Genomic DNA, 131,451 nt, shown 5'->3' on the forward strand with positions numbered 1-131,451 from the left:
AGAAAATAAACCTCCTCTTGTGTGATTGCATCCTCGATGTCTCTGCTTTTCTGTCCGGTGGGGCTGTGGAAGGTCGGTCCCTAACATTGTGTGGCTGCAACCCAGGTGATCACGATGATGGGCTTAGTGCAAGGGTAGGGAAGGATAGAGGGGAGCTCTTATTAGCAAAAAGAGATTTACATCAGCTGCTTGGAAACAGATTTCCTCTGTTCCACAGGTTCAAAGCCAAAACTGTTGTCAGTTCATTGGTTAGGATGCCACTACTGGGCAAATATTCTTCTAAGAATATCTTGCCTGAATTACTGCAGTCCTAAAGGCTGCCTAGTGATAAGCCTTATCAAAGCAGGAGATGCATGAAGGGTTTTTAGAAAGTCCTTGGAAACAGTTCTTATCTCAGACCTGTAAGCATGAGCTTCTTCTCCTTTGGGCCTGCCCCAGGCCCTAATTGGCCTGAGTCTGACAAAAGTGATATTATCCTGCTATCTGCTACTTTCAAAAGGATATGATCTCACGGTGATAAACTGGGGACGACTTACAGTGTCTGTTTGATCAGATTCTTCTCTGTGTCCCTTCTCTGCGTGACATTCTTTTCATCTGGGTATAGAGCACTTGATCTACGTCAGAGGAAGGGCAGAGGATCTTCATGGCCTGCTTCAGGAGAGAAGGGCACGAGAAGATCAGAGTGACTGTCTCACTTCTGCCGTTTCCTCAAGTGCCAAGGTGCCATATTCTGAACTCCATCAACATCTCGAGCAACTTGTGGGATATGGTAATCCTTAGTAGGAAAACCCCCAAGTCTAACTTACTTAGTCTTTAGCAACCCCAGCGAGGGGTGGAGCTGGGATATTGGGATCTGAACAGCTCAAACCAAGGTGCACTTGCAACTCTCAGCTCCACACTGACCTGCCATTGTTTGTGTGGTCTCCATGGCAACGTCAGACACACATATGGCCCTTCATCCTTCCAGACTTTCCAATGGGTAGCCAGTAAATGCCTTTCTTACACACATACACACACACGTGTGTGCATGCCATACATGCACAGTGTTTCCCAGGGACAAACATGGATTCTCACAGATATGCCAGTATAAATCCATGTATCTTTTCTCGTCTGCAAAATACTCAGCATGCTCGCGCCAGCCTACAACACAGTCATATAAAGGGTAAACAATGGAGGCAGTTTCTCTTTGTTCCACTTAACTCATTTCAGACTCTGCCTCAGAATATATAATATGAAAGACCAAAGCACCTAGTAATGCTCATTCCTAAGCTGTTTTAGACCCAGCTGATGCTCTAAAATTATAGGTTTTTTTTTTTCTTTCTGTTTTTGAGGTTGTGTTGAGTTCTTAGGCAATTTTTCACATAGGTTCTGTGAGAGGAAGAGAGCCGGGGTGGGCATGTAGCAGCCTCAGTCCCCAAATGTCTTGGGGAGGACTTTTAAAAAATCTCCCTGTTACAAAGTAATTTTAAAGAAATACAGTTGTTTCTGGAACCAACTTCCAGTTCTATGTCATATGGCTAAGAAAATGGTCAATTTTCTTTTCTGGTCTATCGTCCTCTTTTAGAGTGTATTATTAATAATATTTTCTCGTTTCCAACAACATTGCTGCCTATCCTCAGCTAGACTAATTTATCATTTTCGTGTGTTAGATCTCTTTACCACAGTGGTAAACAAGCCATTGCCCATAATTCCAAAGTTTAAAAACTCTGAAAAAAAAAGCCATTTGGCAGAAAAATGGGGTTTTCTGTCCTATTCTGTTCTATTCTGATTTAATTTGCACAACCATGCTTGAGCCGGTGGGAGGCTATTCATGCTCCTTACCACTTCATCTGGCCGTCAGTAATAATTTGCAGCAGAAGTCTTAATGTGTTCAACTAGGAGACGTTGCTATACATGCTGCTATGCGTATTCTATATTCATTGAGTTTTCACAGTATCCTTTCTAAAATCTGGAAAATTCTGAATTCTGAAGCACAATTGCTCCAAGGATTTCAGATAAGAAATTATGGATTTGTACTCACAGGCAGTTCTTAGCCTTGACATCTGCAAATACCAATATTCACTTTAGGGAATGACTTTATTTAATTAACTTATTTATTTATGAGACAGAGTCTCACTCTGTTGCCTGGGCTAGAGTGAGTGCCATGGCGTCAGCTTAGCTCACAGCAACCTCAAACTCCAGGGCTCAAGCAATCCTCCTGCCTCAGCCTCCCAAGTAGCTGGGACTACAGGCATGCACCACCATGCCCGGCTAATTTTTTTCTATATATATTTTTAGTTGGCCAATTAATTTCTTTGTATTTTTAGTAGAGACAGGGATCTCACTCTTGCTCAGGCTGGTTTCGAACTCCTGAACTCAAACGATCCACCTACCTCGGCCTCCCAAAGTGCTAAGATTACAGGCGTGAGCCACCACGCACGGTCAGGGATTGACTATCTCAGTTTTACCAAGAAGTCTTTGCTTCCCTCCAATATGCCTTTTAAAATTCTGGTTATCTGCTTCTATAACTACATGAGGAATGGCTGCCCAGGGTCACACACATCTCTTCCTGCCTGTCATGAGAATTCTTTGTTCTATTTCTTACTATGTCTTCGTGGGGAAGAATCACTTCTATTGGGGGCTGAGGCATAAATACATTCTCCCATTACAAGAGGCCTGGAGACCGGTCCCTGTAACACCATGAACCCATTCTCCAGGAGGTTACCACTTCACATTCATAATGGTGTCAATTTCCCAAAGGAGGATTTTATTCAAAATGCAAATATTGATGATCCTAGGGAAGGAGGACCTGGAGATCTGGTTTGAGAGAAAGTATTAATGCTTCAAATAACATATGACATGATTGGTGACTTTGTCTAACACTGGAATTAATCAATTTAAAAGTTTTATTTATTTATTTATTTATATTAGAGACAGGGTCTCACTCTGTCTCCCAGGCTGGAGTGCAGTGGTGTCATCATAGCTCACTGTAACCTCAAATTCCTGGGCTCAAATGATCCTCCTGCCTCAGCTTCCTGAGTAGCTGGGATTATAGGACTATAATTTTATTTTTAATTTCTTTTTGTAGAGACGGGGTCTTGCTGTGTTGCTCAGGCTGGTCTCGAACTCCTGGCCTCAAGCAATCCTCCTGCCTTGACCTCCCAAAGTGCTGGGATTACAGGCCTGAGGCACCACACCTGGTCAAAAAGTTGTTTTTAATGAAGTAAATGTTAGGCTGAAGCCATATTGGGGAATGCTATTTACTCTGTTTCACACATTAGTTTGGTTGCTTAGATTACATAAATTGACCATTTTTGGCAGGATATTACATTGTTTTTTGTAATTAAAATGTCATGTGATATTGATTAACAATATCATGCAATGTTAGCTCTGTAAGTTTTCCTCTGTTTTAAAATAATTTTGGAAAGAGAACTTTAGGCTGACGCAGAGGCTCACTCCTGTAATCCTAGTACTTTGGGAGGCTGAGACAGGAGGATCACCTGAGGTCAGGAGTTTGAGATCAGCCTGGGCAAGAATAAGATCTCTGTCTCCACAAAAAATAGAAAAATTAGCCGGGTGCAGTGTCATGCACCTGTAGTCTCAGCTACTTTAGAGGCTGAGGCAGGAGGATCCCTTAGCCCACTAGTGTAAGATTGCAGTGAGCTATGATGAGGCACCTGTACTCTATCCCAGGCAACAGAGTGAGACTAAAAAAAAAAAAAAATGGAGAACTTTAATCCAAATTCCAAATGTCTGCCCAGTAAATATTATTGAGCATCTATTATATGACAGGTCCTTCTATTGGGTGGAGGTCAAAAAAGTGAATAAGGCACAATTCCTATTTTTTTTTTGAGACAGAATTTCATTCTGTTGCATGGGCTAGAGTGCCATGGTGTCAGCCTAGCTCACAGCAACCTCAAACTCCTGGGCTCAAGTAATCCCTCTGCCTCAGCCTCCCGAGTAGCTGGTACTACAGACATGTGCCACCATGCCCGGCTAATTTTTTCCATATATTTTTAGTTGACCAATTAATTTCTTTCTATTTTTAGTAGAGATGGGGTCTCACTCTTGCTCGGGCTGGTCTCAAACTCCTGACCTTGAGCGATCCTCCTGCCTTGGCCTCCCAGAGTGCTAGGATTACAGGCATGAGCCACCGCGCCTGGCCTACAATTCCTATTTTTAAGATAGATGTTCATAACCTAGTAAGAGGAAGAGACCTTAAAAACTCTTATGATTACTACTAACATTGGGGTACACATAAAGTGTTGTGTAGGATACAATAACCTAGTCCTATCATGTAGGGAAGGTAGTATCTGCCATTTGACCACTCATTTAGCCCCAAGAGGAGCTGAGTCTTGAAGTCTCATAAAAAAATAACTGTTTTGCTTATATTTACACTTAATATTTTCAATTAAAAGACAGTGAAGATCTAGAAAGGTTTCTAAGGATTCTAGTGCCAAGCCTGCCACTAACTTTCTGACCTATAGCATCTCCCATCAAGTCACCAGGGGATGCTTGTGAAATAGCCGTATTCCTGGGCTCCACCCCAGACCTACTGAATCAGGATTCTGAAAGCAGGACCTGGAATCTGCATTTTAAACAAGCATCCCGAGAGACTGCTATGCAGGCCTCAAGTTTGAGCACCACTAGACTAGATGGCCTTGTGAGCTCTTTCCCAGGTCTACAAATTCAAACCAGTGTCTGCTTCACAGTGAAAAAGCCATTACCCAGATTTTTTCTTTGTGTGGGTATGATTTTGACATTCTTGCTGTTAAGGCACTGTGGATTTTTTACAATTCATGAATCAATATTCATACATTATTATTAACTAAATTCCATAGTATACATTACATTAGGGTTCATCCTTGGCATTATAGATTTTATGAGTTTTGACAAATGTATACTGATGTATATTTATCATTACAATAGCGTCGAGTAGTTTTGCTGGTTTGAAAACTTTTTCCCTTTCTGATTTCCAACGATTCCTTCAGCCTCCTTGTAGCACCCTACAAAATTCCTAAACTCAGTTTTTCTCCTTCCTCTTCCTTCTCTTTGTCTGTATCCATTACTAAGCTGAAGAACTTAATTTGTTAGGACTTTTCACCCTGGAAGAATAGGTTCTGATGCTGTCAATGTACAGTGTTACTGTAATGTAAATATCTTGAAACCTGAATCTATTTTTACCAAATTCAGATCCTTGGTGAATTTGCTTGGCTGAGAAGTGGGATTATGACATGACGAATGCAAACTTCTAAGTCAGAACACCTCTTAAGCGTGTCTCATATATATTTTTATCCTCCACAGTACTCAGTACAGAGCCTGTATGCAGATAATTGAGGAAGGAAGGAAGGAAGGAAGGAAGGAAGGAAGGAAGGAAGGAAGGAAGGAAGGAAGGAAGGAAGGAAGGAAGGAAGGAAGGAAGGAAGGAAGGAAGGAAGAAGGGAAGGAAGGAAGGAAGGAAAATCCCTGCCCACAGAAATTGTGAGACATAATAAATGTTTATTTTTGTTTTAAACCACTAGACTTTGGAATATTTTTGTTATGTAGCAATAGATAGCTCTTGCACTAGTCCAGGGCTTATCTGTGACATTGTGCTGTGCTGTCCTTGGTGTGAATCAAAAATGCCCCTGATCCTGCTGAGGAATTGATGACAGATGGTGAGGAAAAAGTGTCTGAGGGAGAGGACTCTGTACCTCCTCCACAGAGTGGCCCCTGCAGCATGTGTGGTCTCATTCCTCTGCCTCTTTGGTATAATCTGTTTTTCTTTTCCATTTTGATGTCTCCATGCCTTTCTCTTCTTATTCTGTTTCATTAGCAGACACCATTGGTGGCCTCCCCATCTGCTACTCCTGTTTCCTCGTAACAGGACACCAATTTTGTTTGGAGTGCCATATGCCCAGGCTGGTCTCAGCTAATGCAGTAACTCCATTCTCCATGCCAATGGAGTGGGCATGCAACCAAGCAGAGGGAAGGGAAGGTCTGCTGGGCGCTCCAAAAAATGTCTTCCTCCCATCTGAAAAAGAGTATGTTACAAAGAGGAACCCATTTTCCTTTGCACTTTAAACAATGTCATCAGAGGACATTATGCTTGACTTTTCTGCAGCTGCCATATTTCATGGGGAGAAGGCCAAAAGAGTGGCGGAGATGTTGAGTCAGAGCTCTGACATTGGTAAGACTGTCTGACCTCTGGAGCAGTCCTGCTCTTGACTCCTAGGTAAGTGAGACACTAATATTTTTATTGTGACACCACTTTAGCAAGTATTCTGTTACTTGCTGTCAAAAACATTCCGATGGATGTATTTTATTTTTTTTTTCTCTTCTTTCTCCTCTCCTGGCAGGAACATCAAGAAGGCTCCAAAGTTATTGCTTTTGTTTTCAGTAAGGACATTCTGGGTTAAAACAATTTCTGACTTGTGGTCTAGAAGAAGAGAAAAAGTATGTTGTTATCTTGCATAATAAGAAATACAGAGGTGGGTTATCATATACAGAGGTGGGTTATCATAGATGTGGATATTTCTTATTTGTCTCACTTTACAAAGTTGAGGTTAAGCATCTTGCCCAAGGTCACAGAGCTAGTCAGTATGGATTTGAACCCAGGAGTCAAGCTCCAGAACGTGTGATGTTATTTTCTACGTGTTACAGCCTCTTATCTGAGCACGTGTTGTTTGGATGAAGCTGATGTCTTCTCTTCAGGCACGGGCTTGATGTTCAGGCATGGGCAATTGATATATTTCACTCCCTTGGTGGCAAGGGCTGGTTGAGTGTTGGACACGTGACACAAGTTAGGCCAATGGGTCTCAACTCCAAGACTTTCCTGGAACTAGTAGTAAAGAGAATCTATGTCGGCCGGGTGTGGTGGCTCATGCCTGCAATTCTAGCACTCTGGGAAGCCGAGGTGGGCAGATTGCTCAAGGTCAGGAGTTCAAAACCAGCCTGAGTGAGACCCCGTCTCTACTAAAAATAGAAAGAAATTAATTGACCAACTAAAAATATATATAGAAAAAATTAGCCGGGCATGGTGGCGCATGCCTGTAGTCCCAGCTACTCGGGAGGTTGAGGCAGGAGGATCGCTTGAGCCCAGGAGTTTGAGGTTGCTGTGAGCTAGGCTGATGCCACGGCACTCACTCTAGCCTGGGCAACAGAGTGAGACTCTGTCTCAAAAATAAATTAATTAATTAAAAATAAAAATTAAAAAATTAAAAAAAGAGAATCTATGTCAAATGCTATCACCAAACCAAGAGGTCATACACCTGGAGCTCTTCTGACCATCATTACGCCTTGGGGAGAGAAAGCCAACATGGGAAATGTAATCAGGGGACGGAGACCGAGGGCTCCTGCTGACGGTGTGTGAGCCTGCATCCGGCCAAGCCCAACCCTCCACCGGCTTTTCTGTTATGGGAGACAACACATTCTTTTGCTCAAGCCAGTTTGAGTGGCATTTTTGTCACTAAAGAACTTATGAGCTGATGACTGGGCGTGGTGGCTCACACCTGTAATCCTAGCACTCTGGGAGGCCGAGGCGGGTGGATGGCTCGAGGTCAGGAGTTCGAAACCAGCCTGAGCAAGAGCGAGACCCCGTCTCTACTAAAAATAGAAAGAAATTAATTGACCAACTAAAAATATATATGCAAAAAATTAGCTGGGCATGGTGGCGCATGCCTGTGGTCCCAGATGCTCAGGAGGCTGAGGCAGTAGGATCGCTTGAGCCCAGGAGTCTGAGGTTGCTGTGAGTTAGGCTGACACCATGGTACTCTAACTGGGGCAACAGGAGTGAGACTCTGTCTCAAAAAAAAAAAAAAAAAAAAAAAAACTGCTTATGAGCTGAGTTGTGCCCCACCCCCAATTCATATACAGTAGCTCAGAATGTGACTATATTTGGAGATAGGGCCTTTAAAAAGGCAAAGTTAAAAGTCCAGGCAGGCCAGGCGCGGCGGCTCACGCTTGTAATCCTAGCACTCTGGGAGGCCGAGGCGGGCGGATTGCTCAAGGTCAGGAGTTCAAAACCAGCCTGAGCAAGACCCTGTATCTACTATAAAAAATAGAAAGAAATTACTTGGCCAACTAATATATATAAATTAGCCGGGCATGGTGGCGCGTGCCTGTAGTCCCAGCTACTCGGGAGGTTGAGGCAGGAGGATTCCTTGAGCCCAGGAGTTTGAGGTTGCTGTGAGCCAGGCTGACGCCACGGTACTCACTCTAGCCTGGGCAACAGAGTGAGACTCTGTCTCAAAAAAAAAAAAAAAAAAAAAAAAAGTCCAGGCAGAAAGAAGTAAGCACCTGCACAACCCACCAGGACCTAGAAGGGCGTTAGGGAGTGTCCCCCTCTGGGGGTCACACAGCCGCCCCCATTGGTGCAGATGGCGGGAACTGGACAATTACTGTGGACGTTGATCAATGTCCACCTTTCTTTCCTCTTTTCTTTTTTCTTTCTTTCCTCCTCCTCTTGCTCTTTCTCCTTCTTCTCCTCTCCTCACTCTTAGGTTTGCTTGCGTCAATTGAAATCCTATTTTTGGCTCTTGCAGCCAAGACCCGTGAGTAACACAGGAGCCACCAACATTCTTCGGCAGATGAAGACCTAAAACCGTGTGCCGAGACACGGGGCACACAAAGCCGAATGAGGAGTAGACCGTGTCTTCGAGAAGCCTTAAACATAGCGAACTGTGGGCGTAACACAGGCGACACGTGCCACACTGGCAGTGTGCAGTGCGGTGAGGAGACCTTCATTGAGACTGAGGAATTGGGAAGGCTTCCAGGAGTCAGGAGGAGCCAGAAGGAGGGACATTCCAAGCGGAGAGAATAACAGCACGAAGGCAAAGAAACGTTATTCTTCATTCTGCAGACCACAAGATACGTGCTATGGGTGGCACAGAGGGTGCCTTTGGAAATATGAAGGCAGGTGGGGCCAAGGGTAGGAAAATATCAGACCACAAGGAATCTTTATCCTTCAGGTGGAAAATCATTTAAAGATTTAAGCAGGGGAAACTGTGGGCGCATTTGTTACTAAGATGATCGCTTCCCCTGCGGTGTGGAAGATGGATGGAGAAGGGGTGATGTTCTCTCTTTCTCGTGGGGCCGTGAGAATTTCTAAGAAACACTAGAACGGGCATTCTGCTTTTTGTGACATTCTGATTGACAGTGTCTTGACAGAAGGGCTATGGCAAAACTGAGAAACCACTGTCAATATTAGGCAAAAAGTAAAGCAAAGCAAAGCAAAACAAAACAAAAGAGATCCTTCTAGCCTGCAACAGTGCACAGAGATTCTCTTCACATACACAGCGATTAACCTTTCTGATGAAAGTCATTGCCGTCCAAATCAGTCTATGTGAAGGTTGGAGACTGCTTTCTCTTTCTGAGATGTTCTTTTCATTTCTCTTCACTAAAGCTTAAAGAAACACGAGGGGTTTAGGATTCCTTCTGGAGCAATCAGCATAGGCGTGCTTTAGGATGACGGACAGGGAAGCTGTCATTTGATCTCAAGGAAGCTGTCATCTGACCGCACTCAGAGCTAGGCAGTGCACATCGGTGAGCGATGTAGCCTGGTGCCCTGGCCTACTTTATTGGCCGAAGCCTTCCACTGTTCCTGGGAGGAGGCTATTTTTGTCTCCTTTCATCTCTTATACACGTACATGGAATATACACATCTTTCGCTCCAGAAAACACTGGATAGCCCTAGAGCAAAATGGGCTTCAAGGTTATTTAATTTATCCCTCTTAAAACCTCAGATATCTTCCCCCCAGAAAAATTCCATGTAGTGTATAGAACTTTTTTTTTTTTTTTTTTGAGACAGAGTCTCACTCTGTTGCCCAGGCTAGAGTGAGTGCCCTGGCGTCAGCCTAGCTCACAGCAACCTTAATCTCCTGGGCTCAAGCAATCCTTCTGCCTCAGCCTCCCGAGTAGCTGGAACTACAGGCACGTGCCACCATGCGCGGCTAATTTTTTCTATATATACTAGTTGGCCAATTAATTTCTTTCTATTTATAGTAGAGACGGGGTCTCACTCTTGCTCAGGCTGGTTTCGAACTCCTGACCTCGAGCAATCCGCCCGCCTCGGCCTCCCAGAGAGCTAGGATTACAGGAGAACTTTTTTTTTTAACCTTTTATTCATCTCCTCCTTACCTCTACCTACTTTTTTTCTTTTAAAGAAAATCCAGTAATCTAAGGCCTGAGTGGCTGACCATGAACTTCCAACTTCTATGCTTCTGTCCTCATGGGGTTTTTTTTTTGTTTGTTTGTTTGTTTGTTCTCCTGAAAGATGGCACTAAAATCCACTTTTCTTGGTACTTGTATGCTAACTTGTAAAACTAATAATTTAAAAAAGTTTCAGTGACACTTTCTTAGGAAAATGACTGGGAACATGCCTTCATGGTATCTTTGGAGAAGGTGACTTAAGAAACACTTATAGTGTCTATACCATTAAATATCTAGAGATATATGTTGATTTTTAGAGTCTTTGGATGAATGCGTTTTTAATTTTATCCAGCTCATTTAGAAGAAATTGCCATGCTTGTTCTTTTTTTATTTATTTAATTTTTTGAGACATAATCTTCCTCTGTTGCCCAGGCTAGAGTGAGTGTCGTGGCGTCAGCCTAGCTTCCAGCAACCTCAAAGTCCTGGACTCAAGTGAACCTCCAGCCTCAGCCTCCTGAGTAACTGGGATTGCAGGCTCCTGCCAGCACACTTGGGTAATTTTTCTATCTTTTTGTAGAGACAGAGTCTTGCTCTTGTTCAGGCTGGTCTAGAACTGCTGACCTTAAGCAGTCCTTCCACCTTGTTCTCCCTGAGTGCTAGGATTACAGGCGTTAAGCACTACCCCCATTTCCTTTACTATTTTTATTTATTTATTTATTTATTTTTGTTTTTTTGAGACAGAGTCTCGCTTTGTTGCCCAGGCTAGAGTGAGTGCCGTGGCATCAGCCTAGCTCACAGCAACCTCAAACTCCTGGGCTCAAGCAATCCTGCTGCCTCAGCCTCCCGAGTAGCTGGGACCACAGGCATGTGCCACCATGCCCGGCTAAGTTTTTCTATATATATATTAGTTGGCCAATTAATTTATTTATATTTATAGTAGAAACGGGGGTCTCACTCTTGCTCAGGCTGGTTTCGAACTCCTGACCTCGAGCAGTCCGCCCGCCTCGGCCTCCCAGAGTGCTAGGATTACAGGCATGAGCCACCACGCCCGGCCACGTTTTGTGATTAATAATTATTAAGTGACTACTGTGTACCAGGGAACAATGGAAGGTGTTTCATTTCATGCTTTTTTCTCAAAGTTTATTAAGAAGTGAACATTGTTAGGGATCATTGTATTTTTCAAGTAACTTGCAGTCTGTTTTCAACTGAACGTCAATTGAAGTTGCCATGGTGTGAAATTATAGTAGTGTTCATGAGGATTTACATCTAACATAACTGGCTCTGTATTATTATCCATGTGGCACTTAATTATAGAATGTCATAGAGCAATTATTGTGGGATCTAATAATGAACTTCATGAAATTTAATGACTAATATGCCACAGTCAATCTTGCTGGTAATTTTGGAGGTTTATAACCCTTGAAAATTACTCGGGAAATAGCATTGACGTATTTTAGATAAAAATATGCTTCTCTTAGTGCCTGTGCTCACAGAATGTATGCTGTATTTGCAACACTGAACTATGGTATAAAATGCTTTATAGTATGTTTTAATAATAAGACAACAGACTATTCGCTCTTCTCAATCACTTACTGGGAGAATTTGTGTTGTGTCAGCAGGTGCTGACTCTTTTTCCTATTATGTTAGATTGATAAAAAGTGCTCCAACCATATAACCCTAATTAGAATAAGAAAGACTATTAAATTACATCTATTTTACTCTGCCAAGAGGAGGTAAAGTAGTGAAGAAATTCAGGTAAGAATGCAGATCAGAAAAGCATGAATGGAAAGACATGTGAAGGCTCCCTAGAGGGAAATAGGTGGCATTAGGGAGAAAATACAGGAATCACACAAACATGGAAAATTCCACATTGTAAAGGAAATAAGTGAAAAAGAGGTGGCCACTACCCAAGGGAAGCAGGACACTATGTCCTAAAGGAAGTTTGTATGGAATAGGGGTTGAGTCTGAGAAATAAAGGGAGTCAGCAAATCATTAGACTGCTGCAGGAGCTCAGACAGACCGACTCACAGCCAGGGGGTTTGAGCTGGTGGAACCCTTCCCCTGGAGCACCCAGATACTGCTCTTGCTGGGCTGCGGGGAGAGGCCCATGGGAACACGAGGTCCCCCCGCAGTGAGGAGCACAAGTGAGTTCCGTGCAATGAGTTGAACTAAGCCAGGGGTGAAGAACCTGTGGGCATAAGGCCACATGTGGTCTTGAAGGTCCATAAGTGTGGCCTTTTGACTGAATCCTAATTTTACAGAACAAATCCTTTTATTTTTATTAAAACATTTTTGTTCACCTTTTCTATTTTTATTTTAGTTTTAAAATGAATGTATTTAAAATACCAAAAAATAAAATAAATTTCAACAAAATAATCCTCCCAGATTGACTGGCATAATTAGAACATTAGTAAGCCATAAGGGCTAAATTGATACCGTGTTTCCCCGAAAATAAGACAGGGTCTTATATTTATTTTTTTCCTCAAGAAGACACCCTAGGGCTTATTTTCAGGGGATGTGTTATTTTTTTAAGTACAGTACAACAATCTACATTTATTCAAATATAGTTAAGTCGTCTTCTTCTGGAACATCATCATAACTCTCCAAACTCCGAATTCCAGCCTGAATTTCTTGCGACTCTATTGCCTTTAGAACCATTGGCCCCAATCTCTCATGTGGAACAATGGAGCTCTCATGGGGCAGATGAGAAGGGCTGCTCGTTTTCTTTACTGCTCTGCAACGAAACGCATGGGTTGTGCAGATATGCTGTGTAGCCACGCCCATCACTAGGTCTTATTTTCCAGGTGGGGCTTATATTGCACAAATGCTTAGAAATCCTGCTAGGGCTTAGTTTATGGGTAGGTCTTATTTTCAGGGAAATATGCTAGCTGCCACAGTCATGATTTAGTTCTAATGCATGAGGCTAGTTGGAGAGAGTTTATGGGGGTCGAGTTCTCCTCTGATCCCAACCTGTTGAAGATTAGAAATAGTCTAAGGCCAGGAGTGTCTGGTAAAGTTCTGTACTTAATATCAAGCTGTTTTTTAAAAAGTGACTTTATGCTTTGATATGATCCTTTGATGTGATAAAGTGACAAAATGTAGCTGTTAGGTCTGGAGCCTAGAGAGAGACACACAAAGCCTCATGTGTAGCAAAATGCTGTTTATTTTGGACATCTGGGTGCAGATGGATGGAGGTGAAAAAGCGTCCACCCTGAGGGAGGGGAGAGCCTTGGGTTTTATAGAGAATTTCTCAGGAGGGAGTGAGCACCTGGGCCAGAAGAGCCATGTAATAAATTTTTTTTTTTTTTTTTGAGACAGAGTCTCGCTTTGTTGCACAGGCTAGAGTGAGTGCCATGGCGTCAGCCTAGCTCACAGCAACCTCAAACTCCTGGGCTCAAGCAATCCTTCTGCCTCAGCCTCCCGAGTAGCTGGGACTACAGGCATGCGCCACCATGCCCGGCTAATTTTTTCTATATATATTAGTCGGCCAATTAATTTCTTTCTATTTATAGTAGAGACGGGATCTCACTCTTGCTCAGGCTGGTTTCAAACTCCTGACCTCGAGCAATCTGCCAGCCTCGGCCTCCCAGAGTGCTAGGATTATAGGCATGAGCCACCGTGCCCGGCCAATTTATTTATTTTTTTAAACATCCAATTTCTGGGACCCCTGGGTCAGTCTCATCCTGTAGAGATAAGGGAGGGGAGTAGTTCCCGCCTTATCAGGGGGATAGGAATGCCAGCGTCTGCAGCTGTCTGTTAGATTTTACAACCTCTGGGGACTCTCCAGACCCCTGTGGCTATTGATTCCCAACCTCGGTTTTCCATTAACCACATTCTGTCCCATACATACTCTTTGAGTTCCCACCTGGAACAAACCTAACGGTAACCTTTGTTAAAATATCTGCAGCCAAGTCACTTTTTTTTTTTACTTTGTTTAGTGTTAATATAGTCACTTCATCTTTCCTTTGATTAGTGTTTGCATGCTATCTTTTCCAATTATTTTACTTTTAACTTCTATCTTTTCAATTGTGTCTTTTTGTAAACAGAATATAATTGGGTCTTGCTTTTTCAACCAGTGTTACGGTTTTTCCCTTTTAATTGGAGAGTTGATGTATTTGCATTTAGTACAATTGAACTGAATTTAATACTACCTTTTTATTGTTATCTGTCTATCCTATATGTTTTTCCTTTTTGTTCTTTCCTGCCTTCCTTTGGCTAAGTATTTTTTAGTATCCTATTTTATCTGCATTATTTCATTTTAACTACATATCTTGGTATTTTTAAATATTTTGTGGTTTTCTAGGGATTATAGTAGGTATCTTTCCCTTATCACAGTCTACCATGATTAATATTTTACCACTTTATGCATAATGTTTGCAACAATATACTTTCATTTGCTTCCTTCTTATCTTTTGTACTATTATAACCATACATTTTACTTCTACTTATGTTATAAACTCCCAATTCATTGATATTAATCTTGCATTAAATAATCAGTTATCTCTTAAAGGAAATAAGAAACAATGTTTTAATGTTTGCCATCATACTTTCTATTTTGGGGGCTATGCATTCCTTCATATGGATCTGAATTCCCATCTTCCTGAAAAACCCCCTTTAACAATTTTTTCCTGTATAAAGTCACATTTTTTGAGCAAATATGTGGCAGCATTCAAGATGATTTGAAAGAGGGAAGAAAGACTCATTAGAATAATCTTTATTCATTTATTTAATTTTTCTTAACTGCTCTTCTGAGGTAAGAATAATCTAGATATTAAGTGATTGGGGCTGAAATTGGAAATCCAGCAGGTGGCGTGAACAGCATGTCTGAAGAGATCATGGAGGCTCTCTTAAAGGAGAATGTCTGGTGACTCCTAAATGCTGGCCCATAGCTCAGTTGGGTCATTAAAAAATACAGATTTCTGGGTTTCATACAGAAATTTTGATTGAGTAGGTATGACACGAAAAATGTATATATTTGTTCTCTGCCCTTGGTTTCTAGCGCAGAGCTCCTAAAAGCCTTGTAATTTCCTGAACAGTAGTAGTGCTAGGTGCATCTTTTGTGCCAATATTTGGTCTTTGATTCCAGTGCCTAACAGAGAGCTCCTAATCCCTTGGAATTTCCTGGGTAATAGGAGTGTGTTTTGTTCTAACAAAGTGACTCTTGGTGGGCTCCTGGATGGGGTTGGTAGGTCACCAGAAAGACCAAGCCATGATTAGAAGCTTGGAACTTTCAGCCCCATCCCCTCCAGGAAAGGAAGATTGAGTTAATAACTGATCATGCTTATATGATGAAGCCTCCATAAAAATCCCTGACTTACGGGGTTTGAAGAGCTTCTGGCTGGTGAAACTTCAACATGCTGGGAAGGTGGCGCACCCCAACTTCAGAATGGGGACAGAAGCTCCTGTGCTTGGGACCCTTCCAGACTGAGCCCTTTGTATCTCTTCTTCTGGCTGTTCATTTATATCCTTTAAAATATCCTGTGTAATAAATTGGCAGCAGTAGGTCCACTGTTTTCCTGGGTTCTGTGAGCTGCTCTAGCAAATTATTGAACCCAAGAAGGGAGTTGTGGGAACCTCTGATTTGTAGCCAAATCAGATAGAAGTTGTGGGTCACCTGGGGACCTACTACTTGCGATTGGCATCTGAAGTGGGGGACGGTGGGACTGAACTCTTAACCTGTAGTGTCTGCACAAACTCCAGTTAGTGTCAGAATTGAATTGTAGAATATCCCGCTGGTGTTAGAGAATTGGTCAGTGTGGGGAAAAAGCACACATGTGGTCACAGAAATGTATTGAGTGTGAATGTGGTAGATGGAAAAACAGTGTTTGTTTTTGTTGGTCCAGGGAGGGACCTCACTGGTGATTCTGATGCATACTTAAGTGTAAGAGCCATTTATCATAAGTTCCAAGGTTCTCAACCTTTGCTTCATGTTGGAATCATCTGAAAAACCTTAAACAAACGCTGCTGTTCAGACTCCACCTTCTACTACATAAATCAGAATTTTTGGGAGAGACTCAGGCACTGGGGTATTTGTTTTGTTTTGTTTTTTAAGAGACAGGGCCTTGTAGTGGCATCATCATAGCTCATTGCAACCTTAAACTCCTGGATTCAAGGGATTCTCTTGCCTCAGCCTCTTGAGTAGCTGGAACTATAGACATGTGCCACAACGCTGGGCTAATTTTTTATATTTTTTGTAGAGACACGTTCTCACTATGTTGCTCAGGCTGGTCTTGAACTCCTGGCCTCAAGTGACCCTTCTGCCTTGGCCTCCCAAAGTGCTGAGATTACAGGCACGAGCCACTGTGCTCAGCCTATTTTATAAAAGCCTCTAGGTGATTTTAATGTATAACCAAGATTGAGAGCCATTTTTCTAGATCACACATGGTTGCAGTAATTCAGACTTGATGTTCTTAGAACTTAGACAAGTGGCAAAGAGAAGCATTTGAAAACAGTCATCTGACGAATGATTATTTAGAGTAAAACATTTGGTATTTATAACTATTATTTTTTAGGAAGAACATCAAACAGATTAGGAAAAAAAATGGTTGTATATATAATTCAAACTATCAGGATGGTGACATCTAGTGTTGAATATAGATGCTTACTCAGAATTTTAGTCACCTTTTTTCCTTCCCCCTTGGCCAATGTTATTTAAGGTAAAATGCAGAGAAATAATTTCTAGTAGTCTTTTAATCCAGTCTTCAAAGCTATGAAGTGGATGGTTTGGTGATGGGGGGGTGCCAACTCAAGAAATATAATGATACCTCTTCTTGCCTTCTAATAAATTTGAAAAAATCGACGTAGGGGTTATAGGAAGCTTAAAGAACAATATCAAAAAATTATTCCAAAATATAAGGCCTCGAGTGTGCTAATTTGGAGTAGATCTTCCTATATTTCTGTCTTACCCCAAATCTAGAGCTTTCTCACCCACTCCCACTGCTTAGAGGTGTAGACACTCGTTTCTCCAGGCAGATGGAGAATCCCAGCTTGCCCCACAGCCCAGCCACTGCAGAGCAGTTTTGGGCCCCGTGGCCACTCTCTGATAGCAGCTCACTGTGTAGCTCGCTGTTCATGGCTCAAAAGTGAGCGAAGACTAAATAGAAAACCTGGGCAAAGACCGAGAAAGAACTAAACGTGAGCCCATTCTTTGCCCCCTCTATCTTCAAACAGGTAAGGCTGTCTTTGTCTCAAGGAAAGCACGGAGTTGGGAGCATTGAAGAGAGGTTTGCAATATTCTTCAATACTATACCTTCTCTTTATGGGCATGAACATAAGTGTTCTTCTTTCCTCGCCTGCATATAAGGTATTCTTCTGAGGAAAAGGTATCACCCCTGCAAATTAATCTCTTTTCAATTTAAATGATGAGAAAATAATAAATCTAAACTTATTTTGCGTTTTTCTGGAATCTTGAAAAGCTGTTGCAAATAGTGGCAATGTACACATAGAAGGTATACAATGTAAGGTCTTCATGAGAATTTGTCCTATTATAAATAAGATTCCTACACTGTGGGGAAGGCAATCTGAAAACAGAGGTCTCAGCAGGATGAGCACTATTTAAAGTAGGATGTGGTATGGAAGTAACATTCACAGGGTGTCCGGCAGGTGGGAGGGGAGAGGAGGGGATGGGTAAATTCACACCTAATGGGTGCGGTCCGCACCGTCTGGGGGATGGGCACGCTTGCACCTCTGACTCAAGTGGTGCAAAGACAATATATGGAGCCAGAGTGTTTGCACCCCTGTAAGATTCTGAAAGAAAAAAAAAGAAAAACAAAAAATAAAGTAAGATGTGGACTCTGTGTTAGAGAGAAATAGTGGGAAGCATGTGGAGATCACGAACTGTAATTAGAAGTCTCAAACTACGTGTAAATGATCTACTTTTCAAAATTTCAAAATATTAAGGGGGTATGAAAGTTTTTGTTACATGGATACACTCTCTAATGCTGAAGTCAGGGCTTTTGGCATGCCTGTCACCAGGACAGTGTTCATTGTATCCAGCAGGTGAGTTTTCATCCCTCACTTACCTTCTACCTTCTCCCCTTCTTAGTTTCCAATGTATTTATGTCTTTTCGTGTCTGTGTGTACTCATTGTTTAGCTCCTAGTTATTAGTGAGAACATGTGGGGTTTGTTTTTCCATTCCTGAGTTACATCCCTTAGGGTAATGATCTCTAGTTCCATCCAAGTTGCTGTGAATGACATTATTTCATTCCTTTTTATGGCTGAGTAGGACTCCACAGTATATATATACACCACATTTTCTTTATCCACTCATGTATTGATGGGCACTTAGGTTGATTCCATGTCTTTGAAATTGTGAATTCAAATGGTCTATTTTGAACAATGATTTTCTTTTAGTTTGTGAATCATAGATTCTCCTTTTCATTTAACTTAGAAATAAGCCATAATGAAATAATTTGGACCTTAATTTTTTCATGCTGAGGAACAGGCCATTTTGCTAATTCCATAATCATATCAACAAACAAACAAATTAGTGTTTCTTTAATTTGTTAGAAAATTTGAGTAGCTGGCTATCAATTTTCCTTGCCAAATTAATTGTAATGAATGATCTAATTTCTTAAGTAAATGAATTTGAAGCGAATCTTGGATTAAATAGGTTTGTGATTAAGAGGCAGAATTATTAGGTTACCCTCTCTCCTGTTATGGGTACCCTGGAAATCCCACTTTGGGGCCTGGAACTCTATTAATAAATGTCACTTTATAATAAAAATGTCTTTGGTCATCAGTCTGCCCCTCAAATTAGCTATTGCAAAGCAATTAGAGTCTACTGTAGCAGTTTGAATTTGAGGGCCAATGCTACGTTTGCTAAGTAAGCATGGGACTGGATTTTCACTTCCTATTTTCAAACGCATGTCTTCCCAATGCGGGCCCTACACACTTGGCCCATTCACTTCTGATCATATGCGGCTGTCTCCATAAATAGAGAAAACCCAATGGCCTGTCTTTTTGGGACTGCTGGTGGTAATAAGACATGACCCTAATACGTACTATCTCCAGATCCCATTTTTTGAAGAACCTGAGCACAAATAAGCAAAATAAAAAAAGACATCAGGCCCGGGGCGGTGGCTCACGCCTGTAATCCCAGCACTCTGGGAGGCCTAGGCGGGCGGATTGCTCGAGGTCAGGAGTTCGAAACCAGCCTGAGCAAGAGCAAGACCCCGTCTCTACTATAAATAGAAAGAAATTAATTGGCCAACTAATATATATAGAAAAAATTAGCCGGGCATGGTGGCACATGCCTGTAGTCTCAGCTACTCGGGAGGCTGAGGCAGGAGGATCGCTTGAGCCCAGGAGTTTGAGGATGCTGTGAGATCTGACACCACGGCACTCTAGCCTGGGCAACAAAGTGAGACTCTGTCTCAAAAAAAAAAAAAAAAAAAAAAGACATCAAAAAATCCCCCCCCCCATATTTAGACTGAATGTTTATTTTTCTTATCTTATGGCATTATATATAATATCCACCTGCATCTCTGTTGACTATTAGTGGTAGTATAATAGATTTGATTTAATAGATTAAATAGATCAGAATTTAAAAAAAAATTCTGATCTATATTCCTAAGTAAAAGTGATATTTAGTTGTTCTCTGTGTATGCAATGAACATTGCTGCAATGAATGTTGGAGTAGAGATAATCTCTTCGATATACTAATTTCATTCCCTTTGGATATATATCCAGAAATGGGATTGTTGGATCATATGATAGTTCTAGTTTTAAGTTAAGATAGTTCTAGTTTCTAGTTTGGATCATATGATAGTTCTAGGAACCCCCATATTGTGTTCCTAATGGCTGTACCAAGTTACATTTTCTCCAACAGCGTGCAAGAGTTCTCTTTTCTCTATACCCTTGCCAACACTTATCTTTTGTCTTTTTGATAATAGCCATGCTAACAGGTGTGAGGTGATAACTCATTGTGGTTTTAATTTGCATTTCTAATATTGAGCATTTTTTAGATACCTGTTGGCCATTTGTACCTCTTCTTTTGAGAAATATGTATTCAGTTCCGTTGCCCATTTTTAAATCAGGTGATTTGTTTTCTTGCTATTAAGTTGTTTGGAGTCCTCATGTATTTTGGATATTAACCTCTTATCAGATGTATGGTTTGCAAGTATTTTCTCCCATTCCATAGGTTGCCTTTTCATTCCGTTGTTCCCTTTGTTGTGCAGAAGCTTTTCAGTTTGATGCGATCTCTTTTGTCCATATTTGGTTTTTTGCCCGTACTTTTGGGGTCATATCCAAAATATCATTGCCCAGACCAATGTCATGGAGTTTTTCTCCTATGTTTTCTTCCAGCAGTTTTATAATTTCAGGTCTTACATTTAAGTCTTTACTCTCTTTGGGCTGATTTTTTTTGAGCCAATATCACTCTGTCACCCCAGCTAGAGTGCAGTGGCTCATCATAGCTCATTGCAACATCAAACTCTGGGCTCACATGATCCTCCTGCCTCGGCCTCCTGAGTAGCTGGGACTACAGGCACACCCCACCATGCCTGGCTAATTTTTTCTATTTTTTGTAGAGATGGGTTCTCTCTCTTGCTAAGGTTGGTCTCAGACTCCTGGCCTCAAATGATCTTCCCCCTTTGGCCTCCCAAAGTGCTAGGATTACAGGCGTGAGCTACCATGCCTAGTCTTAATTCTGCTTTAATGCATGTGATTTGGTTTGTAAGAAAGAGATTTCAATAGCACTGTGGTTCATTCACACTCTGATTTTTCCCACTGTAATAGCCGCTGACTGCCAAAATTATAGGAAACACTGTTGCCAGATGAAATGAAGGCATGTAGTCAGAGGAAAACCCTCCTGTGAGCACCCATTCCTGGCCTGTGCTTCTAGACTAAGTGGAGCCTCCTGATGATGGGGTGGCAGAAACCTTCAACTCAAGCTCTTCTCAAAGCAGCCTCTAGAGAGCAGAGCAATCACAAACCCGTGAGTACCACTGAGGAGGACTCCCTGTAATATGAACAGCCACTCAGGATTCCCATCCTTTAAAAAATAATGTTATGTGGTGTGACTTTTAATCTCATTTCCAATTGATCTGTTTTCATGATATATGGTACCAAATCCCAAAGTTACAGAAAGATACTCTAGTCCCCAGAAACAATCGATATTACACAATATTACCAATTCCTTGTATAGCCTTCCAGAGACAGTGTGTGTGTGTGTGTGTGTGTGTGTGTGTGTGTGTGTGCGTGTGTGTGTACACAATACCATGGCTCTTCCTTTTATACAAATGGTAGTATCCAGACACCCAATTCTGTAATCTTGTTTTTTTTTTCTTTTTTTAGTGTTTTTTTTTTTTTTTTTTGTAATCTTGTTTTTTTCACTTCATATTCTTTTGGATGAAATTTGATATAAGAAGGTAGAGAGCTTTCTTGTTTATGGCTGCAAATTATTCTACCTATGTGTGTACCATAATTTTTAAACTAATACTTCAGGCCGGGCGTGGTGGCTCACTCCTGTAATCCTAGCACTCTGGGAGGCTGAGGCAGGCGGATTGCTCGAGGTCAGGAGTTCGAAACCAGCCTGAGCAAGAGCGAGACCCCGTCTCTACTATAAATAGAAAGAAATTAATTGGCCAACTAATATATATAGAAAAAATTAGCCGGGCATGGTGGTGCATGCCTGTAGTCCCAGCTGCTCGGGAGGCTGAGGCAGCAGGATTGCTTGAGCCCAGGAGTCTGAGGCTGCTGTGAGCTAGGCTGATGCCATGGCACTCACTCTAGCCTGGGCAACAAAGCGAGACTCTGTCTCAAAAAATAAATAAATAAAATAAACTAACACTTCAGTAAAGGGCATTTAGTTGTTTCTGCAGTACTACAGAACCTTGTACATGCATAATTTCATTTATGCATGAGGACATCTGAGTTAAATTCTTAGTGCAGAATTGCTGGGTCAAAGGGTATGAACCTTTGCAATCTTGATAAATATTGCCAAGTGTATCAATCAGTGTCCTCCAGAGAAACAGAACCAATAGGACACACATGCACACACAGAATCGGCTCCCACAATTGTGAGGACTGACAAGTCTGAAATCTGTTAGGCAGGCTGGGAGGTTGGCAACTCAGGCAAGAGTTGATATTGTAGTCTTTAGTCTGAAATTTGTAGGGCAGGTTAGCAGGCTGGAAATTCAGGAAGGATGTTTATGGTATAGCCTGGAGGTAAATGCCTTCTGCTCTGGGAAACCTTAGTCTTTATTCTTAATGCCTTCAATCAATTGGATGAGGCCCATCCACACTGTGGAAGGTAATAGTCACTTGCTTGTAGATGTCAATCATGTCTACAAAATACCCTCACAGCAACTCTAGATTAGTGTTTAACCAGACAACTGCACACCGTAGCCTAAGCAAGTTGATACTATTATAAAGACTTCCTAAGGGCTCTTGTGCATGTATGCCTGTAACAAGAACTTTTGCCACCGACTTTCCAAACTGCCTGTGCTACAGGAGTCACGGGACGGCTAGCCAGATGCACGAGAACACCTGCCTGGCACACTGTCTCCACTAACGAGCTGGCATCGACTCCTGAGATAAGGCCCTGTAACCAATGTTCTCTTTGTTTCAAGACAATTTATGTATAGTTCTCTCTTTTGCCTTTAAATGCTCCCATTACTTCAACCTCTTTGGTTAAGCCTATGGTCCTCGAAGTTTGTATATCCCAGATTTGCAAATCCCCTGTGCACTCGAGAATAAACTCATTATCTTTGGAGAATCTCTCTCTGTCTTCTAGGTTGACAGGTCTAATCCTAGTCCTGGGGACCGTATGCCATGGGTAGTGACATCCACATGCTGATCCACATTATTTCAGTTTTTTCAATTCACATAGTCTCTTTCAGGTACATTCCCCTCTCCCGCTTTCTCTTCTCCAAAATGGCATCTGGATACATTTGGGGTTGAGGAAAGCTTCAAGGCCCTCATGGTGACAAGGAATTGAGGGACTTTCGATCCACATGAGGTGGGGACAGTCCTTCTGGGCTCTTCCGGGCCTGGTGTCCTCTGAAGTATTGCTGACTGGTCATATCTAGGGGGGCTAGATGCTGTGATGGCACCATAGTCAAAGTCAAAGTCCCACCATTCGCCTTCAGGGTTTTTTTTGTTTTGTTTTTTTTTTTTTTTTTGAGACAGAGTCTCACTCTGTTGCCCGGGCTACAGTGCCGTGACATTAGCCTAGCTCACAGCAACCTTAAACTCCTGGCTCAAGCTATCCTCCTGCCTCAGCCTCCCGAGTAGCTGGGACTATAGCCAGCTAATTTTGTCTATATATTTTTAGGTGGCCAATTAATTTCTTTCTATTTTTAGTAGAGACAAAGTCTTGCTCTTGGTCAGGCTGGTTTCGAACTCCTGACCTTGAGCAATCCACCCCAGCCTCCCAGAGTGCTCAGATTGCAGGTGTGAGCCACTGCGCCTGGCCTCACCCTCAGTTTTGAAATCCTTGACGTTTCTCCATCCCAGGCGTCAGGAAGCTCACTCATCTCAGTGTCTCTTCGCCTCTTGCCAGGCGCACAGCAGTATGTGGATCCATGGCACATTCTGCTCAGAAGTCAGGCAGCAGGGGTGGTATTTCAGGTTTGCTCACCTGGTTTTCCTCCTATCAGACCCAACATGATCTTTTCCTGGAGGCACTCAGTTCCCCCAGGTTGTACACGGTGAAGGAAGCAACTAGCTCCAAGGTTCCCTCATATTTGTCTAGATGTGTCCATTGCTTTTTTCCACTCTGGGAATGTGGCCTGGAGCAGGTTTCCAGAAGAGATGTATCTTTTTGCTCCCTCGTTTCTTTTCTCCTTCCCACCTTCCCTGGGAATGCAATATGAGGGCTTTCCCCTTCCCACGTGGCAGAGGTCTCCCTCACTGCACAGCCCTAGTTCTCCCTAGGCCTGGCTTGACAGTGCAGTCAGCAAGACCGCAATCTTCATATATTAACTGGAACCTAAAGAATGTAGAAAACCATCTCTCTCCCCAAAAACCTTATCTTGGTAACGTTTTGCCAGGGATTCATAAAAAAGCTGCTTAGGGGCCAGGCGCAGTGGCTCACGCCTGTAATCCTAGCACTCTGGGAGGCTGAGGCGGGCAAATTGCTCGAGGTCAGGAGTTCAAAACCAGCCTGAGCAATAGCGAGACCCCGTCTCTACTATAAATAGAAAGAAATGAACTGGCCAACTAATATATATAGAAAAAATTAGCCGGGCATGGTGGCGCATGCTTGTAGTCCCAGCTACTCGGGGGGCTGAGGCAGGAGGATCACTTGAGCCCAGGAGTTTGAGGTTGCTGTGAGCCAGGCTGACGCCACGACATTCACTCTAGCCTGGGCAACAAAACGAGACTCTGTCTCAAAAAAAAAAAAAAAAAAAAAAAAAAAAGCTGCTTAGGTTATCAGAAACTCAACATCTGGATCTGTTTTCTGGGAAGCAGTTGGTTATGAGGGTCCGCAAAGAGGTTAATGTGAGGGAACTCCGGTAAACAGTGCCCTTCCTGGCTGTGGCTTCCTCCCTCAGGAACAGAGAGGTGGCAGGGACTGGAATGTCACACTCACCCTCATGGCCGTTCATGTCCATCCCAGAGCTTGTTACCTCTGCAGGGATCCTCTTCTGACACAGAAGTTGGGGCTGGCTCTTGGTGGCGTGGCACAACTGGTTCTACAAGCACCACCCTTCCAGACAGACGGGGAGCATTGTGTTAGTGTCACTGGGATGGCCCCGAAACAACGCCATGAAAAACTTTAACAGGTTTCTTCCCCCCTCTCTTTCCTCTCTTTAACAATTTTTCTTTAGTCTTGTTATCTAGAAGCACAGGCCACCAGATTCCGCAAATGTTACAAATAGCCCACGTGACTCCCCCTGCCAGATGCCAGAGGAAGTCTGGACCTGCGCAAAGCCAGTGGAGACCAGAGCAGGCGACCTCCAGTTACCTTTAATTCATTAGCATGTCATTATAATACTAAAAATCACTCCCCCAGGGTCACCGCCATTTTCTGAACATGCTATGTATGAAAGAGCATGCACATGAACTGCCTCTGTGTCCGAAACTCCACCCAGTACACGCTTACACACCTCCTCCGGCCTGTATTTAACCCTTTCAAACTCCCACATCTGCCTTTGTTCAGGGAGAAGGTGCCTTTAGAGCACAAGCTCTCCTTCTTCATTCTTTGGCCAAAGAACTAAAAACTGGAATGCCTCACCAACTGGACGTTCTTTCTTTGCGGCTGATACAAAGTAGGGAAGGAACACAGTTTTTCGGTAACATCAGGTGCAGTAGGAGGCGGGTTGCCAGTGGGATTTATGGAGGTTCTGAATGTGAGGCAACTCTTGAACTGCTTGAAATAAATAATTCCTTGGCATTTCTGATATGGGCTAATCAGATCAGAAGAAATAAGTCAACACTACATATTCTTACTACTTCTGTCTTAGAAACAGGTCTTATCTTACTTCCATTTAGACGGACCAGAGTTTCTGAACCTCAGCTCTAAGATTAATAACATTTTAGGCCGGATGAGTCCTTGTTGTGGGAGCTACCCCGTGCATTGTGGCCTCTACCCACTAGATGTAAATATCACTTCCTCCTAGTTGAGACAACCAAAAATATCTCCAGACATTGCCAAATGCCCCCTAGGGGGCAAATTGCCTGTGTTGAGAAACACTAATTTAGACTTTGGTCTTCTTCTGATGTTGTTGCAATGCTTTAATTGTATGCTTTTTAAAAATGGGAACATATCTTAATTGTTTCTATTTGAATAATTAAACTCATCATAAAATATTAGTAACCAGTTTTAAAATCTTGGCAGTTTCATTTGTGTATGGCTTTTTTCCCCTGCCCATACCTATATAAATATTTAAATTATTATTATTTTTTTACAAACCTGATATTCTCCATTCTATTTTGGATTCTGCTTTTATATTTAGTAACATATTATAGGCATCTTTCCATGTCAATAAATATAATATCTACATTCATAATTTTAAATATATAGTATTTCATTATACAAATGTCATAATTTCATCAATTATGCTTTTTTAACTAGCCATTTATTTTCTTTATTGAGATATATATTTTACATGCAGAAAATGCACAGATCATATGCAGTTTTCACAAATATATACACTCAAGTTACAATCATTCAAATCAAGACATGGACATTTGCATCACCCAGAAGTTTCCCTGTGCCTCTTTCCAGTAAATTCCACATTGTGTGCTCTTCAAAGAGGCAACTGGTATTCTGATGTTTTGATTTTTGCATGCATAGATTTATGAAGTACATATTCTTTTGTTTCTTTTTCTGACTGAAAAGTATTTGAGATTTCTACATGTTTTTGCTGGCATCAAGTTTGTTGTTTCTTATTGCTAAATAGTATCCTTTTATTTCTTAACAGCTTTATTAAAGTATAATTGATTAAATAGTATTCTTTTGTATGTAAATATTATAATTTGTTTATCCATTCTCCTATGTTGGACATTTAGATTGTTTCCATTTTTTGGTTATTTTGTTTTTGTTTTTTGTTTTTTGGTTTTTTTTTGTTTTGAGACAGAGTCTCACTCTGTTGCCCAGGCTAGAGTGCCGTGGCGTCAGCCTAGCTCACAGCAACCTCAAACTCCTGGGCTCAAGCAATCCTCCTGCCTCAGCCTCCCGAGTAGCTGGGACTACAGGCATGCGCCACCATGTCTGGCTAATTTTTTGTATATATATTTTTAGTTGGTCAATTAATTTATTTCTATTTTTGGTAGAGACGGGGTCTCGCTCAGGCTGGTTTCGAACTCCTGACCTTGAGCAATCTGCCCGCCTCGGCCTCCCAAAGTGCTAGGATTACAGGCGTGAGCCACCACGCCCGGCCTATTTTTTGGTTATTTTGAATAAAACTGCTATGAACATTTCTATGCACAATTGTGTGTACACATATTCTTCCATTTCTCTTGATCTTATATCTAGAAGTAGATTTTTTGGTTCTGGAGTATTCATATGTTTGTTAGAAAACTTAGAAATTTTCCAAAGTAGTGGTATCATTTTATAGTTCATATCATTTAGTGTTTTCAGTACATTTGATTTTAGAGATACTAGTGGATATGAATGCATTGTGGTTTTAATTACTTTTTTTTTTAGAGACAAGGTCTCACTCTATTGCCCAGGCTGAGGTACAGTGGCATGATCACAATTCACTGTAACCTCCAACTCCTGGGCTCAAGCAATCCTGCTTTCTTAGCCCGCCTTAGCCTCCCAGAGTAGCTAGAACTACAGGCATACACCACCACGCCTGGCTAATTTTTTTTTTTTTTAATGTAGAAACAGGATCTTGCTGTGTTGCCTAGGCTGATCTTCAACTCCTGGCCTCAAGCAATCTTCCTGCTTTGGCCTCCCAAAGTGCTGGCATTACAGGTGTGAGCCACAACAGCTGGCCTAATTTACATATCACTGATAATATATATTGTTGAATAACTTTCAATGTGATTATTGATTTTTTGCATATATTTTTCTTTTTATATTGAGGTTCCTTTATTTATTCTTCCTTTAAAAATTTTTGCATAATAATAATGCATAATAATAATGTTAAGCACAGGCACAATTATCAATTCTCTTTTGATATCTTTCTAATTCTTGTCTATTATAAACAACACATTTTAAAACAAAAACAACTCCTGCTTGATGGACCTTCTTGAATTTATTCTATTATTTTCTTAGGAAAATTTAAGATGTATAATTTCTAGGAAAAATAATATCCACATTTTTATAAATTTATAACAATTGAGTATGTGCCCTTTTCCACATACTCTCACCTAACTGGGTACTTTCTCATTAATGTTTGTCACTGTATCATCTGCTATGCTGTTTCATTGTTTTGATTTACATTTTTTTGTTTATTAGTAAAATTGAACATTTTTCCATATCCTCATTAACCATTTGGATTTCTTATCTGTGAGTTGTCTGTTCACATTCTTTGACTGTTTTTAGTATTGAGATACTATATTTTTGTTATTAACTCGTAAGATATATGTGTGCATATCTAAAGAATATGAACTTTTATCACATGTTTCAGATGTTTCCCAGAGTTTAATTTATTTTTCATGAATAGAAATATGTGAATTTTAATATCATCAGATTCATTAGTCTTCCTTAGTGTTTTTGTCTTTTTTCGAGTCATGTTAAGGAAGACCTTTCCCATTCGAAGATTATAAAAACTTTCACCTACATTTTCCTCTATCTCCATTTTAGTGTTTAAAAATTTTTTGTTGTTTTTAATTTTATCCTCCTTTAAATTTATTCTTCATTTCTGTAATGATTTTTTTCTTCTGCTTCTCTTTTAAGTTCTTCCAGTTCATGCCTTCTCTCTCTCTCTCTTTTTCTCTCTCTCTTTCCACTGGGTTTTTGTAGTTTCTACTTTGTTGTATTCTGTCATAGCAGCAACTTCTTGTCTAAGTTTTTAAAATTCATGTTTATACGTTTGATTACAAGTCTCAGCAGCGTCACAGGAATAATTTTCTGATGAGTGTGTATCATCTATTATTAAGTCTTGCTGGTCTTTTCCACATTTTTCCCCTTTTTATTATCTTTGTATCAATGCTGTGCCAGGTTTTAATTTCATGACTCATTCAGTCTGACAGTTGTTCGTTGTACTTCTAGATTTGTGGGGAGGCAGTATGTCATATGAAAATCAAGATAATTTTTGGCATTGCCTTTTCAATATTTTTAGCTCTTAGTGCTTTTTCTGTCATGTTGTTTGGCTAAAACATTTCAGAAAGTCTTCAGTACTATTGGTGATCATTTCCTTCGTTTTCCTGTTCCTCACTATAAAAAGAATGCCTTGAGATTTCGACATTAAATGCACTGTTAGCTTCAGGTCTGACTTCATTCTAAATGCAGCGAGGGCAAATACTGGGCTCATATTCCGTATCTCTCCTCCTACACCCAGGACAGAGCCACTAATCCATCATGGCACTTGTTCCTGTTGAGCCTGACAGAGATTTATATGTGAGACAAAACCTTGGCATCCTTGTTCTAAACAATAATGTTTGCCATCCTTGTTCTAAACAATAATGTTTGCCATCCTTGTTCTAAACAATAAAGCATTTGCATTTCATCTGAAGTTTTAGGTAGGTTGCCTGACTGAGATTCTAGAAGATTCCAAGCTTCTAAAAGCAATGATAGTCAGAAGGAAAACTATTACAGCTACTCCCAACATATATTTTCTTCTTCAGGAGCACAGCAGTGGCATCCATAATAGCAGACAAGATCACCCCGGGGCAGTGATTTTTATAAAAAGGAAACTAAGTGTTACAACCTGGGAGTAATTAAGTAAGCCCGAGTTGTGCCAACATAAAAGCCATTGTTTATCTCCAGCAAATATCAAGGCCTCCATGCCTAGAGGTTTCTAAAGTCCCCGCTCCTCTCCCTTCTGCCTCGGTTCCTGCAGTCCTACCGCACAACACTCGCTTGCCTGTGCGCATGCTCTTTGCTACCCAGCAACTTCCACTGCCAATCCTGAGACCCCCTGACAAGTCATCCCCATCAATATTATTCTTGGCACAGCACCAAAACGGATCCAGTAAGAAATTGACCTCAAAAAAGATAACACACTCACTATATTCTTTCAACACCAATGTAATGCTGACTTAGGGGTAGGAACAAATATTTGTTGTTTAGATATTTTATTTTGGCAAGTGCACATCTGCTATTGTGCTATTGGGTATGGAAATAAACTATGAAGTCGTGTGATCTCTAACCCTGTAAGTTCCATGTAAGATGACTATTTTAGATCAATGCATGAGCTCATGGGCTCTCTTCCTACCAGATCTAATATTTTATTAGAGATAATATCATGATGTTTTGAGCCTCACTCAAAAGAATTCCTTGAGAAAATAATTTTTTAGGTTTTTTTCCATGGTCAAATATGGAAAATAATGCTCTAGACTTCTTATACCTCACACTATTGGTATACTTAAAAATTCTCAATTTTATTACCAGGAAAGAGTGAAAAAGCTGAGTATTTGGTGCATTTTGCCAAGCAATATAATAGTATCAATATATATTATTCAGGAACACTGTTCAAGTGTTTTGCAGATTCATAAAGTCTAAGAATGATTCTATATTTAAGCTTTTCTAATGAGAGTCAAAGATTTGTAATAGTCGGGTGTGGTGGCTCACGCCTGCAATCCTAGCACTCTGGGAGGCTGAGGCGGGAGGATTGCTCAAGGTAAGGAGTTCGAAACCAGCCTGAATGAGACCTTGTCTCTACTAAAAATAGAAAGAAATTAATTGACCAACTAAGAATATATATACAAAAAATTAGCCAGGCATGGTGGTGCATGCCTATAGTCCCAGCCACTCGGGAGGCTGAGGCAGGAGGATCGCTTGAGCCCAGGAGTTTGAGGTTGCTGTGAGCTAGGCTGACACCACGGCACTCACTCTAGCCTGGGCAACACAGTGAGACTTTCTCTCGAAAACAAACAAACAAACAAAATGTTTCTAATAATAATTCATTTACTCTGCTCTTGCCCAATAAGGATTGTTAAGTTACTAAGAACATTGATTGAGTTACACCGTGGTGCCATACATGCTGTCATCTCGTGCATCATATGCTGACTGAGCATGACATCTTGACTTACCTGTCTGCGGTGGGTACCTTTTAACCAAGTGCCAGTGTTCAGGGCTATTGCAAGATTCAGTATATTAATAGCTCATAGAAAATATTAAACATGAGATGTACTAAAATAGATGATGCCACAACTCCTCTAATTCTTTGGGAAATTCAGTTTACTAATTTTATTTCTTAGAAATGAAGGAATCTATTCTGGTAACACGCTAATGTCTCGTGATTGTGGAAGTGTGATGACTTGAGGTACTTCCAAGGAATCGCTCTCAACACCAAAGAGCTTATAGAGATGAGTTCTAGGGGCAGCTCAGCTTCGGCCACCACCCCCAGGCATTCAACTGGGATATGTTAGTTATCTCTCCTCTGGAGCCTAGAACTTAGGGTTTTTGTTTGTTTGTTTGTTTGTTTGTTTGTTTAAATATAAAGTGGGGGGGATAGAGAGGAGAGGAGTTCAATTTGTTTTTTGTTGGTTTTTTTTTTTGAGACAGAGTCTGTCGCTCTGGTTAGAGTGTAGTGATGTGATTATGGCTCACTACGACCTCCAACTCCTGGGTTCAAGTGATCCTCCTGCCTCAGCCTCTTGAGTAGCTGGGACTACTGGCATGCGCCACCATAATTTTTTCTGTTTTTCTAATTTTTCTATTTTTAGTAGAGAGAGAGTCTCGCTTTTGCTCAGGCTGGTCTCAAACACCTGAGCTCAAGCGATCCTCCTGCCTTGGCTTCCCAGAGTGCTAGGATTACAGGCATGTAGAGCGTAGGTTTGAAGGTTTCTTCCTGCTTTGCCCCTTTTATAGTGGTGACCTTTCTCTGACCCTGCTCACTGCAATGCAACACATGAAGCCAGATCAGGCCTAGTCATTATGTTACTGTGAGGAAATGCCAGGGCATGAACTAGGTAGTTGAGGTAAATTACAGGTATAGTAGCTCATAATTCAGTTTAACGACAGCTCTGAGCACAAAACATTCTTTCAGGCATTCTCTGTTGTCACTGCCATGACCAGTCCAAAGCCAATTTCTAGATTATTCTGAGTGTGTTACCTAGTTTGAACTCTCTCAGACACCTGGATTCCTGGGGACTTGGGGCCTTTTGAACTCTGGGTCCCAGGTCTTCTTCCCCTTCAGCTTCAAAACTCACTGGTGGATCTAGGGGAGTAAGTCACAGTCAGCCAGCCGTGCTTTTGATCAGAAAGTCTCATCACTCTCTCTCATCTCTGTCTCTCTCATCTTTGTCTCTCTCTCTCTGTCTCTCTCTCTCATTACTGCTATCCTCTTTCACTCACAGCACTGAATAGTTGAATAAACATTGAAATTGCAACTCAGAAGACCTGAATTTGAGTCCTAGGTTTGCCAATTACGACCAGTTTTACGTGAAAAATGTCTTTATGTCTCTGAACCTCAGTTTTCTCACTGACAAGATGGGGAGACTCTTAGTCTTTCTTACTTTACAGGGTGGTTGTGACTGTCAAATAGCATTAATGAAGCTTGATGTTCCATGACAGGAGACTGTGGTCCTATTTAAAAATACAGTTCTACAGGAGGTGGAAAATTGGCTACGAAATGGAACATTGCCCAGAGGCAAGTGAATTAAGTATGATCAAGGTCCCTAAACCTGAATGAGCATGACAATTAGTGGGTCCAAAAAAAAAAAATAGTGCTTTTTAAAGAGGGCCATAGGTGTAACATTTTCAGATAAAATACATATTGTATAGCACATGGGACATACTTATACTAAAAACATTATTTATTGTTTATCTGAAACTCAAATTTAACTGGGAATCTTGTACTTTTGCTTGTTAAAGCTGGCAACACCTCTAGAGAGGTGATGTTCATGAACAACTTGCTTTTGAAACTAAACTGACCCAGATCCTAGTAGAGCTTGCCAGAAAACAAGGGAAATGGGCTGGCTGCTTATAAGGCACGATTTTGGATGATCCAGGGAGGTGATCATGATCTTCTCTTCTGACAATATAAAATCCTGCCTCACCATCTCCTCTAGACTTGACATTTTAGTCTTAGAATTTTATACATTATAAATGTAAATACCCAAGGTAGGGGTAGAAACTTCAGGTAAGTTTCCATAATTTATACTTTACTATATAGATGAATGATCTAAAAATAAGTTTTCCAGCGTGGGCAAAGAGAGTATGAGGCCTTGGTTTCTGTAGAAAGGGGAGGATGGTGGCCTTACTATAAGTCCCAGAGCAGGGATGTGGAGAATACCAATAAACTTGAGTTTATCAGCAGTTGTTTTGCTTTTGTTTTACTTTATACTCTGCCTGCTTTGCTCATGTGTTTTATCTGCCTGCCTGTCACAAGCATTTGGTTTTGGGAACCCATGTTTGAGTAAAAATTTCAGTTTCACCTTTATAAAAAAGAGTAAACTCCTAATTTTACCTTAGGAGTTTGGGACTTAGGGGGTGCCTTATATAGATATCAATTAGATCAGAGGTCCCTGACCTATGGTGATCTGACAATGTAGTAATAATAAAAATAAAGTGCACAATAAATGTAATGCACTTGAATCATCCCAAAACCATCCCCTACCCCGGTCCATGGAAAAATTGTCTTTCATGAAAAACGGTCCCTGGTGCCAAAAAGGTTGAGAACCGTTGAATTAGAAGGTCTCTCTCTCTCAGACTAACTAAAAAAGAGCGCAAATACAGAAAAGAGTTTGAAAGAGGCTTCAAACTCTGCCAGAGCAGGATTGCATGCTAGATCCGTCCATCCTAAGTGGACAAATTTGGGCAAGTATCTTCACTTCTAAAAAACTCAGTTTGTTCATCTGAAACATGAAGCCAATAATGGTACCCACCCGGAGGCCCTAATGAAATGAGCTGTATAAAGCACTTAAGATCTATACTTAGTAATAAACTTAAGATTTAGAGAGTAACTTATTTTCATTTGATTTATAATTTTTATATTTAGATAAGAACATCAATTTTGGAAAGCAACTGGTGAGAACTAAATAGTGCAAAGAAAAAATGCATCTTTGTTATTAATAAATGAAAAATAAATTGCTGCAGCCTATACAGAGGGAATAAAAGATTGTTTTCACATGTTTTCTGCATTAATCTTGTTGTTCATAATCTAATAAACCACATGAGAAAATAACTGTGTTTTGAGCCTGTCAAGATGACAGGCTCATTAACACTTTGTTCCTTGCCTAGTGGCATTCTTAATTTGGAATTGGAAAGAAACCAGAAATAGAAAAAGAAATCAAATTCAGATGGAGTATCATAACGTCACCAAAGAGTCCTTAAAAAGAGGGCAGTGAATGTAAAATGTGAGCTTAACAAAAGGAATTAAGAAGGAGTAAGTGAAAGTGATCTTCCTGAAAGATACTATGTGAAGAAAGGAAAAGGAAAGAAAATGTATCAACAGCAGGATGCAAAACAGTGGCAACCACAAAGTATTGCAGAAATGTAAATGAGACAAAGACTGTCAGCTGCAGCCTGCGTCTAAGTCATCAGAAGAAGCTGAGGCCAGTAGAATTGGTCAGACTTTTAATGTTATTGATTTTTGGAAAATGATAGGAATTTAAACTTAAATGACTATATTCGTCTTAGGATATTTGGTTATGAGAAAACTGCTTAGAAAACAAGCATTGGAGTACATGCTAAATGCAGGATGGTAGAAACAAGTAGTGAGGGCTCTGCTCTCAAAGAGGTTATTATCAAGTTAGAGGCAGATAGGAGAGAGCAGAGGCTAATCTGCAGGAGGTAGACAATGACTGGTGAATTTGGAGGACTGTAGGATCTTTCTTTTCGTTTTGAAACAGAGTTTGAGAGATGAATAGAAAAACAAGAGTTTACCAGGTAGACAAGGGGATATGGGGATTCCAAGCACAGGGGCCACACGCTCAAAGTTTCAGAGACTTAAAATAGTTAAAGTTGAGGAAATTTTCATTCTGTAGAATATGGGGCACAGAGAGGGTTGGTGGTGTGGCTTATATCAGTAGCAGAGCTGTGTATAAGGATTTTGGAACATTGGAAAGGAGAGGAGAACATAAATGAAAAACTGAACACAATGGTGAAATTGTGTGGTATGTGATGTCATTTCTCCTCGGTGCTACCCCACCTTTGGTAATCTAAGAGGTGCTTGATGTTTTGGAATTATCTGTGGATACCAGCCATAGGAGAGCTGAGACCCCAGGACCAGTGGCAAGAGGGCAGAGAGATCCACCACAACCACTGCCGACAATATGCCATTTCTGTACAAATTGTTAAGACATACCCCTTTGGGACTGGGTGATACCTTTGTGCAAAAAGAGGCATTGTAACCCCATAGCAGAGGGTATAGCTTTGTGGGTAGAGTACTGGTGTATTGTAGGCTATGCGCTACATACGGTCTTTCAGCCAAAAGTCTGTACAACTCCATGCGGCAGCCCCTAACCATGAATAAGTATATGTGGAAATTCACAGGACACATAGAGGAGAGGTTTTGACTGTCACAGGTCATGGAAGGAGGACTTAGGCCAATATCACCTAATCCTCAAAAAATTCAGGAATTAAGCCTGGGCGCGGTGGCTCATGCCTATAATTCTAGTACTCTGGGATGCCGATGTGGGAGGATTGCTTGTGGTCAGGAGTTCGAGACCAGCCTGAACAAGAGTGTTACTCTGTCTCTACCAAAAACAGAAAAAATTATCTGGGCATGGTGGCACATGCCTGCAGACCCGGCTACTTGGGAGTCTGAGGCAGGAGGATCTCTTGAGCCCAGGAGTTTGAGTTTGCAGTGAGCTGTGATCACGCCATTGTACTCTAACCCAGGCAACAGAGCGAGAGCTCAAAAAAAAAAAAAAAAAATTGGGAATTATATGTGCCTACGTACAGTGTGTTCAGGGAACTCTGAGCAGATCGATATTTTTTGGAAACTGTATTTTCAAAAAAATGTATTAGTTTTATAGGACTACCATGACAAATTATCACAAATTGTATGGTTTAAAACAGAAATTTATTCTCTCATAATTCTGGAGGCCAGAAAGCAGAAGCCCAAAGTCAAAGTGTTGGCAGGGTTGGCTTCCTCTGGTGGCTGTGAGGGGGGAGGGTGTCTTTCCATGCCTGTCCCCCGTCTCCCAGCTGCTAGCATTCCTTGGTACTGCTTGGCTTGTGAGTACATCATTCCAATCTCTGCTTGTGTTCACATTGCCTTACTCTCTTTTATAAGGACACTTGCCATTGGATTTAGGGCTACCCTAAACTGCATTTTACATCTCTAAAGAAATTGTTTGAAAATTAGACCACATTCAGAGGTTCTGGGTGGATATATCCTTTGGGAGGCCACCTTTCAACCCACGACAAGAGGTGGCATGGTAAGACATTAGGTCAGCCAGTAGACAAAACTTCCCATCTGATATCATGTGATCACTGCATTGCTTATTTATATCAGCTTATGGTTCACTGTTATTCAAATATTTGTCACTTACTTGGTGCTTATTTTAGCATGAGCAGTCCTTCTTCATTTTGTACTTGCGTGGTTTGGTTTTATTCTTACTAGGGAATTATCTTAATCAGAAAAACATAGTTACCATTCACATATTATTTCTGAAAGATAAAACGTCCCTGAATCTTGGCTGGGTAATGTTTGAGTTTGAGCCTCAATTTTCTATTTGTCTGTAACTTATTTTCAAATGTTGATATTCTAGAGACATCATTTCCTGACTTATTAGTCTTTACAGATTGATTTCCACTGAAGTATTTTTTTTTTTTTTTTTGAGACAGAGTCTCGCTTTCTTGCCTAGGCTAGAGTGAGTGCCGTGGCGTCCTAGCTCACAGCAACCTCAAACTCCTGGGCTCGAGTGATCCTTCTGCCTCAGCCTCCCGGGTAGCTGGGACTACAGGCATGCGCCACCATGCCCGGCTAATTTTGTATATATATATCAGTTGGCCAATTAATTTCTTTCTATTTATAGTAGAGACGGGGTCTCGCTCTTGCTCAGGCTGGTTTTGAACTCCTGACCTTGAGCAATCCGCCCGCCTCGGCCTCCCAAGAGCTAGGATTACAGGCGTGAGCCACAGCGCCCGGCCTCCACTGAAGTATTAAAACCTTCATATAATCAATGAAATCTCTTGATACTCTGTGTTTCAGAGTAATATATGGTATCTGATGCATGTTGGATGAAAAAGTTTACAGTAGGCTATATATTTTTTAAATGTTTTATTTATTTTTTAAGAGATAGGGTCTTACTATGTTGTCCAGGCAGGACTTGAACTTCTGGGCTCAAGCCATCCTTCCACCTCAGCCTACTGAGTAGCTGGGATTATAGGCACATTCCGTCCCATGCTTAGCCCAGGGATATATATTTAAGGGCTGCAGAATGCTCATTTCAGAAGAAAAGGTGCTGTTTCTGAAATGGGGTTGGGTACAAAATGAAACAAAATGGTCTTTCATGGAATTGAAGAAGGATAGAGCTGAAAAGGATTGTAGATTAATCTAATCTAGCTCACACATTTTACAGGCAAAATATTGACATGTCGAAGTTCACACAACTAGAAAGAATGCATTAGAATGTAGTGTACCATTCACGTGCATTGATTATAATTACTTTTGCAATTTGCAACAGTTGTGAAAATTAAGTACATAGGTAGAAGTCCTTATGAAATGAAAACTAATTTAAATCAGGCATTCCTGTTTCCTAATGATGCATACAAAATGACAACTCTTGCAATTTAGGTATGTTAACATGTTAATGTCTTAGAGTTCTCACGGAGCACTCGTTAAGCTTCTCTTATTGAATTAGTACAATCCTCAGGAAGTTATCTTTATGACACTGCTATAGCTGTTTCTGATTTGGTCTATTTACGCTCTTTCAGTTCGAGATCCTAAGCCAAAATCAGGCTTGAATATATTATTTCTGGTTATTAATGTTATATTTTTCTAGAAAACATTAAAGTCAATCATAGGAATATAAAAGAGATTCTTCAGAAGTTATAGGATATTCTTGATAGTAAATGTTTGATGGATATGATATATACATCTCTATATATTATATACATATACTCATTTTACCTATGTGTATATGTGAATATATCTATGTACACATACTAATACATTTGTATACACGTGTGTATATTTATTCCCTCTGAATAATGCTACATTTTTTTCTTATAATTTGGGGGAATTAGGGCATGAAACTTAATAAATTATAATATTTATTGAGCATTTACTATGTTCTAGGCATGTTTTCTAATTTTGCCATCATAACTACCTGCCTAAATATAATTCTCAAAAAGCTGAAAATATGATTCTCATTCCGATATAGAAAGAACACATTAAAGATTTATTAACTCATTAATGAGGGGATCAGCAAGATGATAAAGTGGTTCGAAGAGTATTTTGAGGAACTGGATGTTTATAGGCATTAACGACAAATGTTAGAATAAGATTGTTCTATAGGACAATAAAAACCCATAACATTTGAGGCTGTCTTTTCTACCCTACAGAAATTGTAGCTCCACTGGATCTGCCTGTTAGTTAACATAAAACTGACAAAGTCTAAACTCTTAACTTGCATACAAGTCACACAAAAAGGAAAGTTTCTCTAGGTAATTAAGTAATCCATGAGTGGGCTGGTTAAACAGTGCCCAATATGCCTTTGAGAGCACATGCTGTACTCTCCATGCCTTATATACTAGTTTTAGATAATATCTCTTAACATACTCTATTGCGTAAATACTTTTATTATCCTCTTGAATTTGGTAGAATTAAGAAAATAATTCAGATTTAAGTATGCTAACTCACGTATACTTTATAAAGCAGAATAAAGACCTGAGTTTGAGCAGGTAATCTCTACTATATGTTCCTACCTATAAATTGAGAATAACTATATTCATATAGTTTCATATTTATTACATGACTTCATATTTATTAGTCTTATCTGGCTTGTTTCGCTGATTTGGCATTGTATTGTCAATGTGACTTTTAAAATTACAGGTTATGCCAAATTCATTTGGTAAGTAGACAGAATATTAATATAGAGTTTCATCAATACAGATTTAACCTTGTGTGCCTATGTACATTTCTCTCTATATATCTCTCAAATTGTAAATTAATTGTTATCAATCATGTCAGTCTTTTCATTTTCCTAAGCATATAGGCTACTTATCCTAGTTGGCTATTCTATATATTGTACAATGAGGCTGTTCTAGGTTGTTCAATTTTAATATGAAAAAAACACTTCGATGGCCATTGCTGGCATCCCTAAACCAATTGGTTAATTCACTGGTAATATAGGTCTGGAGAGAGCAAAACCCTACATATTGTATCTTTAAAAAAACAACTCATCATTACTCTTAGAAAAACAAGTCCAAATATCTGTCTGTTTTATAAGATTTTATATCTTTGGAATAAACCATGACAAAAGTTGTACTAAGAATAGATGCAGACCTTTTTCTGATACAAGAAAGATCTCTTATGCTCTTTCATAAAAAGATAATGATTTTACCTAACCAATTCTATTATTCCTAGATATCTTAAAACCTTCTAGGTTTTTTATTTATTTTTATTTTTTATTTTTTTTTTGAGACAGAGTCTCACTCTGTTGCCCAGGCTAGAGTGAGTGCCATGGCGTCAGCCTGGCTCACAGCAACCTCAATCTCCGGGGCTCAGCGATCCTACTGCCTCAGCCTCCCGAGTAGCTGGGACTACAGGCATGCGCCACCATGCCTGGCTAATTTTTTGTATATATATTTTTAGTTGGTCAATTAATTTCTTTCTATTTTTGGTAGAGACGGGTCTCGCTCTGGCTGGTTTCGAACTCCTGACCTTGAGCAATCCGCCCGCCTCGGCCTCCCAGAGTGCTAGGATTACAGGCGTGAGCCACCACGCCCGGCCTTAGGTTTTTTAGATTGGTAACTATTTGTAAAATTATTATTATTATTTGTACTTGATGTTTTGACTTATCATTTATTGCAAAAGTTCTAGGACCAAGTTTTTTGCATTCAGCTTTTTGTGTTGTCATTAATAATGTTTTTGTTGAAAATGGAGATAACAAGGATTTAAATCCAGGGGGCCTGGACACATGATTTATTATGATTAGAGAAAGTCTGGTAGCCTCTTCTGAATCATAAAGCACTATTAACTTTCAAAGTAATATTTAAATCTCTTAACCCTGCTGATTTGCAAAAGAGCCAATGCAAAGTAGTTGAGCTCAGAGCTTTACATATTTCTCCATATGGATTCTTAGACGTCTGCAGGAATACCTGAGTCAGATTATGTCCTTGAATGCTTTAATTCTATATATATCACACAGCTCCCCAGGCATGCTTAAAGCTCTAGCTATTTAGGCTCACTCTTTTCTTAATACTGGTTTGATCTCTGACCTCAAATATGGCAAAAATCAGCATTTCTCCTATATTGCTGAAGACGTGCTAGGGGCTTATGTTTCCTCAAGTCAGGTTCTGTCCCAATTTCTGGTTTAGGATACAATTTCTTTTTAGTGTTTATTTAACTGTAGCTCTTCTTGATTCTCAGTCCTAAAACAATCCAAACAGAGTCCCTGTTTCTTTAATCGCTCCCACCCACCCTAACTGCATTCCACAAACTCAAGGCAGTATCTGGTTCTTCTGAAGGCATGATTCAAAACTGAGGATTAGAGAAATCTGTCATCCTTGTGGTCTTTTTTCTCCACAGGCCTCAGCTTGTCATCATTTCTGGATCTCTTTTTATTTCTCTTCAAATTCTTTTACTTCTCCCCACTTTCTTCTAGCCATTCCTGGGTCCCTTCCTCTTCTATAAATTAAAATTTTATTATGAAAAGAGAGTTCTTTTTCCCCTCTTTTCTTTGCTCTTTTGCTTCTCAGACCCCCTTCTCTTCAGCTAGGATGATTACCAAGGTGCTTTGCTAAACAAAAAAGAAATTCTGCCACAAGCTAATTTTTTAATCAAAATAATAACATATGGATAAAATTTTCTTTTTAAAAAAACTTTAACAGTAAAAATGAGAATGCAGAGAAAGTGTGATTTCCTTCTACCCCCTACTGCAAAGACCCTACTTCTCATGCTTCACTTTCCCAAGGGCATCACCATATGCCAGTTTCTTGGGTACCTAAGTATAAATATATCCCTATTATTTGAAAAACAGAGTGCTGTGTGCCTCCCACTTCCTGTCTATATTCATTCTAGACCTTTCTTCCCCTGCTCAGACTCTCTGCCCTCCAGCTTCATGTTGGAAGATACAAGGATGAGAAGAGAGAGGTGGGACTTTGGCCCAGCTTCCTTAGGTCCTGCTGGTGGCTCTCTCCAACTACCCTCTCCTTCCAGTTCTGGTAATTGTGCTTTTCCTACACCTCTTCAGGCCTTTTTCTGGTTATAGTATCTCATACTATCTCTAGAGGTGTCTCCACACCCTCCCCCAGAATTTATAAATAGTCTCCTTTTGTAACACAGATTATCAGCTTGACTGTGCTATCTGTTGCCTGCAGGGATCCCAAAGGTACAAATGGGAACACATCTGGAGCTTAGATGTCAGGATTTATCAACTCACATGAAATCTACCTTAGCCCTTCACAAGCATAATTTTGCAAGCATAATTTTCAACTGCATTGTTGCAATTTATTTACCCAGTCCCTTACTGGTGGCAATAAGGTTGTCTCCAGTTAACCTATCATCCTTTGTATAACATTGCTGCAAACATATTTCCTTGTGCTTACATCTTTGCACATATGTACAGATAGAACTGCAGGATGATTTTTAAAAATAGTAACTGCTATACCAAAGAGTATATGTGTTTATACTGTTGATTTAAGCCTTCAACTTCCTATAATATGGTAGACTGAGTTTATAAGAGGGAAGCCTCCCTTCCATTGTAATCACATTGAAAAGATCAAAATCAAGGATAGAAAAGTGAAGCAATAGCTGAATTAAATATACAGCTGAGGATCTAACACAGAATAATGCACATGGAGACGAAAGCATGGAAAATTAAAGAAGAAGGTAAAAACCAGGCAGAAGGAATGGGAAGATCCAACATGCCAAACAGAATTCCTGAAGGAGCACCTAGAGAGAATGGGTAAAAAGCAATATTCAAAGAACTGATGCCTGAGAACTTTCCAGAATTTAAGAAAGACATCATAACACTGAATTCTTACCAGAATAAATAAAAACACATTATTCAGAAACATAATATTGAAACCACAGAACATCAGAAAAAGAGAAAATTGTAATCATGATGGAAAAAAATTATCTACAAAAGAATGACAATTAGACAAATAGCAGCCACAGCTACCATAAGACAATTACAGAATAGCTTCAGAGGCTGGAGGGGGGAAAAAAACTGTCAACCTTGAATTCTATACCAAGCTAACAATCATTTAGTAGTGAGGGCAAACTAAAGACAAATTTGTATATTCAATGATTTGATTTAATACCTGCAGACCCTTACTGTTAGAACTATAAGGACCTACTTCAGGAAGGAAGAAAACGAGCCTACACAAAGCAACAGATGCAAGAAGCCATAATGAAAAGAAAAATGGGTAAAACATCTTAGAAAAATCTATAGAAGTATTAATCCTAAAAGGAACAGCAATAGTAATTTTTTGAAAAAGCAATTTGATGGGTTTCAAAACAAATTGAAATAAATTAGTAGGCAAAGAAAATTGTATGGAATGCAGACTGGGGAGAAGCTAAATTGTTCTAGATTTTTGGTTGAGAAAAGACACTCATAATTTAAGAATTACTTAAAAAATAATAAAAATTTAACTCCACATGGTAAAATTTGAGGATAATCAATAAAATAATAGAAATAGAATGCTGGAAACAGTAAAAAGATAATGAAATAGAACTTGATCAAATGCAAGACTTGATAGGAATAAAAGGAGTGGAGAGAATCTATACTGAATCTATACTATTCTCCTTTTTAGTTTGTTTAGTTATATTTTTGAATTTTTTCTGTTACATTTATTGTTTTCTTTAGCAATACTAAATGTGTATATAATGAATAGTGTTGCCTGTCTTCCACATTTTTTTTCTCTATTGTTTTACTTTGCTTGGTTTTCTCGAGCCTGGTATCTCACATCTCTGACTATATTTTCAGCAATGTCTGTTATCTTTTTATTTCTGCTCTCCACGTAGCCATGATTTTTGTGATAATATTATTCTTTTCTTTCATTTTTATTACTGAGCTCTGCCAGATCATTTTGTGTCCATTCCTTGAGCCCTTCTAGCTCTCTCTCTCTCTCTCTCTCTCTCTCTCTCTCTCTCTCTGTTCCCCAGGGATAGGGGTGTGTGTATGTGTGCGTGTGTGCGTGTGTGTGTGCGTGTGTGTGCGTGTGTGTGTGTGTGTGTGTGTGTGTAAAAATTCTTTTGAAGTTTTAATCTGATTCTTGGTATAATCTTTCTGGTATGTGGTTATCTACCTTTTGTATGTCATATTTTTTCTTCCTGTTCTTTTTGTGCTTTATCCTGGCTCCCTTTTGACTATTTCTGTTTTGAATGGAGTTATTCCTGGTCTATTAGGGGGTATGGGCCAGGGAGTGCACCTGAGGAACAGCTGGAATACAAAATGTTACCTGTGAATGTAAAAAACCCTGATATTTTGCCTCGTGGCATGATTCTAATCCAGTTGAGGAGAAGTTGTACTGGTATTCCATGAATCTCTGTATGATATAGTTTTCTAGTATGTTTACCATTGGATTTAGCTTTCACTACTCTTCAGATTATAAAAATTGGCAGCTCTGGGCTGCACATCACGTAAGGTTTTGCCTTCACACACCACATTGATAGCCTGCTTCTTACAGAAATGGTGTGTCTGTGCACTGCCAGTTGAACACCTCTTCACCTCTTCTCACACTGTCAAAAGAGGTAAGAGAGGCTCTCCCGGCAGTGGCTGGTTTGCCTTGGGGAAGTTCCACTACTTCAGAAAATTCTTCCCTCTGATAGCTCTAGCCTAAATGTGCTGAGTGGGAATCCTCTTCTGACTTTTTCTCTGGCTGTGGGACAATATTCCCAGGCTTTCTTCACATATTATTGCTCAGGGTTTTACGTGTTTTCCGGCATCTTTGAAGATGTTTTGTTAACTTTGGGGACAGAGATGTTTGTATTTCATTAAAATGGAAACTACCTTCTGCCAGGCCTACCTTTAATAACGTTTTCCTCTTGCTATATGTATAATACATTTGTTCTAGCCCCTTTTCTCTGTGGCAGTGGATACAATTTTTTCTTAAAGGTAGGAAGAAAGTTACCCTCTACCTTATGTTAGTGACTTATACTTCATAACATTAGTATTCTTTCTCCACAGCATAGCATGGCTATATGGGATATATAGCATGCCATACGTGATAAAGGCTTTTGGGGGATTTTTTTTTTTTTTTTTTGAAACAGAGTCTCGCTTTGTTGCCCAGGCTAGAGTGAGTGCCGTGGCATTAGCCTAGCTCACAGCAACCTCAAACTCCTGGGCTCAAGCAATCCTGCTGCCTCAGCCTCCCGAGTAGCTGGGACTACAGGCATGCGCCACCATGCCCGGCTAATTTTTTCTATATATATATGTTAGTTGACCAATTAATTTCTTTCTATTTTTATAGCAGAGACAGGGTCTTGCTGTTGCTCAGGCTGGTTTCGAACTCCTGAACTCGAGCAATCCGCCCGCCTCGGCCTCCCAGAGTGCTAGGATTACAGGCGTGAGCCACTGCGCCCGGCCTTGGGGGATTTTACTTTATTCATTTATTTTTTTTTTTGAATTTTTTTTTATTTCATGGTATTATGAGGGTACAAACATTTTGATTACATTCTGGGAGATTTTAATGCCATTTTACAAGGAAGGTGAGGAACTTGATTAAGAACATTTAAAATTAAATGTCTATTTATTAATGACTATGCAATTCCTATTGCTAAAATTATTCTACCAGTGACAGTAACAGGGTTTGGGGATAACTTGATTTGTAAAATGCAGTGGGGTAAAATTTGTTTTATACTCTTGATTTCACGCTTACACATAGTGTTTTGAAGTTTCATATCGATAAAGTGATAGTTTAGTTGAGAAGTTTTTACCATATAGCAAAAACAGGGTAAATTTTTTATTGAAATTAGTCATTCTAAGACAACTTATATCAGGATCACAACCTAAATCAATTATAACTCAGTAAAAATTGCCAGTTCCTACAAATATCCCTGTGAGCAAAAGCCCTACAGGTGCTTTTTATTCTAATCAGTGGTGAAGAGTCTGACTGAAGTTATTTTATATCCTCTCCTGGGTACATTAGCTCTTTCAACCCACTGCAGAGTTTACAGAAATTCTAAGCAGTCATTCTCTATCTAGTACTCTACTGTTCTGAAAAGGCTGGTGTGTTTAAAGATGTCCAGTCTTTTTTTTTTTTTTTTTTTTTTTTTGAGACAGAGTCTCACTTTGTTGCCCAGGCTAGAGTGAGTGCCATGGCATCAGCCTCGCTCACAGCAACCTCAATCTCCTGGGCTCAAGCGATCCAACTGCCTCAGCCTCCCGAGTAGCTGGGACTACAGGCATGTGCCACCATGCCCGGCCAATTTTTTGTATATATATTTTTAGTTGGTCAATTAATATCTTTCTATTTTTGGTAGAGACGGGGTCTCGCTCAGTCTGGTTTCGAACTCCTGACCTTGAGCAATCCGGCCGCCTCAGCCTCCCAAAGTGCTAGGATTACAGGCGTGAGCCACCGCGCCCGGCAAAAGATGTCCAGTCTTGCCTGGAATACATCTGTACCCTGAATAAGCAAGGGGTGATATGCATGATGCAGGCAGTAATGCTTCCACCAACAAAGGCAAGTCTTGTTTACAAGTGCTGGTCTTCTCCATTTTAGACTCTTTCTCAGATTAGTCTGGAAACACTTCCTGTTTGCATCTTCCTGCAGGAAAAACTTCATTTATTTAAAGACAGATTAATCTTCTTTCTCACCCTGAAAAAATACCTGTATTTTTCATGCCTAATCAGGGGAAGAATACCAGAATCATAATTGGTAGTGACTGTAAATATTATTATAACTAGGGTGTTTGTTGTCTCTTGTCTTGAAAGGTTGCTTACTGTTCTGCCCTAAACTATTTAGTCTTTGGATAAGTGATGGTAATTCTACAGTATGTTCACTCTCAAACATTCATGGTCACATTTAGGGAGAATTTACCTTCTTATAATATTGAATTTCCCATCCTTTCCACTTGTTAAGCCTTTGTTTTTGTCTCTACTTTTTTGTTGGTGATATTTTTCCTTCATATTGGTTTTTTGTGCATTTCTTTCTCAGTTTATTGATAGGTATTATGCATATTTTGTTGCTATTATATTTGAGATATTTTGTTGTTGCTGATTATGTAATCTCACAGGTTTTATATGGAGTAAGCTATCAACTTGATATCAATTTTGTAATATAATTTGGTATATCTCTCATTTTCTCTTTGTCTTTGTGATGTTTTAAAAAAATAGAATATGCTATATGTATAATAGGCATTTACATATTCATTCATCCATCATGTTATCATAGTAATAGGATTTTTCTCCATGCTGAGTGCATTATATGTTCAGCCAGTGATGTACTAGTGGACTACACCACTAGCAAACACAACTAATAAGCAAAAGTCCAAATCATACTGGGTTGAGTGGTTCTACAATGTGCTTTGTTTTCTCTGCTCAAGACTCTCCTTCTGGTTTTTGTTTTGAGTTTTGGTTACTAATTTTGATGTGCATTGACTCCCAAAGTTATGGTACCACGATGATCTACCTACTACAAAGGACAAAGGCAGAGGGTCAGAGCTAGTTAGAATACACATTTTCTGGCAACTTGTGGTAATTTTAAGGAACTATTTGAGGAAGAGAGAATAAAGAAAAACAGGAGATTGATAGAAGTCTTCTGACATTTTGAAGGACATTACAAATGTTTCTAAAAACTGAGGATTGAGCAATCACTTAAGTACAATGCCTAAAATACTTCTCCATAGGAACTGTAGGATCTCATATACTAAGTTCTGTTAGAGCTCTAATTCTAGGAATGTATTAAATATTTCCCATGCTGAACTAGGTAAGTGTGCATATAGTTTTTGATTGGCTCTTTATTAAACTCCTCTGTTAGTTCTTTTTTTTTGAGACAGAGTCTCACTCTGTTGCCCTGGCTAGAGTGCCATGGCGTCAGCTTAGCTCACGGCAACCTCAAACTCCTGGGCTCAAGCAATCCGCCTGCCTCAGCCTCCTGAGTAGCTGGGGATACAGACATGCACCACCATTACCAGCTAACTTTTTAATATATATCTATATTTTTTAGTTGTCCAGCTAATTTTTTTCTATTTTTTTAGTAGAGACACGATCTTGCTCTTGCTCAGGCTGGCCTCAAATTCCTGAGCTCAAACAATCTGTCTGCCTTGGCCTCTCAGAGTGCTAGGATTACAGGTGTGAGCACCACACCCGGTCTCTCGTATACCTATTTTAAGAAGAGTTTAATCAGAAATTGTTTAATTGTATTCAGTGCTTTTCTGGCTTCTTTTTTTTTTTTTTTGAGACATAGTCTCACTTTGTTGCCCAGGCTAGAATTAGTGCCATGGCATCAGCCTACCTCACAGCAACCTCAAACTCCTGGGCTCAAGCAATCCTCCTGCCTCAGCCTCCCGAGTAGCTGGGACTACAGAAATGCGGCACCATGCCCGGCTAATTTTTTCTATATATATTAGTTGGCCAATTAATTTCTTTCTATTTCTAGTAGAGACGGGGTCTCGCTCTTGCTCAGGCTGGTTTCGAACTTCTGACCTTGAGCAATCTGCCTGTCCCGCCCTCCCAGCGAGCTGGGATTATGGGCGTCAGCCACCATGCCCAGCCTTTTCTGGCTTCTATACAAGGCACTGTATGCCAATGAATGTATGAAAAATTGCTCAATCCCATTAGCTCTCAGGAAAATGCAAATTGAAATCAAAATGAGACATCACTATATTCTATCTGAAATGCTAACAGTAATAGGGGTGACTATAGTAAGTGTCGGTCAGAATGTGAGCAACTTGAACTCTCAAATGCTGTTGGTGGGAGTGTAAATTGGTATAACCACTTTGGAAACCTGTCTGCCAGTATCTCTTAAAGCTGAGAATATACACATCATAAAATCTAGAATTTCAACTACAAGGTATATAACCAACAGAAATGCATATATACATGCATGGTTGTACTAATTTTATTTATTATTGAGCTGAATTGAAAAGCAATGTCCATTAACAAATAATAGGATAGGGAAGTAAACTGTGGTATACAATTACCTATTCTAAAAAGAAAGATACTGTATTTTTTTTCCTTTGACCTAATATGTTGGATTACATTAATAATTTGCCTAATGTTGCCAGGTGCTTGAATTTCTGGGGCATTCCTTATTGGTCATGGTTAATTGGTATTATTCATATTTTTCAGATTGAAAGCTTTTGGCTTTTTTCTTTTAGATAGCTCTGATATACCTAAAGTTCTTATTTTTGTACATGTCTTTTTATCCTTTTTACAATAACTTGAAATCATTCCTGTGATGATGAACTTGTAGATTTTAGCTTAAGTCAGGACCTTGGTATTCTAGAAATCCTTTATTGGATTTATATGAATCCTATTTCTCACTTCAATATTAAGCCATTAAAGAAAGCTCAGAAACCAATTTTTTTCTTCCAAAATGATTTAGTCACTAAAAGAACAGACTGAGAAAATCCTATGAGCCTTATGACATTAAATATAATAATAAATGGATAGAAAATGTCCTATAAATATTATTCGTTAAAAGTCACTTTGTATCATAATTGGATATCTTGGATTACTTTTGTTGGCCACAGTTATAAAACATTCTTGATAAGATACAATACTTTCATTACATACTAACCTTTCATTTCTGTATTTTATCTTTTATTTTTATGAGTCATTTGCCTATGCAGATGGTTTTAGATTATACACTCTGGGTGAGATAAGTTGTGCTCCTTGTTACACTAAACCCAAAGAAATATACATTATTATGTAAGAGGTTAAGAGTGTGTTAATCCACTAATTCAATAATTATTTATCGTCCCGTTTTTGTACTAGGTTCTGGGATCCTAATGTATATCTTCAAAACAGAATTGTGTTCAGGAAATGACTTCTGAAAATATTAAATGACTGAGGGTAGACTATTTTTAAGTTGATTATTTTGAACTGTAACAAGTAATAGTTTTTGTTTTCTTTTTAATAAGGACATGTGTCAATAAGGAAAGTACCTCTCAGAGATACCCAGGATTAGCCACTGTTTAGAATTCAAGGGAGCTCTAGTATTGTGGTATTCATCTGCCTGTTCAGTAGCCAAGTTTATGGACTTTTTCTCTAGGTTTGAGAGAAAGTGTGCACAACACTTGAGGTGCCCTTTGTGTCTGGGTTACTTTGATTTCCCTCAGCCTTCTGGGGGTCACTGCATGGGGCCCAGACAGCTGAAGCCTCAGGCAGGTGAAGACAGCCTCCTACATTTACACTCGTGGGTGCTTAAGAATCGCCTCTTCCCATGGAAGGCACAGATCCCTGAATTGGGTGCCTTAACTACTCTTTCAATCTTCTGTCTTTGCTTTTTACTACCTGTCCCCCCCAATCCTCCAATTTCATAGTTTTCTGACCAAATTCTCATTTCCATTGAGCAGGCTTCTTTTTTCCAAGACAGCCTAGGATTTGCTGGTCTTAAGGCAGGGGCCAGTCAGTGACTTTTGGCTGGCAGCTCAGATTCCCTTTAAGGCAAAACTAGCAATTTATCGAATAAACCTAGCATTAAGCTGAGAAAAAGAATGGATAAAGTGAACACAATCCATTCATTTTCTCATTTTGACTTATCAAGTGATTACAAGCAAGGACTAGATGGGGGGACCTTAACTCTATATGTACTACTTTTTTTCCCTCCTACTGTACCATGTAGTATAATTTATATAGTTTCTTGACACAGACGTCTAAGGCAAATTCGGTAAAGTTTGAAAGATGGATTGCGTATATTTATTTCCAGAAAAATGAAAAAAATACACCGAATAAAACATTTACCCTGTTAAGCAAAGCAATCCGTGTGAAGTAAGTAATCCGTGTGAAGATTTGTTTGTGGAAAGGGCACTGAGCTAGACTGATAACATCTCAGCTCTCTTCCCCGCTCTGCTACCTTTATACTCTGTGACCTCAGGCCAGTTAATTTACCCCACTGAGCTTTAGTTTCCTCATCTCAAAATGGCATAATGGTACTTGCCGTACCAACCCCAAAGCGATGTTGTGAAAACGGTATTAAAGTGGTTTGAATACTTGCAAATGCTATAAGGCATTGATGTGATGTGAAAGAATAATCTTGGATCTAAGATGAAAGTGTTAAGGCACTTTGAAATTAGTATGAAATTTGGGTCAAATGCTAAAGTAGGGAATGTTACCACTACGGTGGTTTTCTTTTTAAAGTACAATACAGAATCATCATAAAGTTCTGTATTCTTTCATATACAGGATTATTAAAACTCTGGCTTTAAAATGAGCATATGTACTCTCAAATGTAAGACTTACTTATTTTAAAATGTCTTTAATATAACCTAAACAAGATACAGGTGCCAGTATTTTTTTTCTCAGCAGAACTCTTACCATATTTATAATGGAAATTTTCACTTAAGAGAAGTTTTTGTACCATAACATTTTGGAATATACATATTCCATTTTATGGATCATGCCAATGTCTTTCATACAATTTACATTTAATTACATAATTTAAAAAATTCAGTTGTCTAAGTGTAATTCTTCAACCTAATAAGTGTAATTCTAAGTGTAATTCTTCAACCTAATTCTTAGTTATTTAAATAGATATAATTACTATATTTATCAGATTGTAATATGGAAGTCTGAACCTTTAGCAACCATAAAAGTGCGATTCTATACAATATTTTACTTCATTCCTTTCCCCCCTAATTCACAGAAAAAAATTACTGATTTTTATTTTACCAAGGTTGTGAACAAATCCAAACACTTAGTATATATCGTTCATCCTCCCTCAGAACAGACCCAAATGTCATCCATCTCGTTAAAGTACATTTTTCTTTTTTGTTTTAATTGCAATCTCTATGACAGAATTCTTATTAATACAAAACAGAAAACCATTAGTTATGACTTAATTTATTCAGTTTGATACCCAGATATCTCAGAGCATGGAGTCCCTAGTGGGCAGAAAATAATAAAAAGAATACTTGGTGGTAATAAATTTTGAACAAAGCCATTAAACAAAATTTACTCCTGTCTTACTACTATAGGTTATGTCTTATTATTATAGGATTAAGGTCTTTTTGATGTCATAAAAATTAAGTTTTTATTTTATTTATTTATTTATTTTTGAGACAGAGTCTCACTCTGTTGCCCAGGCTAGAGTGCTGTGGCGTCAGCCTAGCTCACAGCAACCTCAAACTCCTGGGCTCAAGCGATCCTGCTGCCTCAGCCTCCTGAGTAGCTGGGACTACAGGCATGTGCCACCATGGCCGGCTAATTTTTTCTATATAAAAAATTAAATTTTTAGACTTCTGCAAGGTCACTCCTCTGTTGCGGGGCTTACTTGGTTCCCAAGGAAGTAACAGTTGATAATTTGGGTTTGAAAAGGCTTGGTTAGCATTTCTTGGGCTCTGAGTATTTTATCTATCTCTTTTTTTTTTTTTTTTGAGACAGAGTCTCGCTTTGTTGTCCAGGCTAGAGTGAGTGCTGTGGCGTCAGCCTATCTATCTCTTTTGAAAATGAGCTGAGACCCTGCCACCTCCCTCAGACTATTAGAGTCCAGGCTTCATGGGTGACTCACCAGGAAATTTGGTGTTTAAACAGAAAGAGATCACTTGTTACTATTGGGTAGAGAGTGATCCAAACAAGAAGTTTTTAAAAATAAATTTTCCAAATACTCAAATAGTGCTTACCATGTACCAGACTCCCATGCTCTGTATAGGCATTAGTCATTTAATTTAATCCTTCCAGTACTGGCTGCATTGACTGAGCTTGTTCTCTGGTGCAATATATGAAGTCTACTCTAGGAGAGAACTAGGGGGTCTCTCTCAACAGGTATCCTGGTGTACTTACTGAATAAAACCTCTAAAAGGGTTAGGGTTAAAATTAAGAGAGTTACCAATGGCAGTCATCTATGCCAGCCAGATTTCTTAAAATAAGATTAGCCGGCAATTTCTATGATGTTAACACTTCCCTCAATTTTACAGTAAACTTTTCTTTAACAAAAAGCCTACCTTAGCTGAAAAGAACTCTCCATTGCTAAGGCCAGCAAAGCTATGGAGTTCTCTCTATATTAGTGGCATGGTGGTGTTAGCTTTGTAGACAACCGGTTGAACTGGTGCAAAGAAAGAGAGATGAAAAGTCAGTGGAGTTGGACAGGGAAATACAATTTTTGCTTCCTCACTATTCATGGATTTCTTTTGCTTGCATAGGTTTTTGTTATTTTTTGTTTATAGGTGAGTTTTCTTTTCTTTAATAAATTGTTCCCCTTTGCATTTCAAATTCCTTCCTTAAGCATCTAAAAATGTTGCAAAATAGTGTCATTACCTCTCACTTTAAATATCAAATTAGCTAGAGAAATTGAGTAACTTGTAAGTACTCCAAAAAACAAAATATTAAAAAATGAATTTGAACTTGGTGATTCCATCCAGTGAACTAATGGGATATAAGAAAGTCTCTTATGTGCCAGACATCATGCTTAGCATTTTGCACAGTCACACCATTTATGTTACAACCTTGCGAGGTGGTATTACATCCACCATCTGAGGGTTGAGAAAGCTGGCTCACAAAAGGTAGTAGCTTGTCGTGGGTCTCACAGTTAATAAAAGGCCTGGGTTTATAAACTAGGAGTTTCAACCTCCACATTGCACGGCACTATCTCAGAGACATCTAAGGCATGGGTATCTTGGTAAGAAGGTACCAAATTTGCTGCCTATCAATGATTGTTCGATCTGGAAATACACAGCAAATAATGGCAGTAGGGCATCCAGCCACGTTCTGCATGATTAGTTGAAAAAGAAACACCTCCACACACCCGATGGAAAAATGTGACATACCTAAGGACCTGGACTAATTTAGCTAGCAGGAAGAAGCATTTGAACAAAGGGGAGACCACAGCTTAGGAGGTTGCTTAAACCACTGGATGGTTTGGCTATAGAAGCTTGATCCGGCTGCAGCGCTCAAGGGCTGCACAGAGAGGTCTTTGCAGCCCCGCCTGCATAGACAGAGCTACAGCACGGCCACCCAGTGTTCACCTCCAGATGTGAAGGCAAGTCCCAGTATAAAGGATATATGTAGGCCCACATCACATCCTGACAGTATGTTTCTACAGGAAGGGCTGCATGGGGGTTTCCATTAATCCAGGTCGGAAATACACCGAATTCCCCAAGCGAGTATTTTGGGAGGAAATGACACCATAGAAGTCGCCTCTTCGAGGTACCTCTTTCCCTTCAGGTACATCATCCTTCATTACCGATCCCCAGGGTGGAACACCACGGAGGCTCGAGTCGCATCCCTCAGCCCCCAGCAGCGCGGCGAGCGCGGGGACCCCAGGTGGCCGGGGACGGTGGTGACGCAGGGACTGCGGGGAGAGGGGTTGCTCGGCGCGGGCCTATCAGGACGCGCGATGTTCTGGCGAGGGGAGGGCCGGGGTCCTCCAGGTTTCCTCGGGCCGGGCGCAGCGCCGCCTGCCGAGTCGCGAGCGAGCGCGCCGAGCCCGCTGGGGTCTCCGGCGCGCCCGCCCGCTCAGGTCCGGCCCCTTCTCCGGCCCAGACGCGGCTCCGACGGCGCTCGGCCTCCCCCTCTTCGGGCCCCTCGGCTGCGAGCGCGGCGCGAGTCTGCTGGTCGCGCGTGGTGCCCGCGGGCCGTGCGGGGGCGGCGGGGGCGCCTCAGCCCGGGCTGGCGGCGGTAATGCCGCTGCCGCCTCTGCGGCCGGGCAGGCAGCAGGCGGCGGCCGGAGCCGGGGCCGGGGCGCGCTCGCCGCTAGCTGGGACGCCGCCCTGGCCTGCGCTGGGCTCCCGCGGCGGCCGCGGGGCGCCGGGCTCCGGCGCGGCATGAGGAGGAGGCTGCGTGCCGGCGAGCGCCCAGCTCCACGGCCCCCAGGGTCCCCGCGGGCCCCCGCGCGTCGCGCGCGCCGGCTGCGGCCCCGGCGCCCACACTAGCCCCGCGCAGGCACGAGACGCCGCGGCCCGCAGGAGGAGGCGGTGCGGGCCTGCCGAGCGGACGCGGGCGGGCCGGACCCTGCGCGCCGGGGCTTCGCGTACTGGACGCCGCCGGCGCTGTCTGCGGGAGCCGCCGGGAGCCGCGGGCGCCGCAGTTCGCCGCCCCCCTCCGCAGGGGCGCCGCGGCGAGCAGCCCGCGCCTCTCCCCACCTGCAGCCAGCCCCTCCTCCCGCCGCCGCCTGGGGGACAGGACGCGCGTCCTCGCCCTCCTTCGGCCTCCGCGGGTCTTCGGGTCCCGGCCCCCCGCCCCCGGCCCCTCTCCTCCCCCCACCCCTTCCCCCGAGTCCTCCCGCGCCTCCCCTCCCCGGCCTCCCATTCATTCCGTCCGCTCCCTCCCATTTCCTCTTTCCCGCCCCGGCCCTCTCTCCAGAGCCTGCCGCGCGGACCCCGCTGCAGTCTCGGGGTTCCTAGCGCATCCATGGAAGTTTAGGGCCTGGACGGTGCCCCGAGTCCGGCCTGAGAGCGCAGCCCTGCTGCCGGCCGGGAAGAGGAAGATGTCTGTGCTCAGGCGGGTGATGCGGATCTCCAATCGCTCCCTCCTCGCCTTCATCTTCTTCTTCTCCCTGTCCTCGTCTTGTCTCTACTTCATCTATGTGGCTCCGGGCATCGGTAAGCACCGAGACACACCCTCACTTCCCCTGGTCGCACTGTGTGAAGGATGTCACTTCTGGGATTTGGAAGCCTTTAAACAGGGGCCCCGCGGAAAGCATTTTATGTGAAATGTTATTTCAGACGTGTCAAATTAACTGCTTCAGGGCATGGCTTTGGCATGTGAATTTTGTTGGTGCACGCTTGAATAACTTAGAAAAATTGCCTTAAATGCATTTGAATAGCAAAATTAGGTGTGATGGCCCGGGATGCCCCGGTCACTTTCTTGAGTATTCATCACACCTTTAGCCATTTAATATCAAGTCTTTAAGCTTAAGCTCAGGGTTTAATTGTAGATTTATTCAAACACTCTCAGATGTATGAACTGGTTGTAAAAAAAAAAATGGAGAAACCAACAGCAGGGAATGCGATTTGAGTTCAAGAATGTACGTATTTTGGTGTTCTAGGTCACTTTTTTAGAATGGGGTCAATTAACATTTGTGCCATACTTCAGGAATTTTTAGGCGATGAGTTGTCTTGTAAAAACAATGCTCCATTATTTTAATCTGCATGGGTCTGCTACCTGTTAGGATGACTTATGAGGTAAAATAGTGATTAAAATAACAATTATGCAAGGCAATTTGTAGTTTAAAAATTTTACCTTCTATTTTTTGACCTTTGGTCCAAAATACACTTTTGTATAATCTCCTTGAATTAGCTTCTTTATTAAATATCCTAATTCCTCATCCCCCTTTTGTGGAAAAGGAGCCAGTGTGGCATTATTGTAGTGAATGAAAAATAGGAACTTCACATGGATATTAAAAAACATCATATTTCCAAAACTTTTTGGAGTTTATCCTGGTTATTATATATTTAATGTTAAATTACCTAGTGACAGTATGCATCTCCTGTCATTTCTTGTTAGTCACTAGTAGTCTTTTGAGCCCGTGGTGTTTCTCCCCAGAATTAGCTAAAAATGTAATGCCTCCTACAGAGTGAAAGCACCTGCAGAATTCTGAGATGAAATTATTATCCAGGTATTGCCTTGGGTGTAATGGATTATTGTAATTTATTGCAGGGGGGAAGTAAAAGCAAACCTGATCTAGACTGCTTCATTTCTTAAAACAGAATTACCATGAGACTTTTCCCATATTAAATTTTTGGATTCAAGGAAGGTGTATAAGCTCAGATGATGCTTGAAAGGACATGAATTGTTGGAACCTTAATGTATCCCCAAATAGAAGTTTTAGGGTAAAGTTTGAAGAATGTTTTAACATTATTGCAGTTTAAAAACAAAACAGCAACACCAAAAACACCCCCAAACAAAACCACCTTTTAAAGCCTCTTAAAGTACTAAAGACAGTGGTAGGTTAGTGGATTTGTTATTATCCAAGATATTTAGCAAAAGCTTTTCTTAAAAATTTTTGCCATTTTGGAAGTCTTATAAATTAACTCTTCATTTTATAACAATTTTTACTTTCTCATGTAAAAAGTTTAAAAGTTGTACATCTTTGGGAGATGTTGGTAGGCATTTAACTTTGAAAAATTTTGGAGAAAAAGTTTTATTCACTTAAATAAAAATTTTCCTACTTAACATTTTGAGTAACATTAATAGTTATGTTACTCAAAAAGTTAATCAGATGAAATCAGAATTCCAACTTTTACTTGATAGTCATCTTTTTAAAAAAATTTTATCAAGAGCATTATTATAGTATCTATAGATTCTTAAAATTTAATTGATATGAAATACTGATATATTTTTCTTATTTTAATGCTTAACGTTTACCATGGAACAATCATTGATAAGTCATAAAAATTTTGGCAAATGTCAATCTTGTAGGCAATTAGACTGACATGGTTTAAACTACTCTGCTTTTGTGGGTCTTAGAATTTATAATTTTACAAAGTCATTAAAACCAGTAAGAAAAGTGAAACTAAAACTTATAAAATACCATGAATTTATTAAGCAGAATCGATTTCCAAAACTGTGTACTATATAGCAATTAAAAAAAAAAAGCTCCTTTATCTTTTGTATCTTTTAAGCATTGGGAAGCAGTTTTCTAGAATTCTGATTTTTGCTTGAAAGCCTGAATTTTATCATTGGCAACCAATACTGTCAGTTTTTCTTGAGGTGTCAGGCTCACTTTGTTCATTTTTGAGAAAATGTAGGTCAGGTATACAAGTTTAAATACCATAGTTTTTCAGTTGTTCTCACAAGTAAAAATGATTTTCCATGAAATTTGTGGCTACTTCATAGTGTAACAATCAGTTGCTCAAGTGCTTTTTCTGGAGCACTTTGTTATGCAGAAGAAATGCCTTTTTTTTTTTTTGTCCATTGAGGCATTTTATTTGTAAGTATGTATTATGTCCTTAGAAAAAGAATCCCAGGATTTTCCCTCCTGTATGTTTTCTTCTTGCTTCTTCGTGGCCCATGATGGCAGCTGAAGTTGTCAGTAACAATGAAACCAAACTGGCAGGGTGGGAGCAGATTATTCTGCCATTTTTCTAGATCTTTTGAGTTGCTCATCAAATCTGGGGCTGATCACTCCACACTTGTTTAACCTGCCTGGGAGGTTCACAACAATTTTCCCAGCTCTGTGATCATCAGTGATTTCAAGTTCTCCAGTGTAACCGTGCTTCATCATCACAGGTAGAAACTGGACGATGACTTTGGAGCACTGCCTTGTAAGAACCTGGCGTTTGCCTCTCCTTGTGACATTGTTGATGCTCTTAAGAGCATCTGCCAGGCCATTCATGCACACCATTATGGCAGCACAGAAAGATGGCAGAAAGAGGCAGCAGAGAAGAAATGCTTTATGTATACTTCCCATTTCATCATAGATTACTTATGTATGAGATATATCCAAAACGAATTGGGTTCTTATAACTAGTTTTCATCAGATGTACATAGAAACTTCTTGGAATAATTCATATTTTTAGCCTGAATTACATCTTGGGATAAAATGTTTTTATGGCTAAAATATATGTTGTGTAAGAGTACTTTTTATTTGTCCTAAATAAATCTTTCAAATCTCTTCTGTTAAGAAGCCCTGATTAATCCTATCACATCAACCTGTTTGGTAGACTTTAATGATATTTCCCCACCTTTTCTGTCCAGAGACATTTGTCATGGGCTTTCCTCCTGGCAGGTTCTATCATTTTAGTTATTTTTCTTTGCTGTGCTTCACCTGTTTCCCTCCCTCCCATTCTACTCAGTAAATATACACAATTGTAGACAGCATAACGTGTATAGTTTCCAATGTTTTTTGCTGTTGCCTCGCATTTTCTGGGCCAGTGGTCCCTGACCTTTTTGGCACTAGGGAATGGTTTCATGGAAGACAGTTTTTCCAGGGACAGGGTAGGGGGATGGTTTCGGACAAATTCTCATAAGGAGAGCACAACCTAGATCCCTTGAATGCACAGGTAACAGTAGGATTCGGGCTCCTATGAGAATTTAATGCCACCACTGATCTGACAGGAGGTAGAGCTTAGGCGGTGATGTGAGCAACGGGGAGCAGCTGTAAATACAGATGAAGCTTCGCTCACCCACCCACAGCCTACTTCCTGCTGTGTGGCCAGGTTCCTAACAGGCCGTGGATCAGACTGGTCATCGTCCTAGAGGTTGGCGACTTCAAATCTGTGCTATTTGGGTCTTTCTTAAGCTACAGTGTGTTCCATAGAACTCAAAGTTCATTATTTTAAGAATGAGTTGAAACATTGTCCTTGAAATTTGTCATTCATGCAGGAAACACAGAGCTAGCCTTTACATTATGAACTTTAGTACTGAGGGAAGCTCAGTGGCAGACACCTCCCCCCTCACCGCCCTGTAGGAAGTCCACAGACAGATTTCTTTAGCCCACTCAGCAGAGACAGCAGCCAGGAATTGTTTCTCATTCTGTGTCTACCTTTGTGCATGATTACAAAAAGATGAGTGCAGTTTCCCTCCAAGGTTTTGACCTGGCTGGATTTGAGAATGAACTTCCATTTAATAGGAGACTGTTTTCAGTACAACTTCCAACACTACATGATCATTTTCCTACTGTCATATCAAAGATGACAAGCTGATCGACTTACAGGTTCATTCAACAAATACGAATGGTGCACCCGAGAGAGGCTAGACACTGAGGTATGGAAGATAGAGAGCTAAGACTTGATTCCTACCCTCACAGTGTGATGGTATAAGCCCCATAAAAGAGGTGTAGCAGATCCTTGGAAGGCATGGGGAGGGGCTGTCGGGGAGAGTGAGGGCTGGTTAAGGCTTTCCAGAGGAGACAGTGGCTGGAATGGGCCATTGAAGATGGATAGGATTGATCAGGATTGAGCAAAGGAATCCTAGTCAGAGGGAACTGAATGAGCAAAGGTTCCAAAAATGGGAGCAGTTTCATCTGGCTGCTATTTGGGGCATAGGGTAGCAGATAGGCCAGATAGTAAAAGGGCTCCCGGACTCTGCTTGCCTAGCCCTGGTGTTCAGGCACTTGAAGTCTCTACAATTCCTGACAGAGACAAACTGGTCTTGGCCCACACAGCTTTATCAAAACTGTCTTTATTGTGAAAGAAATTGAAATGCCTATGATCAGCGAGGCAGTATGATTGGTGAGTGGGATTGCGTGACTTCCCTGGGAGTGGGGAAGTCACTGTCTAATTGACTCACCAGAAGCCCCGACTGACAGGTTGTTTTGTCCTTTGGGTAGAGGTGGAATCTAATCAGATCACTTTGATCCGATTCCCAGGGGTGCTTTGAGAAATTAACTGGTCAAATGCTTTGTTATTTGGGCCTCCAGGGGTTTGCTCCCTGTTGGGGAATGCTGGAGTTGGTGGTGGTGGGTGGTCCTGGTATGGGTTTATATATGTGCAAGCATGTGTGTTGTGGGAGAGGTGGCTTACTTAGGTCCTTTGCTCCAAGTTCCCCTGACATTGTGGCTGGGTTTCTCCCTTGGCTGGCACAGAGATAGCTAGTTGCCCTGCAGCTTTCTTATCACAGCCCTTTGGCCTCCTGGTCGTGTGGCTGGGTGAGCCTGGCTGTGTTCCTTTTAGCTGTTAAAATCTGCTTTGTGTTTCAAAGGTCTTTTTTTTTTTTTTTTTTTTTTTTGAGACAGAGTCTCACTTTGTTGCCCAGGCTAGAGTGAGTGCCATGGCATCAGCCTGGCTCACAGCAACCTCAGTCTCCTGGGCTCAGCGATCCTACTGTCTCAGCCTCCTGAGTAGCTGGGACTACAGGCATGCGCCACCATGCCCGGCTAATTTTTTTGTGTATATATATTTTTAGTTGGTCAATTAATTTCTTTTCTATTTTTGGTAGAGACGGGGTCTCGCTCAGGCTGGTTTCAAACTCCTGACCTTGAGCAATCCGCCCGCCTTGGCCTCCCAAAGTGCTAGGATTACAGGCGTGAGCCACCGCGCCTGGCCCTCAAAGGACTTTTTGTTTTTTTTCCTTACCATATCTCATCTACACAGCCCCTTTCAGGAGTTGTTCTGATTTGGGTCATGATATCGAGCATCTCTTTCCTCTGGGTGTCCCTTACTGGCCACATGTCCCATGCTATTTTTGTTCTGTGTGTTGTAGTTGGATGTTTTAAAAAGGGGAATGATGAGGTCTTTTGTTTTAGAGTGATCCTTCTAGCATCAAGGATGGTATGGTCAGTGGCAGAAAGACCAGGTAAGAATTTATTGCAGTAGCTGGGACGATGGATTAGAACTGCATCAAGGTTGATGGTTTGCATCAGGGCAGAGTTGAGCAGATATGAACAGTGGTTTTGAAGCAAAGGGAGAAAGTTTAAGATGATGCTTGGATTCTAGCGTGGATAACCAGGTAACTGTTAATAGGGAATATAGAAAGACATGTGTTTTGAGGGGGCTATTTTGGTTTTAGAAAAGTTGAGTTGGGATGCCTGTGGGATATCCAGGAAGAATTTGTCAGTAGGTAGACAGATGGAAATGAGGGCTTGGAGCCCAGAGGAGAGGCCTGGGTGTGTTCAGCATTGGGTGAATGATATTTATCTATTTCTCCCCCGGCATACCTGCAAGAACTGCTGAAAGGAGCCATGTAGATCAGAGCACTTGGTGAGGAGAAAACCAAAAAGACCTTTGAAACACAAAGCAGACTACATCAGCTCAAAAAGAACACAACCAGGCTCACCCAGCCAGGGCCAGGAGACCAAAGCACCACAAATAAATTCACTCCTGCAAGTGGAAATGACTTAGTTACTTTAAATTTTTTTTTTTTTTTTTGAGACAGAGTCTTGCTTTGTTGCCCAGGCTAGAATTAGTGCCATGGCGTCAGCCTAGCTCACAGCAACCTCAAACTCCTGGGCTCAAGCAGTCCTCCTGCCTCAGCCTCCCGAGTAGCTGGGACTACAGGCATGTGCCACCATGCCTGGCTAATTTTTTCTATATGTATTAGTTGGCCAATTAATTTCTTTCTATTTATAGTAGAGACGGGGGTCTCAGTCTAGCTCAGGCTGGTTTCGAACTCCTGACCTCGAGCGATCCACCTGCCTCGACTTAGTTACTTTTAAACATGGAATCATAGGTGTTAAATCAGAATATGGAGGAGGCCCAGGTATCCCATGAGGTTCTGCTACCCTTTTCCCTCCCTAGTCTTTGTTAGACGGGAGTCAGTCAGTCCAGTCAGTCCACACTCAGTGGGGTGGGTTGGCCCTATTAAAGACTGCCTGACACAGTCAGATTGCCATTCTTGAGTAGCATATGTAACTCAGCTATAAAGTTTCACTGAAAGTTAATTTAAATCCCATGGCCTTGTGGGAAATTAGGTTATTTTGAAGGGAAATTGGATTCATTGAAATCTGGCAATGCCAAATGCCATTGTCCACCTCAGTCTTTTATGAATAAATTTGAGGTCTATTAAACAATGTGGTAGAATGAGGTACTGACGTGTTTATTCTGCCGTAATGTTTATCATTGCTGCCTTTTTAATGCTTGGTAAAGATAAACATAGCCATATCTTTGGTTACTTTTAAAAGAGAAACTTCTAGGTTTGTAGTTTCTGTATATAACAGGTATTCCAAACACTATTTGGAATTTGGTTGGGAACAGAATGCATTTCCCTCATGAGGCAGTTTCCTAACCCATCCTAGGAAAAGCCTGCTTATCTCAGGATGAACTCCAAGGCTTCTCAGAGCACTTGGGCTTCTAGGCCTCATGCTCTGGTGATTCCAGCTATGGCTGCTTCTGTCCCTACCAGAGCCCCTGTGTTTCTTTCTTTGTCTAAGGGACTAAGGGCACGGGGAACCTTGGACACAGAGGCATCGGTGTTTCTGGAGCCAAAGCTGTGCACAAAGAAGCCCCCTGAGGGAAATCACAAAGGTAGCCCACTGCTTTGCCACAGTTGGAGCTCCACAGGGTCCTCCCTACCACACACCTGAGCCCCCTGCCAGCCGGGTAGCCTTGTTTGTGAAGAAAGAAAAGAAAGGACAAGCTCTGGAAGATTGTCACTTGCCCAAAGTCTCACACATTGTTGTTGAAAGAGCTGAAGTATACAGTTTAGGACACCTGATTCTTCTATGCCTGAGTTGAAGGAACTGATCATTTTTGCCCTGGAAATTTGAAGATTTGGGGGAAATAGTGAGCTCTTTTTTCTGAAGTTTGAAGGACTACCGTATAGAAGAGAGATGAAACGTTTTTTGGATTGCCTCAGCAGTCAGGGTCATTGCAATGAGGCAGATTTTAGATCTTATTGCAAAGAAAACACACACATAAACACACACGCACACACGTGTGCACACATACACACCCCGACCTTCTAATTGACCTTTAATCAATGAAATAAGTGGCCTGATAAGTGTTTTTTTCCACACACATTTTCAAATGAGGGTAGATGACCACCTGTTAAGGCAGGAGAGGGTGCTTTGCTTGGGAAACTGGACAGATCTCTAATATTCTCTGAAACTCCTGTTGCGCTGTGCTGTGTTTACAGCGTGGGCTTACAAACTCTGCAGCACCCGGGCTCGCCCCGCCTCACCCTGCACAGGGTCAGACCTTCTCCTCTTCCTGCCCCCCCTCCACCCACATGGCCTTTTGTGACTACTTTTTCCTTTCAAGCCTACCTTTGATGTTTGTCTTAAGTAGAAATGTGGAGGTGGGAGGCGAGGCTGAGGTGAGAAGAGTGGGAGGAGTGATTTTTCCAGAGCTCCGGTTTCCTTGGTTGTATTTGGGAGCTCCTCAGGCTTTGTGTGCTTGCGGTATTCTCTCGCAGGTCCATTTGCTCGGCAGCCCTGGACCACTCAGGCTTTTGTCACCACTGCCTGAGCCTACAGCTTGCCAACTTAAGCAGAGCACAAGCGCACACCTCTTTCAGTTCCTCTTTTCTGTTTTTCCCCCTTGTCACTCTGAATCTGTTTTTTTTTTTTTAAATTTTCTTTTTAATTTCTGGAGGGCACAGTGATTTCATATTTAAAAGACCTTTTCTTTCTGTTTCTGCCTTTTGTCAGGATAATAACAGAGAATAATATACAAGTAATAGTGTGATTCGAGTTGAAAATCAGTTCAACTGAAGGCTGACTGTAGGGTTTCTGACGATACATATCACACCTTTAAAATACCTTTGGAAAATTAAGCATTTACTCCAATTTTAACTAGATATTTTTATCTCATGTCTTGGGCCCACTGGAGAATTTCAGGGAGCACTCTGATTTTATTTTTCTTTACCATGTACATCCTATGTTGGGCCAGTTTGATTTGTTATGTTTCATGGTCAGACTGCCTGTGGACATACTTGATTTTGGTCCTAGCAGAATTTGGGTTAAGCTGCAGCAAGCCCTCCTCAGTTGAAATAGGAGGGTTGCTTAAAGGATATTTATGTCACTAGTTCTATTGTTGGCTGTCAGGCACAGCAAAATGTTTAGGAAAATATACTTAGTAATTTTAAATCTTAAATTTTGTAATAAATATGGCTTTTTGTTTGCATCCTTGTTTTCATAGTTAATTATTTTTATTATTTTTTTGAGACAGAGTCTCACTCTGTTTGCCCTGGCTAGAGTGCAGTGGTATCAGCCTAGCTCACAGCAACCTCAAATTCCTGGGCTCAAGAATCCTTCTGCCTCAGCCTCTAGAGTAGCTGGGACTACAGGCATGTGCCACCATGCCTGGCTAATTTTTTATATATATATTTTTAGTTGTCCAGCTAATTTCTGTTTTTTTAATAGAGACGGGGTCTCACTCTTGCTCAGGCTGGTCTTGCACTCCTGAGCTAAATGATCCTCCTGCCTTGGCCTCCCAGAGTGCTAGGATTATAGTCATGAGCCACCACACCTGGCCTATAGTTAATTTTAACACTTGAGTTTCTGAAAGTCTTTGGCTCCACTAAATCATTGTACTGTATGTTCATTAAGGATGAAATGCAGATTCTCCTATGTCTGAATGAATTGTGGATGCATTAGAAAGCTATGTAAAAGACAGTATTTAATATAAGTTAAACTAATGGGGAAGGAAGATTCTGCTATTTTGCTTGTTACAAATGTTATTAATTATGTTTAGAGAATTACTATAAGCAATGGTTTCCAAATATGAATGTGCTTAAGCCTTATTAAGGTGGTCTGATTTAATAAGCTTATTTCACAGGTCTTATCACCTGAGGTTTTGATTCTGATTAATTTTTGACGCGTACCCAGGTCATTTTGCAGCCTGGGAATTATGTTTCTGAAAAACACCCCAAATGGTGGGGTAAAACATGAAGTTCTAGATATGTCTGCTGTTCTCAATTGATCATATTAAATTATTTGAATTTTTGTAGCACAAATCTTAGTTTTTGAAAACCAGATGAATTTGTTTATAACATCATGTTTTACTCGAGATAGATAGAGGTAGTTATGGTATGAATTTTTTCCTTCAAAAGAGAAAAGGACAGATACATTGTTTCTGACAACCAGGATCATTTGTTCCTTTATGAGTCTGTAGTGACGAGGCGATTGGGTCATAGGTTGACCCAAAATTTGTTATTTAGCAATTTTAATTATTAGAAAGATTGATTATAATTCACTTAACAAGATCAATAAGTTATTAAAGTATATAACATTATAGATTACCTAATGGAACTAGTTTCAAAACATTTCCTGGAATTTGGCTAGGAAAGTGTTTTTATAATATCTTTACAGTAGTATATTTAAATGGGTATATGAAGTTTGTTACTATAACATGACATCTTCATTGAAATATTACGGCCTGTTTTGTTTTTATATATTTGAGGCTTGACCGTGTTAGTAAGCTTTTCTGAAATCATGTTACATATATTGGTTTCCTGATAATTGGGTTAATCACTCAGAAATTATGATTTCTAATTATAGTATAATTTTCAATTTGACTCATAGGGAGAGAAATTGGACTTTATTTTCATTTGAATCAAGAAACCAAAGGCAGAGAATTAAAAGATGTCTTGTTTACTGATTTGAAAATATGCTCTGGCTTTGGAAGTTTTTGCAACTTATTTCCCATCCAGTGTACCCTTCTCTGTTTCATGTTTTAGAGTCATTTTCTTTTGATGAATAAGTAAGTTGGAATTCTAAAAGGTATTTTAATTGTGAAAACACAAGGAAATCAGAGATGATTAAGCTTATAGTATAAAGAGTTCACACTTTAATATTTCTCTGTTTAAGAGAATTGTTAAGTAGATAGATTTATTTCATGTTCACCTTATGTACTCTGAAATTACTAATTTTCAAACATTTCATGTTTCCTGGGAATGTTTATTTGGAGTTTGTTCTTTTTGTCCATAATGTCATTAAATGAGTTTCCTGATTTGATTTTTAAACTCTGTTTAATTGCCTGTTCTTCCTTCCCCGATTCCCTCATCTCCTTTCCCCAGTGTTGTTCATAACTCTCTTAGGGCTTCTGTCATGCTTTAAAGAAGCCATGTAGTTATTTCAAGTGAAAAATAGTGAATTAATGAATGATAGAGCTGATGGCTATCTTTTGTTAGTGTTTTCATATCACTAGGTTCTGAGCTTACTTTTTTTTTTACACACGACCCTCATGTCTAATGAGCTTACTTTTTGAATTATGTTTAAACCAGGCTGAACTACTGATCTGACTGAATGTTGCAAAAGTCCTTCTGATATTTTAGGTAGTTTGTGCCTCTTAGAATCTTGGTTCTTTACAGAGGAACCCAAATGTTCCCTTAGTTCCTGGCACTGTTTGATAAATGGTAGGCACTCAATAAACACATGTAGATAAACACACCTCTTCATCCTGTACTTCTTTAATAAGATCATTGGAAGAGTCAATTTTTATTTAAAAATATTTGTTGATCAGTATTCAAACACAGATAATCTACAAATATAACTTAAGACTCTTAAATTGCAGAGCGGAAGTGGTAAAGACACCTGTTTTTAAAGCATTTCTTAATTTTTAATGTTTACATCTGCAAAGTTTGAGCTTTTGGCTAAGATCTTTAATAGATCTGTATTGTATATGATCATTATATTTGTTATTGTTTGATAAAATGGGGCTCCAAACTCAGAATTCTTTCATTCTCTGTATTCATTAGTTGACCCATAACTTACTTAAAAGGTAAAAAGGAGGAAATTATAGATTGATAATTATTTGCACTGCAGATTTCCTTGAGCCCATGCTTGGCTTTGAATTATTATCATCCTGGTAAGATATCTATTGAAAGAGTACTTTGACATAAAAGATTTGTTGATTTAATAGCCTGGCACAGCCCCCAAATTTCTTATTTTTAAATTTTTAATCCAAGTAATACTTTGGTCCTAGGCATAGTATGAAAGATATTTCATATATAGTCTAGCCTGATCCTGGGGGTTATATACCATTATTATTGGAGATAATATTAATTTTTCCTTTATCAACATGGATGAGTAAATTCTGATGAAATATAGAACAAGGGGGCTAGATGTGGAAAGAAGATAACTTTTTAGCATCTGAAACAGATATTTAGAAGATTATTGTGAATTTTTAGAAATTAAGAGATACCCGATTCACATATATGTAGCTAATATCAAGGGGCATATATATGTAGGCTGGGCGTGGTGGCTCATGCCTGTAATCTTAGCACTCTGGGAGGCTGAGGTGGGTGGATCATTTGAGCTCAAGAGTTCAAGACCATACTGAACAAGGGCGAGACCCTGTCTCTTCTAAAAAAATAGAAAGAAATTATCTGGACAACTAAAAATATATAGGAAAAATTAGCTGGGCATGGTGATATGTGCCTGTAGTCCCAGCTACCTGGGAGGCTGAGGCAGAAGGATTGCTTGAGCCCAGGAGTTTGAGGTTGCTGTGAGCTAGGCTGATGCCACGGTACTCTAGCCTGGGCAACAGAGTGAGACTCTGCCTCAAAATAAATAAAATAAGATAAAATAAAATAAATAAAAATAAACCTTAGAAAAAATTGGGGGGAATATGTAGCAGTATTTTGCTTTTTTCCATATTGTTTATTTCATTATATGTTCTGTACATACTATGGGAAATTATTTTCACTTCTGTAACTTTTAAGTGTCCCTTGTGGCTTCCTCTTCCTCCTTGAATAAATGGAAATCTGGGTTTTTCTCATTTTGTCACTTCCCTCATAAGTTTTACATTGAAGATTCTCTTTTTCCTTGTCCCTCCCTCTCGGTGACAGCTTTGAACCATTGCTGCTTCTAAATCCCTGCCCCCACAGTCATTCACGCCTATGCTTGAATCTGGGGGTTTGAATTCCACATATATAACTTGCTTCTGTGTTTTCTGATCTTGTGATGGGGAGGGTTGTACCTATGATGGGTGGTGTATTAGTTTCCCAGGGCTGCCATAACTCATTACCACACACCGGCATGAAACAACAGACATTAATTTTCTCAGCATTCTGGAGGTCAGAAATCTGCAATTAAGGTGTCAGCAGGACACTCCTTTTTGGGGGCTCTACGGGAGAACCCTTCCTTGCCTCTCCCAGCTACGGTGCCTGTTGTCTTCCTTGGCCTGTGGCCACGTCACTCCATTCTCTGTCTTCACATTGCCTTCTCTCGTGTGTGTGCATGTTTGTGTGCACATGTGTGTCTGTGCATGTAAAATGTCCCTCTGCCTTTCTGAGAGTGCTTGCCAGTGGATTTAGGGCCCACCTAGATAATCCAGAGTGATCTCCTCACCTCAAGATCTTTAACTTAATTACATCTGCAAAGACCCCTTTCCAGGTGTCACGCTCGCAGGTTCTAGGAATTAGGACATGGACATGTCTTTTTTGGGGGTCTCCATTCAACCCACTGCAGGTGGTTTTAAGAATTAAATGAAATACATTTAATATATGTATATTTACATATATTTATATTTAGGGCCTTTAGCTTACGTGTCTCACTAAAGTAGGAACTCAGTAAATGTTAATTCATTTCCTTCTCTTTTAGAAACCTGTGCCCTCCAAGATTCCTTATCACCTGGAAGATTTCATCAGTTAGCACGGAATTCTGAATGTTCCTGCTCCACTTTAATTTCTCGCTGACATCCCTGTTGGTGGCCATTGGGATGTCCAGCCTTTGTCATTTGTCTGGGCCATGCCTTGGGTGTCCACATGGCTGTGGCCTGCCCTCCTGGCGTCTCTCTAGACCACAGCCTTCTTAACCTTCCACTTTGGGCCATTCTCGCCTTTGTTAATGCTGGGTCTTATTCTCGAAGCTACCTCTAATCCTCTCAACCTCCTTTTTGTTTTTTCAAACCGTCCGTCCACTTGGACCTTTCTAACTTATTTTCTAGTACTACCAAACTCCACTGAAGTTGGATTGCCATTCCCTGGGTATGCTCTGCACCTGGGCACCTCAGAGCCTCTGCTTCAACTTTATCATCAATGGGCATGTTCTTTTTCCTCCTTCCTCTGCTGCTTTTAGTGCCTTAAATTAGTTAACTGTTTCTTCCGCTGGCTTCTTCCGCTCAGGCCACAGTCACGTCCACGTCCTTCCTCTTCCAAAAAACCTTCTCTTGACCTTGCTAATCACTTATTTTCCTTTTCTGAAACTTGCTGCTTTCCCTTTGTCAGTATCCACTCAGTCCTTTACTGTTTTCCTTTTGTTTCCAGTGCTTTCATGAGACTGCTCGCTTGAAGGCTCACAGTGATCTTGCTAGTGTTTTTTAAGAGGCTAAATGGTGTGGAGGTCAAGAGCTAGCTCCCTGGAGCCAGACTGCCTGGCTTGAATTCCAGCTCCCTTCACTACTTGCTAATAACTGTGTGACTTTGGGCAAATTACTTGACTTCATGCCTCCATTTTTTTATCTGTACGATATGAATAATAATAGTACCTTCCTGATAGCGTTGCTTGGGAGGTAAATAGGTTAGTGTATGTAAAGTATGAGTGTGTGCTATGTATTCGTTGTGTGGTTTTTTTTCTTTTTGGAGACAAGATCTCACTGTCACCCAGGCTGGAGTGCAGTGGCACAATAACAGTTCACTGCAGCCTCAAACACCTGGGTTCAAGCGATCCTCCCACCACAGCCTCCCATGTAGTTGGGATTACAGGTGTGTGCCACCATGCTGGGCTAATTTTTAAAAAGTTTTTTGTAGAGATGGGGTCTTGCTATGTTGCCCAGGCTGGTCACAACATCCTGGTCTCAAACGATCCTGCTGCCTCGGCATTCCAAAGTTCTGGGATTATAGGCATGAGCCTGGCCAGTTTTTAATAATTCTTTTTAAGCTGTTGTTTTTAAGTCCTTCTTCTTAGCCCTCTGTGGCATTTGACATGGTTGACCTCTCCCTCTTCTTTAGTCTGTTAGCTTCTTCACTCCTCTCCCTCTTCTTTAGTCTGTTAGCGTCTTCACTGTGTTCAAGCTGAGATTAATTCATCTTCGTGCCTTTTATCTCTGTGCTTCCTATTTGTAGTCTATATTCATACATTGGATCTTCACCTGCTTATCTCCTAAGATAATTTCTTCTCTGGTAATTCACCATGATAGTTCCAGCTTTAACATTTTTATACAGTTGTCTCCCCAAATTATATTTCTCACCCCTCTTTTAAGGCTCCAGTCCTATAATTTATAACTGCGTGCCAGATTGACTGACCAACATCATCATCTCCCTCTCAAAGTCAGCTCTTCACTTGACTTTCCTATTTTTCAAAGACCTGGACATTTCAGCTGTGGGTTAGAGCAGTTAGGAATAGGGATATCAGGACCAGAGGGCTGTTGTGTTGGAGTCCTTTAAAGTCCAAGAAGCATTTCTTAGATCCCTGCAGACAGGAACGTTCTTCTTGTCTTGAATATTTATAGCGCAGCCAGTGAACAAAGCTGGGTGTGGGAAGGGGCCGGGAGGCACAGTTTTATAGCAGGTGCATTTTTATTTTTATTTTTATTTTTTTTTTTGTGGACGAGGTTCTGGGGCCCCAAGAGCGGGGGCCCCGGAAGTCGCCCAGCAGGTGCATTTTTTAAGCGAAGAATGAGACAAGTTCATAAATCTTTCCTCACAAACCCAGGGTAGGTGCCTAGAAGCTTTTCAAAAATGTTGATTTTTGAAGGTTGTTTTTTTTAGACTTTTTTTTTTCTCCTGAGAAGCAGAACTGGCAAATAAGTTAGATTTACGTCTTACAATGCAGAGGTAAAAAAAAAAAAAAATGAACGAAATTAGGGAACACATGGCATGGTTTTAATTAAGCAGTGGTAAAGTTCCCTGTTTGTTTTCTGAAATGTAGTTTCTTAGAAAATGGAATAGAAATTTAAGACAAGGATTTTCTCTAAAGGCTTGCCAATGAGACATTATGGTTTATATTAATGATAATTAGCAAGTATTTAGTTGAGTGTGTTAATGCAGTTTTATGATGTCTGGAAATCAACAATTAGATGCATTCTCTTGTAGGTTTAGCGTGTCTTGTAACACTTTGACACATCACTTTCTTCCTGTTAACAACCAGTCTCCATTTAAACACAGCTTCATTCTCTAATGGGTTTTGATCTTTAGAGATTAAACCCATGAGGACCATTAACCTAAGGAATGTAACTCAATTAGCTGTAAATGATTTAAAATAAACTAATAGATTTTTTATTTGGAAAGATTGGTGTCTAGCTTTTCTTGGATTTTTTTTCCCCTATCCATCTAATGAATAAGTAAATGCATTCTTTTGATAAATATTTCACCTTTGTCACAGGTACTATGAGTAATCATTTTTTTCTTAATAGTTTTGTTATGTATAACTGTAGGCTATATAATTTTTTTTTTTTTTTGAGACAAGCTCACTCTGTTGCCCAGGCTAGAGTGCCGTGGCGTCAGCCTAGCTCACAGCAACCTCAAACTCCTGGGCTCAAGTAATCCTTTTGCCTCAGCCTCTCCAGTAGCTGGGATTACAGGCATGCGTCACCATGCCCGGCTAATTTTTTCTATATATTTTTAGTTGTCCAGCTGATTTCTTTCCAATTTTTTTAGTAGAGATGGGGTCTTGCTCTTGCTCAGGCTGGTCTCGAATTCCTGAGCTCAAATGATGTGCCTGCTTCGGCCTCCCAGAGTGTTAGGATTACGGGCGTGAGCCACCACTCCTGGCCTAGGCTATATAATTTTTAAAAATTGTTTCCAGGACAGCCAGTAATGTACATAATGCTCTTACCTAGTATCTCCTTGCTTAGGACAGTGTTGTTTATGGAAGTCTGAGTTTTTTACCCGTGGCTCAGTTCTGCTACTCTGTGACAGGTCTTTTTACAGTTTGGTGTAGAACAAATATTATATTTATGTAATATTTATATCATTTATATCATTAATAACAAATTTCATATATAACTTTAAGATTAAATAACCCAAGGTGCTGTAAACTAATTGGTATTAGTAATCTATTTGATGCACCCCAGATTGAACTTTAGATCTTGGTTTAGGTAAAATTGTTAATGTTAACTTGTCTTTTCTTGAACATTTTCCCACATTTTATGTTGGCTATTCTTTCAGTTTTATTTTTTCTCTTTGTCTCTTTTCTTTGTTTTTTAAAGTCCACTCAAGTGCAAAAATATAAAAAAAAATGTGATGTTAGTTACCCAGTATAAGAAATTCAGGCATAAGCAAGTTAAATTTAATTATAGGACTGCTTTCTAGAAAGCCTGTGGACGTGCTCTTAAAAAATGATTTTAGTAAAACTAATATGTAACCTGGATTTCTGTTTCTCTCTCTTTTATGGATTGAAGGTGAAAGAAAAAGTGTTATTTTACTCTGCTTCTTTACTAGTTTTATTTATGCTCTGCTCGTTTGTACTTTGAACTAGTTTAAATTTACATAAAAAATGGGAAAGGAGGTAGTAAACATTATATTCCTCTCATCTCTTGTACCATCTTGAGAAAGTAGAGCAGGGCTCAGAAAATGAGCTGGCATTCTTAATTTTTTCATTCAGCATTCATTTTCTGAGAGTGTCATTACTGTGTTCAAAAACAGCTTATCTTAAAATTGGAAGAGTCATTAACTGAGCCTTGCAGTTTCACGGTTTTACCATGATAATGAGCTTCTGCCTCTCATCTGAATGCAGTTTATGGTTTTTTTTGGCTTTGCATTTAGAGAATTTAGAGTAGAAAAGTGCACTACTAACGCAGTACTGCCTTATTAAAATGAGGAAACAGATCCAGTGCGTTGTCCAAAGTTACGCACTACATTAGCAGAATCTGGACCAGGAAAAGGATCTTCTGACTTTAGTTCTATACCTTTGAGGAGGTTTGGCCTCTCAAAAGTCAGGCATGTTTGTAATCTTTATCAATTTACGGGTTTCTCCCAACGGAAGAAATTAGGGACCTATTTTTGAAGCACTTATCACAAAGAATTAAATTGACCCACTTTAAAAATGCACATTGGTTTTGATTTCATTTGTCTTTACAATCCTGGTGGGTAGATTTGTGATTGAAAGGGAGTGTAAAAGTTTAAGGAATTAACTGGTAGAAATCACCAAAACATACTGATTCTAGATTACCCCTTCTCCGCAAACACCTTGAGAATTTGCAGGATCCATTGAAAGATCTTTATCCATACTAGATATTATGGTGATTTATGATATGTTTACTATGAGACAGGGACTCCTTGCCTTTGTGAGGTTTTTGCTTAGAGAAATTAATATATAATTAGAGAAAGTGAATTTTATAACTGTAGGATAGAGTGGTTGTAATAAAATGCCTTTTTGTAATTTCTAAGCATATTTTATGGTAGAAAATCACTTATGGGTAAAGGGGATCATTATGATATTTTCGTTTTCTCATTTAGTGTTATTCTATTAGATGGATATTGCCACTTTAATTTTTTCATTTTGTTTTAAAAATCAGTTTGTTTTTGTAAGTTTTTATAGTGGGAAATAGTCATTTTTATATTTCTGTTTTCTCTTTGGACATGCTAATCGAGTCAGTTTGTGTTTATCGGGTACTTCACTAATTCTGAATGTTATTTTTGTTATATAAAGAAAGCTTATTGAGTCACGATATTTTCTCTCTCTCTCTCTTTATTTTTTTATATAGCCAACACGTATCTCTTTATGGTACAAGCTCGAGGTATAATGTTGAGAGAAAATGTGAAAACAATAGGACATATGATCAGGCTGTACACAAATAAAAACAGTACACTCAACGGTACAGGTAAGATTACTTTCTGCTTAATCTTGCTTTGCTCTGCTTCTTACCCTTGTAGTCACAAAGCAGTAAACCAGGTCTTTTAAACCCTGGTTTTGCATTTAAGTAATTCGCTGTTATAGATGAAGGTGTCTTCTCCTAAGTGTACTGGTGTATTATTTTACTGTGCAAATCAGGACTGTCCCTATTTTAGGATGTATAAAGGTGTGGTCGCAAAAATGATGAGGTTTTGTACAAAGATAATTAATTTTTGCAAATATAAATTAAACAAAATGAACAACTTTTTCAATTCACCTATCGTATTTAAGGGAAATCAACCACAAAGAGAAGAGTTATTTATCTTAGCCATATTACTGTCTCTCTATCCTCATTCTGTTTCCTAAGATGTTTTTTTTCCAGTCAAGTCTAGAAAATACTTGTTTTTAATTATAGAAGATACTTAATAGTTTTATGGCCTTTTTGAGGAGTTAAAGGAGAAATTCTGTAACATTAGAAATCAGTAGCTGCTGTTGTCTTTGTAAATGTTATCTGGAAGTAGACGATCTGTTAGAAAACACTTATGATTAAAATCTAATAGGCCAAACTAATGATTCAATGATGGTAGAATTGTTGTAAATGGATTTAACTACTGTGGAAGAATGCTAATGTAGCTTTATGGTAGTGTTCCTGCAGTGTCTCCCTAAGTATTATTAGGTGTTATTTTAAAGGGTTCAGTGTGACTGACAGTTATTGCACTTTCTATATTCTCATTTTAAACAGTTAAAGATTTAGTTGGTGTCAACACTTCTTCTTTGTGCCTCTGTAAACCTACACATACCCTCTACTAATAGGAAGTCTCTATCTCCCACACTAGGTGTTATTTCTTAAATGTATGTGAAGGTGGGTAATGGACTCTTCTAAAAATTCAGGACTGTAACATAGTGATTCTCAACTTAATGTCACATGTGCTTTAACAAAATCCATTTTAGTCTTTTGCCTAATTTGTTTATGATGCCACACATCAAACACTCTTTTCTTTTAATCTTTTAACTTTAAAGGAATTTCTTTTAGAAGAACTGTCTCAACATAGTTCATATTTTAATACCACAGTTAAAGTCTCATTGACTGGTCTTTTGCATTAATGAATCTTCTGAATAATAGGTAGTTTCAGAAGTTTAAACATTTTAAATGCTTCTGTAGGACTTGTGCTAGCTGAGTAAGTTGATTGTGAAAATATTCATTAAAAGTTTGTTGAACTGAAAAGAAATAAGCATCTTTAAGTTAGTGTATTTGTCTGAGTACTAAAAATTTGGGTCTATCAGGTTGTTTTTCCTGGGGTATTAATACATTATATGTGTGGATGTAGAACTTGATAAGGGAACCATCACTATGGCATCCTGCAACCAAAAAAAAAAAAAAAAAAGGAAATCCTTTCTTCCTTTCAGCAAGTCATAGTTTCAATAAAAACCAAAGAATCAACGCATACTTTGATTAGGGTTTGCTTACTTTGCCGGAAGTAGTGGTGGCTTATGCCTGTAATCCCAGTACTTTGGGAGCTTGAGGCCAGAGGATCATTAGTTCAAGACCAGCCTGGGCAATATAGTAAGACCTTGTCTCTGCAGAAAATTTGAAACAAATTAGCTGGGTGTGGTGGCGTACACCTGTGGTCCTAGCTACTTTTGGGAGCTGAGGCAGGAGGATTGCTTGAGCCCAGGAGTTAGAGGTTGCAGTAAGCTATGATCATGCCACTGCTGTCCTCAAGACTGGGCGACAGAGTAAGATGAGACCCTGTCTCAAAAAAAAAAAAAAAAAAAAAAAAAGTTGGCTTCTATGAACCCTTGAACACTTTTCATGTTGTTTCTTTACTGATATTAATAGTAAAATCGTTCTCAGCAAACAGTCATTTTATCAGTTAGAGATTGCGTTTGGTTATAATAGAGACCTGACTGCAGAGGCTTTTGGTTCTCATGTAAAAGAAGTCTAGAAGTTGGATATCTGTGGGTGTTGTAGAAGCTCCTGCAAGTAAGTTATCACGTGCTTGTCCTTTTCTGCTTTGTCATGTAGCTTCACAGTTAACTTGTAATCTAAGATGATGCTTGGGCTTCAGTCTTTATATTTGTACTTGTAGGAAGTACAGTAGGAAGGAGGAAAGGAACAGGGAAGGACAGATAGGGTGCCTGCTGTCAAGGAGCTTTCCCAGAGGTCTCAAAGTGTTTCTTCATACATTTCGTCGGCCAGAACTTAATCTCATGGCCAGATGCAGTGACGCTGGGAAATTTCATCTTTGAGCTGGGCACGCTGGAACTCTGACTGAAACTGGGGTCCTGGTATCCAAGGGAAAAGGGGAAATGGGGTTAGGGTTGGCAACTGTGCGGCTCTTCTAGGTTCATTTATCCAGCATTTATCGAATTATTATAGTTAGTATATTTAACTAGATATTGGAGATGCAACATTAAGAACAACATTCTCCCTTTATATGAGGATCTCTAGGTTGCTGGGAGAGATGGAAACATAGTTATTTACAATGCAACTGGTTATTTCTGCACAGACTTTATATAGATATAATCTGTCCAAAAGGAGATAATGGTTAATAAGGTGTATAAAGAGCTAATTGAGCCCTAGGGGAGACTTGATTAACGTATAGTAGCTTGTTTAAAATTGAACACTAATTGGTAACTCGGTCATAATATTTATAAGTACATTTGATTTCAAGAAGGGGGTTTTAACCCTACACCTGACTTGCTGTGGTTAATAGATATATAATATTTTTGTAAAGAAATTATATATACTCTCATAATCAAATGAGCCTTTCCTTGTAGCCTACCGAGCCAGTCACATTAGGAAAACGAGATGTTTTCAGCGCATTAATACTGAGGAATATGATAAGGTCATGCAGTGTTAGAGTTGGTGGGTTTGTTAGAAATAACCCTGCACACTTCTTATTATGAAGTGAGGCCTTCAAACACTGCCAGCCTGACATGACGAGTTAGCGGTAACTAGTAGCACTCTTATCGAGTTATTACCACCTGTTTTAAGCTGCCCTTTTGCAGGAAAAATAAAGCCATTGAGAGGTGTCTTTTGGTTCTGTCATCATTTTCTTTAAGTGATAAGGTCCAGTGAGAGCTTAGTGGGTGATCTGTCCAGAAGTTTTCATTCTGTGTTTCCCTTTTCTTTGGCTGTGGTTTTGCTTTTTTTTTTTTTTACTTTTTATATCTATCTTTTTAGAAATGGGGTCTTACTCTCTTGCTCAAGCTAAAGTGCAGTGGCAGTAATTCACTGTAACCTCAGACTCCTGGGCTCAAGTGATCCTCCCACCTCAGCTTCCCGAGTAGCTGAGATTACAGGCATGGGCCACCACACCCAGTTACTTTTTAAATTTTTCCTAGCGATAGGGTCTTGCTATGTTGCCCAGGCTGGTCTTGAACTTCTGGCCTCAATTGATCCTCCCACCTTGGCCTTTCAAAGTGCTGGGGTCATAGGTGTGAGCCACCATGCCCAGCCTTGGCTGCGGTTTTGGAAGGGAGGAATGAAGCAGGGGCCCCAGAGCTCATTTTGTTCTCATCCATTCATTAGATGAAGTAATGTCTGCTTTTTATAGTGGTTGTGGTGGATCTCTCAAATGCATCTGTCATGCATAACCTTTTGAAACTGTTGCAAAGCAGTGGTCATGCTTGATGGACATTGCTTACCTAACCACGTTTGTAGGAATAAGGATTTTATGGGTTTATTACAGGATAGTCTCCAAAAGCTTAAGTCATCATTGGCTATTATCACTTATGAGTGTTTATTTACAGTATGTTCCTACTATGTTGTAGGTACTTTATTAGATGCTAGAAATCAAAGACAATGTGATTTCAATTAAAAGAGATATTCAGACTAGCAGCTGGGGTGGTGGGTAGACTCATGTAAACATAACACATTGGAATGGCATAAATACCACTGGACAAAGTACTCCTTCAAGGAGTGTGTAGGCGTTCCTCTAAGTCTGGCAGTGAGTTGAGCTCCTTAAGATCATTGATAATGATGTGGCCAAGAATAACACATGTAGCTCCAAAACTCTGTATTAAAAGGAAGTGAATATGTTGGTATTGCATGACTTTAAGGTGTGTTTTTTTTTTTTTAATTTGGTTCTTTAAAAACTGATAAAAGTGATAAATGTGTTCTTTTGTGATTCAGTCATTCTAACACTAAAATCAAAAGTAAAAACAGTTCTCTCTGATCCTCCTGGTGCCACCACACTTCCCAGGGGGAGTTATCAGTATGTTTTGCAGAAATGTCTACAGAGCCTAACATTTCTGTAAGTTGGCTGTGGGTTTATAGAACCATATAGCATGTGGCTATATGAGGAGGGGCCAGAGCATTAATGATCAGAATTAATAAATTATGCAGGGTAAGAAAATACTGTTATTTAAATTAACACATGACATCAAGAAATTACTTGAGGATTGCATAACAATGTAAATATTTTTCTGCCTCAGGATTATAAGAAAATGAGTCTTTGAAACACAATAAAGGCAGTTGACATCCAGGGACAACCTTAGTCTTCTAAAAAATTTTAAAAAAATTCATATCCCAGTTATACATCCAGGGTCAACCTTATTTATCTTCTATTTCTAACTCCTACAAATGTGTATGTATAGTAGATGCTTAATAAAAATTGATGGAATGAAGAGATTAAGGAAAATCATTGTCTTTATATAGCTAGCCCATGTGTTCTTTCCAGTGGTATGTTCAAAGAAAGCTGTAAGATGAACTCTGAGAGAGAGAGAGAGAGAGAGAGAGAGAGAGAGAGAGCGCTATCTAACTTGTAAAGAACTTGCTGTTCAGAATTTGTGTTAACCTTTCATTTATTCATATTGAAAAGCAAACTCTGTATGAATAGCTTTTTTATATTCTTAAGTAGTACTTTTATATTTTAATTGTAGAAAAGGGTTATAAATAAAAAACAGCCTATCTCTTCTCTGAGTCCCAGTCCTCAGAGAAAACAACTTTTAATTGTTAACAGCTTATTCTGTATTTATTATCTTCATGTTTCTATTCTGCTGTCTCTTGATGTATCAATTGTTAACTATTCCTGTTATGGAAGAAAGATATTTAGTACTTTATAGCACACCCCAATTTTACCTACCCTTATTCCCAATATAATTCTAACATGATTTAAACTCAAATCAGTATTGTTTGTGTTGTGAAGAGTACATAAATAATTGTTGGTTGGTTGTTTTTCTTGAGTCAAGAAACATGACAGTCATTGTCATAATTGTTTTGTGGATCTTTTTATTTTTATTAATGTTACTTGTTAACTCTTTTTTACCCTTTTGCTGAGCCTTCTACATATTTGCCATTGATTTTTTTCCTGAGCTCTTTAAGCACATAAATTGAGGGGTTTTGAAATTTCCATGCGATTCTCTTCTCTCTTCCACTGTTGTTTTTGAGAAATATGATGGCTGTTCTGATTGCAGTTACTGTACCTGGACCAGTTTTTTCTTTCTGGAGACTTTTAGGCTCTTTTTCTATTGTGACATTTTATAAAAAGCCTCTTGGAGCTTTGTTTTTCTTCTCTTTCTCAGTACAGGTGGGCCTATCATTTTGGAAACTCTTATCCTTTAGTTCGACAAAATATTCCCCTATTATTTCTTTGATCTTTTGTCTTCCTGCTATTTTCCTTTCTTTCTTTTTGGAACTCCTGTTGTTTGGATTTTTTTTTTTTTTTTTTTTTTGAGACAAAGTCTCACTCTGTTGCCCAGGCTAGAGTGCCGTGGCGTCAGCGTAGCTCACAGCGACCTCAGGCTCCTGGGCTCAAGTGATCCTACTGCCTCAGCCTCCCAAGTAGCTGGGACTACAGGCATGTGCCACCATGCCCGGCTAATTTTTTCTATATATTTTTAGTTGTCCAGCTGATTTCTTTCTATTTTTTTAGTAGAGACCAGATCTCGCTCTTGTTCAGGCTGGTCTTGAACGCTCTTGTTCAGGCTGGTCTTGAACGCTGTTGTTCAGGCTGGTCTTGAGCTCAAACAATCGGCCCGCCTCTGCCTCCCAAGAGTGCTAGGATTACAGGCCTGAGCCACCCTGCCCAGCCTATTTGGATTTTGTGACTGCTGAAAGAACCCTCTAACTTGATTATCTTTATTATCTTTCTAATTTTATTGTCTTCTGTTTTCTAGTTCTTTTTCTTTTCTTTCTACCTTCTGGGAGATTGCTTTGACTTTATTATAATCTTTGCTCTCTTAAATTTTGACAAACTTTTATAATTTTCCAAAGTTCTTTTTGTGTTTGATTTTTTTTTTCTTTTCTTACTATATCCCTGACATCAGAATGCCTTATCTTCCTTTTAAATGGAAAAACCCAGTATGTTATGTTATAATTAAGCAGCAAAATCCATTTGTTGATTGAAGATAAATAAGTAACTCCAAGGTATAAATCAATGAGTTTGACCAAAAGCTGTCACAAAACTCGTAACAATAGCAATCTCAACCATTTCTGGTGGGAGTGACAGAAACCTAATTTATGCTTGGAGCACTCACTCCTGTCACTAGGAAAGTAGGAGTCCCTGTAAAAGGAGAAACCTTTCATTTAAGATATAACTTGGAAAAAAATTAATTTAAAGAATTGCATCTCTTGCGGTACATGTAAAAAAATTAAAATATAACTTGAAATTTGGTATGTATATAGACATATTTTTTAAAAGTATCATGAAAAAAGAATCAGAACTTTATAGGACTTCCTTACACCTGACTTTATTTATTTATTTATTTTAGACTAGTCAAGTGCAGTAGTGAGAAGCACGAGAAAGTAGTAGAATAAGGAGTTCAATCTGTAACTGGCTGTGAACAATCAACTGAGATAACTCACTACCTTGGGACCAGCCTACACTTATTTTTGTTTAGTATCTTTAAATCTTCCAGATGCATATGGGCGAGCCATGGAGCCTGGGCTACTAGAGGACTTCCTGTGGTCTTAGTCTGTCGCTGGGCATACAGAACAATCGGTGTCCACTGAATCCCCTCCCGTACTCTGTGCATGAAGGATATTCCTTGCCAGATGCTTTCTAGGGCTCCTCCAGAGAGAGACACTGGGGCCGATTCTCTCACTGGGGCTTTCCCACTTCCTGGTGGAATAGGCCTTAGCAGTTGTACCATCAGCAGTCTTTATTTATCATGTTGGGGTTTTCTGGCAATACAGTTAAATTACCTCAACATCTTCCTGATGCCCTGTAACATTCATAACTGGGGTTTTCCGTGCAGTCCTTTGGAATTGGACCTTGGCATGTCGCTTCTGTCTCCTCCTGGATACCAGCCAGGCCTGGAGTCCCTCCCCTCCCCAAGCAACCTCTACTCAGCAGCCTGGGCAGGGCTGTCTTCCATTAGCCGGGCTTGGAGGTGGGGTGTGTCTCTCTGCCCTCAAGGACTGTCCTGGCTCCCAGGCTGCATCCCCATCAACTCCATTTTGATAGTGAATGAATGTTGATGTTAGGTAAAGGCGTGCAGGTGAGGTGCTTAGTTTTCTTGGGCTCTTCTCGCATACGTTGTATCCAGTTTGCAGGATTGTGCCATTTTTTTCCATGTGTCAGAGGCTTTAGCTTTTATAGTCTCTCATTGGAGCAGATTACTGAAGATTGAAAGAATATCTTCACGTTTTCCTAAAGTGTCTGCTAGAGTTCCGTTTTCTGTGATACGTGGTTTGCAATTCAGGAGACAGGCGGTAGTTTAATTAGCTGCTTCCATCTCTTGTTTCTGACTGCATGTTGATCTCGTTCTCTTAGGCCAGCTTCTGCTGCAGAGCAGGAAATCTGCATGTCATAGTTCCCAGATTTGCATCTCAGAACTTTGCCCTAGAAAGGGACTAAAATGTAATCTCTCCGGTTCCATGTTCGAAAATCCTAAGCCTGTGACTGTCTCATGGGTCAGGTGCTTATCTCTAAACCAGTCACTAATGGCTGCAGTTATTGCATATTTATATGGGCCAGGGATTGTTCCAAGCACTTTATACATTTTATCTTATTGAAATCTGGAAACGACGATATGATGTAGGCATAGACAGGAAGCAGTGCTGTGCCCTGTGCCCAAATCACACAGCTAGTAAGTGCAGGAGTAAGGGTTTGCACTCAGGCGTTTGACTTTGGTGCTCTAAAACCACTGCTCGGCCGGGCGCTGTGGCTCACGCCTGTAATCCTAGCTCTTGGGAGGCCGAGGCGGGCGGATTGCTCAAGGTCAGGAGTTCAAAACCAGCCTGAGCAAGAGCGAGACCCCGTCTCTACTATAAATAGAAAGAAATTAATTGGCCAACTGATATATATATAAAAAAAAAAAAAAACTAGCCGGGCATGGTGGCGCATGCCTGTAGTCCCAGCTACTCGGGAGGCTGAGGCAGAAGGATCACTCGAGCCCAGGAGTTTGAGGTTGCTGTGAGCTAGGCTGACGCCACGGCACTCACTCTAGCCTGGACAACAAAGCGAGACTCTGTCTCAAAAAAAAAAACAATAAAAAAAAAAAAAAAAAAAAATAAAACCACTGCTCTATATGCGGTATAACTTGCTGAGCCTAAAGATAATGTCCTTAATGTAATAATAGCTCCAGGGCTCCCCAGGGGCTGCAGCCCATGGGCTGGGAATGACTAATTTATATGTTTAGAATGGGCTGTGTGACAGAAGTAATTTGAGTGGGTAAATCTCAGTTTCTTAAGTGTGAGAAAACATTACTCCCACCCCTCTGCTCTGTGGATACTAGTGGCAGTGGAGCGCCTCTGTGATGGTTGGGAACACCCTTGGCTGTGTGATAGGGGAGAGGATTCCCTCTTGTACTTCCACGCTCCTTTTAGATCTGGCTCAGCCAGGGAAGGATGGGAGCAGGTGTTCTCACACTGCTGCAAAAGGGACTGCTATCTTTGCATGCAAGGACAAGGGCCTGCTGCTCTCTAGACTTTAGACTTCTCCTGGGAAATCATGCTGTGAGGTCCATTCCAGCAGAGGTTTGCTTTTCTCTAGTTCTTTATAGATAATTGCTTTTAAGGACTTCTGTGGATTTCATATTGTAGTTTTCTCACAGTGACACTGACATATTTCATACTAGGGGCAAAGCGAAAGGCAGCTTTTTGGTTGTTAACTTTTTTCTCTCTCTCCAAGATTATCCTGAAGGCAATAATTCAAGCGATTACCTTGTTCAAACGACGACGTATCTTCCAGAAAACTTCACATATTCAGCATACCTCCCCTGCCCGGAAAAGCTGCCTTACATGCGTAAGTGTGGTCCAATTTTGACTTAACTATTTATTTATGTTATAGTCAAATTATAAAAGCCACATGATTTGAGTACATCAGGATCAGATCATTACTCTGGGTGCAAATGTTCATATTATACAGCATGTTACTTGATTTTTTTTTTTTTTTTTGGCAAAGCACTTTTTGTAGGGGAATGATTGAAAAGCTGAAGAAAAATACAAAAGAGAAAATGACAAATACTCATATTTCTACCACCAGGATTTAAAAATTAATACTTTGGCTTTCTTTCAAATTCTCAGGAAATAGTGTTTAGGAGAGTAATTAATGTGTTGCCTCCTTTTGAATATATTAGAACATTACAGACTAAGCCAAAGTCCTTTTGGACCACCATGCCCTTCTTCAGAAGTAACCTCGCCTCTATTGTGAGTTTGCTTTGTATTCTTACATGTTACAAAAATTATTTTTTACATAGATAAGACGTATGCAAAGAAAATATATATTGCTACAAAGGTCCTAATAATTTATGTAAATGGTCTTATAAATTACATTTTTTTTTGTGACTTACTTTTTTTACTTCATTTTTTTGAGAACTACCCATGTTGTTTACCTATAGATCTTGGGCTCAACCCCTAAATTTCTGACTAATTTATGTCACCTATTATTGCATAGTATTTCTTTGTATAAGTGTGTAACATTTCGTTTACCTCTTTCCCTGCTGATGGACATTTAGGTCGTTTTCACTTTTTTTGCTGTCACAAAATAGCAAAATTTTTTTCTTTTTTGCTATAAAGAGCAACATAGTACAGGCCATCTTGTGGATATATGTATGTATACTTGAGGGTTGATGCCTAGTGGTGAAATTGCTAGGTAGATTGGCTCAGTTTTTCCAGATTTTCTGAAATTGCTCTCCAAATTTATATCCCTGACAGCAAAGCATGAACGTACCACTTGGATATTGATGGGCTTTTGATTTTTGCTAATCTGATAGCTTAATAAATGGTATCTCATTGGTTGAATTTTCACTTTCCGGCCAGGCACCGTGGCTAATCCTAGCACTCTGGTGGCCGAGGTAGGAGGATTGCTTCAGCTCAGGAGTTCAAGACCAGCCTGAGCAAGAACGAGACCCCGTCTCTAGTAAAAATAGAAAAAAAAAATTAGTCAGGCAACTAAAAATAGAAAAATTAGTCAGGCATGGTGGTGCATGCCTGTAGTCCCATGCCTGTAGGCTGAAGCAGGTGGATAGCTTGAGCCCAGGAGTTTGAGGTTGCTGTGAGCTAGGCTGACGCCACGGCATTCTATCCTGGGTGACAGAGCAAGATTCTGTCTCAAAAAACAAAAACAAAAAACAATTTTCACTTTACTCACTACTACTAGTGGGTTTGATTAATTTCTCAAATGTTCGTATTTTTAAATTTTCTCTCCTGTGACTTGCTCTGTCATGGCTTTTATCAGTTCCTCATGGGTTGTTATGTGTTTGTATTGACCAACAGGAATCTTTTATATTCTGGCAGTGGCCTGTTGTCTGTTATGTATTGAGTATCTTTTCACAGTCCTGGGCTTGATTTTTATTTTATTTATGGAGTCTTTTATTTTATGGAAGTTAAAAATTGTGATATTTTCAGTCGTATCAATTCATTTAAGGTTTTTGCCTTTTTTTGTCTTAAGAAAGCTTTTCTTGCCCCAATGCCATACAAATGCCTTCATTTCCTTCTAATAATTTTACTTTTTTTTTTTTTTTTTTTTTTGAGACAGAGTCTCACTTTGTTGTCCAGGCTAGAGTGAGTGCCGTGGCGTCAGCCTAGCTCACAGCAACCTCAAACTCCTGGGCTTGAGTGATCCTTCTGCCTCAGCCTCCCGAGTAGCTGGGACTACAGGCATGTGCCACCATGCCCAGCTAATTTTTTATATATATATCAGTTGGCCAATTAATTTCTTTCTATTTATAGTAGAGACGGGGTCTCGCTCTTGCTCAGGCTGGTTTTGAACTCCTGACCTTGAGCAATCCGCCCGCCTCGGCCTCCTAAGAGCTAGGATTACAGGCGTGAGCCACAGCGCCCGGCCTTACTATTTTGTTTTTAACTTTTGTGTATAATATATGTTAGTGATCAAACTATTGTACTTTAAATATGTAGTTTTTAAAAATTATAAAGATGATACATTATCATTATTTTTACAAAACCACTATGTTGTACTCCCAGCACTCAGAAGCCAACACGGCTATTATTTTGGCATTTTTTTTCTTTGTATGTCCTCCCTGCCCCCACCCTATGATTTAAACATACTCTGTACATATAAGTTTGTATCTTGATTTTTATATAATTAAAGATTTAAGTAAACATTTTTAAATTGCTTATGTATCCCTGTGTTCTAATGTCTTTAGTATCTAGATATTTTTTTTTATGTCTTTACATGGCTTTATTGAGGATATTAGCCTTTGCCGATCATATTTGTAGGATTTTTTTCAGTTTATTGTTGATAGATATTATATATTCATAATAAAAAGAAAGATTGACCTTTCAATATTATGTAAGGCATGGCTTTCAAACTTGAGGGTATATCAGGATTATATGGATGGTCTCATAAAACACAGATTTCTGGCCCTACCCTCAGAGTTTCAGATTCAGTAGCTCTGGAGTAGGCCTGAAACTCTTCATTTCTGACAAGTTCTTTGAGGTGATGCTAATGCTGATGATTCTTGGGCCACACTTTGAGACCTGCTGATTGAGAGGATGGGTCTCATTCTCGGCTGTACAACAGAAGCACCTGGGAAGCTTTTATAATTCTTGGGCCCAACCCCTAAGTTTCTGACTTGTTTTCACCCGGGCCTGGGCACTAATATTATGTAAAACAAATTCTCAGGTGATTCTTTTTTTTTTTTTTTTTTTTTGAGACAGAGTCTCATTCTGTTGCCTGGGCTAGAGTGCTGTGGCATCAGCCTAGCTCACAGCAACCTCAAACTCCTGGGCTCAAGTGATCCTCCTGCCTCAGCCTCCCGAGTAGCTGTGACTGTAGGCACGCGCCACCGCGCCCAGCTAATTTTTTCTGTTTTTAGTTGTTTGGCTAATTTCTTTCTAATTATAGTAGAGATGGTGTCTCGCTCTTGCTCAGGCTGGTCTCAAACTCCTGAGCTCAAGAGATCCTCCCGCCTTGGCCTCCCAAAGTGCTAGGATTACAGGCATGAGCCACCGCGCCTGGCCTCTCAGGTGATTCTTATCTTGCTGTCTCTTTGCTGTCCCATAATAGAGAATGAAGCTCAATGGTTTTTGTGGCTCTTTGTCTTTACTTTGTTATTGCAGCCTTGTTCTCCTAAAAATGAATATTTTTGTCTGTGTAATCCTGAAACCACTGGATAATGTTCTGTTGAAATATTGATTACCATAATTTCATCTTCATAATGTTTATATTCAAGGGTTTATAGTTTTAGGAAATCTTTCTGTTCTTGGTTTAGTTGCCATTTTCTTAATGGAGTGCTTTATGAGTATTAATTAGACTCTGTTTGAAAGCGTTTTACTGCCAGGCCCTCATGCTGGCATGCCTCTCCTCCAGTCCCATAGCTCATCGCACGTAACCTCTGTCATGTGTGGCTGCTACACACGGGTTTTGGTGCTACTGTTCCTTCTCTGTGCTTCCCTCAGAGTCTTGCATTCTTTTATAAGAGAGGATCACATGGGTGTGGCCAGCCATCTTCTTACAGCAGGCCCCGGCATCATCTGCCAGCTTTGGGTCCAGCACCAATCCTGTGTCCAGTGAGTGGTGGCCAGGGTGACAGTGTTATTTGGTAGAAAATATGGCCACATCAGATAATGCTTTAGAAAGGAGCAGTGGGTACAGCCAACATAACAAGGCTTCTGCCAAGAGGGCCTTGCATGAGCTGTCCGGCAGAACCTTTTCACTAGTCATGTGACCTCTGCAAAGTGGAGCCTCAGTTTCCCTATCTGTAAAACCTGGAGTTATCATATCACCTTCATTCACAGTGTTGTGCAGATAGGATGGAGCACAACACTTGAAGCCTGATGGGTGTTAATTTGATTCTCCCTTCTCCCTACTTCTGTGAATGATGGAGCCAGATTTTGCAATAATTAAGGGAATGAGAAACCTAGGAGGAATATGTGGAGTTAAGAAGTTTTATTCTTCACATCTGAACTTACAAGGAAAAAAGAACTTTTAAAGAATTTTAATTAAAAAAAAGTTTTATTCTTAGCTATGCATCCTGAATTTTTATTAATTAACAGAATAGTTCCCATTGATGATAGAGAACAATATACCGTAATAAAATACCTAAGTGTAACATGTTATTATATTACATGAAATAATTGAATATAATACATCCCCAAATAATAGGAGGGATCTGTGTAAGAATAAGACCTATTTGGATGAAAACCATTCAAGTGTGAGTAATATTTATTCATAAGCACCAACAGTGAAGTCATGGCTTAAAATTGGTATTTGGTTATCTAGCTATAAATCCTCATTTATTTTTATTTTTTTGAGGCAGAGTCTCACTGTGTTGCCCAGGCTAGAGTGCCATGGCGTCAGCCTGGCTTACAGCAACTTCAAACTCCTGAGCTCAAGCAATCTTCCTGCCTCAGCCTCCCCAGTAGCTGGGACTACAGGCATGTGCCACCATGCCCAGCTAATTTTTTCTATATATATTAGTTGGCCAATTAATTTCTTTCTATTTGTAGTAGAGATGGGGTCTCACTCTTGCTCAGGCTGGTTTCAAACTCCTGACCTTGAGTGATCCACCTGCCTCGGCCTCCCAAAGTGCTAGGATTATAGGTGTGAGCCACCACGCCCGGCTTGTAAATCTGTTTTGATTTATCCCTGGTGTAACAATGGAACCACTGGCACAAGATTTTCATAAAGTGTGAATTTTTCAAATTGGAATTCAGATAAAATGAATTTCATGAATTTCAGTACTGTTTCATCTTCAATAGCAGTCAAATGACACTATGAAATCTATTTTGATGTGTATTATTTATATGAATAATATGAGTGAATATTTCTTTGTTACTGTTAGTATTTATAGATCCTCCATAGGGCAAACTCATTTTCAGCTTTATTGAATTTATGTAAGATTCTTTGCTCTAACAAAGTAAAATAGAAGTTTCCCCTTATCTAGAGCTAAAAAATAATAAGTGCTTAGCATGGATGTTTTGATTTTGATTTTTCTGGGTGAGGCAGAAATGGAAAATGTCAATTGTGTACTCTGCATTAAAATAAAAATAGACTTCACCTTTAGTTTCCCTATCTTTTATTTTTTTTTTTTTTTTTTTTTTTTTTTTTTTTTTTTTTTTTTTTTGGCGTTTCCCTATCTTTTAATTCTCATTCAAATAGAATACAGAATATGTTTGCAGTAACCTTTATATATTCTGTCCTTACTGTTTGTGGAATAGTTTCCTGTATGGGTTAACCCTGATAGTTTCTATAGTTGCTAACCTTATGAATATAACAAAAGCTACAAGGACTTACTGAGATGGATTTAAATAATTCACATGAAAATCAGCAAGGAGGGAAAAGACAAGCAAATAAACTTCAGAAAAGCTCAAATAATAGTTAGTGCATATGTTTATTTAAAAAAAAAAGCTATGGGAGTCATTTTAGAGTCAGCAGCTGTTGCTGGTTGAACAGCAGCCGTGCGGCGGGCCCTGTGTCCTAGGGGCAGGCAGGGGAGAAGCAACGCTGAATATGGTCGTGTGTGTACAGCCAGGAGCAGGTCACACACTCAGAGAAAGGCATGCTGTGAAAGGGAAATAAATGTGACAAAAGGGAGACGGCAGTTCATTCTGGAAGGAAAAGGAAGAATCAGAGAGAAGGAACATTGGCATTGGGTCTTGAAGATACTTCAGTAGGTAGCTGGGAAAGAACAGCAGCAGGGCACAGGAGGAGTTGTATATTCTGGGAGTGGAGAGTGGTTGGCTCCAGCCAGAGAGGGTGTGTGAGTGGGGAATGTGGGAAATGAAGCTGGACAGGAGGAGAAGGGTTTCACCCAAAGGACTAAGGGATCTGAGGACCGCGTGAGTTCCATGAATGCCTAGGTGTCTGTGAGTTGGGCTTTGGAGCGAGCGGAGCCCCTGAACTTGTCTGCAAAGAATTGATGCACATTTATCTTGGGTGAGAGTGCATGATTTTCAAAGGGTCTAGGATAAACCCAAAACAGAAACAAAAAACCCTGCTTTAGGGAAATGGAGAACCATTGAAGGCTTTAGGCAAATGAATGGTGGACTAGGATTGTATAATACTTGAGAAAGATTATTCAGATGAGAAGCTGAAAGATGGGTGAGAATGGGGAAATCTTGGAGTAAGGGAGACCAGTGAGCACTAACTGCATTGGGCCAAGAGGAAAAGACAAGAGCAGGGGCCAAGGCTGTGGCATTGGAAACAGGCAGAGGCACGAAACAGGAGCTCAGGGCTGCTGTTGGCCAGATGTGGCACCCAACGGGGTTCATTTCTAGGTTTCTGACTTGGTGACTGTTAACCGAAACAAGCAATGCAGGATAAACCTCACGTTTGGAGAATGGGGGAGTTGATGCGTTCCGTTTGGGCATGTGTGGTTTGAAGTTCAGCAGAGTCATTTAGGGTCTGAATGTCATAAGAGATCTGGACTTGGACATGGGGCAGGTGAGCAGGAAGACAGCTGAGCAGGTCCAGAAATTAGCAGTCACACAAGTGAGCCGTGGTCAGTAGAAGAGAAACAGGGACCTGGAAGAGTTGGAGGATGGCATCCCAAGGGCCAGCGAGGAGAGCATTGCAAGGAGAGACTGTCAAAGAAAGCAGGTAGAAGGAGGAACTGTGAAAAGGCTGTTGAATTCAGCACGTAGAAAACTGATGGGGACCACGGCAAGCTGGACTTCAGTAGAGCAGCAAAGTAATTATGAAGCAAACTTAGACTGCCCTGAGAAGTGAGTCCAAAGTGTGTGAAGACCAGTTGGCTAAGAAAAAGTGTTTGATGGGAAAGGGAAGGAGAATAGCAGAGGACACAGAGTTAAGAACTCTTTAGGAAGAAACGGATGAGAGCGTGTCCCGGGCACAGTGGGAGAGGAGAGAGGAGCCAGGTCAGAGAGTGGAAGGAGACCTGGGTCCTTGGGTTGAAGAGTCAAGCTTGGAGAGCTGGACGAACACCTTCTCACCAAGGCCAGACCGCAGGTCATTTGGAATTGAGGTGGAGAAGGGTAAGAGGTTCATGCCATTGTTTCTTCCTTTCAGATAAAGCAGGAGGCCACTTGCATATCAGGGGGTGGCCAAGAAGGCCTGCACAGCTTGAAAGGGAGGAGTAAATATTTAAAAATTTGTTGTGTAGGGACTGAAAAGTGGAGTCAGCTAATCATCAAACGTGATTGTGGTTAGCCTAGAGAGCGCCCCCACCCTGTCAAAATGCACAAATAATGTGACACTAGTTTTTGTTGAAAGCTTTCTATGTTCGAGGCAGTATATTAGGTATTGTCAACAAAATGTGATGGGATTAATCTATGTGCGCATGTGGTTTTCTTCAGTGCTATTTATTGGATGGAGAATGTGAGCACGGACAAGTGTTGCTCCAAGGTTGGGATTGGCGACCCGGGTGTGGCAGGTTGGGAAGTTGGTGGAATAGGGTGTTTGTGAGTGTATAAATGCTGTGACCAGGTGAAGGTCATAGAGCTCTGCTTCTCTTAAGTGTGCTTCAGGGAAGACCCGTATCTAAATCAGCTGGGATACTTCGCAGACCTCTGAGCCAAACCCCAGACCTATAGCAAAAGCCAAATCAAAACGTTCTTGGTTGCAAATCACAGAATATGCTTTATCTGGTTTAAGAGGAAAAGGAATCCATGAAAAGAAACTAAGGAGCCCAGAGAAAACCTAGGTGTCCAGAGAGTCAGGGTCAAAGGTTGAGCAGTCAAAACAGGACCCAGAGCACTTTCTGAGGCATCTACTGCTCCCAGTCCTCCTGTGGGTGCATTTGGTCACATGACTGCTCCTACCTGCTCCACTTGTTGGGAGAGTGGATTGTAACTTCTTCCTCTGGGAGGCAGGACTCAATGGTGGGCAGTTCACACAGCTGAAATGTGTTCAGACAAAGCCAGTGGCCATAAACATGACCCATGGGCAAGGACTGACACAGAAATCTTGACTGTGGAGCCAGTCATCTGCATTTTAAACAAGCACACGTGATAATTCTTAGGCACACCACCAAAATCAGCAAACCACAAGGAGGCAGATAGGAAAAACGGGGATATAGTAGAGGACTTTAAATCTCCATGAGATTGATGAAGGAAGAGAGGGGTGGGAAGGTGAAAGGGAAGGAGGCTTTAATGAGAGGGAGCAGTGTTGGTATGCTTACAGACGTATTTTAGCACCTGCTGGAGCCAGAGAGTGGAAATGCACGTAGGAGGGAAGTAGGGGTGAGACAGGAGTGGACAACCAACTTTGCCTTTCTAGTCATTCTTTCATTCATCCTGAGTCCAGGCGTTGCCCTTGGCATTGGGATTGTGTGACATTCTATCTTAAAGTTTGGAATGCTCAGGTTTGGTTGCTTAAAGAATAGTTAAGTAAGGAAATCATGTGTTAAGAAGTTATAAAATCCTAGAAGTTGAGAAGCTTAAGTAAAGCATTTGTGATAGGCAGTGTCTAATGTTGGCTTCAAAGGGGACAGTAGGTGACCAGTGGCTGGATGACTCATAACTGTTAAGCCTCGAGCTGTACTCAGGAAGCAGCATAGAAGATGAGGGAGGGAATATCCCATCTTATCATGAAAATTCTTTTCTGGCTTTAAGGAGGAATTCACCCTAAGGACATTTCTAGGAGAAATTGAGATCTTTCTCTGACACTGTCATCCAGAGCTTTGGCTGTGCACATTTAAAACCCTGAGGGTAAAACAGAGACAAAAGCCAAAGTATCCAGAATTAGGCTTTAAATACCAAAAAATAGATATAGGTCCCAAACTAAGTGAAGTAATCACTTAAAACTGTTGATGTGTAGAGAAAACAACTCTCTGCCTGGGGATATGCCTTGAATTTTACTTGAAATGTAAGAAAAATGCAAATATAGGTAATTCATGTGTATCAAATATTGTCGTTTTAAGGATTATATTTTAATAGGAACAATAATTTCCTAAATCATGTCACGTGATCCATTATAACTCAGATCACAGCAAGCCTGTCAGTTGAGCCCATGTGTGCCTAACAGACCGCAGGCCCCTTCAGGTCCAGCTTTGCAAAATAGGAGTCACTGTTGCATATCTTGCAAACTCAGCATTAGGAAATTATAGTAAACGTCCTACATGATCAGTGGTGCAACTCAGTTATTCTCACGCATGACAGAAGCCGTTTGGCACACGAGACTGAGAGGGAGCTTAATGCCACGTGAGTCCCCTGCTTCTCACCTTGATCCTCTAGGTAACTGGCAGCCCCCTCCTCCCGTTCAGGCACTCGGTTCTCTGGCTCTTCCCCTTTCTAGCCCCAGCCCCATGTCCACAGAGTGAAATTCATTATTTGGCAAATTATATTATTTCCATTTGTTGGCTGATTGTGATTACACACTACTGGGTCAATATCTTTATTTTCTTGACCTTTAAATCTCTAACTGGGGGAAAAAAAAAAGCACTTGCTCCCAATTGAAAATCTCAGATTTAGCACAGGCAGAGAGTGAAGATTGGGAGTTCTCTGTGGAGCTCAGTGGTTTCTTTCTCTTCACTTGGCCTGGAAATTTCAGCAAATTTATGAAGTAAAGGGGGCTGGCCTGGATGGTTGTTTAACTTCTTTACAAGGGAGGCTGTGTCCTCTCGTAACTTCATTTATAGCAGGTGGTTTTCAAATGCTTTTATTTATTTATTATCTTTTTTTTTTTTTTTTTTTAGAGACAGTGTCTCGGTCTGTCACCCAGGCCGGAATGCAGTGATGCAGTCATAGCTCACTGTAACCTCGAACTCCTGGGCTCAAAGTGATCCTCTCACCTCAAGCCTTCAGAGTAACTGGGACTACAGATGCCCACCACCACGGCCCAGCTATTTTTTTTTTTTTTTCATTTTTTTGTAGACACAGGGTCTGGCTATGTTGCCCAGGCTGGTCTTGAACTCCTGGTCTCCAGGGATCCTCCCACTTCAGCCTTCCAAAGTGCTGGGATTATAGGTGTGAGCCACCGGGCCCAGCTCAAATGCTTTTCTAAAGCACTGGAATACTTTCTTGAGTGAAACCTGAAGGGGATACCCAGTACCTAAAGAAGATGAAAGTGACCATGTTGGGGACCCAGAGTCCTCCCTGCCCCAGCCTCAGGTTCCCTAAGAGAGGTTCCTTCCACTGAGGACAGTTTGGAAGCCACATCACCGCTAGTTAATCAGTTGCGTGGCCTCCTGGCCACTCTTTCTGTAACATACCCTTTTCCCTTCCTTTTCCTGTTTACGGGGTCTTCCTAACACCACGCCCTGCCCACCAGTAATTAGCATTTTTTTTCCAGTTTATATATATATTTTTCACTTCAGCATATTATGGGGGTACAAATTGAGGTGACATACATTGCCCTTGTCTTTCCTCCCCCCTCAACTCAGAGCTTCAAGCGTGTCCATCCCCCAGACTGTGGGCATCACACTCACTATGTATGTACATACCCATCACCCCGACCTGCCCGACACCCCATAAATGTCTTTTTTTTTTTTTAACATTTTGGTTACATTTTATATCTTTGCCTCTCCCTAGCAAGGGTTAGAGGTATGCCCTTCCCCTCCACAATGCTCACCACGTCCCTCAGATGGGGGTCTACCCCCCAACCCCCGAATCCCTGGTGAACACCACCACCCTTTGAGCACCATAGTGTTAATCAGTCAGTACCAGTTTGATGGAGAGTACACGTGGAGCCCATTAGTCTGATCTTGTGTCACCTCACTTTGGATAATGGGCTTAAGAATTAGCATTTTTAAATTCTTTTCTCTCTTTCTCTCTGATCACACTTTTCATTGTTCCCAGTGGTGGCAGTGCCTGCCCTGGGAGGCCTGTTCTCTGCCCTCCACCTGCCCCCAGCATAGTGTTGCTGTTGTCACTGGTGGGTCATCTTTGGCCTTCAGCCAGCAACATAGTGGGATTTCAGAGCAAAGAGCAATTAAGCACACATGGGAAAGCTGCTAATGGACTCTGAGGGGAGTGGATGGGGGAGGCAGTCAGGAGGAAGGTGAACTTAGGATGCCTCAGGCAAGGGGGACAAGGAGTAGACACTGGAAGCCCTCTCTAGCTTCATTTGCCAGCGCATATGCGTTGGAAATGGAAATTAAACTGCAAATGGCGCTGGAGAAAACTGCTGACAATAATGATGATTATAGCTGTTGAAGCAATAAAGCTGAAAAAAAGACAAAAAAAAATTTGGTTTAACAGTGCATAAAGAATACCAACTTGGGTTACTTATGGGAACTGCTTATTATTTAGCCTAATTACTATCATTTTAGCAATCATGCATACTATTAAATGCATCAGATTTATTTGTGTGAAATTTATTTGATTACAGTGCTAGATTCTGTTTTTGTCAGCTGAGTCATGATAGTCTGTACTTATATTGACTGATCAGTGTTACATTTGACTTTCCCCTTCTCTGCAAGTTCATAGGTTTCTCTTTCCTTTAAGTGAACCTGGCCTTTCTAAGATTAGCTGGTTTGCATATCTTCTCACAGGAAAGGGGGGGTGTTTGGTTATAAAAGACCACAGATGTTGTCAGTAGAATGGGCGGACATTAGAAGATTACAGATTTTTTCCTAGCTTACTCTGGGAAACAGGCATTTGCATTTAAAATATTAACACTTCTCGCTAGCATGCCTCAGTGCTGAGCAGAGGCTCTTGACAGTCCTGCCTGGCTAGGATGAAGTGAGCATGGGAAGAGAGGCCACTGTGAAGACCTTCTAGAATACAGAATAGCAGGAGGAAGGAGGCTTTCTAGAGAGGAACTGAGTGTTTTTTATGTGAAACTGTGGCCACAAGAGGCTCAGAACACCTGAAATGGAAAACCTCAACATCTGTTGGTTTGTATTTCGTTAACGTGAGAGGCGGAGGTCAGAGAGAAGAATTTGGCTGGAGGGCATTCCAGAGCAATTTGTACCTAATTTGGAAGTTAACAGGTGACATTAAAACTGCTATAACACAGTGATTTTTTTTTCATTTATCAACTGGAGAGTTTATTTTCCTTTTTAAACAGTTTTATTAATACCAAGATTTGACTTCCCCTAACGTTTGTAAGAAAGCAAAAATATATATATATATAATATATAATATATAATGGTAATAAATTAAAAAAAAAAGGCAACTGGTCTAATAAGATGATGAATTTTTTCTTTGATCACTGTGGAATAAAGTGCCAGCTCTTGTCAACACGATGATTTTGTACGTAGAGATAGATAGGGAAGCAGCGATTGTTCTCGAAGGGAAGATGTGCAACATGCGTTCATGAGGGGACTTCCGTGTATTTTATCTACTTCAATGAAACTGCAACGTGGGGCTTTGTGAATAAACTTTAGCTGCCTTGTATAGTCCTTTAAAAGAGACATATGTGATCTGTGAGAGAATTATAGTTTTTTGTTTTTTTTTTTAGAAGAAAAATTTGCAAAAGATCTTTCCAAAGACAATGTACCACAGATCTTGTTTGTTATTCTCTGTAATGAGGATTAATTGCTGTTTAAAGGAAATGTAATTGACTTGTTCATCTTCAGATTCTTTCCTTTTCACAAGAGGATCAAGCTGTAAAAATAAATAAATAAATAAAAATTTAGAGAAAAAAAAAACAAAAACTGCTATAACAGTTTCATTCTCCTGGCATTTTATATGCCATTCTCAGTGACATTGAAAACATTGAGGATAGCACGGCTTTGAAGGGAATGCTAGTGATCATGCAGTTGTTTTAATTCTCAGTGGAAGATACTGAAGCTTCCTGACTTTTAACTCTGTTTTCGACTGTGGTAATGGAAGTGGTTTTCCATTCAAGATTCACTCCGGTTTCAAGGTGTGGTGTTCATTAGAAAAACTATCAGTAAAAACACCTCCGGTAATATGGTATATTTGTTCATTTGGGCGGTGAGTGCCTATTAGACCAGGAACGTTTTAGAAGTCCACGGTGTACAACCACCTTCAGAGGCAGGCATCACCGCCCTCTCTTACAGAGGGGAAAGCTGAGGCACAGAGAGGTTAAATAATTTCCCGTGTGGACAGAAGCTGGGATTAAAGCTCCCAGTAAGTCTAACTGCCTATTTAATTCTTAAGTACTGTGCTATCGTGTCTTCTATATTGAAATGAAAAAATAGTTTTAAAATACTTGAATAGCTGTTAAATTGCAACGATATGCCAACTTATAATGACATGCAAAGATTTTCCAAAGGATATTAAAATATTCAGTATATTACTCAACAGCAAAACGTTTTAAAAAAAAAAGATCGTCTTTGGCTAATTTGCCAAACAGAATGACCATATAAATTACCATCAAAAGTAAAAGGGTCCTAGCACTCTGGGAGGCTGAGGCGGGCGGATTGCTCAAGGTCAGGAGTTCGAAACCAGTCTGAGCAAGAGCAAGACCCCGTCTCTACTATAAATAGAAAGAAATTAATTGGCCAACTAATATATATATGGAAAATTAGCCGGGCATGGTGGCGCATGCCTGTAGTCCCAGCTACTTGGGAGGCTGAGGCAGGAGGATTGCTTGAGCCCAGGAGATTGAGGTTGCTGTGAGCTAGGCTGACGCCACGGCACTCACTCTAGCCTGGTCAACAAGCGAGACTCTGTCTCAAAAAAAAAAAAAAAAAAAAGTAAAAGGGGATGCTATTAATGATTATGTGGTGATAACAGGAGTAAACTGTACTGTCCTGGCAACTGTATTATACTGTCACACTGCTGATTGTTGTTTGTCCTACTGACATCTTTGAGGCAAATATATTAAAACTGCTTTTCACATTTTTGACTTACAGGAGGATTCCTCAATGTCAATGTAAGTGAAGTCAGTTTTGATGAAATTCATCAACTCTTCTCCAAGGATTTAGATATTGAACCAGGAGGTCACTGGAGGCCTAAGGACTGTAAACCCAGGTGGAAGGTGAGGTAAATTCTTTTCATAAGTCATTTGACTATTACTATGCATTTGAAAAAAAATATGCCTTATTCAAAATAGAGTCAAATGCTTTTAAGAATTGATAAAACGAAGACGTCAACATTTTTGTATTCAATGCATAGTATTTAGAGTTCAGATGTGATTTAATAGTGTTGTTTTGGAGACTGCACATGCACCTATGCATATACAAAATTTATGCTCATGTGTTCAGTCTCTTGGAATTCCTGGTAATAACTACATGATTTAAATTTGGCTTGGAAAACAGATTTTTTTGTTGTTCTGTTTGAAGAGAGGCTATGGTTTCTCTGCTTCCCACAGCGTTGCTTCAAGATTAATGACACCTGTGGGCCCACCAATTTCTGGACCCGTGAGAACTCAATGGAAGGATAGTCATATCCTGCTTTGCAGTTGGATCTGGCATTGGGGTTTTTAAGCTCTGTTTCTCAGAGTTCAAGAATTTCTTTTAAAGAGGCTGTTCAGAGGTCACTGTGGGACTTGAAAGGGAGGACTTTGGGCTCTTCACCTCTGTTTCAGAAGGCATAGCACAAGCTTTTGATCTTTATTGACATGTCAGAATTCTATTTACTGTTTTGTTTGAAAAACGGTAAGGGGGTCTGCCTCTGCTGCTTTAAAAAAATGGAAAGCCGTGATTTGGACCAGAGTTGCTCTCAGTACTATGAAATTGATTAATAAGTACATATTCATGTAATGTTGCTATGTTTAAGAAATAGCATTTGTGTAATGCAAGTGAAAACTACTGATTAAATCCAATGTTATTTCCTAAAGGATTGTGATATAACCTTGATCTAGGAATAGTTTTTATTTTCTGTTTTAAAATATTAGTGTTCTTCTAAAATATATTTTAGTACAAAAAATATCACTGGTAGAAAGAAGAAGTGTATGCTGTTATACTCATGAAAAAGACCGTCTGACTTCATTGATCTTGAACTTTGTGTTTGGGGATGTGTGTTATTTTATGTGTCCCTAATGCAGAGCATATTGTCTTGAATAAGGTAAGCACTAAACACAAGTTTGTTAAATTGAGTTTATAAGGCAAATAATGCCTTTTTGGCCTTGTTACAAATGATTAAATAGATGGTCAGCTTTGTCATTGCCTTAAACAAGTTGTAAAGCTACTCAAATGGATTCTAGTACCAATTTTAGCAAAATGCTCTATTTTACAATTGCCTAATGCTATTTCCCAGATGAGATTCATTTACTAGGTGACTCTTTTCATATTTATTGATTGATTCCTCACATTTGTATCTATATAAAATGTGGCCCAATTTACATATATTCCACTTTTTTAAAATGATGTGGACAAACAAATTATTTTTCACCCTTGGGTGATGAGTGCGTATGTTGAAGGCTAATGGAAGAAACAGCACGCTCAGCCACGAAGGCTGTGAGGTAGCATGGAGGTTACTGTTCAGACGTGTATAGGATATAGGATACAGTGGGCCCCTCAGGCGTGCACTGGGTTGCATGCTATGAATAGTAGAATAATTTGGGGTACGAAAATTCAGTATTCTTGTGCTGCTTCCAGTGGTTTGTACCATAAGCATTTTCAATTTTATAGTTTTCTTCTCATTTTCTGGTAGACAAATATATTACACTTGTAGTTCCTACTTAAGAATATTAGTAGACTATAAACTCCACTTGAGTCAGTAGATAACATTATTAAAAGGAGTTCCTAGGAGCAAACTAATTTGGGGATCTAACAATTAGCTTGTTTTATTTAAGAACTGTATGATAAGGCTACTTTTATTGCAGCTTTTAGCAAACCGTTCTTGGAATACAGTCTCTAGTTTAGAGATTATTCAGACGTGAGCTATACTTATAAATACTATATAATTGTAAACTCACTAAATATTTAATTAAATAAATTCCCCCCTTCCCCTCCCTGCCTGTTTACTAATAATGTTCCATTTTCATATTGGAACAGAGTTGAGAGAGGGAAAGAAGAAATAATTTTATTTATGTTAAACATGTGCCATTACCTTGATTCTTAATATTTGAGCCTCCTTTTATTTATTTATTTATTTATTTTTTGGAGACAGGGTCTGTTACCTGGGCTAGAGGGTCATGCATGCTGTCATCATAGCTCACTGTAACCTCAATCTCCTGGGATCAAGCAATTCTCCTGCCTCAGCCTCCCAAGTAGCTAGGACTATAGGCATGCATGCCACCACATCTGGCTAATTTTTCTATTTTTTGTAGAGATGGGGTCTTGCTCTTGCTCAGGCTGGTCGCAAACTCCTGGCCATAAGCAGGAGTTTGCTTAAGGCCTCAGCCTCACAGAGTGCAAGGATTATAGGCGTGAGCCACTGCACCTGGCCCCCTTGTCTTTTTTAATTAAAAAAAATTACCAACCAAGTGAATTGATGGCCAATAATTAGAATTGAGATCTTTCAAAACTATCAATTTAAGCAATTCCTAGGTATTCCTAAATGCTGCAGGTTTGAATGGGGGATTTCAGCACAGGTTGGGCTCTTTATAGAGGCCGGCTTAAGGGAGGTTGGAAGAGGAATTTGGTGATGCTTTTCAAGTAATTAAAAGTGAAATGTTTACCTGCGACATTGCCTTTCCACTCAGAGTTCAGGTGGTAGAGGGCTTGAACAATTTTGACCTACTCTCCAGGCTTAAAAACCAGACAACTGTTTGATGTTACCTACTAAGAGGCCTGGAGTTCCATTTCTTGTCCACGGTTCCTCAAAGATGGGTCTTAGCTACTTGTTTCAGAACTACCTGGGGTGTTTGGTAAAAATGCAGATGCTTGACTCGGTCCTCGGACATTCTGATTCTGTTGGTGGAAGAGGACTTCATTGTTTTGTCAGGTGCTTCTAGTTTGAGAATTTCTCCTACATGTAGGCACTGGAGATGAGGAAGAGGAAGAGGGAACTGAAAACTCTAAATGAGAAAAAGGGCTTGGCAGCTTCTACTTCTTTTAGTCTTAGTCAGTGGCAAATAGCTTGATTCACCTTAAAGTAACCAAGTCCAAAGCCATGTCATTTAGGGGCACTGTAGCTAGTAGTATGCTTGAAATTTGAAAATGGAACAGAAACTTGGTAGAAATTGATGTGGTAAACATTTTTCTTGATGCTTTCCTCATGGTGTGTATCGGAGGAAAAATAAGCAAGGAAAAAAGGTGCCTGAATTCAGTAAGATTAGTGGTTTTTAAAGTGGGAGCAAACTGAATGGGATAATTTGCTTGAGCAAGATGGGGTGAGGAGAGATTCAGGAAGATGAAGTGTTGTTTTCTCAGAAGATAATGAGCAGATGTTCTCTGTCTCCTCTGGAGATGTATCAATAGAGGAGTGGCTTAAACAGCAAAGTAGGGCAGATAGAAGAAAGAAAGTCCTGAAACAAAGGCTATTAAACCTCAAAATAAATGATCACAGAACACTGAGATCTTTTTTTTTTTTTCTAGATAATAAATTGTGAACTATTGAGAATGTTGTTCCACAGCCACAAGAAAGAACATGCCAAATGAGTCTTTAAGATATTGTTTAGCTTTCTTTTAATAAAAACTTTGCTTTAGGCATATCATTCACTGTCTTTGATAACTGTCTCATTAAAATTCGGACATTTATTTGCTATTAAAACGTCATTTTAGCTTATTTGAATTTGCCAAGACACTGGCAATTTCTTTTATATCATTTTTACTTTCCTTATAAGACTAAAATGAAACCTTGTATGTTCAACTCATCACTGGGCCTAATTGCATTTAATTAATATGGACTATCTTTAATATGGCCTCTGGAGCCATATTATATCTGGAGCCATAATAACTTCTTCCTTTAAATATCTATAATTTGCCTTGTCTGCTTTTACAGTCTATTTATGTTATGTCATAAGTGGCCAAATGCAAAACGAGGCTAGAAGGTATACCACTGATGCCCTTCACATAAGGTCAGGGGTAGGGATAGTACTCACCATCTGACTCCTTTCTCTCCTTTTACTTTTCATAGCAGTTTCTGATCCTAAGAGTAAACCTAGGGGCCTCTGAGCTGGTTTGGCAGTGGGTTGGTTTGGGAGTTCCTTGAATATGCCAGCCATCGGTACGGAAGCCCATCGGCAGGGAGTCCCCAGCACCCTTGGGAGCTGTTACGTGGAGCAGGAAGGGAGTCTTGGACATGGGGTTAGTGTTGCTGCGGCAGTCTTGTGGTCCTCTCCAGTCTTCGCTCCATACTGCGACCAAAGTAGTCCTTGCAGTTGCCAAATCTGATTTATTTCTCTTTTTAAACAATTTCCCCTGGTGTTCATAGGTTAGAGACCACAGTCCTTAGACTAGCCTTCAGAGCCCACTTATGCCTCCGAGTTTCGCAAGACCACAAGCAGCATGAAGGCAAGGGCATGTCTGTGTTTCCTCGCTGTTGTGTCTCTGGTGAGAAAATTCACAACAGTGTGACTTTAAAACCATCGGACGTTTCCAAGGATCAGTTTTTATCTTTACCTCTAGGATTTGCCACTGCATTTATTTTACACGTGTGACTATTTTGTTTTGAAGGTGGCAGTTCTCATTCCTTTCCGTAATCGCCATGAACATCTTCCAATTTTTTTCTTGCACCTGATTCCAATGCTCCAGAAACAGCGGCTGGAATTTGCCTTTTATGTCATTGAACAGGTGAGGATATTTTTCAACATGGTCACCAATTATTCTGGAACTTAAACTCTTAGATATGGTTTGATTAAAAATGTTTAGCTTAAGGTGAAGCAGGTAGCTCAAATCCTTGGTTTTATAGTTGAATAAAATTAGATTTGAAACTGAGCTTATATTTTCTCCCTTTGTAATAATGTAATTTTCTTGTTACGCATTGTAATTTGGTCAAGAGAGTTGATCAGAAATTATATTCAACTTTAGTATGATAGGCTTGATGTATTTAAATTGCATTCTAAACATTGGATTATCAAAGTATGATTTTTTAAAATAACAGTATAGCTGATTTTACCTTATAAAATTAAATATTACTTTGACTTGTAGTATTGCTCATTTTTATGCTTTCATTAAATGCATAATGAATATTTCTACCAAATGAAAGTAATAATACAAGCCAGACCACTTAGTCTATTATTTATACTGTTATTTATCCATTGACAAATAAAGAAACAAATCCTAGTAGGCTTTTTGGGAGACACTGACAAGCAGATTGAATAGAACAGAACAGAGAGACCAGATATAGACCCACATATATACGACACATATATGTCAACTGATTTTCAACAAAGGCATCAGGGCAATTCAGCGGGGAAAAGATAATCTTTTTAACAAATGGTGGTGGATCTTTTTAACTAAATAGCCATAGGCCAAAAAAATGAACCTTCACCCTTACCTCATATCATATATAAAGATGAACTTAAAATGGATTAGTCTAAGTGTAAGAGCTAATTGCATCAAAGAAAACAGAGAAAATCTTAGAGAACAATTTCTCAAATGCAACACAGAAAGCAAAAGCTATTAAAAAAATCATCTTCTGATGATTTTGATCATCAGAAGATGATCTTTGTTTATTCTTAAAAACCTAAAAGGTTCTGATCTTTGTTTATTCGTAAAAACCTAAAAGCTTCATCTAATTGAGAAACTTGTTATTTTGTTAATTCAGGGTATTTGGGAGCATTTAGACTCATGTACTGCCGTCTGTATTTATAACTGGTGTACTTTGTAGCACAACTCAAAGTCCTATTCTAAATTATACTGAAGCACCCTAGAATTACCTCAGTTCTATTCACAGTGTTTAATTTCAAAAGAGCATTTTAGTTTGTGACCCATGAATTTAAGTACAGAAAATGAAGGGTAAGATTTTTTTTTTAACACAACAGCAAAGCATAGGTAATTCTTGATTGCAGGTTTCTTTTTACTGTGGGGTAGTTGCTGGCTAGTCCTGAGAATCAATATTGGGACAATTTCATTAGGTAATCAGAGGCATCTGAATGAGAGCCGGGTAGTAATCCTAAAAAAAAAGAAAATAGTAGTGTACAATGAACGTTTGCTGTCCTGTTTTCATAGTTTTTCATTTTCAAAGTTATCTCTCTTGGTAGAGGAACTTGGCTTTTGTTGTAGCCACACGCATGTATTTTGCTAGCCTTACCGAGCCTGACATTAGTAATGGGACTCTTGCCTTTCCACTTTCCAGGATATAGACCAGACTCTGTAGCTGGTAAGTAAACATACATCTAATGAACTGACAGATCTGGAAAAAACAGAGCACTAAACCCATGCCCAGGATCTCTTTCAAATCTGAGATTCTGTGATTCTTTTAGAAATAAAGATAACCAGAAGGAGAGTAGAATTACAAAATAAAGGCAAAGCAAAAAAAAAAATTCATTTTTTTTCTGAACAGATATTATCAAAGCTGAGTAAATCATAATTCTTCAACATATTTTTTTGTTCAACCTCTCCTTTCAACTCTATTCATATAGAGTTGAAACGACCCTGACTTTTTGTAGTCTGTCTTTGTAAAGTGTAAGCGTAAACAATCTTTTTACATTCATTTTAAGCATGGATAAAGTGATATTTTAAAACCAAAAATGTGATAACACTAGAAGACCAGATCTCCATACCAATTTATACCACTCTTAGTGTTGTTACCTTGTAGTTGACATTAAAATGTGTGTGATACATAGTAGTTTTATATTAATGTATACTGACCTTTCCAATTGCTTTATGTCATTGCCAATACTTGGCACGGTCAGTCTTTTTAATGTTAGCCATTTTAGTGGGTTTGTAATGGATAGTATCTTATAGCAAGTTTAATTTTTATTTCCCTGATGACTAAGGATATTGGTCATTTTCTTATGCACTTACTTGCTATCCATGTACCTTCTTTGGTGAAGTTTCTATTCAGATATTTTCCCATTTTTTAATTGGGTTGTCTTCTTTTTACTGAGTTGTAAGCATTTTTTTTGTATTATAGCTACAAGTCTCTTGTAAGACATAAGTTTTGCAAATATTTACCCCCAATCTGTGGCTTGACGTTTTATTTTCTTGACAGTGTATTTTGAAAGCAAACGTTTTTTAATTTTGATGAAGTCCAATTTATTGATTTTTTTTTATAGCTTTTGCTTTTTGTGTTGCATTTGAGAAATTGTTCTCTAAGATTTTCTCTGTTTTCTTTGATGCAATTAGCTCTTACACTTAGACTAATCCATTTTAAGTTCATCTTTATATATGATACGAGGTAAGGGTGAAGGTTCATTTTTTTGGCCTATGGCTATTTAGTTAAAAAGATCCACCACCATTTGTTAAAAAGATTATCTTTTCCCCACTGAATTGCCCTGATGCCTTTGTTGAAAATCAGTTGACATATATGTGTTGTATATATGTGGGTCTATATCTGGTCTCTCTTGTTCTGTTCTATTCAATCTACTTGTCAGTGTCTCCCAAAAAGCCTACTAGGATTTGTTTCTTTATTTGTCAATGGATAAATAACAGTATAAATAATAGACTAAGTGGTCTGGCTTGTATTATTACTTTCATTTGGTAGAAATATTCAAATTTTTATTCTTAAGATGGTTATGGTTATAGTTTCTGCAACTCCTATAGTTTATTCTGGATCTCCTTTTTAAAAAAAATTTCTCTTAGCTTTTTGCCTCTGTTTTTTGTGCCCCATGAATATTATGATGTATATAGTGCATATATACTTTTTATGTAATAGTCTATACTATGAAAATTGACTTTTTTAAACCTGATAACCAATCAAAATTTTTAGCTACTTTTATGATAGCAGTAGTTATAGATTTCTAGATCTGTTTCACCAGTTGCTAGTTTCCATTTTCAAAATATCAGTTCCCCATAATGTGTTGAGAGATTAGAGATCTGTCTCTGTGTTTTCAAAGGCATATTCTCCTGCAAGTTCAGCACCATTGAATTATTTTGGGTATGTGATGAAGAAATCTTTGCAAAGCAGCTAAGATCCACATTTTTATTTTCAATCCTCTTAAGTCTGAATCTTAGCTTTGTTCAATATTAATTCAGGACCATGTATTTGATAGTGTGTGGGTTGGAGCTAGAAACATCTCCACCACATATGAAGTAGAAGAGTAATTTTTCTGCTGGATTAGTGCCCAGGAGAAATGCTAAGTAATTGAAGAGCAACTCAGAGATCCTGTCTAAATATCGAAGATGGAGTACAGGTTTACCTCTCCTTTCCAAAATCCTAAAATGAGAGTGAAAGAAGAAAAACTTTTAAAAAGTTATTAAACCTCAGGACAGAGAAATGGCAGTGGGTGAGAGTTTTCAGTGCTTCCCAGAAGTCAGGAAGCAGATGGAATGCTGACAGCTGCCCATCAGAACAGTGGATTTCCAAATCCACGTGCTTGTTGCAGGCAATTGTGACAAGAATGGATTCAGTTTGCTGGAAAAACCTCTGAAGATCTCAGCCCTTGGCCATCCATGGAAAGATGTCACAGAAAGTAGACTAAAGCACCGGGCTAAAGTAAACAGGTTGTTACAAAGTTTCACTACAAAACAGTCAAATCCCCAATTCCTCATCTTTGCTTGTATTGCCAGGGGATTACTTTGTTCTATCTTATAGAAAATGAAAAGTTGATCCTCTGGAAAAACCATACTCAAGAAGCTCCTGACTGTGATGACACAGCTACATTTTGGGGCCTAAAGACAGGGGGATTAAGTAAGTCTGCATGCCAACACTGGGGACCCTCCGGCTTTTTTCCTGCCTGGCTTTTTTAAGTCAGTGGCTGAGTATGAATCCCTCACCCCTCCAAGTGGGCCAGGACATAGGTAGTGTCTTCATTAGAGAAATAGATTAGCCTCCGGAAAAAGACAGCAGATCTGACATTGGAGGTCTCCAAAGGAAAAGGCCAGCTCCCTCACTTATCACCTCCCTGCAGCCCACGTGCATTCATTTCAACAAAGGGGGGGGGGACATGGCAGTGAACCAAACAGATCAGGCCCCCTCCTGTGATTGTGCAGAAAGACAGGCAGTAAATAATTGTGTGACATGCCAGGTGGCGCTCAGGGCAGAGAGTGGTGAGGGGACAGGCAGAGGTGCTCGTTTACACAGAGTATTCCCGGAAGGCCTCGCTGAGGAGATGATGAAGGAGCACGCCACGCTGATGTGGGGGAAGTGAATTCCGGGCAAGGCAGGGCGATGCTTGGCGTGTGTGAGCAGTGAGGTTGCCGGAGGAGCATGCTGGGGAGGAAATGAAAAGCAAATAATGAAGGACCTGACAGTCCCGGTGAGGACTTGGATTATCCTGTGTGAGGTCAGAAGACACTGGAGGAGTTTAAGTAGAGGGATGAGTTGGTCTGATTATGTTAACAGAATGACTCTGGCTGCTGTGTTGAGAATAAGCTGTAAGGGTCGGGGCTGAACCAAGGAGAGCCACTAGAAAGCTTTTGGAAGATGTCCAGGGAGGAGAGAGTGATGACTCAGGCTCCTGTGGTCGAGGAGGAGACGGTAAGGAGTGGTTGGGTTGTCCTACTACACTGGGTTTAACAGTGGTATTTGCTGATGAATTGGACATGTAGTGTAAGTGATGGAGAACAGACAAACTTGATGCCAAGGCTTTTGTCCTGATCAAGGAAGGGCATCTCCTGTCCCTGTGGACACATAGAATACTGGAGGAAGAGGGATGTGCCTTCTTTTTTTGTTGTTTTAATTTGTGTGTGTGTGCGCGTGTGTGTGTATGTGTGTGTGTGTTGGGGGGGGGTGTATGTGAGTCAAGAATAATTTGCAGCAATTCTTACATAGATATGTGGAAATTCACCTTAGCTATTTAGTGCCTGTTCTCAAACATGAATGGGCAGCCAAGGATCCCCAGATTTTGAAGAACACTTCCAACAAGGAGACAAAACCAAGTAAAAAAAAAAAGAGAGAGAGAGAGAGAATGTAGAAAATAGAGACAATGGAGGGAACTTTAAAAAGTGGAAAGAAACAACAAAAACTCGTAATCAGGATCCACAGAGAGTGAAGGAAAGATAATGAATCTGTGAAACACAATCAGGACATCATAAAGACAACCAGGGAATCAGAAAGAAAAGAAAATGAAAATGTGGTAAGTAAAACAAAACTTTCAATAGAATGGCTGGAAGATTTAAAATAACTCCTGAAATTGAACCAAAGCTAAGAAAATAAGGAGATGGATCTAAGAGCACCAGTATGTCATGGGAGTAACTATCGTCTAAGATGGACTCCAAGGGTCTTTCATTGCCTTCTTGTAATGAGACCCCTGTGGAATCTTTTCCCACAGTGATCAAGGGCTAACTTGCATGGTGAACTAAATACTGTGGGAGGGATAATATGAGACCTTTGAGGCTAGGTCACAAAAGACATTGATTGCTGCTTCTGCCTTGGCCTCTTGGATCACTCACTCTTGGGGAGGCCAGCCGCCATGTCATGTGGATGCTCAAGCAGCTGTGTGGAGAGGAACCAACTTGCCAGCACCATCTGTCCAGCCATGTGAGTGAGCCACCTTGCAAGTGAATCCTCCTGCCCTAGTCAAGCCTTCCGGTATTTCTAGCTGCCTGGCCTTGCAGTCTCCCAGCTGAGGCCCCAGACATGATAGAACAGAAATGAGGCATCTCCACTCTGCTCCTAGAATTCCCTCTTCACAGAAGTCATCAGCATCATAAATGACTATTGCTTATTTAAGCCTCTAATTTTGCTGTGATTTCTTATGTATCAATAGATAACTAATACATTGGTTCTTGAAAAAAAAATAGCAGAAAAAAATTTGGGGGGAGTAGAAGGAAAATGACCAAAAGAAAGACTATGAGAAAAATTTCCCAAAGTAACAGCATGAGTCTTTAAGAGTAAAGGGACCTCCCATGTATACATGAATAAAATATAGATCCACGATGAAACATAGTATTTTGAAATTTTAGAATACAGATGAAAAAGAAAAGATATTAAAAGCATTCTATAAGAAAACTGACAAATGATTATGAATCAGAAAGGTAGGAACCTTCTCAGCAAGGCTGATAGCTAGGAGATTGTGGAGGCATGCCTTTAAAATTCTAGGGAAAAGTTATTTTCAGCCTAGAATTTCTTATCCAGTCAAAATGTCAATCAACTGTGAGGGTAGACTAGTGGCATTTTCAATCATTCATGGACTAAGAACATATATTTTCTCTGGACCCTTAGGAAGGTACTGAAGGATGTGCCTCAGCAAATTGAGAAAGCCAAGTTAAAGACACGGAGGATTTAGGGAATGTCAGAGAAGTCCCAGGTGGTAGTCACATGTGGTCGGTCTGGAGAGGGCAAAGAGAAGTTGGGCTTAGGAGATGGAGAAAGAATTGACAGATGATTTGATGTGTTTGGATGATTATATCAACTATTTATAGGTATAGGGCATATCTCTTGGACCTTTTGTACAAAATAGTAATAGATATATAGGAAGCTATAGCTAATCCCAGTTTGTGGGGGGAAAAAAACAGAATCAATTCACTCAGCACTGAAGAATTATATCTATGTAGTCCAAATCATATAAATTCTGTTGATTTAACCAAGAATTATAACCATTGATTTAACCAAGATTGATTTAACCAAGAATTGATTAACCAAGAATTATATTGATTCTTGGTTATAATTATAACCAAGATTTATAACCAAGAATTGATTTAACCAAGAATTATAACCATATTGGATTTAACCAAGAATTATAACCATATTGGAAGAGTGGAGGTATGGGCAGTGGGTCTGGTGGTTTACCTTCTCCACTACTATGATAAGAAGTCAAGGGTCTAAAGTCAAGAGATGCAAGAAGTAACAGAACTCTCATTACCTCAAAATACGGAGATAAATACCAGAATAAACAGCTGGAAGAGTTGAAATGTATTACTCTTGGGGCATGAAGACGGGTTAGACATGGAACTTCTTATTTTTATTATAAGCCTTTGAGAATTATGTCCACATTTAATAAAAACAATTTTTAAAACTGTAAAGGAAAATAGTTTTTTAAAGCTGATGTTGACATATCAGTAATAACATTATAATTTAACTGTCTTTTCTTTGTATTCTCTCCATTTCACTGGTGGAAAAAAGAGGCTGTAAAAAGTAAAGTGATTTCTATTACCTCAAGTTAGTGTAAGATCCAGGACTAGAACTGAGTAATTTTTTCACTGTTAAGACAGCACTCTGGTGATGACTGTACTGTGTTGTCATCCACTTCTGTCATAATCCTTTCTTGTTTTATATTTTGGAAATGATTTTGAGAACTAAGACATCAATAAATGCTCTTTAATTTTATTTAGATACAGAATGAAACTTGTTTATTGCCAGTTCACCTTAATATAGTTTTACTAGTAAATAAAGTAAAATGGTTGTAATATAGGAAGGTTGGGTTCTTTTTTTTTTTTTTTGAACAATCTTGCTCTGTTTCCTCCGCTAGAGTGCTGTGGTATCAGCTTAGCTCACAGCAACCTAAAACTACCTCCTGGGCTCAAGCGATCCTCCTGCCTCAGCTTCCTGAGTAGCTGGGATGACAGGCATGTACCACCATGCCTGGCTAATTTTTTCTATTTTTAGTAGAGACAGGGTCTTGCTCTTGCTTTATACAAAGTATTTAAGAAAATACTTTACTGTATTTTCCCTTGTAAATAAAGAAAAAATGGTTGTAATAAATGAAGCTGGGTTTAATGTAATAAGTTCCAATTGTTTTTTTCCCTCTGAAACACTCTTGGCATTTATTACAAGCATTTGTAATACAAAGTTAGGCCTCCTTGCCTTTGTTATGTAAAAGAAGGGTCACTGTTGAGTGGCTTTGAGTTTTATTCTTTTCTTAGTCTGGATTGCATATGGAAAGCTCCACTAAAAGTAAAACCTATATTATTTTTAATGAGTTTATTTTTTCTGGTCACAAATAATATATATCCTGATGTATTTGAAGTAGAACAGAAATATGCATTTTTTTCTTTTTGAGACAAAGTCTCACTCTCTTGCCCACGGCTAGAGTGCCATGGCATCAGTCTAGCTCACAGCAACCTCAAACTCCTGGACTCAAGCTATCCTCTTGCCCCAGCCTCCCCAGTGGCTGGGACTACAGCATGCCACCATGGCTAATTTTTCTATCTTTAGTAGAGATGAGGTCTCACTCTTGCTCAGGCTGGTCTTGAACTCCTCACCTCAAGTGATCCTCCCACCTTGGCCTTCCAAGAGTGCTTAGGATTACAGATGTGAGCCACCTCATCCAGCCAAACAAATACAATATATAAGTGTGATGATGTATAATAACAATGTTTTCTTCTATGTTACCAAAGTATAAAATAATACAGTAAGTAAATTTAAATAGTATATTGGAAAATCCTAAAGTATGTTTATTACTTGTCTGTTTGATTTGGGTATAATTACTATTATTTGACCATGATACAACAAGTTAGAAAAATATAGACAAAGTCAGATGACAAAGCATGAGTACATTTCTGTTTTTCTCTCTGGGCTTGCTCTGTGAAGACTGGCACACAGCCTTTTAACCGTGCGATGCTCTTCAACGTGGGCTTCAAAGAGGCCATGAAAGACAGTGTCTGGGACTGCGTCATCTTCCATGATGTGGATCATCTCCCTGAAAATGACCGTAACTATTACGGATGTGGAGAAATGCCACGTCATTTTGCAGCAAAGCTGGATAAATACATGTATATGTAAGTAGTGGGCACCATTCCTGTTATCATGCGATGTACTTGCACAATCATAGCATTGAGATGGTAGTAGTATTATACGCCTAAATCTGAGAGAGCTTAAGAGCCTCAAGAATATCATCTTTAACTTCAAGCCATCTGGGGAACTGGGATGCAGCGTGGCCTGTCATCCTTCTGGGCACTTTAAACACAGGTTTGAGCGTGGTGTGGTGGAAAAGAGAGCATGGTTTGTGCAGTTGGGCACATGCAGATTTAAATTTGGGTTCTCACACTTACAGGACTTGGTGCTGTCAAGGTTCATGATCTGGTTCTTAGCCCCTCTGGAAACTTGACTTTGATTAGTCTGCCAGAGTCAAGTTAGATCCAGGGTTAACTGGATCTAAAAAATATAAAGGGCATATAAACTAAGGATTCTGAATTAATTTTTTATACTTGAAAATACCAGTTTTTAATGAGCAAAGTGCAATTGACCGTAAACAGTTGCAGGGTTGGGTTATGGGTGTCAACCTCCCGCGTAATCAGAAATAACTTTTGACTTCCCCATAACTTAACTAGTGTAATAGCCTACTGTTGACCAGAAATCTTACCAATAACATAAACATTTGAGTAACACGTTTTGTATATTATATGTATTATATATATTGTATTCTTACCATAAAGTAAGGTAAAGAAAATGTTATTAAATATTATTAAAATGTTATGAATCCTAAAGAAGAGAAAATATATTTACTATTCATTAAGTGGAATGGATTATCATAAAGGTCTTCATCCTCATCTTCTTCAGTTGAGTAGACTGAAGAGGAGGAGTGATTCTTGCTGTCTTGGTGACAGGGGTGAAAGAGATAGGGGAGGTGGAGAGGCTGGAACATTTCAGGGCATGGGAATTTACTCAGGATTACAGTTCTAGGAATGCTACCTTGACATAAGAAAACCAATCTATACCTAGACTGACAACTAAGATAATTTTAAAAAGTCTAGTTTAGAAACATTGTATAGTTTGACAAATTCCTTAGACCATGAGTTAGGGAAGGGTAAGGAAAATAAAATCCAAATTTAAAAATGTAGTAATTTCTGTAAATATTAGTACATTCAAAATAAATATATTTGTAAGCATCCATGAGTATTTTGGGAGTATAAGCCAGACAGATAAGATCATTATGGGAATAGGCAGCTAGTCATTTCAAAATTAAATGCTAAGAGTTGTCTTTTGTAGTTTATATTTATTCTGCTCTATATAATAAATGCACTTATAATTAAATTCAGTTAATTTTTAAAATGTTATTAGTTTAGCAACATTTGACATGCGTTCACAGTTATTGATGTATTTAATTAAATTTACTTTTGTGAAAATATGCAATTTTTGAACACTGGGGTTTGAGTCTTTTTTTGAATCTTCTTTTTCTTTTTTTTTTTTGAGACAGAGTCTCGCTTTCTTGCCTAAGCTAGAGTGAGTGCCGTGGCATCAGCCTAGCTCACAGCAACCTCAAACTCCTGGGCTTAAGCAATCCTACTGCCTCAGCCTCCCGAGTTGCTGGGACTACAGGCATGAGCCACCATGCCCGGCTAATTTTTTATATATATATATTAGTTGGCCAATTAATTTCTTTCTATTTTTATAGTAGAGACGGGGTCTCGCTCAGGCTGGTTTTGAACTCCTGACCTTGAGCAATCCGCCCGCCTCGGCCTACCAGAGTGCTAGGATTACAAGCGTGAGCCACCGCGCCCGGCCTGAATCTTCTTTATATATTAAATATTAAATTTCAGCTATCACAAATGTTTTGTTTATGTGAGTGATATAACACATTTATATATACTTGTTTCAGTAGAATATAAAAATTTTTTTTGTTGTTTTTTTTTTGAGACAGAGTCCAACTCTGTTGCCTGGGCCAGAGTGCTGTGGTGTGAGTCTAGCTCACAGCAACCTCAAACTCCTGGGCTCAAGCAATCCTTCTGCCTCAGCCTTCCAAGTAGCTGGGACTACAGACATGCGCCACTGTGGCCAGCTAATTTTTTCTATATATTTTTAGTTGGCCAATTAATTTATTTCTATTTTTAGTAGAGATGGGGTCTCGCTCTTGCTCAGGCTGGTTTCGAACTCCTGACCTTGAGCGATCCTCCCACCTCGGCCGGATTACAGGCGTGAGCCACCGCGCCTAGCCTATAAAAATGTTTCTTGGTGTACTTTCCATTTTCCAGAATACTATTTAATTAACATAATTGTTTATATGGGAAATAGGGTATATTTTGCAAAGCACGTGAAAGACAGAAAACTGATTTCACAAGGCAAACTGTTAGGATTTCATTCTTAGAATGCTATATTGTGCTTTCTTTTTCAGTCTTCCATATAAAGAGTTTTTTGGTGGTGTCAGTGGACTGACAGTGGAACAATTTAGAAAGATCAATGGTTTTCCTAATGCCTTCTGGGGATGGGGAGGAGAAGATGATGACCTGTGGAACAGGTATGTTGAGGTACAAATTGCTTAATAATAGAATTTTTATAAATCTTATTTCTATTTGGTAAATCTTAGTCCTTGTCTATTCCAAGAAAGGATTCTTTAGAATGTGAAGTTTTTGAAGTTCCTAAATCCTATTTGTGTTTCTCTTTTTTTCATTAAGACTGCCTTCTGAAATTATTAGCTTCATAGAGCATTCTTTGAAGAATTCTTCATAGAGCATTCTTTTGCACTTTAAAATGGAACCCACATAATCCATTTATATGTGAGATTTTATTTCTTTGCATTTTCATTTCCATGTGTTGCATTGTAGAGTTCACTATGCTGGATATAATGTAACCAGACCAGAGGGAGACTTAGGAAAATACAAGTCTATTCCTCATCACCATCGAGGTGAAGTCCAGTTTTTAGGACGGTAAGTTTAATATCATCTTCAGATACCAAGGCTTCAAAGCTGTTTAATATATAAAAGAGAAATAAAACTATGTTGCCCCAAAAAAAGTCTGCTGAAGGGAATTTTCGTTATGCAAGAAAAGCATTTTTTGCTGAAAGGAATCTTCTTTATGGAAAGGGAGCATTTTTTTGGTGTTTGTTTTGAAGAGATGGCACATACACACACATGTATTTATATTAAAGAACCCAGTTAGCTCTTTATTAGAAAGTGTTTCCTTAATACAAAACATAACACACTTTATTTCCTAAGGGTGTCTAAGTTGTAATGGTACAAAGTAATTTTTTCAGGTGGCAATTTTTGACTAGCAAAATTGCTAATTTAGAATAATAGTTTAGACATTTTTAGTTGTGCACAGAAACTAGAAATTGTAAAGAGCTTTAAATGCTTTAATTAGAAGATGACCTTGAGCATATTCCTCATCAGTTTTCCTTTGAATATGTTTCTCTGACTTTTTTGTTTTTTTCCTCTAACACTATAGGTATAAATTACTAAGGTATTCTAAAGAGCGTCAGTACATCGATGGGTTGAACAATTTAATATATAGGCCAAAAATACTGGTTGATAGGTTGTATACAAATATATCTGTAAACCTCATGCCAGAGTTAGCTCCAATTGAAGACTATTAAAAGAAGTAGCTCTCATGGCAAGATAGACCACCATGCTGGATCATAAACTCGGAGTTTACTCTTAATGGAGGTCAGTGATTGGATGTGTCACAGTGTCCTGTTCTCTGAGAAGAGCCATCAGTCCTCAATGTTTACAGCGTGGGACTACGTCCAGTCACCCTTCTTCCACCCATCCTCTCTGCTTTGAGACACACTCCATGGAGAGCAATGCAGAAACTGGAAGCCATTGCTTAAGATTGGAAATTGAGCGCTCCCTACAAAAAGAAAATTTTTATACTGAAATCTATAATTTAATTCGAAAGAATGCTTTTATTTCCGTTTAGACATATTTTGTACATATGTGACATAAATTAAGGTGTTCAAGTTGTTGAAAAATGTGTTGCAGTTTTGCATGTCATTGGTTATGCCTTTATTGGACTTTTATAGACATTTTTTTATTTGCATGGGAAAAAACACTGTAAACGTATATCACTAAACAAAGGTTAACCCCTGTGTGAAATGAAGGAACTGTCAATAATTGACAGCCAACTAATACAGTAAACTGTTATACTAGTTTTGAGCTTTAGAACTCTGCCTTTCGTGTGGAAGAAGTCACAGCTTTCTTAGGGCTTTAAAGGGAAAGAAGAAAGGACTTAAACAGCTTTTCTTCCTACCAGGATTACCTATTTTTTTCCTTGCTTGCAGCCTCATCAGATTTTGCTATAAATCACAACCATATTGTTTATGCATATTGCATGAGTATTACCAAGAAAATCTTAAAAGTTGTGATGTGACATGATATAAAGGACCTCTTTATGTTAAATGTCTTTCATGTACCTCTGGTGTGTCAGGGATTTTGTGCCTCAAAAAATGTTCCCAAGGTTGTGTGTTTATATGCTGTATTTTTTTTTAATTCACAATGAACAGCACTTTTATTATTTCCAGTTCAAAAGAGCCAAAAAAAGTATCTTCATTTAAAAAGAAATCAAGTCAGTTTTTTTTTTAAAAAAGAATGATCTATGGAAAACCCAGTAGTGCTTATAATATACAAATGAATTATACTATTAGATAAGAAATTAAATGTTCTATTTTTATGAAGATAAATGCTTAGTAGATAAAAACAAATTTTAAGTTTAATTCTCAGACATAGAATTTCACTTTGGGAAGGAACCCTTAAATGTCAACCAGTTTCATTCAAACTGTATTTTTCTTCACTTTTAAGAAATTACATCTCTGGTGTTAATTATTAAAATTTCCTCATTAAAAGTATAATTAGTAGAATTCCTTAAAATACCTTATCAGTTATTTAAGTGCACTGATATTATGACATTTCAGAAAATAGGTCATACTACCTGATATCAAGTACATCTTAAATTTGCTTGAAGTTTTCCATTAGCCAAACCAAACAATATTCTTACTTTGAAAATTATCAATGAAGATTCCTTAAAATATCTTAAGATATTTTTACAAACTTAAAAAAACTGCATATGTATAAAGTGAATCTTCAACATGAAAAACGATAGAAATCTATATGTGAGAGATGTTTGAATAACATATGCCTCATGGATTGTTCACCTAAAATAGAAATATGGTCATTTATCTCAGGTTGTAAGTTTGATATTGAAGTGTCATTTTTTTATGGCAATATTGATAATATAAATGACCACAAACCAAATCATAAAATAATTGAAATTCTTATGCTTTGAGAAAACTGATACTGTTATGATACCAAACAGAATTTTTCCATATTTATTTCTTAGAAATCTTTCCAAAATATTTATCTGTCAGGTTTTTTTTTGTGGTACTCAAAATAATGAAAAATCAAACCTGAAAATTTAGATATTTGTGCTTAATTTGTGTAATCTGTTCATTTTCTGTCTTTCATACCAATGTAGTTTTTTAAGTTGATGAAATGAAAGAGATTGGGACTGTTAACATTTGTTGATCACTAACAAGGTAGTAGGGGCATAGGAGCATAATTAACCCAATAATATTTAAAATGTTTTAGTAGCAGGGAAAAATTAGGGCTGTTTCTGAGTCTTATTATAAGGGAAACATTTTTCTCTTTTTAATGTGGAGCTGCCTGCATTTGATATCTTTTCCTTTAGATGTACATTTCACAGTTTCAAGAAAACTCAGTACTACTAGTATCTGCCTTATTTTCTTGAGTTATGTTTGACATTAATTTTTGTTTCAGGAGTGAGATTCAAACATTTTGCTTTCTTTCAGTTTTAAATATAGTATGTTATCCTGTGAAAACCCCCTCACTAATTTGCTTTTGGTTTTGTTTTGCTTTTTAAGTGTAAACCCAAAATTATTTTCACCTATGAACAGTGACCCCTTAATATGTTCCCATGAGAGTGACAGAGCTTTGCCCAATTGTCTTCATTGTATGACAATAAATCTATTCCATAAAGATTAACAAATACATTGCCAATACAAACTATTTTCTTTATAGTATGTTTGGTGGATTTATTAATGAACATGTATTGATTGCCTGCTCCGGATCAGGTGCAATGCTAAGTATGTATATGGAAAGAGCATTATTTCATTTCTAAACAAATCCAGTCAAGCAAATTGAAACCTTTCTAAAATTATGAGGACATTTTCTGATAACTTATCTGTTGTATTTCCTAGTCTCAAAGTCAAGAAACCTATATATGTGGACTTAGAGCTATTAGGAGTTCCCTATGGCCCTACTGGGAAAATTATATAGTGCCTTTCAACTAGAGAAAGAAGTAATGCTTAAAGGGCCTGTTTATAGAAAAGAAAATAGGAAAAGTACATTTGCTGTAACATTAAGTTTAACTCACAGTGGAGATAGTCATTCTTTGCCCAAACTAGGGTTTAATGAGTATTTTTTTAAATCTAAATTTAAATTTTTTGTTTATATTTTGTGAAAAGGTGTTCAGTAAGAAAACCTTATTTATAATATTATATGAATTCAAAATCATGTATTAAAAATTTGCCTATATTCCTTTCCTAGCCAAGGTATTAATATCCATTTTAAAACAAAATTGAAAAGTATCTAATACATATTCTCCTTCTGGAGGCTCCCTAAAAGTGAAAGCAGATTTTGTATAATTTTGTTTGGCCTTCGCTTGTCTCTGTTATATTTCTTTATATATTTTTCAGATGAATAATATTCTAGATTTATTGCCTTGGCCTTGCAAGTGTGCCAATTGAGAGAACTAGAATGATCATTGTGTTTATCAGAAAGAGGAAGTGTACTTAAGATTATTTTATTTATTAAGATATGAAAGGCTTCTACATTAAATGCACTGAAATAAGTGCTAGTAATTTCTTGTACTTTCTTTTTTTTTTTTTTTTTTTTGCTTCTCATGGAAATGTTTGTACTTTTTTATCATTGTCTTTTATGAAATATAATGTTCTAAAGACCTTGTGTGAAGATGTAATTATTTTCTCTCAGGACCTTTTTTGGGTTACTTGCCCCCCCCCCCCTTTTTAAATTGTTATCCTAAATTTTAAGTGAATTATTGGCTGGTTGGCACTAGAATTGCAACGTAAACACCAGGAAACCACAGCTTACATGCATTTAGAGATCACCTCATACCTTTTACCTCAAAAAAGTAGTATTTAAATATTTTTCATTAGTACAATTTAGTATCTGTTGTCTCAAAATGAATATTTAAGAATTCATTTTTAGCATAAATTTTTTTCTCTCTGCACAACTGTAATAAACTAGCCTGATATGGTCAATTCGCTTTCTGTTTTTCAACTATCAAGTAGTAGTGACAATCTTTAAGGCAAAGATTCCAATCTCAAAAATACCTACAGACTAGATATGTATTCAGGACTAGATTATGAGATCATGACTTTTATCAACTTATTTGTGTAATGAATTTTAAGTATTGATTTATGCATAGTATGATCTATAGGGATATTGTCACTATCACAAATGAACCAGTTATTAAATCATAATCGTTTAAGTCATTTAAAGCCATAATATTGAGTCAGCTTAGTTTGCCCCAAGTTTCTACCTATGGTATTAATGTGTCCTCTGGTGAAACATGCTCATTTAACACATTAACTGCCCTGTGAGTTGTATTTAACTCACACTAGTTTTGAGCCAGGGGCCTCGTGAAGCATATGTACTCACACGTCTCTTTGCTTTGGGAGCCAAGAGAACTATTTTTCAAGTTGCATATAACTCACACACAAAATAATAAAAAATACATTTTTCATTAAATTAGGATCATATTGTTTTTGAAGTTTTTATTCTATTTTCATAATAAAACCGTGGCCCCAAGGAACATTTTTTTTTCTGGTGTGGCAGTCAATGTGTTAATTTATATATATATATCTACACACACACACACATTGTTTGCACTATTTTTAAACACATGGATTTAAGATTATAGAGATATATTCTGGACCAGAATTATTTTATTTAGAGAAAGCTGTTCTTAGGAGCATACACTGTATTGCTCTTAATTTAAGTGACTTCAGACAAAAATGATTCATCACTTTACTACAAAAGAAAAATATATGATTTGAAAAATAAAACTTGCATCCTTCTCAACACATTCATGTAACATATTTTGGTGGATTCGAATACCATTGCTAATTTAATCTTCCCAATTTTATCAGTTTGTGCCCTGGAAGATCTTGAGATATCAGACATTACCGACCTTCAAGGAGTTTTCATCTCTGCATGTAAAAATGATGTGGAAACACCTGAAGAACCACATGCCATCAAATGAGGTGTTCGTTTGTGTCCTCTGCAAACATTGGTTTTCTATTTCATTAATGTAACGTTGGGTTATGTGAGCATTTCTGTAGGAGCAGCTTTTCTCCAGCACGTTATTTCCCAGCTGTAAACATATAATACTTCAGAAGGGTAGTTGAGATGATTATTTTTCTGCAATGGACTTTAAGGATTTGCTTAAAGATTTTGCTTGAGGAGGGCTCTGTGGAAGATAGGTTAGATAGGTTATGAACAAATACTCTGGAGTCAGACTGATCTGAGTTTGAATTCAGGGGTCCCCTATCATTATCTTGGAAACATTAGCAAAATGTCTAACCTCTGTGATCCTCAGTTTCCTGATCTTTCAATTGAGGATGATAGTAACTACCCAAGGATCACTGAAATGATCACACTAACCCTAATAGAGCACATGGAGCACTTACACAGTGCCTGACAGAATGAACTAACGTTGGCTCATACTGTCAGTTTTTCAGTTTTAGATGAACAAGCTTTTCTTTCGTGCAGATTGTCTTGGATCATATTTAAAGAATGATGCATTTAATTCTAGGAAATGAAATCAGTGATTACCCTATACATGATAATATATGTAAACAATTAGTACAACTGGCAAAAGTGCACAGTTGAAATCTGTCAGTGGTAGTCATGAGAAGAAACGTAGCAAATAGGAATCAGGGTCTCTTTCCTCCAAGGACAGTGTGATTTCAAGTAGACAACATGGAAAGACCTATTGCGATATATATATCAGTAGTTCATGGAAGACATTCAGTAACTCACTTTCACACCCCAAGAAGTCAAATGTCCTCCATGTGCCTGAGCTCCTGCTTGCTCTCTCCTATCTTGGCTTTGAGTTTGACTTTTCGTCTATCCTCCTCTCACTTACCTTGGAAGATCCTTTCCCTTCTGCCTTTCATTTTCCCTCCCTCCTCTCTTTGGGCCAACACTCACTTTCTAACAGTGTCCCGTAGGGTATTCTCTGATGATGGAGGCGTTCCGTGTCTGCTGTCTGATGTAGACCTTAAAATGTGACTTGGGAACCAGATTTGTTTATATTTTTGAATTTTAATGAAATAGTCAAATGCAGCAGGTGATCTCCTGTACTTCCAAAGCTTTAGCTACATGGACCCCAGAGGTAAGTGCAGGAAACTCCCAAGCCCTTATCTCTAGCTTAGAATTATTCTTAGCACCTGACTTGTATTATCAATTTATTGGTCATCCCCGTCTGTTTGTTCTCAGAAACTTAAAACTTACGGTCCTTAGCTGAATTTATCAAACCCACCTTCAAACCCTAGTCTTCCTTCTGTATGCCCATCCGCTTAGTAACGCAAGGGACAAATCTATGAGTCATGCTCCCTTTTTCTTCTCCACACAGTCAACATTAACTCCACCTCCTAATTTTCTCTCCAATCCTGGTCTTTTGTTTCCTCAGCAATTGCCCAAGGCCTTCCCAATCTTTCTTTTTTCCTTTCTCTCTCCTTTCCTTTTCTTCCCCTTCCCCTTCTTCTCTCTCTCTCTTTCTTTTCTTCTTCTTCTTTTTTTTTTTTTTTTGGAGAGAGGGTCTCACCATGTTGCCCAAGCTGGACTCAACTCCTGGTCTCAAGTGATCCTCCCACCTCAGTTAATTTTTGTCTTACTGCAAGATTATATCTTCTTTGAATCCATCTTCCAGAAATTATGTCTTTTCCGAAATACTACTTTGCTTAAAATCTCCCAGTGGCTGCCTATTGTCTATGGATAAGGTCCAATCAAGTATTTGTTTCTATACAGGCCTTTTATGCTCTGATTTCTGTTTGCCCCTCCAGGATGAGATCTCACCTTTCGTTCTTGTTCCACCCTTTTCATCTCTAAGCCACCTGTGCACTGCTCACAGTGGCCTGGATCATGCCCCTTGCCTTTGCACACCATCTTTTCTACCTTATCTACCAGAGGATCTATTAATAATCCATAGCTCCTAGACTCACTTAAGCTCCTCTGGAAGCCTTCCCTGACCAACCCAAGTAAAATTTGCCTCTCCTTTTCTTGTGTCCCTGCCCTACAGTATATAAACCCTATTAACATACACTGTTGCATTTATTTGATTAACAAATTTTCTTTGCTTTCAAAGACTGTGAACTTTCTGAGAGTAGCAATTAGTCTTTGTGTGTGTGTACTCCTAGCATTTAGTGCAGTGTTTAATGAATAAATGATTCTGTCAAGGGAACACTGTTTGCCAGCTAATTAGGGATGAACCTTCACAGCATTCTTCATGACTGCCCCATTATTACAGGTACCTCCTACCTACCGGATCATGTTAAGTAGGATCAATGCCTTAATTGTAACTACAAGGGCCATCATCAAAATGCATGACTCGACTATGAATGTATCTTTTTTATTCAGCATATTTTTAAAATTTAAAAATATTTACCACATTTAAAAATTAATAGAATTTAATAAGAAAAAAATAGCAAAGAATTCACTGCCAAGTTAATTTTTGTTAAATTGAAAAAAGTCAAACATGAAAAGTCAAGTTGTGCTTCCCACAAAATAAACAGTGTTCACAACACTAATAATTTGATCATCTTCGAGAGCAGATGCTGAAGACACCTGTTTGGCACTTTAAAGAATTTACGCCTGGAACAAAATTTCCATCCAAGGAAGTTTTAAAAATGTATCTAATTAATTTCCAACGATTATTCTAAGGTTCTTTACACAGTCCCCCTCCCTCGTCCCCACCATCTCCTGCTCTCCCTTCTCTTTTCTTCTCTTCACCGCCATCTTTGTTAGGATAAAAAAAAATCATAATGGCTATTAATTTCCCTAGAGGCTTCATGAACCTCTGCGAGTGCTTTTGTTCCAGCAGAACAGGATCGCTATGGTAACCAGATTTCCCCTTCATTGTACTCTTTTCCCTTGATCTTGATATAAATATCATTTTGCATAGGGTGATTATACAGTGTTTTAGACTGTCCTGCAACTCTGGCAGCCTTGTCTCTAGCCTCTCCAACCCCAGTATTTTTTTTTTTTTTTTTTGGCATTTGTTAATATTAACACCCACTGTATCTCAGGCACTGTGCTTATGGCTGAGGGAATGCGGGGGGAGGGCTTGACATGTAGTTCTTCCCCCACTCCCCACCCCCAGTAGCCCACAGCCAAGAAGGGAGATGCTTGCCTAGGGCTTCTCAAAAGGGCCACCCCCCTTCCTCTGAATATTTTATAACCTACTTGGAAACCCAATAAAAAAAATGAGCAAATGCCTTGGACGGGTCAAATAAAAAGTAGGGAAGTTCCCAGAGTCCCACCTGAGGCAGTGTGAGGGAGAGGGTGTAGCAGTCAGTCCCCACAGAGCCACAGGTCCAGGCAGGGAGGGATGTGGCTTATTTCCTGGGGTGCTTCTGAGAGCAGACAGGTGTGGTTAGAGGGCTGCTTCTTTCTAGGTTCTTACACTACAGAGAGCACGTTTTTCTTGGGAGCTTTTAAAAAATGTTTTTATTGGCATTGCTGGGGTGCAGATGTTTCTAGCGCCCAGGCTGGGATGTTGAAGGGGCTGGAAGAAACTTCACAGCACTCACAGCTGGGCTGTTCCTAAAGTCCCCGTGTCCCCAGTCAGTTTGCTGCCTTCACCTTCTTCAGAGTCTTCTGGTAGGTTACTCACGTTTTGTTTTGTTTTTTTGTTTCTGTTTTTTTCCGTCATTGGTGGGAGGAGTAAATGGAATTTACCCCACCTTATCCAACTCACATAAAAGTGTAACATAACAAGAAAGGGTAAGGAACGGTTCTGTAGCTTGATGGGACTAATGTTAATATCAGGGCTGTGACATCACACTGTAGTTTTTGAAGCTGTTACCATGGGGATAAAGGTGGGTAAAGGGTGCACAGGGGTCTCTGAATTGTTTCTTATGCAACTGCATGTGAATCTACATCTCAAAATTAAAAATTTAATTAAAAAAAGAGGTGAATGACAGATGATGACAGATGATCAACTCCACTCACAATAAGAGAGATGCAGGTTAAAATTACTCATAAGTATAAATTCTGACCTGTTAGCAAAAATCCAAATGTTTCACAAACACTGTTGGGTAGGCTGTGGCGAGCCAGGTACTCTCATAGGATCCTGGTAGGATGCAAAATGTCACCACCTCTGTGGAGGGCAAGTTAGCAATATCCAAAAAAGTAACTAAAAAACATGTACCTCTTGTCCCAGAAATCATCTTTTAGGCACATCTTTATGGATATCAAACAACATAGGGTCAAGTTTCTGGAAGCATTACTTAGGGTAGCAAAACAGTGGAAGCATCTGAATGTCCAGAGGGGCTGGTTGGAACTCTGGCCACCCACACAGTGGAGCACTCTGCAGCCATATAAAGGGGGTTTTTTAATTGAACTTTTTAAAAAACCGCATTGCTCTAAGTCTGCAGTCTGAAGGGTTTTTATCGCTTCTAAGTAAAAAGAACGTGGCTTTTCTTCTATAGTGTACTTTTGTAAGGAAATAAAAGCTATCCAAATGCATAATAGGCTTCATCGGAGGCAATAATTTTTTAATAATGATTTTTAGTAGCTACTTATCTAAAACCTTCTTTTAAAAGTCATTTCCTGGAAATAAATGTAATTTTTTCCCTCTAGGCCCAGAAGCTAAAGTATCATAATTACTAATCCCATTAGGGGAACAAATTGAATAAGAATCAGGAAACATACCATCTTAGATCAGGAAGGGAACTTGAAAGTCATCTAATTCATTTCCTTTACTTTTTTTATTAGATATCACTTTAAAAAAAAAAGGAAATGTAAGTGAAATTACCACCCCTCTGCTGGGTAATTCTAACAACCTTCCAGCTCCCTCGTTCAGTGTCTGCAAGCCACAAGGCTGGGTTTCAGAAAATATTGATCAGATCAATTCATTCATTACCCTTCTTACCTTCACTGGCTTCCCCATGGCCCACAGGTCCTTTCCTGACATAGCCGGTTCATCTTCTGCCAATCACTGGGAAATACCCCAGATCTCGAGCGGAACCCAATTGCTTGCCTGTCTCTGAATATTGCCATTCTCCATCTCAAATTTAGTCCCTCTGCAATTTAGTTTTCTATCTAGGAATGGCTTTTTCCTACTTATTTGCCTGGTGCCTCCTACTTAGCTTCTAAGATCTAACACAATTGTCCCCTCCTCTGTGAAGCCTCCAGGACCCCCAGGCATCAGAGCACATTTTCCTATTATAATCCCATAGCATTTTAAATATTTCTGCGGCAATACTCACTTTGTTCCCTCCCTCCCTCCCTCCCTCCCTCCCTCCCTCCCTCCCTCCCTCCCTCCCTCCCTCCCTCCCTCCCTCCCTCCCTTCCTTCCTTCCTTCCTTCCTTCCTTCCTTCCTTTTCCCCCTCCCTCCCTGCCGCCCCTAGCTTTGCATTGCTAAGAATGTTCCTTGTAAACAGACCCTGTGTCTTCATACACCTTTCTAGCTCCAGCACTTGGCACACAGTAGGTGCTTAATAAATGTGTGTTGAATGAATCCATACGCGTATGCTGTCGAAGGCTGAATAATGGCCCCTCAGAGATGTCCACATGCTAATTCTCAGAACCTGTGAATGTTACATGATGTAAGGGACCTTGCAGATGTGATTAAATTAAGGGTCTTAAGACGGGGAGATTATCTTGGGTTATTCAGGTGACCCAGTGTAATCACAAGGGTCCTTATAAAGAGAGGCCATAAATCAAGGAATGCAGGTGGCCTCTAGAAGCAGAAAAAGGTAAGAATATTGATTCTCCTGGAAGCATCGAGAAGGAACACAGCCTGCCAACACTATGATTTTAGACTTCTGACTTCCAGAGGAGTAAGAGAATAATTTTGTTGTTTTAAGCTACTGAATTTGTGGTAATGTGTTATAGTAGCAATAGGAAAAATAACACACATGTCTAGATAAAGTAGTAAGTCACAGACCCTTTAGACTATTTGACATACTTTGTAAAATTGTCTATTAAGGGACATAGACAATACAAACAAAAAATAAATACACAAAGAAATAGTCACCCTCAGTAATTAAAGAAATAAAAAGGCAATCATGAGATAAATGGTATACCTGTTAAAGTGACAAAACATGGTTAATAAGCAGAAGTGGGAAGACTGCAGTGTCATAGAACTTAATACATTAATGTGCTGTTGCACTAATATTACTCCAAATAGTAATAGCTGTAGTTCTTGAGAGTTTATTATGTACCATGCATTGTTTTAATTCCCTTTTAACATGTATTATGACAACTGGTCTTTAGGGTTCTCTGGAATAGGTGCTATGATTATTTCCATTTCACAAATGAAAAAGCAAAACACAACAATAAGGCAAAGAAAGCTTATGTAATCTGTCCAAAATAATACAGTTTGTACTAATGAAACTGGGGCTTCCCAGGTTGTTTGGTACCCCAAGGCCTCACTTAATCTAGGAGTTATAGACTCCTAGAAATGTTACATCATTCATTTAATTCAAATTCAACAGAAGCAAAAAGCTATATGCTTCATAAATATGTTAATTGCAACGCTAACTACAAGTACAGAAAACTAAGTTGAAACTAAGTATATGCATCACATTATGGGGGTGGTATAATTAAGTTGCAGTACATAAACAAGATCATTTTTTCAAAAAGTAAAAATTATAAAGATTACAGAGAAACATGGGAACTTGTTCATGATAAAAGCATTAAAGCATAAAAAATAATTTCCCATTATGATTGCAACTTTATATAAATATTTTTATAATATTCTATTAATAAAAACATTCTATTGTGGTAAAGCTGTGGGTTACTATAATTTAAATTTCTTTAACATTATTAAAGTTCTTTTAACAAAATAATTACCTTTGAAAAATTCTGACAATTTTATTTTCAACAAATCATAGGATTGAGTGTTTCAATTCAATATTATGTGTGAGTAGCAAGCCTACTTTAGATGCATTACTGATTTTTTTTTTTGTACTTTCTTTTATCTTACCAAGAGACAATGAATTTTTTTTTTTTTTGAGACAGAGTCTCACTCTGTTGGCTAGAGTGCCGTGGCTTCAGCCTAGCTCACAGCAACCTCAAACTCCTGGTCTCAACAGATCCTCCTGCCTCAGCCTACTGAGTAGTTGGGACTACAGGCATGTGCCACCATGCCCGGCTAATTTTTTCTATATATTTTTAGTTGGCCAATTAATTTCTATTTTTTTTAGTAGAGACGGGGGGTCTCACTCTTGCTCAGGCTGGTTTCGAACTTCTGACCTTGAGCGATCCTTTCCACCTCGGCCTCCCAGAGTGCTAGTATTACAGGTGTGAGCCACCGCGCCCAGCCAACAATGAATATTTTTTATAGCTGTATCATTTGAGACATTCTTGGTCACAAGTAACAAAATAACTGAATCAAACTCACTTTAAAAAAAAAAAAGGTTTAATTAAATTGATGAATGCCAGTGAAAATTTCAGAAATATTAAATAAATGCTTCAGCTGCTCAGCAGTGTCACTAAGACTCACTTTCTACTTTCCTGGAACTAGCTCCCTCCGGAGGATCTTACCCCTTACGGTGGGTCATAGAATGGCTGCCCACAGCAGCCAGGGTTGCGTTTGTCCTGTCTAGGCATAAGAGAGAAGTCCTGGGTTTCCCTCTGAGTGGGCCATTGTCGGTCCCCTGCCCATCCCTAAACTAATGCCGTGGTAAAGATGATATTTCACTGATCAGTTTAGACCACTGAACTCCCCTCATCCTGGAGCCAAGGGTGAGATCATTTTCATCGCTACTCAATGGGAGAAGAGTGAATGGAATGGGTGCTGGTGACATGGCTGTAATATCCATTTTGGAGCATTGCTGACTTTTCCCGCGCATTTGCCTCTTTACAGAGGAGTGCCAGGCAAGCCCTTGACTCCTGACAAAGCTCCAACTCCCAAAACAAGACCCCAACTCCCCATGAGGGCCCCAAATCCCCAAGTAGGACCCCTACTCCCTGTATGAGCGAGCCCCAAGGACCCCAGCAGTCCCTTGCTGCCTCTCTGTAGGGAGACCAGGAACAGCAGAGGACCTCTGCCTTTCAAGACCCTCCATCAAAACCCTTTCAGCAGGCTCTAGTTGTCATTTTGCACGAAGGGACGCTTCTTCCTTTGGTTCTGGCCCTTGTAAGAAGGACCCTTTAAATAGTGTGGCTCTATTTTTAAATATTCTGAGCGACTACCTTGTGGAAATCAATCCAAGGATGCAGAACCTGCTGCTCGATATTTGAAGGAGGGAAACCCCAGGAGCTGGTAGTTTTCTGGTGTTACCCAACAAATTGGTCTGTTTCTCATGCATTAGTGGGCCATGGTTTACATGGCAGGAAAACACAATCTGGTAAAGCCCGTGGAGTGGGTAAGAGATCAAATGAGAACGATTTGCCAACCAGGAGTCAAGCCTTTCATTCCTTCCTGCCAAATATTTGGAAGGAATGCTGCTCCATCCTGCTCAAATATTTATTGAGCGCCGGCTGTGTGCTAGGCACTGTTCTCCGGCTACTTGGGAATATAGTCCAATATCTTTTCCAAATGCATTTTCCAAGTGATGCCTGTAGAGTAGTATTCATTCAGCTCAGCACAAGTGTGCGTCCACGCAGCTGCCCAGGGCTCTCCTGCCAGCCTCAGGATGCTCTCTGAAGCCTGCTATTGCTCTTCCACATCCTGCCTTATACCCAGTTTCACAACCTTCGGCCTCCTGGGGAGTGGCCTTAGTGGCAGCAACAGCACGTGGGTGACTGCTGAGCCCAGGAGGAGAGCTCCACGCCTCCAGTGTTTATTTAAGAAAGCCTGCCTAACAGTGGGCCCAGAAGAACAGACCTTCAGCATTTGCATTGATTGCCCAAGATGAATGACCATCTGACTCGGTTTTAAATTAACTGGGGCAGTTCTAACCCAGAGAGGATGGAGAGCCAGGAAAATGGAATTCATTCTAAGCTTATTTCCATTTTGAAAGGCAGTAAGAAGAAGTCATGGGGCTCAGGGTGAGTGTGTTGTGTGAACCGTGAAGTCAAAGGAAGGAATTAGCTGTAAAACTGACTGTTTGGGTGAGAAATAAAAATTCTCAGGAAGTATTGCCTCTCATATAGCTCTTGGCGGACAAAATAGAGTTTGAGGCATAAATACCCTGAATTTTCTTGTTGGACAGATGTTATCAAAGTGTTTCAGGAGATATTTTAATATTTGCAAATTTTTGTTTTCAGGAGATAATTGGATATTAGTGATTTTTGTTTTCTGGCCGTGTGTGCACACAATGCCAGCTTCGAAGTGATGAGATTAAAAACTGGCCTGATTACTTCAAGCTCAGTGTGGCTAAAATTGGACTCATTATCTCTGACTACAAATCTGTTCTTCTGCCCATATTCCTGAGCTCAGTTACCGGCTCATCCATTCAAACTGTTAGCATGGATAGAAACCTGAGACTCTACTTAGACTCCTAATTCTCTCATAGCCCCCAGCAAAGCTACCACCAGTTATCTGCTGATTTTCTATTCTAAATCCCTCTTTAGACATTGAGGAATAGAGGAAAATAGAAAACATCCTGACATCTGAGAACTGGCCTCAATGTTATTACAAGCTAAGCTGGCTCTCAAAGCTGAGCTGTGGTTTTCCCTGGGACATAATCTCGCAGAACATCAGCACCAAACAAGGGCTCTCTGAGACCGTGACAAAGTGAGACACAGACAAAATACCTGTGAAACCCACAGGATACCAAACACCTCCCTCTCACTAAAATGAGTAAGTGCAGCTGCTTTAACCAATCACATTTCTCTCTGCTCTGGGCTGCTCTCCCTGCAGGTAAGGGCTCGACACACCTGAATGAAGGAGCTCAGGAAATTTCACCCCAAAATATGACGCCTTGGTATAAAGAGTGTTTTGAATTAAAGACCCTTAGAGATCAACAGGCATTGGAAGGGGGTTTCCCTCTATCTGCATAAACTAGACAGACCTATCAAAAGAACAATTGATGTCCGTTCCCCTTCCTGTTCTCACAATATATATATATTGCAAGAAAGACGGTTAAGAATGCAACCAGACCTGGCCCAAATCATTTTAAATATAACACCTGTCTCTCAGGTTAATTTAATTTGCAAAGAAAATCATTTACAAGTCAATCTCTTTCCCCCATCCATTCATCCTCCTTAACAACAATTTATTTTCCCTAAACAGAATTACCTATATTCCCAATCTCCCCCTCCCCTTCTGGACCCCACTGGATATTGAGTAATCACTCTGTGATTGTCCCCATGCCCATGGTAAAAAAAAACCCTATTTCTCTTATAAATTGGCCTTAATTGTGAATTGATTTTTCAGCAAACTTTTGGGGAAAAGGGAAGTTTCCTCTCACCCCCACCCAATCATAGAATTGCCCCCACTTTCTGACAACGTCCAATCTAGAGTGAACCTCCACTTCCTCAGACTCTTCTCTGTAATTACCCAACCAAAGCCCAAACCCTAAGGTAGATCCTTTCTAACATCTTCTTGGTGAGAGGCCCTGTGGTTTCCTATGGTTTATGTTTCCTCTTGCTGGAAAGAGTAATAAACCCAATTGATTCAGCTGCATAGACGTCTTCCTTGGGGGACTCGGGTTATGGTGTGTGGACACAATTCTCTATTCTCTGCTTCTAGCGGAACCCCACTTTCTATCGTCACTGTTAGAGTGGCCTTGAATCTCCCAATTTTCTAATAACGGTTAAAGATCAATCTTGAGCTCTCTCTATTTTTTGCTGTTTCTGTCCCAAAGTCCTGGAGACCCTGCTGGGGCGCGGTTTTCACTAACATCCGAAAAGAGCCCAGAAAGGATATGTAGCTCTTTCTCCGCCTTTAGAATTTGTTGCTATAGCATAAAGGCATTCCTGAGAACCTGCTGGAGAGACAGCAAGGGAATAGACTCCAGGTCTTGCTTTCCTGCCCCAAACCATATCTCAGGGGCAAAAGTCACATCCCCTGCGATGTGACTACATCTCAAAGATAACCAAGTCTCCAGGCACAGAAGAAACAAGAAAGATGGACAACTTGACGGTCTTGTGACTGCCTGCTCTTTTAATTACTCCACAGCAATTACTGTTTTTCTCTTTGTTCCCATAAAAGCAGCAAGCCACCTGGCCTTGCTGCTGGCATCTCCCTTTTCTTTCTTTGGAATGCCATGTGGTCTCTCTGCTCCCACCCCCCTTCTCTCTCCCTCCCTCTCTCTCATTCTCTCTGTCCTTCTAAAGGATAAAATAAGTTTTACTTTTACATATCTTAATCTCTGTGTGAGAAATCTTTCTCCAGTTGTGCCGTGAGCACCTACTAGCCTTTCCACCCTAAGAATCACCAGCCTACAATGCTGCAGCAACATCGTGTGTGTGTGTGTGTGTGTGTGTGCATATTTGACAGAGAGAGATCTTGTATATATATCTGAATTGAATTTAGCTTTCCTGCCCACAACTCCTCTTGGTATCAGCAAACTTAATCTTATCTATTGAAACCAACTCAGTTTGACTTCCAGTTTAATGCTCAGTCTTCTTCCTTTCTCCCTGGGTTATGTCGTCTACTGGAGGCTATGTAGCATGCTGGCAGAAGGGGAATGTGTTGTCTGGTCACTGATTGCCCTCTGTCCGAGCTGCTTCTACTGAAATGGTTCTTTTCTCCTTTGGTCTTTGCTGTGTGTTAGAATTTCTGCTTATGGCCAGGCATGTTGGCTCACACCTGTAATCCTAGCACTCTGGGAGGCTGAGGTGGGCAGATTGCTCGAGGTCAGCAGTTCGGAACCAGCCTGAGCAAGAACGAGACCCTGTCTCTACTAGAAATAGAAAGAAATTAATTGGCCAACTAATATATATAGAAAAAATTAGCCGGGTATTTTGGTGCATGCCTGTAGTCCCAGCTACTCGGGAGGCTGAGGCAGGAGGATCACTTGAGCCCAGGAGTTGAAGGTTGCTGTGAGCTAGGCTGATGCCACAGCACTCTAGCCCGGGCAACAGAGTGAGACTCTGTCTCAAAGAAAAGAAAAAAAAGAAAATAATTTCTGTTTATGTCCTTTCATGGCCATTGCTATGGGTGGAATTGTGTCCCCTAAGAAAGGCATATTGAAGTCCTTTCCCCCGGTACCTGGGAATGTGACTTTATTTAAAAGCAGCCTTTGCAGATGCAATTAGTTAAGATGAGGTCATGAGGGTGGGCTCTGATCCAGTGTGACTGCTGTCCTTATAAGAGGAGAATCTGGACACAGACACACAGGCAGGACGGCCATGTGAAGACAGAGAATGCTGTGATGCAGCTGCAAGCCAGCTGCACCTGGCCTGGCTCAGGTTTTACTGGAGATTCCTGGCTGGGGATGCTGGGCAAGCAGACACTGGCCTGGCTTCAGACACGTGGGGGATGACTGATGTCAAGGCTCCCCTCAAAGGATCCATATTCCCCTTTAAAATAAATCCACATCTATCATGGGTGGCAGATGAAGGCAGCCTTCACTCCAGATGCATTTCCCACCACTCCCAACCTTGGTTGTTGACAAACTCAGATTAGTGCTTCTCTTCTAGAATGCCAAGTTGCTCTGGAAAATGACTCCCAGCCAGGGACCAACAAGGCTCAGTGCACCCAGATGGGGACCATGGAACTAGCTCTGGCCAGTGAGATGTCAGTGGGACTCATGTGTGACGTTCTAGCACACATTTTCATCAGAAAGCTAATACCACATTTTCTCTCTTCTTTGGGCTAGATATCACCAGGGTGACCTTGGAGCCACAAGACTAAATCAAACTGGGTCACAGAGTCACCATGAGAAGGAAAGCCACCCTGAAAAGTCCCAGAGCAAGAACGTTTATGTTGGACCTGGCAGGAGTGAGAAATAAACCTTGACTTTATGAAGCCACTGAGATTTGGGGTGTTTGTTATAGTGGCACGATCTAACCCACCTCAATACCCTTACCCTTCGACATTCGGAACCGCTGTTCCCTCAACTTAGCAAATTGTTCCACTTGGTGTGGCCTTGCAAACTCTATTCTCTCTACCTAGAAAATACCTTCACCCTTTTGTACTTGACAACCTACCAAGACTCAGATTAAGTGACACCTATGTTGAGTCCTTATCTGACTTCTCCATGCTGTTGGCTTCTTCCTCCTTCAAACCCTCTCTGTGACTTGTCCCATCACCTTTGTCAAACTATGATGACTTAGTTACCTTCTCAAAAGATTGTGAGCTCCTTAAAGAAATGCAGGCACTGGGGGTCCTATTCTTTATGTTCAGGGCACCTAAGATAGTGCCTGGCACGTGTCGGTTGTCTATATATGGGTTTTGGATGAGTCTAAGTAAACGGGTGTGGGAGTGTCCCTTGGTTGTGATTCTCACTTAGCTGAGTACAGGGCGAAGCCCGTCTGAGCTGAACCAGATGGCCTGAATGACTGCAGGGATGTCCTGTTGTAGCAGCCCTGCTCTTGACATCAGTAAAACACTTAAAAGAAATGCCCAGAGTAAAGAAGTTGGCCCTTAGAATCTGTCTTTTTGCTGTT

General features: G+C 39.7%; 1 protein-coding gene and 1 pseudogene across 2 annotated transcripts; one reads left to right on the forward strand and one right to left on the reverse strand.

Moving 5' to 3' along the window:
- Nucleotides 1-52,969: 52,969 nt before the first annotated feature.
- B4GALT6 (beta-1,4-galactosyltransferase 6) lies at nt 52,970-115,683 on the forward strand. 2 transcript variants are annotated; one of them, XM_020282357.2, is made up of 9 exons: nt 52,970-53,059; nt 72,802-72,918; nt 82,010-82,123; nt 96,009-96,133; nt 100,659-100,775; nt 109,561-109,748; nt 112,082-112,204; nt 112,512-112,613; nt 113,131-115,683. In XM_020282357.2, the coding sequence occupies exons 2-9, from the start codon at nt 72,819-72,821 to the stop codon at nt 113,276-113,278; spliced, it is 1,017 nt and encodes a 338-aa protein (XP_020137946.1). In that variant the 5' UTR covers nt 52,970-53,059; nt 72,802-72,818; the 3' UTR covers nt 113,279-115,683. The 2 variants fall into 2 exon arrangements, with proteins under 2 accessions (XP_020137946.1, XP_020137945.1); XM_020282356.2 differs by lacking the exon at nt 52,970-53,059 and adding an exon at nt 54,126-54,435.
- On the reverse strand, nt 56,785-57,182 carry LOC109729749 (small ribosomal subunit protein uS8-like; annotated as a pseudogene).
- Nucleotides 115,684-131,451: the final 15,768 nt, after the last annotated feature.

Source organism: Microcebus murinus, chromosome 17, assembly GCF_040939455.1.
Source record: "Microcebus murinus isolate Inina chromosome 17, M.murinus_Inina_mat1.0, whole genome shotgun sequence".
NCBI lineage: Eukaryota > Metazoa > Chordata > Mammalia > Primates > Cheirogaleidae > Microcebus > Microcebus murinus.

Coding starts and splice junctions, on each gene's coding strand:
- B4GALT6 (XM_020282356.2), top strand. CDS start 54,321: ATGTCTGTGCTCAGGCGGGTGATGCGGATCTCCAATCGCTCCCTCCTC. Junction 96,134..100,658: donor ACTGTAAACCCAGGTGGAAG/GTGAGGTAAATT, acceptor TTTGTTTTGAAG/GTGGCAGTTCTCATTCCTTT. Junction 112,205..112,511: donor GATGATGACCTGTGGAACAG/GTATGTTGAGGT, acceptor GTTGCATTGTAG/AGTTCACTATGCTGGATATA.